The following is a 141,774-nucleotide window of genomic DNA, read 5'->3' as shown; positions in this document are numbered from 1 at the left end:
TCATGATGCATGCATATTCAAAACACATTTTTTATGTTATATATTTTTTTCAAAAGACCCAGAAATGTTCCAAGTCTCCAAGTTTATCTAATTTCCATGGCAACATCACAAAGTATTTCAAACAAGGTTCGACCGGATGGACATATGCACTCTATTTTAAAGTTTACCACAAAGTAAACAGTCAGTAATCTTCATTGTACAGACTGGTAGGCATCGCCCATTTGTTGCTAATGTGTCTCAATGCAGGTAAGCATTCTGTGAGAATGTTTGGAGTGACAGCTGCATGTTTCCTCAAGAAGTTCAATATGCTAGCAGCTGTATGATCTTTAGCATGTTATCATGTTGAATACATATCCTCTTCGTGCATTTTAGCAAACAGATGTGAGAAAGGTCCTGCTTGGAGGAGTGTACTGCATTTACAGCTCGCCGAGTGAACAGTGCCAAAACCTGCATTCGGCATAAGGTTCTCGTGAGTCTTTGCATGCAATCGCTTACATAGCTGTAGTTTATTCTGTTTTAGTCCTTTTTAAAGTCCGGCATGAAAGTAACTCAAATGTACTTTGTTCTGACACACTGATTTGATTTTCATTGCCTGCAAGTATTTGTGCATGCGAGCCATGCTAAAAAATACAATTTGACTGAGTTGTTTTAGAAAGAAGATGGAAACAATGTCACATCTAAGTTAATGTATAATTTTAAAACTAAAACAGGGGAAAATCTGGGTAAATTCATTGTAACACACACAACCTGAAGTGGATTATTGCTGTTTAAAATGGCGACAAAAACCAGGAAATTTAATCTGAATTTCTGAGTGCATCCACCTTATTTTTATGGCAATAGCTGTATTTTATGAGCTTCGTCTTGTAATGTTTACGTTAATTGTTAGTATTTGCAGTCGAGCGAACTGATAGTAGATCTGTCTTTAAAAGATGGTTAGAGAAATGGGATAGATAGATAGATAGATAGATAGATAGATAGATAGATAGATAGATAGATAGATAGATAGATAGATAGGTGGGTGGATTACATGCGTACATACAGTGGGGAAAATATTTATTTGATCGCCTGCTGATTTTGTAAGTTTACCCACTTACAAAGAAATGAAGGGTCTGGAATTTTTATATATAATATAAACCCAAAAATCTAGAACAAACTCATTATATAAAGGTTAGATATTGATTTGCATTTCAGTAAGTGAATTAGTATTTGATCCCAAAGCAAAACATGACTTAGTGCAGAAACCCTTGTTGGTAAGCACAGAGGTGAGACGTGTTCTGTAGTTGGTCCCCAGGTTTGCACACATCTCAGGATCCACTCCTCTTTACAGATCCTCTCTAAATTCTTAAGTTTTCTTGGCAGTCATTTAGCAGCTCAAAATTTCAGCTTCCTCTACAGATTTTCTATAGGTCTGAGGTCTGGAGACTGGCTAGACCCCTCCATGACCTTCATGTGCTTCTTCTTGAGCCACTCCTTCATTGCCTTGCTGCACGTGAAGTTTGTACTGAAACACATAGGAGCTTCATCGCTGTGTCTGTCACGCCACTCTGTTCCTCTTTCGGTCTTGAACTGATGGTAAAACTAAGGACATTATTAACTGTCTTTACATTTATTTTGAAAGATGAAGCTCACAATTATGAAAAGGGGCATTACATTTCCGACAAGTGCTTGCGGTGTTCGGCCAGTCACAATGCGCTGGGTCAGTTGGCCAATCAGAGCAGACTGCGCTTGTCGAAAGGAGGGACTTTGTAGAAAACTATGCATTTGAGAGAGGCGAGGCATACAGTACCTACAATAATGTATTTGAAAAATAATGTGTTTTTTGAACATTAAAGCATGTCAATATATTCTGTTACACCAAATACACAAAATAATGGTCTTTAGAAAAAAACATCATATTAGTAAAGTGACATTCGGCCAATTATGGTGACCCATACTCAGAATTTGTGCTCTGCATTTAACCCATCCGAAGTGCACACACACAGAGCAGTGAACACACACACACACACACTGTGAACACACACCCGGAGCAGTGGGCAGCCATTTATGCTGCGGCGCCCGGGGAGCAGTTGGGGGTTCGGTGCCTTGCTTAAGGGCACCTAAGTCATGTTATTGAGGGTGGTGAGAGAACTGTACATGCACTCCCTCCACCCACAATTCCTGCCGGCCCGAGACTCGAACCCACAACCCTTCGATTGGGAGTCTGATTCTCTAACCACCAGGCCACGACTTCCCTAAAGTCCCTTTACCCCTTTAAGATCATTAACAAGCTCCTCCCATGTAGTTCGGGGCTGATCCCTCACCTTTCTCATGATCATCCTTACCCTATGAGGCGAGATCTTGCACGGAGATCCAGATCAAATCCAATTGATGGTTGTTTTGTACCAACAGTTGTCTCCTTCTCACCAAGCTTCTTGCTGATGGTCTTGTAGCCCATTCCAGCCTTGTGCAGATCTACAATCTTGTCTCTGACGTCCTTTGACAGCTCTTTGGTCTTGCCCACTGTGGTGGGAGAGGATGGAATGGAAGATACAGACTGTGTGGACATGTGTCTTATACAGTAACTTCTTAAAGTGGCAGGACTAATATATGTTCCACATGGGCACATAACCAATCTATGGGAGCCAGAATTGTTGCTGGCTTGTAGGGGATCAAATACTTTATTTCACTCACTGAAATGCAAAACCATCTCTACCTTTTTTCTGGATTTTTTGGTTGGTATTCTGTATAGATAGATAGATAGACATGGATACATTGATGCATGGATAAACAAATAAGGTGATAGTAGATCTGTCTATGATGGACTGATAGAAAAATAGGTAGATGGATAGATATGTTGGTAGATAGATGGGTAGACAAATGTGTAGATTTATATGGATGATGTATAGAGACATGGGAAGATAGATAGACAGACAAACAGTAGATAAATGGATAGATAAATGGGTAGACAGACAAAAAGCTACAGATTTGCTATATAATGTGTATAATTGTATCATCTGTCAGGGTGTGAAAATGTGATGTTGACAGATGTTATTGGTATTTAAATGCATGAGTTGTGCTCATTATGGAAGATTTGTTGCTCTGCAGGCGATGTATTTCACTTATCACATTATTAACACTCAATTAAACCGCTGACAAGAGCTGCACCCGATCGTTCAAAGTCGTACAAACGAACAAAAAACCTTTTTGTATCATGCCAAACCACCACAGAGATGAAAGGCGAATGTTTATTTCTGAATTCATCCATCAAAGCACTTGCTGAAAGCAATCTGTCACACTCACGTCACTGATTTTCTCACGGTAACCGAGCAGAGCGCTATTGTTGCAGCTTTTATTCCGCTGAGTCACAGACAGATGGACTTACAGCTACTAACACAACAAACCTGTTGCTCTGCTGACCCCTACATAAATCTCTCCTACTGCCAGCAACAGGGGGCCGCCAAGGTGTATTCAGGTGCGTCGTCTAGGCCTTACTGAGGATAATACATGTGGGACGAATGATTAGGACTCCCACAATCTCCTGCAGAGTGCCTGTCTCAGGTGTGTGTTTGGGGATAAACAAACACTCTCTTTGTTTTCCTGCAAATGTTTATCAGGCCAAATCAAAGTCTGGACTTACATAACAATGCTACTATTCTGAAACAAATCTGCAATTATTTATTTTTATTATTCATTATTTTATCAGTTAAAGTTTGTAAAGTACATTATTATAATTTTATATTTATTTTAGTTCTTTTTTATTTTATTATTTTAGTATAATCTAGAAACATCTTTCTCTAAAGCATCCACTGAATCTGCTAGTTTATTTATTCGTTTATTCATTCAAGTTTTACGGTATACGTTTAAGTCTAAATGTGTTTTTTTTTTTTGTTTGTTCTGTTTTATATACATTTATTTGCACTAACTTTTTGTGTTTAATCTAGTATAGCCCTTTCTCCAATCCTTTATTTCATTTATTAATTTACATTTTCGGTTGACATTAATTTATTTATTTCATTATTTTTACATGCCTTTCTCTAAAAGCAATTCCTGAATTTTTTTTTTCAGAACATTCTCTTTTGTTATAGATTTTTTTTTCTTTTTATTAACAATTATTTTACATTAATCCAGAAGCCTTTTTCTCAAACACAATCACAGAATCTCTTATTCAAGTCTAACTTGTGATTAAAAGTCTCAATTACATTTTTTAGTTTATAAACATTTTATTATTAGAAGCCTCTTTCTCTAAAGCAATTGCTAAATGTAATATTAAGATATGTAATTAAAAAAGTTATCCATTATCAATTATGCTATTTTTAATTATAAATTATTTTAAATATTTTTATCAGAAGTTTCTTTCTCTAAAGAAACCACTATTTTATTTATTCATTCCCAATAATTTTTTTTTATTATATTAACATTCATTTTTATTTTTTTGTATTGTTAGTCTAACTGAGAAGCCTCTTTCTTTAAAGCACTCGCTGACTCTAATATTAAGATTTTTGTTAAAAAATGATATTTATTATAAATTATGCAATTTATTGATTTTTTTTTAAATTACACATTAATTTTATTTTTTATTATAAAAAGAGTCTTTCTCTAAAGAAACAACTGAATTTATTTTATTTATTCATTTGATGTTTTATTTATTCTTAATTTGTTATTATATTAACACTTCTTTTAATTATTATTATTATTTTTTTAAATTTAACCGAGAAGCTACTTTCTCTAAAGTAATTGCTGAGTCTCTGTGATGATCGAAAATAACCTAAAACTCATTTGATTGAAACGTTTGGACCACCATCGTTTCAGATTTATCTCCAGAGTCATCCACTGGGCTGTAAATCTTACTGAACCCCTTCATAAGTTCCCGATGTATTAAGCAGTTACTGCTAACCTTTGCAAAATGGATCGTTTCAATGTTGCAGCTTGATTTACTCCTTTGTGATGCAATGTTTTGCAATCGCGAAAGGTTAAAGACTTCGCAAATCATGTACAAGGTAACTGCTCATCGGAGACTGGCTCGTCTTAAAAAAATACTCATGTGACAAAGATGGTTGGCAAGGCAAACTGAGTTATAACAGCATTTATCCTCTGCAAATGTTGCACAAGGCTCATGTAAAATCATTTTAGTAAAGAAAAGCCTGCGGTTTCTTGGCACCAGGTACTTTTCGTTCTCCATATAAGATCGAAAGACACCTAACATTTGTAAAACCATCTCATGAAGAATTACATGCAGTTAAAGAGCCATCCTTTTCATCTCCACTCCTGACCTGCTTTAAACTTGTCTTTTTCAAGAATGAGTTTTCAGAGCCACAACGCAGGCCAGCTTTTCATTTCTTCCCTCACGACGGCCCTCAGCTCGCGACTGTGAGGTCAGCTAGCCTTTTCATTTTAGCCTAGCGCAGCACGGCCTAAATGCACCGGCAGCAGCATTCGTATGTGATTTTCCCTCAAATTGCAGACTCCGTCAACGCTTCAATGGCGAGTTACTAACCTGAAATGACATGCTTGTCTCAAATAGTGTAATTAGATGATTGGGGGGTTTGCGTGTGTTGTTTAATGTGTGGCCTATGAGTGTGACAGGACGGAGGGGGATGCTGGGGGGGGGGGGGGGGGGGGGTTGCAGTCGGCTGATGTTGACATGTGGCGCTCCAGTGAAGAGCGCGACTATCTGTCATGGCCTGTCGGAGATAAAGCATTCGTGTTGAAGCTCTTATTCACTCCCACGTGTCTTGCTCTACAGCAACCTTAAGCCGGCTGGGATGAGTCGCTCTGGAAGGAATGCAGGTATGGCACCTTCGTCTAGACAGAAGGTTCTGCTGATCCCATGTCTGCTGCTTTCCCAGATCTCCTGCAAGGCTTTCATTCTCGAGTCAAGCTCCATCTTCCGAGGGCTCACAGACAGGTGTCTTACAGTCAAGCTAAGATTGGGGACCACTAGCAAGCCTCAGTAAACATACAAGAAGGGTGCAAAATGTCTTTAAAATTACACTAAAATGCCAACATGTTTTGTATTCCTTACATTGGAACTTTACGAGGGACCTCAATATTAAAAAAAAACTAAAATAATAATTATATTAAAAAGTTAACAAAATTAAAAGTTAAACTTTGTTAAAAGTTATACATGTCACAGTGTCTGGGTTGTGTTCCCTGGGTTTCCACTAGGTGTCCTCCTTTCTCACGGTGTCTGTCTCCTTATCACTTCCTGTTCCCTTATTTGGTCACCTTCCTCCTGTTTAGTAATTGATTGTTCCCCACCTGTCTCCTGTTCCCTCATTATCCTTCTGTGTATTTTTACCTGGTCTGTCTGAGTCTGTGTTACAGAGTCCTTGTTTAATGTTGATGTTATTCATGTCCGTCACTTCTTGCCTTGCCTTACCTTGTCTTCGTTTCTTGTTTATGTTATGTTTGGATATTCTGGTTTTGACCCTGCCTGGACTGTTTACCCCTTTGGATTACCCCTTAAATAAAGGACTTACCTGCAATTGGTTCCCTCTCCTGTGTTTTCTGTAACACTGAACGTGACAATACAGTGCTAACATGTGCAGCATATTTCTTAATTTGAAACTTTACAAGAGTGGCCCAATGGCTTTAATGTTAAAACTGTTATTAATTAATTACCTCCAGCAGCTACAGCAAGAGAACAGTAATGGCGGACCGCTGCTTCTCACTCAGGGCTGTGTATATGCTTATAGGGCAGAGAGCGTCACAAATGGGCGGGACTTTCACCAACTATGTTGTCACAGTAGTGAGAAACCTGAAACTGCTTGTGTGGAGAGACTGTTTATGATTTATTAGGATTATAAAACAGTGAGTGGTGAATTTTTACCATTATAGGCTGGTTGTTTTCACACACTGTGGCCACACAACTGTCTTCAGACACATTATAAGAGTGATTTTTGCATTCTATGGTACCTTTAATAATGAAAAATAATAATTTCCTTGATTTCCGCAGACATATGAGAGATCATGCATAGTGGGACCTTAGAAAAATTGCCCTTGGTGTTTTTGACCTGCATAAATAAATGGTTCGCCGTGGTACAGTGTTGGATTGCATATGTGAACCACAGAACATGCACAAATTGTATGCTTGGAAAGTCTATGATGTTCAAGGTCACGCACACATGCATTGAAATGCAGCTTAAAAATCTGTGCTCATCTTCAAGATCAACTGTTCTGGTGCCTCTGGTGCTTTCGTGAGACATTCTCAGTCTTGACGTAGGCCTAAGCTTTCATTCCCACTGCATATTTTCATTTTCAATCAGAAACGCATGTGGATCATTACACTTCACTGAAAGATTGCTGATGTGTGCTACACAATTTTGAATCGAGTTATTGGTGTAAAAATTCTTTGCGGATCACTTGTTGATTTGCTAACACGCCTGGAGCAATTCCAGACCAGGTGTTTGACGTACCGAGAAATTCTGTAGCCTAATAGCGTGACAAAAGTCAACAGAATGATAAAGCAATCCAAATGCTATGAACATGTGTAAGTGTATTCTTTGGTCTGTGGCCCATGTGATTAATATAGACTTCCACTGGAAGAACCAGAACGAGAACAAACAAACGTAACAGTTTCTCGTGGGAATCTTCAACACGGCGGCCGCACGTTTGTTCTCTCACTCAGCCTATTGTGTAAAACAAGTTGATAATTGCACTGATATGGTTATTGGTTTGTGCTGAGGGAATAATATTAGTTTTTGGCTCAATAAAAATCAGTTTGTTATTTCAGTGATGTAAGGTGAGCTGGTCTCAGTCAGATTTTGTCCCGTTCGTCGTACAGCGTTCCTTTGAAGAGTGCAATTTTCTGAGGGAAAATCAAACACGAGCAGAATTTTCCTCACCGTTCTGTGTTATTTTTCGATGTTGTTAGCGAGAGCTCATGTGTAGATCAAACTCAAGCGAGTTCTCGGCTTCAGATCGTAGCAGAGTTTGGAAAAACAAACAAAACGTATTGGAGCCCCCTCAAACATACTGTTATATTCCTGGTAGCAGGTCAAATGCCCACCGAGATCCGCTGGACGTTGAGGGCTTTGTGTTGTTGCTGTAACTGAAGAACTAACGGGTCTCCGACATACAGGTGCAAGATGTGTCCATCTTTAATATACATTTATTTTCGGCAGCCTTGCAGCACGTTGGGCTGGTTTCTACTTGACAGGCAAAAAAAAAAACACAGAACACAGCTATTACAGGACAGACGGAAAACATGCTAACTGGATTACTCAATGTCAACATGATTTTATCTTTTTTGATGTCTGAGATTGATTATGGCGTATAAAAAGAAGACGACATTCCAAGCTGACTCGCAGACATCTGGTAAACAATACATGCAGTGCTAATCCGAGACAAAGCTCCAGTGGGAACATCAATTTGCAATATTTAAGAGTTCGCCTTCTCTGATTTTGCAAACCCAGCTGTGTGTATGAACTTCATAATTAACCATGTTACCAACCACAAAAACATGAGTTTTCATGACTATGGGCCGCCTTCTCTATGATACTCACTGGACTTCTTAATTAGCCTATGTTTTGATTTTACATTATGATTATTGACCATTGATTATTTGGCTATGTTTTACATGTGTTATGTAATCCATTTTATATATTGCACACACACATATATAGGCCATATGTATAGTATATATTAAATCTATAATCAAAATTAATTTACATGAATATATGCATACATAAAAAATGTAGTATAATGTTTGTATATTTGTTTATTTACAGGACATAAATTGTATATATATATATATATATATATATATATATATATATATATAATATTAGTTATTTAATGTTTAATTTGGATGTTTAAAATGTATTTAAATAAATATTTGTAGGGCAATGTATTAAAATTAAATTACATTTTATAAGTTTATAATTATATAATTTTTTTTTAAGAAATAATTTAAATTTTTGTTTTACAGTTCTGCTACACAAAAAGCGGAAAACATTAATGCACCACTATAAAGATTTGTTAGAAATGCTGTAAAAACTTTTTTTGTGCTTTGCATTTTTCAGAGTCATCATTTCCAGACAACCATCTCTGCAGTGAACCGTGAAAGTGTTGTCGGATGAATTCAGGTCGATATTGTTTTGTACACCTTACGGCTTTGACAGCTGCTCACCCAGAGGGAGGGAAAGACCCGCTTTCATCCTTGGATGTTCACCTGACCCTTTTTGTAATGAAATAAAGCCCCGTAATGTTTACAGTATTGGTTTTGCTTCAGAGAATCCTAGAAATTTGTCTTCTTAGCAGGAGGTTGTACTTTTGACCTCATATAAGGTAATATGCCTTGATTAGTTTCACATGTGCTCTTTTTTTCTCCCCTTCTTTTGGGGAACAAAATAATTGAAGAACTTTAGAGGTTTTTAATTCGGAGACTATTAAAAACAGTCTGTATTTTCTAACAGGTGTTTTTTTTTTATGCCAATAACTCTGGTGCTATTACTATAACTATCTGGGGTGCGTTCTCCGAAACTACCTTAACGCTACGTCGTTCTTAAGTTGTACCTTAAGAAGTACCTTATCGTTAATACGTGGTTTCCGAAACCTTCTTAGTTAAGTATACCTTCTGTAAGTCATGCGTTCGTAAGGTTGGTCTGGAGCGCTCTTAGCTATACCTTATCGCTGCTGACGGTTCATACCGCTAGTGGCCACCACTACGCAAAAAGATTTTTTACATCGCAGTTTAATTACACATAGAAAATTTTATATGAACTTTTAATATAAAATCTGATTTAGAATTAAAATTACATTTTTACTTTACTTTAAAATTATACACATAAAATACTTAAGTTGTTATAGCCTACACCCAGTGTATGGAAGTGTTTTCATTAATAAAGTTTCCATACACTAATGGTTGTTAGCTTTTTTAATTACTATCCTAAGGCACATCAGCTGGCGAACCATTTGACAGAAAAGGCTTAGGAGTCTATATAAAGAAAGATGAGTTTACACAAACTTTATAGCTATGGCAGCGAGACAGCGAGTACTTGTTTTAAATCAAAGACGGCGGCGTCCGCGGAGCCAGTTAGTGTATGTCAACTACTTTATAAGAGAACATTTTAGTCCACTGACTACCATGTCAGAAGAGACCATTGTAAAAAAAATTTGCCTGCCACGGGAGCAAATTCTGCAGCTCTTGCATCTTGTTGGCCCAGATTTGTCAAGACAAACTCGACGGAGCTACCCCCTCAGCCCCGAAATTCAGCTGCTGGCGGCTCTTCGTTTTTATGCTGTGGGGAGTTTTCTGGAGGTTGTTGGGGATGGATATGGGCTGAGTAAGACCTCAGTGTGGCTGGGCGATCTCTTTTTGCGGACTTTTTCCCCCGACATAGTGAATGTCGGTATGTCTCTCATGTTTGCGCTTTTATTGAGGAAATCATCCAATTACACAAATGAGCGATTTACGCCAATAATGTGATACGGCTGGTGGATAATCAGCATACGTTGTGGAGAACATTAACACACTTATGGCCGTGAGGGTTTGGGATTGTACACTTGCTAAATTATAAACACATACTCATATTTATTTCTGCATGTACGTATTTCAATAAGCCCCGATAAATGCAGTTTGTACTATTTCTAAAACGCTTCTTTATAAAGAACATTGTTTTCTCAATACTTTACCTATACCGCTGTGAAGGAAAGAGCGCACAATCGATCATCGAGGCGTCGATATCAACCTATTCAGCGCCTCCACCATGGACAGCAACTGCTAAGGTCGAACTTAAGAAGGTTTACCTTAAGCTACATCCTAAGGTATAGTTCGGAGAACACACGTAGCAAAGGTATACCTGTAGTTAAGGTGTACCTTTTGAGTATTCGTAGCGCGCTAAGAGACAACGTTATCGGAGAACGCACCCCTGGTCTATTTTGTCATTTCTTAGTTATACAGGACCAGAGGTTTTCCTAAAGGCTGTGCAAGCAAAACATATGGACCACAAGGGCAAATTTAACAGTGAACACTGGTTTGGCTTTTAAACCCATGGTGTCTGTTAAATAGCTAAGGAGTCCCATTTCTCCCTTTCTCGGGATATTTTGAAACAGACATTCCCTTAATGTTATCAGGCTGTTTGACTTTCTTTAACACAGCAGGTTTGGATTAAATCAAGCCTTAGTTCTAATCTGTTTTGGTCGAGATGCGGCCCACATCACAGTTTATCACATCCAATCTGAAACTCGTATTCAAATTGGGGATTTAAAACAAAATTTGGGCCTGTGGGAAGATGCTCTTGTTCTCAGCTGTCCCAGTTTAGTGGGAAAACAGTGTAAAAATGCAAGCCGTTAATCCTTGCCAAGGGCTGATTTGTAGCTGGGATTCACCTGTTCTCAAACTAGCAGCTCTATAAGGGACAGTTAACCCAAAAAAGACTAGAGTAGTAGTAAGTAGAAAAAAGTAGAGGTTTTGGAACAGCGTCGGTAAATAAATTTCCATTTATTTTATTACATAAATGTGTGTGTGTATGTATAAGAAAATTGGTTACAGGTTAATCGGTTACAATAAAATATTTAATTACATATATAAAATTACACACACACACACACACCTTTATATCTTTTTTTTATCCCCTCTCATTTGGAGACATTGTATTGAAATAAGCAGCTAGAACAACCTCAAAATATTTCCTTTTGTTTTCCACAGAGAAAAGAAAGTCATTTGGGGTTTGGAACGACATGAAGGTGCGTAATTGATGACCATTTTCATTTTGGAGTAAACTGACCCTTTAATAGCAGATGTTTGATCTTAGCTACAATAAGGCAACTGGACTGGTTGTCCAAGCCTGACAGTGTTTCCACTCAATAGCAACGTGTATGGATCACTGAAAAGCTGCGCCCTCAGTGAACCGCATACACGGTCTTTTGATTATTCCCAGCCTCTTAGAACTTGTTTGGTGAGAGAATGAGTTGAGATTAGAACAGGAATTGGCAAACACAGCAACCACAATTACCTACCTCAGGTAAGAACTGTCTGTACGCAGATTCCACAATGGCCCGCGGCATCCGTGGCATGACATTGCATGATCAAAAACGAATGCAACATGATGTCCCTGTCTTCTTTGAGCTGAATACATGAATGAACATGTCGTGCATTATGCGAAAACAAATCCTGATTTTCTGTAGTCTGCATATTTTGGAGTTTTCATGCCAAATGTCCAGTGCAAATTTGCTATTGGATGCTAGCATTTTAAATTAATTGTATTTATTTTAAATGCATTTGTGTAGTGGAGTGGTTTAACAAACAAACTTTAGTGAATCAAAGATGCCGGAACGTCATTCCGGATCATCCTGCCCTAATTTAACCCCTGGCCATATGTCTGTACACAGCATTTTTGAGAGGTTATGTTTACACACCATTTGTTGAATGGCAATCACATTTATTGTCGCATATCAGATGGGAAACAGCGTCTTCCCTTAAAATACCATAAAGATTAATCATTAGTAGTTAGGTGGAATCTGCTATCACTATGACATCTTAAATATTATCTCTAAATCTTCTAGTTGGCGTACAGCTTAAATGTAAGGCATGTTCCCTCCTTAGTGCAAGATATTGATTAAACACTTTTATTTGAACAGTGAGTCACTTGCAGCCAAGATAAATGTTTAAAGCAACTATGTCAATATGCACTGCAGCATTTGACTTGAACATGAGATAACAGTGTTTTGAAAGATGAATCGATTAGCAATCCCTGATGGCATTTTGTAGAATCGTATCATAAGTGATGCTTGCTAATGCACTAATAGTGTTGTTGAAACCTAGAATGCTGAACTTTGTTGGGTAACTCAGAATTATGATTTTTGTCTGGTGGGTGATAAAAGGGTGAAAACATTTAGTTAATTTATACTGAAGGAGAAAGCAATTGCTCAAGATGCTCTAGTAAATATCAAAAACATCATTCACATAACAATGTGATAAAACACCCAGAATTTCTTAGCAGCCATTTTGCAATCATCCAGAAAACACACCATAGAAAATCTTCATAAAACACCTGAACACACTTAGCATAGCCACATGCTACAGTGTTCTAGAAACCACTCTAGCAAATATCAAGAATGTCTTAGCATATTAATGTGCTAAAACACTAAGAATTTCTTAGCTACCCCCTAGCATTAGCTTAGAACACCAAAGCAAAATCTAGCAAACAACTGAACAAACTTAGCATAGCTACAAATCACACAGAATGTTCTAGAAACCACCTAGAAATCATTAAAAACATGCTAGCATAACTGTAGCAAATATCAAGAACCGTTGCACAGTATTGTGCAAAAAACATTCAAAACTTCTTATCAGCCACCTAGTAGCACTCTAGCAAATATTAAGAACAACCACATCTTAGCAAAAATAATAATAATTCTTAGCAACCACCTAGCATTAGCTCAAAACACCCTAGCAAAACACCTGGGGGCTGTTTCATAAAAGACGTTAAGAAAAGCGGGGGTTGAAGTCCTAAACCTGACCTGAAATAACCTAAAAAACAATCGGGACTAAAGCAGTTTCATAAATGACAATTTAAGTTCACGCAATCTCACTTATTCGATCCAGGTTCTGTGAGTCGGGATAATTTGATGCGCACGCTTATTCTTAAACAGCCCTTAAAGGGATACTCCACCCTAAAATGAACATTTTGTCATTAATCACTTACCCCACCATGTTGTTCCAAACCCATAAAAGCTTAGTTCGTCTTCGGAACACAATTTTTTTATACGATACATTTTTTATGTACATTTACGCTTTGGTTTGAAAGCAAACAACGCATCAGAGCAGCACAGCGTGTCAAAAAGATTTGCCAAAATGCCGCTACGCTAATTTGGAGAGACACAGAGGAGAGGAATTGCTGAATAAAGTCGTTATTTTTGTGTTCTTCTTTTACAAAAAGTATTCTCTTCACTTCATAATGGTTTTTATCCAGAATATCTTAAATTGTGTTCCGAAGACGATCAAAACTTTTACGGGTTTGCAACAACATTTTTGGGTGGAGTAACCCTTTAATGACGATCATTGATCAAATCAGCAAACATTATATTTGTTGTTTAATGCATTTGGGACGTTGTGTTTTCCTCAGTGCATAACTGACATGTCACAGGTATATACTTCATCTCTAAATGTCAAAAAGTCTTGCAGATATATCCATTTTGCTGTCAGCAGTGGCCGAGGCTTACATGAGTTAACGAGCACAGACTGAGCACAATAGAATAATGGTGCAATAATTCTGAATAAAATAGGCATTCTGCTAAAATATTTGTTGTTGGACATTAAATGTGACACATGTAGAATTTTTATCCTACATATAAGTGTATTTCTATGATAACAGCAACTGTAAATCAGATGTAAGCTAGCTAATACAGCCCTAACTACTAACTCAAATGACTTGAGAATGTGTATTCCTCTAATCATATAAAATATAGTCTTAGTTTTATATTATTAATTTAAATTTTTAATTTAGTGATTTTAACTTTTAATTTTGTGTTTTTAATGCTTTTTAAATGTAAAGTACAGCTGTAGAAACTGCTAGAAACTGCTGATCAACTATGCGCATGTAGCAGCATGTTAATAATTTTTCAAATATCTTAAATCAAAGTCATTAAATCTTGGGTACAATACATTAAATACAGTCCAGGTAGGTTTCCCAGCATAGATTGCCACAGAGACTGAGCTTGAGATATGGTAATTGTGCAGTGAAAATAAGTCAGATTAACTGAAATAAGCCTGTCTTATTTGGTAAACTTGTTTTATGAAACAGCCCCCTGAACACACTAGCAAAGCCATATCTTAAAAACACTCAGAACGTTCCAGACACCACCTAGCAATCAGAATCACAGAATCAGAGCACATAAGCAACAATCCCGCAAATATCAAGAATGCTCTTAGCACAGCAATGCATTAAAACTTCTTAGGAACCACCTAGCAAACAGGCTGGCAACTCTCTAGCAAAAACTGTATCACAAACACAGTATTAGCATGTGTTACAAACCCCTTAGCACTGATCTAGAAATTACTCACAGAACAGCAACACTCTACAAACATTATTAGCATAGCAACATACTAAAAACTCAGAAACAAAAGATTGTAGTAGATTATTTCTTCTGAAAATATAAAAATAATTTGTAAAAAATAATTAATATCATTATTCACTACATTCATTAATTATTCAATATATATTTAATTTCTATATATATTTGTAAATATTGTATAACATTTTATTTGTAAAAACTATGCATTATACTTCCTGTACTTATGGTTATATTCCATATTGTGTGTTTTTGATATTTATAGGAATGCAAAGATGGTGCATTTCAATTAGTATGTCATTTCAGTCTTTTGACAGAAGCTAAACATACGCCTTCCATCTGATGTGCTATACCATTGGTTTATATAGGCTATTTTGGGCTATCTTTATGTGGCATGTGTTATATTTATCTTTTCTTTCATTGGAAAAAAACCCTCTCCCTCCTCATTCACTCAGCTCAGGCCCTTTCTTGTGTCGAGCGTACCCTCTTATTTAAAGGGAATAATCTGTAAATTGCATGCTGGTTTAGACTTAATCATAACAACTCAAAGTAAATAGGTCACAATGAGTGCTTCTTTCTTTCTTTACCGCCCCCCCTTACCTCCTCCTTTGAGCTAAATGGAAAGCACATGTGTCTCCAGGGTGTATTTTTACTCCCCTTTAAAGCAGTTAGAGGGCCTAGAAACCACTTCATGGCTTTAAAGGAGAGTGGTCGCTACGCAGAGGGGACGAAATTACGGGACGGAGCGCACATGTCACCCTGGCGGTTTTCCTGCATTCCACCGAGGGAAGTAATAAAGAAGGCAGATGGGGACGTGGAGCTGCAAAAGCTTGAGGGATGTTGACAGTGGTTAGCATTAGCATTAGCGACAGCCCTCAGGTGTGCACCTGGCTTTTTATTTGAGCCAATCTCTGTGAACTGCAGTTACAAAGAACACACTAGAAACCTTTATGGCTACTTAGGAATAGACCATAAAGATTGTCCAATTAAAATATTTGCTGATTAGCTTCGCTAAACATTTCTAGCATGCAATAACATTTAGCTATTTGTGCTAAATACTGTATGCTGCCATACCTTTCAGGTTTCAAAATCATGCCATATATCCGTTAAAAAAACAGCAGTTGCTTGAGGGCTTTGTACCTGTTATGATTATGCAACGTCAGAGTGATATACCACATAATGATGCTGAGCTTCAGCACGTAAGACACATTTCCAAAACTTCAAAGCTCAATTGTATGTACCTTGAAAGGTTCTCGTCTAAAGGACAAACTGTTTACCAGCAATTAAAAGCAGGCTGTAGGCTGTACAAGCTGTAATTGCTTTAGCTTTGATCAGAATATCATAAAATGCAGATGATATTATTTTAGTTTGGTGGTAATGAACCTCAATATTTAAGATGGTAATAGGCTAATTATAAAATGTCTTAAGTTTGCTAGGCTATTCTGGGTAATTGTGAGGTTGATGTAAGTGTTCTGAGTGTTTTGTACCTGGACTCCAATGGCTTTCATAAATGCCACTTTTCAAACTGATGTCATAGGTTCCCATGTTTGAGACCAGCAAGGTTCTGGGGCCAGTTCAGAACCAGAATCTGGCACAGTCCAGTTCCCAAATGACACTTTGCGAAGATCTTTATTGACAGGCGATCGGACCAATCATAACATGAATACACCATTTTTCTGACAAATTAGACAGCAGAGTAGATTAGCTTCGGTTAATCTTGAAAAAATACTGTCGTCTTTCCACAGTTGAAATAAAGTACATTCTGATGTTTATGTTGTGCTTTAAGTAAATATGAAAAGATGTTTGGTTGTTACGTGCAACGTGAATTCAGGCACTTCAGTGATCCATCATGAAAACATTGGATCGTCACAAAACAGCATTTATTGTTTGAGTTTTCTTAAAAAAATGACTAAATTTTAAAAAGTTGAGACCTTATTTTATATCAGAAGTAATCTGCTCTGTCCTGTCTGATGCTGTGACTGCGTGAAAACGTGTGGTATAAGAGTGTCATGACTTGTTGGACATAACAATAGTAACTAAAGAGAGTGTGTTTTTGTGAAGGGTCAATTGGGCTCCGACTCTAGCTCCAGCACCCGCTCCATTGGTTAAGCAGTTAGGGTGATTTCCAAGCGGCTACTAGCCGCTGGTTTTTAACATATTAGTATAGTGGCTTTCGCACCAGAAAAAAACATTTTCATAGTTCTTTTAACTATTGGTGAAAGCACCTGCTGTTTTTTGCCATGTTTGCACCTCAGGAACTGGGAATAATTTTAGTTATAGGAATGTCCTTTGGGGGCACTAAATTAGCTCCTACTTCAGAGTAGGGTCTAACTCAATAGGAACTACCAGTGATGTAAGTGTACGTTGATTGGCCGAAAGCATGCCAAACAAAACACTGCCATTTTTAAAAACTCATGTACTGTAAACACACATACTTATTCCACAAACATGGAAAAAAAAACTATAGATGGACCGACTCCAAAGTCCAGGCACTTCTCTGTCTTCCATCCTCCAGTTGACGTTGTCGAATGGTGCGATTCAATGACTTTGCTGTCGGCTGGCTTACGTCACTTCATAGTTCCTACTAGCAATGTGAATGCAACAAAATGGCCTTAGGGAATTTTGTTTGCGGGGGACCACCCTAAGGGCTAGCTCCTATAACTAACTAGTGCAAATGTCCCTCATGCTAAGGGTGTTTTTAGCATTTGCTAAAATGTTCGGGGTCCTCGCTAGCTAGGGTCTAAGGGTTTTCTTGGTGTTTGCAAGTGTGTTCTGAATGGTTTTTACCAGGGTGTACTTACTGTTTACTAGAGCGTTGGTTTGGTGTTCTGGGTGATTGCTATATTTGCTTCAAACTGTTGCTATAACTAGTTGACTTAAAAATACCAGTAGCAACATTGCTTTCTGAATTGTTGACATTTCTCAACGACAGATAAGTTCAAGCTTGCATAGGTAAAAGCATCTGTCGTCACATATTTGCATACAGTGTGTTTCAGGCATAAAATGCACTCTGGAATTATATTTAAAATATTATAAAACCACATTTATTGAATGTTTCTCTTGAAGTATTTTCTTTGCACAGGTGCATATCTGTTGCAGTCATCTCAGGTGAAACGTTCAATGACTGAAACATACCCTGAATTGACTGAGTCTGAGAATGCGTCATAAGTACTATGACACATCGGATGCAGTTTATGATCATAGAGCCATCGTCTAACTGTCACGATACCAGTAAGTAAACGTACATCAGTTTGAAGCCTCAAGGCACAGCAAGCTTGGGACATGCAGGGATATTTCCCAGCAAAGAGCACCAGGCTGAAGTCCTAATTCAGACTGAAGCAAAGTCTTTGACATTTTCCTTTACAATACTGTACCTTGTAAAGTCGTACACATCTATGTCATGGATGAAGTATTCAAATATGGTCTGTATAAAATCTTTTCGCCAACCCTGAACTCCATAAACTCAAGCCTCTATGCTTATTACTTATATATGTTTGTGGCTGGCATCCAATGGTCCCACATCAGTCAATACCACTGCACTGCTCTTGCTGAGGAATGACTGGCTGCTTGCGTCATAAAACCAGGTGTGCTCACACGCAAGGATTTCCCTAAAAAAAAACTCGGGTTGCTTGGTAACAGCGTCTGAGAATAATAAACAGCAGGACTTCCAAGCACGCACCACACCTATAGAGAGCCAAAAGGTACTCGATGTCCTGTGCAACTCAATACGTAAGTAACTGTATCACGTCTAAAGCAAACAAGGGGCCATGAGAAATACCAGCATGTTCATAATTGGTGTTTTATTACATTTTTTTTGGTTTCTAAAACAGACTAATATTTTCTGCAGGGCTGGGTTACATCAGCTAGCCAAAATTATACATGCTATAAAAACAATGAAAACTGATACCTGCAAAAGTTGATGACTTTGTACAGTTACCTCAAAGGTAAAGAAACAAAAAGGAACAAAATATTTTATGCCGATTTTAACCATGAAAGTCTTTTGTAAACATCCAATGTAGCATCTAGTTCAAGGGCTCATCCGATCCGAGCATGCTAGTGTTATAGCATCATAAGTGTAATGCTTAGCATGTGTGCTTCAGTACACTACAATCCAGTGTAAATTAGGAAGTAAGAAAACTACTTTAGCTTCTTTAGCTCTTTCATTTGTTTTAAGCTAATTTATTGTTTGGACTACACTAGGAAAGTCGTAATTTAGGCTAGAATGTTTAATGTTTTCAGTCATTTCATTCACATAAACATTTTTTCTTGAGGTCTAATGTGCATTTTCTTAAAAGGTTAATCTTGCCGCCAGCTGCTTGTCACCGAATTGGAGGGAGATTTGATGTACCGTGTGGGGAAGACTGACCTCTACAGGACTGTTTTGGTTATGGCATGTTAATCCAAAGGCTTCTTTTGAGGTTTTTCTTCACAGATATTGGACATTAGGTGTGCCGACTTCTTAATGCTAAATTTACACTTTGTTTACTACTAAAAATAGGAAAAATGCTATTGTCTTATGTGTGGGCAACCTGGAGTTGGGAAACTAAATGTGTCTCACTGTAATCCCCTCATTACTCTGAAGTATCAGACAAGGCGTATGCCAAAAGCTCTTCATCCTGTCTTCCTTGTAAATAAACACCGCTATCTGTGCATGTGTGCTACAGCCACATTGACCACAAACACGTTACATACCGAAGTGAGCCGCTGAGATTAGATAACAACACAATACTTGGGGGAAACGTCTGCTTGACAAAGTTCCGTTCAAACAATCATAATGCCAGTATCAGACAGGCAAACACTGGATCCTGTCTCCTGAGATTTCTTCAGTGGTGCTCCTTGGGGAATATTTTCACAAGTTCAAAGTGTCAAGTGTAACTTCAACTGCTTGAAAGGAAGAGTTCACTCAAATGTAGTTTTCAATATTGGATATTTAATTGCAAAATTATTTAGGTTGGCTCTAATGCTCACTCAAAGCAAATGTCTGAGTGAATATCCATTTTTTATGCTTTACCTAATGATCTTGTGATGCCTAAATTCGCTTGTATTATGTGAAACTAGCATTTAAAATGATTTTTGTAGTATTTATTTAGGTTTTAGAGTGACTGAATAAATATGTGACCCTGGACCACAAAACCAGTCATAAGGGGTCAGTTTTTATTTATTTATATGTCATCATGTCAAATATACTCCAGCGACTTAAGACTGGTTTTGTGGTCTAGGGTTACATATATATATATATATGTATATATATAAAATAATAATAAAATATATATTTTTTTTGCTTGCTTGTTGCTTTTTACATTTAATTTATGAATTCACAGCTCTCACATCTAAAGCAAATGTGAAAATTAATATTAATTATATAGTTATAGTGATGCACAAATTCACTTACATTCATTTTACAATGAATATTAATGTTTTATAAATTTTAACGTTTCAACTGACCAATTGGCCATAACATATTTGCCATTTTTCCTCTACTTTTTGGTACTTTGCAGTTTTTAGTTGAAGATTTTAGTTGTAAGGGTTTTATTTCTATATATTTAGATTTTAGGATATATAAATAAATGCATTTTAATGCATTATATTGTTTATTGGTTAATGGTTATAACATGATTTTGCCATTTTTCTCTCCTTTTTAGTGCTTCACGACTGTTGTATAGGAAATAGCTATGTGCTGTAGAAGGACATGCAGTTTGTTAGCAATAGAAGATAAATCAAGTGAATTGGCACATAAACATTCTAATTTTGACCCCTTTGTGTCTGGACAGTAGCACTCGCCCATTCATTGTGTCCTGTCCTTATTTGTGTCCAGAGAAGAGCCTGGCAGACAGTAGCTCCAAGCCACTTCCTCAACCACATTCCAGCACTGCTAAATACGCTGCTTCAAACGCAGGAGGCGACTTCAACTGAACGCAGACTGCTGACCTCAGCTCCTGAAATAGATCTCCATGGTAAGCTGGAAGGAAAGGCACTTGTTGGTCATTTTCCCCCAATTCATCCTTACATATTTCAGTTTGGATTCTTTCTGACCAAAGCAAACCCCTTTACTGTTGGACAGCTAGGGATGTGCTAGCCAGTTTGCACATACAGAAAATATTTTTATTGGGGAAAAATAATGTGCGTTATGCATAATCCACAGATTATCTTGCTTATAATTTCTTTGTTATGTATTAGATCTTGGCATAGCCACGGCTGGCTAATGCTTTTGGACACAATGTAAATTGCAGTGGAAGGATAGATTGGGGAGAATCGGGACATTATTTTGGATCCAAACATATGTAAATAAGAAATTAGCATTGTACGGCACCTCCTCGGAGCCCAAGTAACAATCAGTCTCTCAGCAATCAAGCCAAAATGAAACAAGGCCCAGATGGAGCTCAGCACAGGCTATTCATCATGTAGTTAAAATCCAAACATGTCATTAGCAAAGACAATAGCTGGAAGTGTCAGAACCAAGGCAACTTGTATACTTTTAAAATAAATTGAAATGCAACAGTTATTGAACCAAACCAGTTAGCTGATCTTCTGCCAAGCTGGTTAGGCTTGTCTAGTTTAATGGCTGTGAAGGGGATTTTAGGGCCTTTCTTCTTATTGTTTGTTTACTTATTTTAGTCCAACCAAAACACTGGCTAGCTAAAATAGTTAAGACCATCATACCATGTCTGTCTACCTGAAGAATTGGAAATGCATGCCTCTACCTACAACTTAGCAAAACTTAAAACTAAAAAAACATACCTATACATATAATTTGTTGCATTGTCTATCGGAAACAAACACTATAGGGACAGCAAAAGACTGAAAACTTTTATTCCTTTTCATTTAAATGATGACTTTGAGTAACTTATTATGCTATGTTATGATTTCAACAATATTATGTTATGATCTCAAAAACACTTATTATAGTGCATGATTTGTAAAGTAACTCACAACCAGCTCCATATGTATAGTGTAGTAAACTTGCTATGTAACCCACCTGGTACAGCACTGCACAAGAAATGAAATCATGAAATATGCAAGAAGCAATTTTTTTTCATTGGGGCTGGGTATCATTTTTTATAAAGAATAAAAATGGGACTTTCCGTTTTTTTTTTTTCGAATGAAGCATGTCCAGATGTTCTCGTGCTCGCTAGCAGGCTAATTAGTCTAGTAGATACAGCATCCATATTTTATTAGCATAAACCTACATGACTAACTGTAAGCCACTTCTGGAGATTTTTTTAAAGACACATAGGGCTATTATTCTGTATCATCTTGTAATCATACTTGAGGACATCTTAGCCAGATCTGCTGGTAAGAGCTGGGAGGGAACAGCTGTGCTGAGTTTCAGGCTTTACTTTTGAGCCAAGTTGTTAGCGTTATCTGCACTGGGATCTAGAGACCAGCAGTGGAGGTGAACCTGATGTCCGGCCCATGCTTAAACAATGGGCCGCGTGCGCATGGATTTGTTTCAGCGAGAACAAACCAGCTGTTGGAGGAAAGCATGTGGGGAAGGTTATAATTGATCAAGTGTGCAGTGTTTGCTGTGTAACAATAACAATGAAAGTTTGCCATTAGGTTTTATTAGCGTTGTAGTGTGAAGGATTATGTGTTGACAGTTAGCCATTCCCTTATAGATTTAAGGATATCTGGTTCTCATTTACTTATAAAATTTGTGTTTGAGAACAATTAAGGGCATGTGTGTACACTAATGCTATGGAGATTTTAAAAACGACTTCATTTTATTCTCTTGTTTGTTGAATTACATCAGTTATTGCATGCATTTCTCATAGATGATTTTAAACTAGCGTTTCTCCTCATACTGTATGTGTCTAGACAATAGGTCTAAATTGCTGTTTCCTCTTACTCAAAGGATCCTCTAAAATGACTGTCTGCTGAGCCATCAAACAATCCGGCTTCCTGGAGGGGTTGCAAGACTAGGACATTAAAAAGGGTGAAATAGGATGGTTTAGCATTCAGGGGGTTTGTAGCCATAATTGGTAGGTAGAGTTTAGGAGCCTCAACTAGGCTTAGATGATGGAGGAAGGTTTGTAATTTGGCCCTGTACCACAATCCAACCCCCAACCCAGTAAAAAGCTTTTATGTCAGAAAATGCACATGCAAGATGATGATATTTTGTCTTTTCGCTATACATTCAAGCATTTTTTTATATATATATTGGGTACTATACAGTTGGTTATCACTGGTGTAAATACAAGGCATCCAAGCTGCAAGTTCCCAATTTATAGTTAACTGAAAGATTAGAATTCTGTTATTATTAACTATTATTTACTCACCTTCATGTCGTTCAAAACTTGTATACATTTATTTCTTGTTCTTCTCAGAACACTGTTGAGCTCCAAAAAAAAAGTATAGTTAGATGTATAGTTGTGCGAGAAACAGACAGTCAATTAAGTCATTATTCACTGATAAATCCACTCAACTTTGTGGATTTGTGATTTGTGAATGGGAACAAGTGTTCATTCAAAAGTACGATTTGTTTTGTTGATCTGGTTCTTGACTCATTAAATAAATGATTTGTTTCCATTGGTAAGTTAACAGTGAATAAACTGATTGAATTTGAATATTCAGATTCTATTGGATTATTCAGATTCTATAAAGTGCACAAGTCATATGAATTGTGTTTTTGTTGTTGTTATTTTCGGAGCTTAACATTTTGCGGAAAAGATCTCCAATTCTTACCTCAAGATGGTTGCAGTGGTTAGTAAACAGCAAATGAATTTGAATTTTTGGGTGACTTGATATTTTTACCTTGGGTGCAGAAGGCGCAGTGATATTACACAACGCCTGAAAATAATCCCCAGCTAGTTTGTGTAGTTGCAGCATTAGCAGAGTTGCTGGGGACTATTTTCAGGCGTTGTGTAATATCACTGCGCCTGCTGCACCCATGGTACTGCAGCAAAGTTCCTTGATTATTACGCCAGAATGAGAGTATAGCTCCTAGCCATATCAGCCTAGAAAATCACAACTTTTGAGTTTCCGTCAATCTTAGTACACAATGTAACTACAGAAGAGTCAAATTTTAAATAGGAAAAATATAGAAACTCTTTGGTCATTTTTGAGCGAGATGCTAACGGTCTAATCAGATTCAATGGTCAACGCTAAGCTAAACTAAAAGTGCTACCGCCAGACCCAGAGTTCGGCTGAATGGATTCAAAAACGGTAAAACTCAACTGTTTAACTCTAGGGAAATTGGAAAATGTATATAAAATGCATATTTTCTAAATATTTAATACCAACAACCTACAACTCTTCAACAAGACATGGCTCAGGAAAACCTTTTAGCTTTTGCACCAGACTGCCACAAAATCAACACAGCGCAGCTGACTACAGTGTTAAATCAAGTTCTGTCCGCCTCAAGCTCCTCTAGGTCTGTGAAAGATTTGAGAACATGTGGCAGTTGTCCTCGTTTTATTGAATTAGTGCTGATAGTAAATTAAAAACAATTTGAGCCATACACTGTTATTTGATTAGTGCGTGTTTGCCATAAATCGAAGAACGATAACTTTAATTATTTTGCTTTCATGCCTGCCAATGTAAAATAACTTTTCACTTGAGCATTTTCTCATATGCTCATTATCATATCACAATTTCAGCAATACTGAGGTATGAAACTGGAACTTAAACATTGAGCCGTGTGTTTGGAGTCCCACAGGGCAGTGCAACATTCGTCATCAATGACTCTTAAGTCGTAAGGTTCAATACTATTGGCAGGCAACTCCGTCTGCCCGAAAAGGCTCACAATATCACGCCCTTATCTCCTGCATCCATTTGGTCTCTTCGATACAGTCCTGACCTCTCACTCAATGTCACAGGTTGTACGTCGAGTCTGGTTATGAATCATGTCAGTAAATTTCCCTTTCCGGTCACTTAAATCAACTTTTATCAAGGTTGGACATTGACAGGAATTCCACTGGGATTAGTTTTTCGGTGAAAAAAAAGAGGAATAACAAGCAGAGACTTTGAGGTGTGTGCTGTCCAAGTAAAATAAAAGCAATGTTGTATCAAATTTTATTTATAAATAAATAATAATTGTATTATTGTAATCATATATTAATATTCATTTGTTATCAGTTAATAATACATTTATAAGTGTACTTTTAATGAAGCAGATTTATTCATTTAAAAAAACTACATTTATTGTTTTTAATAATTATTTTATAATAACTTAGAAATGTATTTACTGAGTAAATAAGAATTTATATTTATTTCATTATATTACTTATTTTATAGTAAAATATTAGTGGTCAAATGATTAATCGCGATTAATCGCATCCCCTCTAAAAAGTTTTTGTTTACATAATATATGTTTGTGTGCATTCACAGTGTATATTTATTATTAATATATAAACACACACGCATGCATCTATGTATTTCAGGAAAATATGTTTTTTATATGTTAAATATATTTTATATTTATATAAAATTATATGAATTTATATGAATATAAATATAGACTTTAATGGACATTAAATACATTTTCTAAATGTATACAGTATGTGTGTATTTATACATACATTATAAATATACACAGGACACACATATATTATGCAAACAAAACTTGCAAACAACTTGCTAAAATTTTTTGACAGCACTAATAAAACTGCATTTATTACTTATTAGTAAACTTTATTATTATAATAATAAATTAACTTTTATTTAATAATCAAAAATTGTATGTGTTTCTTTGCAAGGATGAGGTCAGAAATAGTTCTTATAGTCCTGCCCTGAAGCCCTTCTGTTTTTCATTGAGGCTCGTATCTCAGTTAAAGCACTTTCATTATGTCTGTGGGTTGGAGCTCTGTGTTTAGCCCATGTGGCCCGTAACAGGCAACACGCTCACGATTACAGACCATCTTGGGTGATGAGTTTTGTGGGCTCATCAGGGGTTAAGTTTGATCCTTGATTTGCAGTAGTGGGAGAGTATAAGTCACCAGGAGAATAGCATGCTAAATGTCAGTAATACTTAATGTATAACAGTATTTTATTGATTTTTACAGCAGTTGTGAAAGTACCAACCAAAGCTTGGGTTGTACAAATTTAAGCACTTATGCACTTCCCTCTACTCTTTAACTGCTAAAAAAAGGTGAAAACAATTATTGGATTCAGCTTCAATTGGGAATTTCCATTGTGACGTTCTAGACAGTTATAATTTAGCCAGCTGCATAATTTAGTAATAGCTGAAATAATTGCATCCCTCCCAAGCTGCCTTCAGCTCTTTGATGTATTTAATTGAATTAAAAATTAAAAAGCCACAAACTGTACTAGCCAAAAGCTAACCTGTGTATTAAATCTTAAAAGATAAGACAAGCACAATATAAGACAAAAAATTTTTAAAAAAAATCAGCATTGCAGCTGAACCCTGTGTTAGATAACATCAAGACGTTCTCATCAGAACCATATGTGACATCATTCCAGTGTCACAGACCCAGAGAACCCAGCCTGGTTGCCACGGCAATGCTAATTTATGACTAGCATCTAATTAAGGTGCAGCGTCTGGGGTTTTGTGGATATTGGCTCAGGGGAGGTTTAGTACATGGAAAAACCTAAAATAGACAACACCAGGGCCGTGCACAGACCTTTTGAGGGGCATGTGCTGAAAATGAAAAAGGGCACCCCCCTCCCTTTTTTTATATCAAGATTATTTAGTAAGCCTGCATAAAAGGAAGAAATGGTCACATCTTCATGACAAATTCAATAACACAAAATAATAGTCTCAAAAGCTTTAGATTTATTCACGATTAATAACAACCATAATAATAATATTAGATAATTAGATAATATAGATAAACAGGGTTTTAAGGGCTTCTTTAAACCTAATTACAACAGCACCCTTCTGTGAGCCATGTGCTTGAAGATGTTTATGACTTCACTGTGATCCACTGGGATGTCCCTCTCTATGGCTATGAGGAGAAGATCTGAGAGTCTCTCCTCTGAGCAGAGGCTTCGGAGTTTGTTCTTAATTAACCTAATTTTTGAAAAGGATCTCTCCACAGTTGCAGTTGATACAGGTAGGGTGGCATATACTTTAAGCATATCTACCAGTGTAGGGAAAACGTGCTGGCCACTGGTTTCTTTTAGAGTGGAATGCATACTCTTCATGCAACTTGACTTGAAGGTGGTATGGTAAACCTTCAGCTCTGTCTTCAGTTGCTGCTCCTCCTCAACACCATACAGAGGCTTGGACAGCCTCTGGGTTTGGTGTGCCCACCCAGTTGTCATGAACTGTCAGGCTGTGGAATGACTGCAGTATTTTCCCTGTTGGCATCGTCCCATCTTCTTCTGAGTTCCTCTGTGATTGTATCCAGGAAAGCGAAGAACACCTTGGCCCGGTAGAACTCCTCAACAGTTTGGAAAGTATGGCTGTCTTGAGCAGCTGTGGTACTATGCAGGTATCGTGCTGGCACTTTCCTTTTCCTTTCCTGGCCAGGAGGTACTGTGGGAATGTCTGTGTAGGCAGTGAAGAGATCCAGATCTTTTTGTTGCAGAGCATCAGAGGCCACTCCAGTTACCTGGAACACTGGGGTGGTGATTTCTAAGCAAACAAGGAATTCAAAGTCGATAGCCTTCAGGTACATCTTTGCATCTCCAGCAGCTGTGTCAGGTGGGTCTGACTCAATGATGTCTGTCAGCAGCTTGATTAAAGCTTTCAGAACTTTACTGAGGGCTGTCAGGGATCTTTCTCGGCAGGCCCACCGAGTGTCAGACAACTTCTGCAGCTCAACAAAACGCTGACCAGGATACAAGGACTACTGGCATTTTAAAAATGCTGCATGCCTCTTTGTGGAGCCGGTGCAGAAAACATACAGTTTTTCCACCAAGGAGAAAAATGTCACAAAGTGAACATTTGACTTTGCACTCAAAGCAGATTCAAGCAGTGTGCCTGGCAATGAACATAAAGAGCCTTTTCATTGAGTGTACGTATCCGGGATTGAAGACCTTTGTACATTCCACTCATGTTTGCAGCCCCATCATATCCTTGGCCCCCTTCAAGTCAAATCCATTTTCCTGAAGGAGAGAGATGACCACATTTTCCAACTCTTTTCCTGTTGTGGACTCAACAGTGCAGACCTGGAGAAAACGCTCTTTAATTTCCATGTCACTTACGTAGCGAACTACAAAGGAAACTTGCTCTTTGTGAGAGACATCTGTGGTCTCATCTAGAAGGATGGAGAAGATTTGAGCATCTTTGATTTCGTTCTGTATTTCCCTCCTAATGAAGGTACCTAAGGATGCTATAATGTCATTCTGGCTCCTGTTTGAGAGAAGGAACACTTGGGGTCTTTTCATTGAGGCTTGTTTTTCCTGGATGGCATCCATATGCAGCTTCATTACGCTATCATACAGGGCCAATGTTTTCACAAGTTCAAGAAAGTTGCCTTGGTTTGCACTTGAGTTCGACTCATCATCTCCTCTAAAAGCTTGCCCCTGTCGTGCCAGATACAAGGTAATATCAATCAAACGTGTTAGGATTTCCCTGTTCTCTCTCGTGTTGCTCTCCCATGAATATCCGATGTATCAAAAGCAGCTTGTAGAGCTTTTTTGGAGTATATGTTCCATCTCACCATACTCATCATATGGGCCTCTGTGCTGGCAAGCTCTTTAATTTTTCCAGTGGCACTCCTCCATGTATCTATGCCTACTGTCTTCCAGGCTGTTTTGTTCTTGAATTTTTCTTCTCTTAGAAAAATGCGACAGCTAAAACAGTACATGGCATCATTTTTGGGTGAATACGCCAACCATGGGCGATCCGTGTACCATCTTCTCTGGAAAGCACGTCCATCTATGTTTTTTGGGGAATGTCATAACAGGCTGGCAAGGTCTGACTTTCTCACACATTTGAATATATCTGTCACTACAATTAATATTAAATGTCTGCATGTGGGCAGGATCTGTAGGGCAATTCAAAGCCACTAGTTTTGCAAAAAATACTTGACTCATACATAAACATGTTAACCAAATAATACAAATTAGCTTATAAAACCAAACAGAAACCAAAATCTTTTTTTATGAACTTTGCAAAGAAAAAAATAATATATATTATCTTTATTAGCTATTCTGTTTGGTTTTATAAGCTAATTTGTATTATTTGGTTAACATGATTATGAATGACATTGATAAGAGGGGAAGGTGAGCAATGAGTATTTACAATTAAGTATTTTTGACAAACTTTTTTGAAATATAATTTAAGTAATTATGTCCAACTCAATTCCAGATTATAAGAAACTATAGCCATACCGTTACTATAACATATCCAACATGTATCCGCCTACCTGGCAAAAATTTGATACTGTGGTGGACCAGGAATGTTGGTCTCTTGAAGGTCTCTTATTCACTACACTTTCCCTAAAATAAGCCAGCAATGAAAAAATAAATAAAAATAGTGTGAAAAGTACAGTTGCAGTGAAAAGCATTTCTGAAGGATCACGTGACACTGAAGAGTACTGAACTGGAGTAATGATGCTGAAAATTCAGCTTTGATCACAAAAATAAATTACATTTTAAAATATATTCAAATAGAAAACAGTTATTTAAAATTGGAAAAATATTACACAATATTACTGTTTTTGCTGTATTTTGGATCAAATAAATGAAGCCTTGGAATGAATCATGAATTACATTCTGCATGATAAAATATAAAGATTTCACAGACATCTTCTGTAATTTTTTTTTAGTTACTACTACAACATTACTGTAGTAAAACCATGTTTTACTACATTTTATACATGTGAGGACGAGCGGAGAGTATACCATAACATGATTAGCCTAAATGTTAATAAATTAAGTGTATCAGCAATCATAAATCAAAGAAGAAATTTCTTAGAAATATACGTTATCTAGGTGACGAGGATCACTCGTCGCTTTGTGTAAGTTCCAGTACGAAACAGCGCAGGGGCGCACCTGTTATGATTTTCCGATGGTAAAAACAAATGATATGTTGTTGTATTACTTATCAATATATAGTTTTTGACCAGCGAATGTGTGCAAATGTGAATTTTTTTGTCCGTCATTAAAACGGCGACGGCGCCAGCCGTCTACAGGTTACAAAATAGTTTTTGTAGCTATTGAGAGTGAGGAGTCACGTGCCGATTTGGGTTGATTTGGGAGGGGTCTGAGCCGGTCGGCCATGATGGTAGGCCACGCTATCAGTTGCCAGGGGCAACGCCTTCAGAACTTCACAGAGGCGTGACTAAACATTCCAGAGCTCTTTAATTTTTCAGCGGAACAGAGACGGATCCATGAATACGAGAAAGAAATGAAGAAAGTAAAGCAATGCAGAAAGATAAGGCGAAAGAAAGGGAACCTTACAGGAACAAGCTCACACCAAGCGCAAAACAGTGGTATTTGGAGAAGCTCTCAGGCATCCAAAATATCAACCCATACGAGCTCCCTGCAGCGGCACAGAGACCTGGACCATTTACCTCCATGCACACATATGAACATTGTGAATTATATTACTTACGATGTAAGTCACCTTGCATTCACGCTGTTAATGGCTTTAATCTAACCAGGACATTTACATCTTGCAATCACACATTTAACTACCCTAGCCAACCCAGAACTGGTTTGTCCACTTTGCAGCCCCAACACAAAAACCTGGTACAGTATGTGTCATTGGGCTAAAATCAAATTATAACTAAACATACACAGCTTTAGCCTACATCAAAACATGTTGGAAACGTTTGTGTACATTGAACATCTCGTTACAATCTAGTCTTTACGAAACAGTGGCAGTTATTCAAGTTACTTTGTCATTTTGGTCAAGAAGTGTCTGCTAAATGCAATGTGTAATTAATTACAACACTAAACGCTAAAACGCATGTGAATAAACTTACTTTGGCCAGTACAACGCAGTTTTCACCACCTGGAGGCTTGTAGATGGACCTAGCCACAACAGAAAGCCTCGTAACTTTCCAAAGACGTGTGGCTTTTAAACTCCTGCATTGTGTAGTAACTTACACCAAAAACTAGATAATTCACAATGTCCAGATATGTGTGCGTGGAGGTAAATGGTCCAGGTCTCTGTGCCATTCTGCTGCAGGGAGCTTGCATGGGTCGATATTTTGGATGTCTGAGAGCTTCTCCAAATACCGCTGTTTTGCTTTTGGTGTAACCTAAAAAAAACTGTATTCCATTGTTCCTGTGTTTTCCATATGTATCGTGTGAGGTACTGGAGCAGTTTTTAACGCAGCAGTAACTTCCAGGCATGGTAAAACAGTGCGGAATTGCAAAAGCCTCCTCTACAACCGAGTTAACAACACATGTAAACAATCCTGTTTCGCCGCCGGTGTCCTGCCAACATGGCGGAGACTGTGATATCGAGGGGAGGGGCTCTGTGCCATGACAACAACTCCTCACTCTCAATATAGAGAGAGCCATCTCGGTTACGTATGTAACCTTGGTTCCCTGAATAGGGAACGAGATGCTGCGGTGACGTCACCACTATGGGAACACCTTCGGTGTGACGAATGTCTGAAGCCCTATACCATCCCGCCAATCCTATTGGCCAAATAGCGCTTGGCACCGCCCCACGCATGCGTACGCATATATACCTGGTGCTTCGCGCCATTTCACTCAGATTTCATGACTGAAGAAGAAGAATGCTATCAAGGTATGGCACGGCCAGGACCGCAGCATCTCGTTCCCTATTCAGGGAACCAAGGTTACATACGTAACCGAGATGTTCCCTTTCATAGGTCACTTCAATGCTGCAGTGACGTCACCACTATGGGAGCGCTATACCATAACGCCTGACGTACCTGATAGCTGGGATCCAAGGAAGCATCTGCTCAAACGGAGAGAACCCGGGAGCCAGGAGCCATCCTCACATCCAGAATGTAAGACTTGATAAAAGTGCTCGGTGAGGACTAACCTGCCGCAGCACAGATACCATCCATAGAAGATCCACTGAGAAAAGCTTGAGAAGAAGCCACTGCTCTCGTAGAATGAGCTTTAACTCCTAAGGACGAAGCGAGCCCGCGCACCTCATAGACTCAACCATGGGGCAGTACGATCCACATAAGTCTTTAAGCTCTCACAGGGCAAAGACTTAGATCTCCAGACTCCGCCACAGCAGGGGATAAAGCCTCCAGGACCACCTGCTAAAAGCGAAAGGGATTAGATGCAACCTTAGGGACATAATTAGGCCTTGGTCGCAACAACACTTTCACAGAGCCCGGTGCAAACTCCATGCATGAGGATGAGATAGAAAGAGCCTGTAAATCCCCAACTCTATTGAGAGAGGATAAAGCCATAAGAAGAAGTGTCTTAAAAGTCAGGATTTTATCCGGTACAGGTTCCAAGGGCTCAAACGGATGCCCTGATAAACCATGCAACACAATGGATAAATCCCATGAAGGAACTCGCACGGGGCGGAAAGGCCTCAGCCGTCGCGCACCCTGTATAAACGAGAAACCAGTGGATGACGGCCCACTGAGGCACCATATATATATTCGTGGTAAGCTGAATGGCTGCCACATAAACCTTTAGGGTAGCTGGTGTCACTCCATCTGAAAAACGGTCCTGAAGGAACTCCAGTACTGACGCCACTGGGCAGTAAACTGGATCCATATTATGAGTTTCACACCGGGTCGTAAACAGTCTCCACTTGAAAACATATAAGCATCTCGTAGAAGCTGCTCTAGAATTCAGTATAGTCTCGGTAGTTTCAGCAGAAAGACCGGGATATATTAACTCACTCCGCTCAGAGGCCACGCCCACAGATTCCATAGATCTGGCCTCGGGTGCCAAATCAGTCCCTGTGCTTGTGATAATAAATCCTGTCTGAGGGGAATCTCCCATGGAGAGCTCGCTAACAGATTGATCAGATCCCCAAACCACAGCTGTGTGTGCCACTGCAGAGCCACCAGCAGCAGCTTTTTCACCCTGTCCAGCCGTATTCTGCATAATACCGCCGAAATCAGACAGATTGGGAAAACGCATACAAACTGGTCGTGGGCAGTTGTGAGCTAAGACATTCAAGCCCAGGGGTGCTGGAGGGCATAGGGAGAACCAAAGCGGGCAATGCGTAGTCGTGTTCGACGCAAATAAATCCACTTTCGCTTGTCCGAAAATCTGCCATAGGAGACTCACCGTTTGGGGGTCCCACTGAGGCACCATATATATATTCGTGGTAAGCTGAATGGCTGCCACGTAAACCTTTAGGGTAGCTGGTGTCACTCCATCTGAAAAACGGTCCTGAAGGAACTCCAGTACTGACGCCACTGGGCAGTAAACTGGATCCATATTATGAGTTTCACACCGGGTCGTAAACAGTCTCCACTTGAAAACATATAAGCATCTCGTAGAAGCTGCTCTAGAATTCAGTATAGTCTCGGTAGTTTCAGCAGAAAGACCGGGATATATTAACTCACTCCGCTCAGAGGCCACGCCCACAGATTCCATAGATCTGGCCTTGGGGTCCAAATCAGTCCCTGTGCTTGTGATAATAAATCCTGTCTGAGGGGAATCTCCCATGGAGAGCCCGCTAACAGATTGATCAGATCCCCAAACCACAGCTGTGTGTGCCACCGCAGAGCCACCAGCAGCAGCTTTTCCACCCTGTCCAGCCGTATTCTGCATAATACCGCCGAAATCAGACGGATTGGGAAAACGCATACAAACTGGTCCTGGGCAGTTGTGAGCTAAGACATTCAAGCCCAGGGGTGCTGGAGGGCATAGGGAGAACCAAAGCGGGCAATGCGTAGTCGTGTTCGACGCAAATAAATCCACTTTCACTTGTCCGAAAATCTGCCATAGGAGACTCACCGTTTGGGGGTGCAATCTCCATTCCGCTTGCTCCAGAGTCTGCCTGGATAGCAAATCCGCTCCGAAGTTCAACGTCCGGGGACATGAACAGCTCGGATCGATAGAAATTTGTTCTGAAACCAAAAGAACATGGCTCGCCAGCCTGCACAGGGGGCGAGGGCATAATCCTCCCTGATGATTCAGGTATGACACAACCGCTGTGTTGTCTGATCTGAGCAGCACATGACGGCCGATCAGTAGATTCGAAAAATACTGGAGAGCCAGAAAAAACCGCCAGTAATTCCAACCTGTTTATGTGCCGCTGTCCACACTCTGTGGGCTGGGCGCCCTTGACAAACAGCTTCCCAGCCGGTCAAAGACGCATCCGTCGTGACAGTCTCTCGGGAATTCGGTTGACATTCATAGTTTTAGCGCCATCACACACTGCCGTGTCACCGGAATCGTCCGATGCGGAAGACAACGGGGTGAAACATTCCGTCTTTTCGTCCACCACTGAAAAGGGCGCATGTGAAGTAATCACAGACGAATTACAGGGAATGACGTTGCCATAAGACCTAAGTCTGAGGCACAATCTCACTGTCACTGCGCGACCCGCTTTGAAGCGCCGCACGCATGATGCAATCGACTGAGCGCGCGGGAGAGAAAGCTTCGCTGTCATCGCGCGAGAGTCCAACTCTAATCCCAGAAGGTTATCCGTTGAGAGGGGATTAAAACACTTCTCTTGGATTTCATGCGTAAGCCCAGGCTATTAAATGATTCAGCACAAGATCCCATGAGAGTGTGCTTGAGTCTGCGATTGCGCTAGCACCAGCCAATCGCCTAAAATAGTTGACACACGAACGCCCTGGAGCCGCAACGGGGCCAGAGCTCCATCCATGCAGCACTTTGAGAAAGTACTGATACGCTTTGCCCTCTAAAGCGAATCTGAGAAACTTCCTGAGTCTCTTGATGATCTGAATATGAAAATATGCATCCTTCAGATCGATCGTGACAAACCAATCGTTTGGTTGAATCTGAGACAAAATAGACTTTACCATCAACATCTTGAATTTTCTCGGCCTGAGTGCAAGATTCAGATGGTGTAAATCCAGAATGGGTTGTAATCCGTCGTCTTTTTTTTTTTTTTTTTGTACCACAAAATAACGGCTGTAAATCCTCCATCTGAGAGGGGTGTACTTCCTCTATAGCCCCTTTGCTCAGCAGAGTTGACATCTCCTGTCGCAGCACTGCTATTTCCATCGGTTTCGCCACCGTGGAAAGAATTCTGCGGAAAGGAGGGGGGCCTTATTGAAACTGAATGGTGTATCCATGACAAATTGTGCGTAACACCCATTGAGAAATGTCGGGCAAGAGTTACACACGGCCTGAGACCATACTAGTGGTCTCAAAATTTCCGCTTCCTGCAACGCTGTCATACATGTTAAAATGTCCGGGCACGAAAAGCTTGTGCCGTTCGTGCACAAGGGAAGTGCATGCATAAGAGCCGTTGCGTCTCGTTGTGTATAATCCTGAAACGTGTCCACGGCAGGAATTAGGCCAACAGATTGAACATCTGGCTCTGCCGCTAGCGAAAAGCGGCGGCTGTGCGAGCCGTCATAAATGGGTCGTCTGTGCAGGACCCTTGAATCGCCCCTCGAATTCTGAAAGCTGGATTGCGCAGAGTGTCTGAGGGAACGTTTGACGTTACAGCTCAATCCAATGCTGCTCGAAGCGCTGTTTGCTGCGAGGCAGTCAATGTAAGAGTGTGGGGACTGCAGTGAGAGGGTTAGATGTGCATTAGCAATCCAACAGCACTCTCTGGTGGAGAGCACAGTCCCTGGCAAACATGAAAGAAAACGCATGCGTCAAACTCGCTGCGTTTCGTTGTGTATAATCCTGAAGCGTATCCACGGCAGGATTTAATCCAACAAGATAAACATCGGGCCACGCCGCTAGCGAGAACGCGGCAGCTGTGTGAGCCGTCATACACTGGCCATCTTTGCCAGCCTCCTGCGCCGTCCCTCAAACTCTGAAGGCTGGATTGTGCAGAGTGTCTGAGGGGGCGCTAAAATGATAGCTCAGTTCAATGACGCTCGAGGTGCCTGCGAGACAGTCAATGTTAGAGTGTGGGAACTGCAGTGAGAGGGTTAGATGTGCATTAGCAGTCCAACAGCGCTCTCTGGTGGAGGGCACAGTCCCTGACAAACATGAAGGAAAACGACCGCAGAAGCGAAACGGTGGGGGTTAGACGCGAGGCGACTTAAGAAATACACTCCAGAGCGTGGATACTTTCTATTATGTACATATATATATATATATATTACTGTAGCCGTAGGCTATCAAGGAGAGAACCTGTAGAGAGGCTGCAACAAACCTCTCATAAGTGCCTCCTCGTGATAAACCCATCATACGGCTCTTACCTTTCGTTGACTCATCACGTCCGCGGAGAGGAGAATACTGCTCGTGAAAATCGCTGGAGAACGCGAAATAATAGGGCACAGAAGATTCGCTAGATTCGCTTCATTTACTGAAGGAATGAAATCTGAGTGAAATGGCGCGCGGCACCAGGTATATATGCGTACGCATGCGTGGGGCGGTGCCAAGCGCTATTTGGCCAATAGGATTGGCAGGATGGTATAGGGCTTCAGACATTCGTCACATCGAAGGTGTTCCCATAGTGGTGACGTCACCGCAGCATTGAAGTGACCTATGAAAGGGAAGCTCAGTTTTTCCTGTGGTAAAATCGCATCTTATAAAAGATGAAATGCTACTGTATGCACAGGCTATTTAAGTGTTGGCTATGTATTGGCTATGACTAGATGGCAAATGCTAGCCCTCTCTCTCAGGCGACGTCCCACATGTCTAAGTCAGTGAGTCAGTCAGACATCAAATAAATAAAATATGAGCCTTTATTGACATAGTGTTTAGTAATACTTATTCAAACAACAAGATATTTATTTACCCTTTGCAAAACTTTGTTCAGCTCAGTTGTTGTCTACTGTGCAGCTGCTGTGGATTTTTAGATGATTCAATTAATATAGAGGGGGCAGAGTTATCAGCTTACTGACAGCTTGAGGATCGAATAAGATTTACACAGGCTCGTTTTAAGAACTTTCATTTGCTAAATATTTGTAAAAGAGACAGACAGACGTAAAGGGTGACCAATAGCATTGATAAAAAAAAATAAAATAAATAAAAACACCACCAAAAAAAGGGCACTTCAGAGTGTAAGGGCAAAAAGGGCATGTTGAGCCCTACCTGTGCACGTGCCTGGACAACACTAAAATAAAGCATCACAAATTATGCAATTAATATACTACAACAGTAATTTATGACTAGAATCTAATGAAGGTACGGTGTCTGGGGTTTTCTAAAACCTGACTGAAAACTTATGTATCAAAATATCCTAGTAAGTAAATAATCTAAAAGAAGTCCATCAAAAAAAATAAGTCAATAAAATAGGGATTAAAATGAAGTGTATATATTGTAAATAATGTTTGGTAATAGTAACATTTATCTATCTATCTATCTATCTATCTATCTATCTATCTATCTATCTATCTATCTATCTTTTAAGTAATTATCTGGCCATCTGTCTGTCTATATTACAATATATACTAAATTCAATTTTATGAAAATATATTATACTGTAATATAGTAATTGTATAATATAAACAGTAATAGAGAGAGGGACCAGATATAGATATATACAGATTATAATGATGTAGTTAATGTAACAATATAATTATATTGTTAATTTTATGTAAATGTAGTGTGTATATATATATATATATATATATATATATATATATATATATATATATATATATATATATATATATATATATAAACATGCAACAGAAATTATATTTTTTGCTCAATTTCTCTTTCTTAACAAACTGCACATTTTAAAATTCTCGCCTAAAAAAACTACATTCTGTGACACAAAAGCTTACAACTGTCAAGTCAGTAGTCTTCCCCATAATGATGTAGCCTACAGAACTAGACTAAGAGAGCATTTAAAGGCCTTTGCAGGTGTTTTGAACCTTTTCACAATATTCTAATTTTCTGAGATACTGAATTTGGGATTTTCCTTAGTTGTCAGTTATAATCATCAAATTTAAAAGAAATAAACATTTGAAATATATCACTGTGTGTAATGAATGAATATAATATACAAGTTTCACTTTCTGAATGGAATTAGTGAAATCAACTTTTTGATGATATTCTTATTATATGACCAGCACCTGTATGTATGTATATATATATCAATTATTATTATTATTTATTTTTTGTAGTTTGTAGTCATTGGTCTATAATAGAGTCATTATAGTGTGTTTGCAGTGCTTTATGGAATTTTAAGGTTTTAAGTTGCCATGGTAACAGACAGTGAATATATATTAAATGCCACAAATGATCATGACCTTTATCCAGAGCAACTTAATTGTGTTCAGTTTAAAAACACTTTTTAAAAACCTTTAATTGCCAAACTTAAAATAACTTTCATTCATGTGACTTATTAAATATTTGTTTTATGCTTTGGGCACGTCATGCTGATCTGTGATTATACCCAGTAGTGCAGTTTTGATACACTCGGTTTATTAGGCTGTAATTAACAAGGTGATTATGTGGTTGTCTGTGTTTCATGTTTGTTCGTCTCGTGTGTGTTCGAAGAGCACGTCCACGCGCACAAGTCTCGTAATTAAGGCATATGGCTGGTAGAAGTTGCTTATGACATGCGATTTCACTGACTGAACATACATAATGATCAAGGATTAAACAAATGACAGCAAGGAAGACAAGTCACTGACCACGGGTGAATTAAAGACAAGGAAAGACACGACTGAAACGTAAAACACGTGATTGCATGAAAAGTCACCCCTTGGGTTTAGTCACAGCTGATCCAAAAGCCAACATCGCCTCCAGCTGGTATTGATCTGTGTTGCATGATTTTAATGCCATATATAAAACAGCATCTGTTTTTCTGTGCCATTATACTTTGATTGTACGTCAAATAACAATAATTACAAAAACGTTTACGATTGAAATTAAATAACAGCATGAATTCTATAAATACATATCATATATTATTTGCCTATGTTAATAATATCAATTCTATTTACGTTAATGTATGAAAAGCTACTCAGGATTCTTTCATTATTTTTAAGGCATCAACATATTTTTATTCATTTATGCTCAATATATATTCTTCTTGATCGAACTTCAGCGTTCGACACCATTTCCCATAAAATTCTATTAGATAGATTGCAGTACATTGGAATCAAATGCACTTCTCTGGCTTGGTTCACATCTTATCCCTCAATTCATACTCAGTTTGTTCAAGTAGGTCACCTTAAAACTAAGTCATCACATATTACTACGGGTGTCCCAAAAGGTTCCGTTTTGGGACCTTTATTATTTATCTACTGCCCCTTGGAAACATTTTCAGGTAATACAGTATATATTTTCATTGTTACTCCGACGACAACCAGCTCTATCTGTCCTCAAGACCTACTTCTAAACTTCCTCTTTCTAACTCTTTGTCTGAATTTAATGTATGGTTTTCAAGCAATTTTAACTTAAACTTAACTGTAGCTAATAAAACAGAAATACTTCTTGTTGGTACAAAAAAATAATTGGTCAAATACCAGTGATTTTTCTATGTGTATTGATGGTTCTATAATCACTTCCTCAGCACAGGTAAAGAGCTTTGGATCTTTTGAAGTACATAACAATGAGTTTACTCGAATGGCTTATCACATACGCAATATTAATGGCCTCCACCCAGCCCTCTCAATGAGGAGCACTGCAATAGTGGTCCATGCTTTTCGAATTGACTATTGTAATGCTCTTTTCTTTTGGTCTTCCTGTTAAAACGTCTTCCTTAGTGCATCTGGGGGTAAAAAAACAACAAAAAAAAAAAACAGATTTACTTGGAAGTCCTTAATAAGAAGGAATTTCATTTATGAAGCTTTTCTTTAAACAACATTTGATATTATGAGACATTCTAGCTAATTTAATGATCTAGTTGTGACCTAATGACTAGAGAGTCAGACTTGTAACCTGAAGGTCATGGGTTCGAGTCTCAGTACTGGCAGAAAATGTAGATTAGTGAATGAACAGTGCTTTCTTTCACCCTCACTACCCTTAACTGAGGAGCCCTTGAGCAAGGCACGTAACCCCACGGGCCCCACAGCAAAAGTGGCTGCCCACTGCTCTGGGTGTGTGTACTCTACTTTGAGATGGAAATTATAAGGAATAGGAAACTAAAGGAAAGGAAACTAAACTAAGGAAACTAAACATACACAGCTTTAGCCTACATCAAAACATGTTGGAAACGTTTGTGTACATTGAACATCTCGTTACAATCTAGTCTTTACGAAACAGTGGGAGTTATTTAAGTTACTTTGTCATTTTGGTCAAGAAGTGTCTGCTAAATGCAATGTGTAATTAATTACAACACGCTAAAACGCATGTGAATAAACTTACTTCGGCCAGTACAACGCAGTTTTCACCACCTGGAGGCTTGTAGATGGACCTAGCCACAACAGAAAGCCTCGTAACTTTCCAAAGACGTGTGGCTTTTAAACTCCTGCATTGTGTAGTAACTTACACCAAAAACTAGATAATTCACAATGTCCATATATGTGTGCGTGGAGGTAAATGGTCCAGGTCCAGAGCTCGTATGGGTCGATATTTTGGATGCCTGAGAGCTTCTCCAAATACTGCTGTTTTGCTGTTGGTGTAACCTAAAAAAACTGTATTCCATTGTTTCTATGTTTTCCATATGTATCGTGTGAGGTACTGGAGCAGTTTTTAACGCAGCAGTAACTTCCAGGCATGGTAAAACAGTGCGGAATTGCAAAAACCTCCTCTACAACCGAGTTAACAACACATGTAAACAATCCTGTTTCGCCGGTGTCCTGTCAACATGGCGGAGACTGTGATATAGAGGGGAGGGGCTCTGTGATATGACGACAACTCCTCACTCTCAACAGGGAACGTTCCCAGAACATTCTACTAAGGTTATCAAATTAAACCTAAAAATAACATACAGGGAATGTTCCTAGTATGTTCTTGTTTGGTCCCCAAAAAAATAACCAAATGGGAACCATAAGGGAACGTTAGGGAAACGTTCTGTGTTTGCTGATTGCCTAATCCTAACCCCAACCCTAATCCTAACCCCTCCCCCAAACCTACTCCTAAACCTACCAATAGGGGGGGTAATAATTTGGCAGGGGGTCAGAGTTGGGCACAACACCGGAAGCAAGACAAAAAAAATACTTTTGTTGGTTAGGTATGTTTTGAAGCTGGGATGCTGGTTTAAGATGGCACTTTGCTGGTTTATGATGGCCTTTAGCTGGTCATGTGCTGGTTGTAAACTGGCCGAACCAGTTTAGGACCAGCACATGAACAGCTAAAGATGAGTTTAAACCAGCAATGGACCAGCATAAACTAGCAAAGGACCAGCTCAAATCAGCATCTGCCAGTTTTTTTCAACAGGGTTAAAATTTACAAATGTATTTTTATGTAAAGAATAAGTTGGATAGGATGAAAATTCTGTCATCATTTACTCGCCCATGTCCTTTCCAACCTGCATAACTGACTTTCTTCTGTGAAACACAGGTATTCACACCGGTCTTGTTTGGTCCTATTTAATCAAAATCAGAAATCAGAATCAGAAATCAGAATGAGCTTTATTGCCATGTATGTTCACACATACCAGGAATTTGTTTTCGTGACAGAAGCTCCGCAGTGCAACATAATGACAGTGACAGAACAAAAACACAAAATGGAATAAAAAATGTAAAAAAATACAAATAGGTAGGTAAGGAACGAAAATATACAAATTGACAATGTATGGCAGGTATATTACAATGAGCATTATGTATGTGCAGATATATTATGTGCAAAAAAATGTAAGTGTACGCTAAGTATGGTGTTAGAAAAATAAGTGTATGTATATATAAATATAAAGTGTGTGTGTTCCACAGTTTTTATCAATTGTTCATTAGATGGATTGCCTGAGGGAAGAAACTGTTCCTGTGTCTGGTCGTTCTGGTGCTCAGTGCTCTGTAGCGTCGGCCAGATGGCAACAGTTCAAAGAGGGAGTGTGCTGGATGTGAGGGGTCCAGAGTGATTTTGCCAGCCCTTTTGCTCACTCTGGATAAGTACAGTTCTTTAATAGAAGGGAGGGTTGTACAGATGATTCGCTCAGCAGTTCGGATTACCCTCTGTAGTCTTCTGAGGTCAGATTTAGAAGCTGAGCTGAACCAGACAGTTACTGAAGTGCAGAGGATGGATTCGATGATGGTGGAGTAGAACTGTTTCAGCAGCTCCTGTGGCAGGTTAAACTTCCTCAGCTGGCGAAGAAAGTACAACCTCTGCTGGGCCTTTTTCACAATGGAGTCAATATGAATGTCCCACTTCAGGTCCTGAGAGATAGTGGTGCCCAGGAACCTGAATGACTCCACTGCAGTCACAGTGCTGTTCATGATGGTGAGTGGGGGGAGTGCAGGGGGGTTTCTCCTGAAGTTCACGATCATCTCCACTGTTTTGAGTGTGTTAAGCTCCAGGTTGTTGAGACTGCACCAGACAGCCAGCTCTTTAACCTCCTGTCTGTAAGCAGACTCGTCACCGTCCTGAATGAGGCCGATGAGTGTGGTGTCATCTGCAAACTTCGGGAGCTTGACAGAGGGGTCCTTAGATGTGCAATCGTTGGAGTACAGGGAGAAGAGCAGTGGGGAGAGAACACAGTCCTGGGGAGCTCCGGTGCTTATTGTACGGGTGCTGGATGTGTATTTTCCCAGCCTCACTAGCTGCTGCCTGACTGTCAGGAAGCTGTTGATCCACTGACAGACGGAGGTGGGCACGAATCAAGTTCGTTTCCCTCCTTGGTGCTGATCTTTTGGGAAGGTGTGAATACAGCAATTGCATTCTGGTGCGGACCAAATAACCGTTCCAAGACCCAGCTGAAGAGGTGGTCTTGGTCTGCTTCCAAATGAACTCTGGTACGGTTGAATGGAGGAACCAGTGAATGGATTACCTTAAGCACATGAGTGTTTTTTTTTACAGTTTCTGGTTCACTTGCAAAAAGGGCAGTGTGAAGGAGAACTGCCCCAAACCCCAAAAATTAAAAATCATCATTGTATTTGTGTCACAGAATCACCTGCCTCACCAGCCTCCTACACCTATTCACAATCACCTGATTACTAATCACGGACCCCTGCACCCACACCATTCAAAAACAAACTCAATCATTGGCTGGTCTCAAGGTTACAAGCTTCTCCTGCGGAGCCACATCACATCAACTTTACTTTTAATTACAATGTTTACATTTTTGTAAATCAAGGATAATTGTTAAAGTTTTGCAAGCAAAACTGCTTGATCACTGTGGTGATCATTACCTGATTGTCCTTTTCATGATGGGTCATACATATTAAATATAGGAGACACATCTGGACTGATCTAGCACATTCACACTCTGCCTACGAAACCATGCTGTTGTAGCACATGCACAATGAGACCTAGCGTTGTCTTGATCTAATAACCATGGACTTCTCATTCGTCATCTTGATGGCAGCATATCTCTGTACAATGCCAAAATAATCTCGCATGTCACTAGTACCCTCACACATGCCATGCTGTTTGCTCTGATAAACCCCCATACAATGAGAAATGTTTGCTTTTGCACGTCTCTGGGGAAAGTCTGGATGGTCTCTTTGGAACTGAGAACTTAAGTCATTTTTTTAATGAAAAAGTCTTAATGTTAAAATCGATAACTCTCAGTTATGCTGTAATGTTGAATGGCTATAGTCAATGGTTAAATATTAGGGGGGGGGGGGACTATTTTATGGACATCAGTAGTATTGGTATAAGTGTTACTGGCCTTCAGTCATAAAAAAAAGATGCCATTAAACAAATATTAAAAATAAATAGTCTTTATGTTGTTTGTACATTTATTCAAAGATTTTAATATGAAATTTTAAAATTATTGCAATGTAAAAGTATATTTAAAATGTTAAGAGTTAGGGGTATTAATCCTGATTAATTTCAGAAAAAATTGTGATTATTCAATCGATTGGCAGCACTAATTAATTACAATAATCCAACCTTGATGTAATAACTGGATGAATCTCCCCTTTCATTATTTTTACAAGACATAATTTTACTTTGGCTAACGATCTCAAATGGACAAAAGTAGACTTAACCAGACCATTAACTGGTTTATCAAGCTTTATTTCACAGACAAGAGAAGAACCAGGTTGTTTACACTTGATTTCACATAGGGGCAGGAGAATTAAAAGTTATCATAGGTGTTGAATACAAAATAAAAAAATAATTAACAAGACATCCATGACTTCAGGTGGTCAGGCAAAAAAAAGCTGTTATGGGGCAAATAAAATAAAGTACTGAGGCCAGAGGAAGCATATGAAACAAGTTACATTTAAACCAGCAGTCTACTGTTACAATATTTCAAAACATTCAGGCCAAGACTACATGCAACAAATAAAACACTTGACTCTTTATTTGGTGGTCAATCTTGACAATAAACAAAACCCAATCAAAATCTAAAATAGATGGTTTAAAAAACAAAATTCCAATGTACAGGGAATAATTTTACTACATCCCAAAGGGGAAATTAAAATGGGGGGGGGGGGGGGGGGGGCAAAAAGATAAAGAAATTGCTCTGGGCTCTAAAAGCACCCAGCTGAAAATCCATTGATATTTATTTGGTCCAGCTGACTTTGGGAATGTCGTAATGCTCTGTCAATGCGTCCAGGTGTCTGTTGAAATCCTTTAACACACAAAAAATATGGTTATTCACACACACACACACACACACACAAAAACCACAGGCTAACTAAAATATGAAGGTGGACATTATTAGTGACAGCCTCACCTCAACTCTTCTCTTATGTGTTTTGGAGGCCTTCTTTAAGATTCTTTCCATTTGCTATTAAAAGGATACAAAGAGAGAATATATATGGCAAGTCAAACCACAATTTCTGTCAGTGAAAAGGCTTAAATGAGAAAAAATTACGTAATTCCATTGCTCAGCATTTAGAAATGATCATAAAACAAATCAATTAACTACTTGTCTTATATAATATAAAATAATGAATCATACACACCCTTTTCTCTTGTAATTTGTCAAATGCCATCTGTGCTGGGGTCCTTTTGTCAACATAAACTTTCGTTGTTCCTTCTTCGTCTTGAGTGGCCAAAACCTGCTCCTCTAAACGTTTCCGTTCCTTTTCCTTTTTCTTTTTCCTATGGAAAAAAACAACAACCGTAAATTCTAGTCATACACACACACACACAACCCGCACAACAACACAAAGCTAGCATAACAGCTGACGGCTACCGTGAAGGCAATGCCAACACTTTCCCACAACACAGCTAAAAAATATACAGCTAGGTAAGTATTAAGGGTAACAAAAACATACTTTTTACTTGCTAAAGAGACCCCTTTAAGTTTTAAAGAGCCTTTTTGAACCGACTTGTACTCCGACATGTTAGCTAGCTCCTCTCTACCAACCAGGAGCTTTGTACGAACAGACGACGATGTTTCTTCTGGTTGCGAACTAACTTCATATCGTGTGCATACCGCCACCTACTGTGATGAAGTGTGAAGAGACTGTACCGATCCCATCTAAATCTTATATTCTGTTCGTTTTTCCACAATTCTTAAGAAATCTCATGATTGCACTTATTTGTTTCCCTGCGTTTGGACCACCGTTCAGAATACTGCTTAAAGAAAATTCTCCTAAAAACTCCCAAGGATTGTGATTCATCTTTAAGTTGATGCGTTTCTCTTTCATAGCTGATCATCTTATCATCATAACATGCTCCACTGATTCTAGTGTTTGCCTATAATGTGTTTGGTTAAGATTTGAATGTCCTGTTCGTATGTGTATTAAAATGACTTGTTCCCTTCTACTTATGTTATGAATGACATAAATGTCTGTTAATATGTTTTGGATAATGAAATAATATCCCTGTTGCTTTTTGAATTCTATCCAAATTAAAAGATACATTTCTTCCTCTTTTCCACATTATCCCATCATCAGCATACAAAGCCGTATTAATTCCTGGAAAAAATTCTTCAAATAGATCATTATTTATAATGTTAAATAATAAAGAGCTTATAACGCTCCTAGATTATATTTATTAAATAGCCTCGGTTTTACTGCCCTCTAGAGGACACGAGTGGCCGGTTTAGCTCAATAATGTGGTTTTACTTCTATTTCTTTTATATTTTGCACCTTCGTGGTTGAGATTGACAGATTTTTTGAGTCCTGCTTGATATTGAGCGCTATTAGAAACAATGAGGTTTGAGTCGTGCGTAAAGTGCGCATGCGCGTTGCAGCTTCACGTCCATGCTCTCTGATATGATGGTTACTTAATTGAGAATAAAGCAGAACAGCGAAGAGGCTGTATTAATGTGGATTCGTGCACATAAATGAATAATAGGAAATGAGAGAGTTGACAGGTTAACTAAACTAGCCATTAAATAAAAAAGTAACTATAGACACAAACATAAAGCTGTCGAGACCAGACAATGAAGAGTATTGTTTGGGAAAGAGGACTAAAGGACATATTAGAATGTGGTGGAAAAAGTCAAGGAAGGAAGAAAATATCTGTCCTGCTTCCTTAAAATGTGCACGCCATCCCCCTGCATGGCGTGCAGGGGGATTAGCTCAGATGGTAGAGCGCTCGCTTAGCATGCGAGAGGTAGCGGGATCGATGCCCGCATCCTCCAAATCTTGGGGAAGTCGTGGCCCAATGGTTAGAGAGTCGGACTCCCAATCGAAAGGTTGTGAGTTCGAGTCCCAGACCGGCAGGAATTGTGGGTGGGGGGAGTGCATGTACAGTTCTCTCTCCACCTTCAATACCACGACTTAGGTGCCCTTGAGCAAGGCATCGAACCCCCAACTGCTCTCCGGGCGCCGCAGCATAAATGGCTGCCCACTGCTCCAGGTGTGTGCTCACAGTGTGTGTGTGTGTGTGTTCACTGCTCTGTGTGTGTGCATTTCGGATGGGTTAAATGCAGAGCACAAATTCTGAGTATGGGTCACCATACTTGGCTGAATGTCACTTCACTTTTTTTTTTTAAAAATAAAGAGGATTTGAGGTTGTCATCGGTGTAGTAGTGATATAATTCCAGAAGATGGCAGTAATGCAACTTTTTGGATGCAAGCTGCCCTTAAAACCTGATGAAGAAGTAGTTGAGAGACAAGCATGGTGGAAGGTCCGAGGAGGCAAGATGGCTTACAGTGTACTTCATTGTTTTAAAAGGATAAACTTGCCTGTTTTTAATGCTTATAACGAGCTTTTTGTTAACACTCTACGGATTCAGTCTCGTAGTTATGCTAGTAAGAAACCAGGTAAGGAGTGTCGTGTATGCATTTTTGTATTTGTATACATACAGTGTCTACATTACCCTGCAGCTTCTGACCTTGTAGGTCCAACTTTCATTTGTGTTATTGTAATATATAATGTATTTCACATTATAAAATATTTGAATGGCTATTTTATTTTGTCAAATATTATTCTTGCCTTTCTTAGTTACCAAAGGCAAAGGCAAAGGAATGGTGAAGGAAGTTTTTAAGGGTCCAGAAGTCTGTAAGGATCCAGTGAGACTTTGTACACATGCAGTTGGAGTCAACATCTTCAAACAAGGCGAGGACCCTCTTATTAAACCCAGGGAGGAATATCCAGAATGGTATGATCGATGGTGTATTTTACTTTGTGCTAGGGCTGCACAATACATCTCTAAATTTCTAATCAAACAATTATGGATAGACTATTATTCTGCATGTTTAAGATATGTTTTTTGTTTTCTTTCTACGTGATATCTTAAGGGGTTTTCCATTGCTTTAGTATAACATTATAATACCATTCAAATCTTACTTTTTTAATATAACTTAAAGAAGAAAAAAAAAATCCGATGTATATTTGACATTTGAGGCTTAATACTATAGAAAAGCACTTTCAGTTGGTTTATTTTCTTATAAAAGTACAGCATGCGGTTGCATCAAACAATTGTATAACCATCATTCAAGTTGTGATAATCGTAATTAATAACCATAACAATTTCAAGGGAATAATCGACAATTATGATTTTTGTCATTATCGTGCAGCCCTAGTTGGTGCTTGTATATATGCTTTGATTTATGGAGACATGTTTCCGCCACGGAATAAAAAATATCTTAAAATTCTGAGTGTTTTTTTCTCAGAATTCTGAGTTTACATTTCACATATCTTACACTTTTTTTTTTATTTCTTTTTTTAAGGATCACAAGTTTTTATCTTGTTAATCTGATTTTTTTTCTTTCTTAGATTGCTGAGTTTATATCTTGCAATTCTAACTTTCCTTGCTTGGAATTATGAGTTTGTCTCACAATCTCAGTTTTTTTTTTACACGTCTTGAAATTTTAGCTTTTTTCCTCTGAATTCTGAGTTTACATTTAGCTATTTTGACTTTATTTTCCTGTATATTCTGAGTTAACATCTTACAATTGTTTTTTTGTTTTGTTTGTTTGTTACCACCAATTAAAAATAAAATTGTGATTTATATTTTTAATTTTTCTTTTTTTTTTGAGGGGGTAACACTTTATTTTTCAGTTACATCTATTAGTTGTTTATTACGAATAACTATGATTTTTCTCTCAATAAATCCTTAATTTTCCTTAATTAAGTAGTTAGTAAGGTAGTTGTTAGGTTTAGGTATTGGGTAAGATTAGGGATGTAGAATAAGGCATTAATATGTTCTTAATTAGCACTAATACATGGCTAATATTCTAGTAATATACATGCTAATAAGCAACTTATAGATGTAACCGTGAAATAGTGTTACCAAAAAAGAAAAATCACAAGTTAATTTTTCATGTTACCTTTTTTTTGTTGTTGTCACATCAGATTTCCTCCTCACAATTGCAAGTGTATATCTTATCAATTCAGATGATTTTCTTCTCTCTGCTGTGATTGTCTCTACTAAATTGTGAGGTGAAAAAAAGCTTTATGCTTTTACCTTTTCTATTTTTTTTTTCCACAGCAGAAAAAAAAAACTTCCATATTCTCAAATTAGCTAGAAAATACTGTGCTTGTAAGTCAAATTATACATATGTTGTCCTATACTTTCAGGTTGTTTCAGTTGGACCTCGGTCCCCCCAAAAACCTCAACGAATTGGAACCAGACAGTCGGGAATACTGGAAGCTTTTAAGGAAGGAGCATATTTGGAGACATAATAAACTGCATAAAGGCAAAAAGATGTAGAGGGTTTGGACAGAATCATGCGTCTTTGAGAGCAAGACCTAGGGGAACCTTTGCTTTCCCAGCATTCACAGCGGACATCACCTGAGGCACAGCTTGAGATGTGTTTCTCTTCAGAGGGGACTCTTCCAGTGTAACGAACAAATCAGTGCTGACAATAACAAGTGAACTTTTTCAGTTTTGCTGGTTGTGTTGGATCTACTGTGTCTGAGGATCAAGTGCTTGTATTTTTGTTGTCATTCTTTGTATTACTGTTAACCTCGTTGTGTTACTGTTCTCAATTCTGTCGCGTGAAAAATAAAATTTCTAATGCAAAATGTCAAAAAGGGTATTTTCTTATAGTCATGATAAACCTGGAAATGGCAAAGAGAAATTGTTAAAGAGTCTAATTGTTAACTAGATTAATGTATCTATGTATGTATATTTTGTGGAAGTTATGTGAGGTGACAGGTCACATCCCTTTAGCAGGAGCTTCTCCTCTATATGATGATAGTTTGCTGCTATAGGTCGAGAGAAGATGAAAGTAAAAAGCTCGTGCTGCTTGCTGTGGGGTGTGCATGCAAATACATCACAGAAAGAGGAACTACTGACTGAACGAGAGCTGCTACGGATGTTTACCATACTGATTTGCGGATTCTGTTAATCGTTGTTCGCAGTAACTGATAAAAAAATAAGTTAAACTGATATTTAGCGTCCGTCCGATTGATTTGATTATTGGTGAATGCGTGTTGTGTGCAGTGAGAGATTCTTTTTAAATAACAGTATTTGTGCTGCGGTCGCTTGACAGTCTTAAAGTTTTAATAAACCGGGGTAAACTCACTTCCTGGTATCTAAATTACCGTATAACAGGTAAGTGTGCTTTTGTGTACTGTTTGTCGTTTAGGTTTAAATATTTAAGAGCTTTTTATTTTATGTATTTTGTTTTATGAAATGAAATCGGACTGATCTAGGATCTAAATGCAATAATTTATATCGAGCTTTTCTAATCGTGTTGTGATGTGTTGGAGAACTAAAACTTGTAATTAATTACCCATGTGGTTGGTTATTTAAAATTACATTTGTTATAGCATTGACAAATGTGTCGTATATAGAAAAATAAAGGGTGCATTCGGTTCCTCATTTTCATTTTACTACAGGCTATGTTGGGTTATATTAATACAGGAACAAGTAAGCGTTAATATAAAACACGTATTGAGATTTTTTGGTGTTAATGTGTTTTTTTAAATATAATTTTAAAATGTATGCATGTGTGTGTGTATATATATATATATATATATATATATATATATGTGTGTGTGTGTGTGTGTGTGTGTGTGTGTGTTGTTAAAATAACAATTCTTAGATTATAAAAAAGAGAAGCCTTTCACAAATCTAGATTGAAACACCATGTTCATATGTACATACATGTAATTTTTATATTCATGCTAAAAAAAAAAATTAAGTAAAAAACGTTAATAGCATTGTCTTTCAAATTTGGATTACTCCAAGAATTTCGAGATTAAGATCAATTTTTTATTATTATTGCCAATTTTTTATTTGATGGACAAAAATATTCAAGAATTGTAGCATTTAAATGGGAATTTTTCTTTTTGGACAATTATAGCCTACCACCTACACATTTCCCTATTTAAGTCCTCACCAAAAAATACCAGTATGGAGTAGGTTTTTTTTGTTTTAGTTCTTGTTTTGATATTATGTGATATTGGTTGAGAGGCTTCCCCTTTTGTGATAGGGTTTGGGCAAAAACATATTTCATAATGTAAAATTCATAGTTTTGTAAACGTTTAGTTTTGGAAGTTAATTTGTAGTTTATTTTGAAAAATAGTGAACACTGATACCTATTGTAGAAATTACATTAATGCTTAAAACTAAATCCTAAAAATGTAAAAACATTCACGTCTGAAGAAAAATTTTAATAAACCTCTTCTCATTTATTTCTCAGATAATCATTTACCAAGTTATGGAGGACAAGAATTTGGGTGTAGAAACCCTGAGCGAGGCAGTGCTAAACAGACTTGGTTACATGTTAGACAATCCAGAGTGTGGTTGGAAACAGCTGGCAAAGGCAGTGGCCGAGCATCCACAGTTCTGCTATAGGTAGGTCTGTTACAGCCTGAATTATGTGGAATAACTAACCAATATTGTGCATGGTTATGACCAGTTCACATTGATATAACCTACTTATTTGTAGTGAGAAAGAGCTGACTGATGTCTCACTCAAAGTGCTAAGTCCACATGGCAGTCCTGGCCGATTCCTGCTTGCCCTTCTTGCAGACAGAGGGTGTACCTTGGCTTTCCTGCTTCAGTGCTTGAAGAAAATCGAGCACAGAGAGGCTGCTGGATTTCTCACTACACATGGTAGCTAATCTCCAACAGTTCTTCCATCCTCACTGTGGGGTGCCTTCGTGGTTAATGATTTAGTTTAGTAACCCAAAAGCTGAAGAGAGTAAATCGTATCACCCTCATTTTCTCTGTGTTGTTGGGTAGTGATGGAGCAGATTGATTTCACAATGCAACCACAGAGTCAACGGGTACCAGAGGGAAGTCCCGTGGTTCTGAGTTGCAGAGCAGTTGGACCTGTGGAGCTCACCTACCAGTGGTTCAAAGGCAAAGATGAGGTCTGGTGCACTAAATATGCAACTGAACCTGCTGATTTGAAATATTATCCTTAGTCTGGTTCTTTATGTTCCCGGTAGGTGCCAGGAGGCAATGGCCCAGAGTTGGTGCTGAATTCTGTTAGTTCAGCTGAACAGGGCCACTACATCTGCCGTGTAAGTTCTGGGGACAAGTACGTCTTCTCCAACTGGGTCCATGTACGTCTAGCAAAGTCTGGAGGCGCAAGTGCAGGCATGTGAAGATTTCACTTTAAGCTGAGTCTGAAATGAATCTGATTTCCTTTATTACTGATCAATTACGTCAATTACAGGTTCCAATAGTGGCTACTTCCCTTCGTCAGGTAGTGGGTTGTATATAACTCAGCAACCTAGGCCTCAAGAGTTGGTGGAGGGAGACGCTCTCTATCTCGAATGTGCTGCTTGGGCCAACCCGCCTCCCCAGTTCCAATGGTATTTAAACAAACAGCCAATGCCAAATGGTACTAGAAGCATCTTAAAGGTACTCACGAAAGTCTCACAGTTGAATGCATAGAGTAATTCACTTGAATTTACTTACTTAGGCATCTGTATGGGCTTGTCCACAGATTCCAAGCATAACCACAGCGGATAGAGGTATATATTCTTGCAAGGTTTACAACCTCTATCATGAAGCATGGAGTGATCAGGTTCAAGTAAACATCGGTAAGGTGTTTGAGACCAAATGATTCATAACTGTTCCCTTAAGTTTCAAGTTTGTATTCATTTATATAGCACATTTAAAAACAGCAAGCAGGGCTGACCAAAGTGCTGGACAATACACCAGATAAAAAAAAACCACTTTCATGACATTATATCACAATAAATTGCAAGCTAAAGAAAAAAGTAGGTTTTAAGAGAAGATTTAAAAACATAAATACAAGTGAAATAAATCGACCAAAGATTTTTTGTTATAGCATGGTCTGTTTTCACTCAGGTCCTGGTTCCTTCTCTGATGTCTCATGGGAAGCACCAAAAGTAGGTAAGCAAGATCTGTTTAACTGTATGATTTCAACACATCTGCTGATAATTTCTTGTCACTCACATGCACCTTATATTTTACAGGTGCATCTAATGCGGGTCCAAGGCAAATGGGTGATTGTTGCGGTAAGTGATAAGCAGAAGTGTGACTCTCGACATTTCTTGTAAAGGATCTGAAATCTTAATCTTGTTGTTTCACAAATTTATAGCCACTGATAAGGTAGCATTGCTTATTGGGAACATGAACTACCTGCATCACCAGCAACTGAGAGCTCCCATGGCGGATGTGCACGAGTTGACAAACCTTCTACGCCAATTAGACTTTAAAGTCGTCTCTCTGCTAAACCTCAACTGGCAGGAGATGCATAGTGCTGTTACTGAGTTCCTGCTTCTGTTGGATCGAGGCGTTTATGGTTAGTTCCTTAATGCATCATTTGGATTTCTGAAACTATAGAAGGTTGGGCCAGTTACTAAGTTCTACACTTCCTGAATGCTTGTTTATTAAATACATTTGGATAATTTCATCCATGTCCACCATTTCAAGGGCTGTTGTACTTTGCTGGCCATGGCTATGAGAACTATGGGAACAGTTTCATGGTACCTATTGATGCTCCAGCCTCTTATACCTTCAAGCACTGCCTCTGGGTGCAGGATGTGTTACAGCGCATGCAAGAGCGCCAGACGGGACTTAACGTCTTTCTATTGGACATGTGTCGGAAACGGTGTGGTTGATTGATAACTGTATCAGTTCTGCAATATTGTGCATAAGAATTTACTTGAAACTGACTTCTGTCTTGTTCATTCAGAAACCCAAATGATGAGAGCATCCCACAACCTGGCCCCTTGAGAGTGACCGCGAACATAGTGTTCGGTTATGCAACGTAAGTCTAAAGCAATGACTATAATTTTATTGACTTCTAGAAATTGCGCTTTTAATTTTCACATTCTGGATTCAGGTGTGTTGATGCCGAAGCATTTGAAGTAAATAAAGATGATCTCTCTAATGGAATCTTCATGAGCTTCCTTAAGAAAAGACTGATGGAGCCAGAGAAGGTCACGTTCATACTTGACAAAGTAGCAGAAGGTTTGGGGTTAAAGATGTTCAAATCATCGTTGGTATTTAGTTTGAACTACTTTTCAGACAACATTTTTTACAAAATGTGCTATTACTGTTAAGCCACATCTATGCCATAGGCTTCTATGAAATACTGATGACACTAAGCATGACCACACAGTTTTACAGAGTCACTGTCCATTTCAGACATGGGAAGGTGTGAAATCACTCGTGGTCGGCAGGCTCTAGAGCTGCGCAGTAATCTCTCGGAGCGTCGAGCCCTGACAGACAGCATTCAGGTTCCAGCATGCCAAGTCACAGCGTCAACGCGAAACTTACAGTGGGCCATCGCACATGGTGAGAGCTGTTTAAAATAAACCCCTTTAGTTTAGATCCTTATGCAAATTACTTTGGCGGTAGATAAAATGATGATAAACATGATGATTTTGTGTAAATTGTTCCAGTCATCCCAGACAGCCGCTGTCTTCGGTTTGAATGTGGTGTCACGGTACAGCTAGGTTTCGCTGCAGAGTTCTCCAATATCATGATAATCTACACTCGGATATTGGAGACACCTAAAGACATTGTGTCCTGCTCTGCTCAGCTCTCTGACTTTACAGAGGTAAACTGACTTTCTTGTAGACCTGCAAAGAATGTGTTGAGTCAGTCCTTAGATGTATCATTAATTGCTGTCCTATGAATGAATTTCCATGGTCTACTCTGCTTCAATTGCTTCAGTTTGGTGTCTCTTTGGTTGATTGTCAAACACATAGGCAAAGAAGCTTTGTTTACAATTTTCACAATGATATAATTTTAGGGTCCTGAAGTAGACCTGAAGCACAGCAATCAGGAGAGTCTTCGCGAGGCTGGCAGCTTACTACTGTCCATGGATGATCTATTGCCTCTGGAACAACCTCGGCTCTTTACTCGTATTAGTGCCCTGCAAAGGCTCAAGGTACAATATGCACACAATATAATACAGGGATTGGTGAAAATGAGGGAACACCTGGGAAATTTTATTTCCTTTAGTTGTTTTACCACCATTGGCCTTTAATACAGTTTCCAACCTACTTAAAATGGAGTGATAAAACTTCTGAATATTCTCTTCAGAAAAGTTAAATAAGGGAATCTGTGTGTTCATGTTTCACGTGTAAAAAGTTTCACTGTCATAAAACTGCTGATGACTTCCTTGTTTTATGAAGTCCCTCCTTCAGAAATACGTAACGAGTTATGATTGGGCCAGCGGTTCCTGTGTTGAGATTCGACACCAGCTTAGCATACGCTGCCCTCCCGGAAACGCGATTGGGCTAGTTTTCAGAAGCAAGTGGGCAGGATTTGTTTGGAAAACCTGGCAATCCTGATCTGAACGCACGTGCTGGAGATGTACTTCTAATCACAAAATTGGTGTCGCTGACTATAACTTTAGCAGTTGCAGCTATTTCATGGATGTTGGCTTTGTGAAGTTCTGTGTGGTTGGTTTTTGTGGAAACTTACTTTAAGGTGACTACTGAGATTTGCTGTCACTTTGTAAGAGTAGTTATGTGTTGTGTGGGCACAGTTCTTCTTAGTGTTCAACGACCCATATTATTCACCCTCAGTTTGTCCACTGTTCTAATTTAGCTGAAGATGTCATGACCATACTTTGTGTTCGCAGTCATAGTCATAAAAAATGGGCTTTTAAGGTTATAGATGCTAATGTTCAACAAGCTTCCATGATTTGTTCTCTTTGGAAGTCTGATATGTCATCTGCTTCACAAGCACTTGTACTTAACATTGCTGAACACAACTTAACACTACCTGTAAACTGATTTACAAAATAGAGAATATAGAAGATGAAAAGTTAAATACAGGATAATGACAATCTTTGTTTGTTTGTTTTTTTCACTGTAGCCTACACAAATTTTATTAATAATGGGAATTCACACTATTTTGTCAACCCCCTGTATATCTAATGTTTTATATGTGTATGATAAGGCATATATTTCTGATTTTCCCCTCACAGAAAGAGCTCTCATTTACTGTGTGTCTACACTACAAGTACACTAATCTGGATGAAGAGCTCTTGGAAGAGCAAAGAGTAAGTGTAGGCAAACCTTTAGTGTCAAAACTCAACCTCTACGAGCCACGACTCTCTCACACCTCCTCCTGTGACCTTCAAATGTCCAGTATAATGGAGTCACCATCCTTCAGTGAAAGCTTCAGAGCTAACCTACCCGACTCAAGCCCTTCCTCCATTGGATCTGCATCTACATGCTGGTCCTACTATCAGGGATCCATGGAATCACCCACATTCTCTAGTTTAAAGAATGAACCAGAGGAAACCATATGTCCGGAGTTCCTTGAATCCGAAGAACCTCCTGCCATTAAGAGTTTGCCTAGCGCCTCTTCTCAGGAACTTCAATTTAAATTTAGCAACTTACCAAATTCCCTTTAGCAAGAAAGTGTTCAAAGCTGTGCGTCTTGTACGTTATGGTGTATATGTAACAGTATGATTTTGTTATATTCCACCTGGCCTGCCATGTTACAGAAGCTTGTGAATGTAATGTAACTGACCCTTCGCAAAGACCTGCCTCCTTCATCACTGTTGCAAGAGTGCTCTCATGCCACAAATGTTCTCACTCAGTGAAAAATATATTGCAGAGCAAATAGGAAACTGACAACATGCCGACAGACAAGACAGAGCAAGTTACTTTTGGCATGAAACAAAGTCTTCACTTTCAAATTTTGTAAATTTTTAAGCAATTCAAACAATAAATATTTTTTTGTGGCTCTTTAATGTATCGTGACAGATCGCTGTAGCTCCTCAGTTCAAGCAGCATGTGAACTGATCATCTCATCCTCTTTACAAGTTATAGCATGAAATAAACATGAATGGACATCAGTAGGTATCTTGTATCAAATTCTGGAAGACGTCAATACACATAAAATTTAAAATTTGTCATAAACCCAACCTTCTCCTAACCCTTAACCAAACCCTACCCATAATTTATGTCTAAAATCAGAGGGAAATGATAGTTGAATAACAAGGGTGTACAAAGCGCCTAACTCTGTGGCTAAAACTGACATTTCCTGTAAACTTATCTCTCAATTCTGATTGGTTGCTTGGAATATTGTTTCAAGATCAACAGGGTTGTTGATCCATGCCGTGCCTGGGAGGTGATATGTTCGGTTCACTTAGTTTTGTCCTGGCCATAACATCATAACTTGTGAGACCGTAATATGTATTGTAATATATATATAAAATATACACTAGCGGTCAAAAGTTTTTGAACAGTGAGATCTTTAATGTTTTTAAAGAAGTCTCTTTTGCTTACCAAACCTGCATTATTTTGATCCAAAATACAGCAAAACCAGCAATATTGTGAAATATCTGTACTATTTAAAATAACTGTTTTCTATTTGAATATATTTTAAAATGTAATTTATTCCTGTGATTTCAAAGCTGAATTTTTAGCATCATTATTTAAGTCTTCAGTGTCAATGATCCTTCATAAATTATTCTAATATTCTGATTTGCTGCTCAAAAAACATTTATTATTATTATTATGAAAATGCAGTCCTGACATGGGCATATATACAATCATAAACTCAAAAATGTATGGTCAGGCGTTTATTTGCAAAATATAGCAAATACTTGCATAATTATACAAAATTTTTAACTCGTGGCCACGAGAAAAATATGTCATTTCCGATTATTTTATCCAAAGCGACTTACAAATAAGGACAATGGAAGCAATCAAAATCAGCAAAAGAGCAAAAATATGCAAGTGCTATAACAAGTGCTATTATTTTATAAATAAAAAGAAAACATATATAATAGAAAAAATAGAGCTAGTGTAAGAGGCCTTTTTTGCTTTTGTTAATTGTATAATAAATAAAAATAAATCAAATAGACTGCATAAAGATTAGAAACCCTAGTGTTTACATTTTAATGAAAACAAGCAGTTAGTAAATAGAGTGCCAGGATTTTTTTTTAATAGTAGAATTGGAGGTAGAGGGTCAAAAGAAGATGGAAGAGATGTGTTTTATCCGATTCTTGAAGATGGCCAAGGACTCAGCTGTTGGGACTGAGTCATTCCACCAGATATTAAACCATTTCATAAGCAAAAATCGTTTAAGCATAAATTACATCACAATATCGTTCCCGCGCTCATGGCAAATCGGTGACGTTTGCGCGCATGCGCCTAAAAGCCCCAAGGCAGGCGCATGCGTAGGGCTGCAGCGGACTGCGCCATTTTGCTTCGAGTGAGAAACGCTGTTTATCGCGCTTTATCTAAAATTCGGTGAGTGCGCGGGATAGAGATCGACTTCTTCTGCATCCACCGTAACGTTCTCACAACCAGAAAAAAAATGTCAGACTCCTCGACAGCAGATGTGGGGCCCGTGGAGGCGGGGGTGCGTAAATTATCGGAGCTGAGAGTGATCGATTTGAAGGCCGAGCTGAAGCGCAGAAATCTCGACATCACGGGCAATAAGAGCCTGCTTTCAGAAAGACTCAAAAAGGCAAGTGGAACACCAGATATAGACATATCAAATCATTTTTCAGCAGTTTGTGGTATAAACATGCTTTGCGTGCACACGTTGCTGGTACTGCAGTAATATCACGTGATTCCTGCTTCTTCTTTTGTCTTTTGCTAATAGGATGTATTCTGTGTGTTTATTATTTTGTATTTATTTATTTATTTGTAGGGTGTATTGGGTTATTACTGGTAATTTGTCAACCGGTAAAATGCATACGCTTTCATAACACTTTCTGTTACGCACAGCTGTCTGGTTGTTACAGACACCAAACTAGCTCTGCAGGATGTTTTGAATTCAGTGCTTTTGTAAAATGCAATGAATGAATGAATGAAGTGTAGGGTGTCGTTTTACAATAATGATTGATTGTTGTGAAGCTGCCAACAATGGGGAAATGGATGATCTTTATGCTTGTATTTGACTGTATAAATCATACTTTCGTTTTCAGGCCATTGAAGAAGAGGGTGGAAATCCTGATGAGATCATTGTACACCTAGAGATAACGCCTAAAAAAACACCTCGGCGAACTCCAAAAGGTAAAAATGTGTTTTGATGTGTATTTTATTTCAAGCTATTATATTATTTAACTACTACATCATTGTGTTTTGAAAATTAACACACAACTTTCTTCAATTTAATGGAGTATGTGTGTATATATATATATATATATATATATATATATATATATGTATATGTGTGTGTGTGTGTGTGTGTGTGTGTGTATGTGCATGCATTCATTCATTCATTCTCTCTCTACAGGAAAGAGACAAGGTGAACCTGATGAGCCTGAAGATTACACCCTTGAGGAGGACTCTGTTGATGGCCAGGTGCTTCGTCATTATAAAGTTGTTGATGAAGATGATTTAAGTAACTGGGTTTGGGTTATTTTGCATAGGTTTATCTTAACAGCCTCCTTCACTTCCTTTAGGAGGACTCTGATGCTATTCCAGAGAACATTCATGATATGGATATTATGGACATGAATGTCCTGGATGAAGCTGATATGGGCAATGGAGAGGAGCCCGAGGGCGACGAATATGACGAGGACGTCCTAGACACGCTATCGAACGAAGAGAACCCCGCCGAGCTGAGGAAGGATGACGCAAGTAACCACGACGCAGAGGATGTCACTGATGTTGTCCCGAGTAAATCTGAGGTAGGGGAGGTGAGGTTTTAAAATGACCAAGTCATACCATTGTTTTGTTCTTGTTGCACATTGTGTGACGCTTTCTTTGGCTTTCAGGAAATGGAGACTAATGACGCAGAAGTGAATGAGAACCAGGAAGCGCCTTGTCAGGTATTCAAGTTAATATTTTAGCATTTTTTTCTCTCTCTCTCTCTGATTGCATTGGGTTTATTTTGTTGATCTTTATTCATTTTCCACCTTTAGCAGGAGGATGATGGTGAGCATGGATTCGAGGACACAAAGGGTGAAAAAGGTACTGTATGGGGTTGTCTGGAAATTGCTCTTGCAAAGTCAGGGTGAAGCCATAAGGTCCTTATAGAATAAATGTATCAGGTTACTCAGGAAAAAGAGACTGGAAATCCAAAGTTGATTACTGGCTTTCTGCATGGCTGACTCTATATTTAGCCATTTTAAATATTTATCTAGAACCATGTTATAGTCTGTCACATGCTCTTTTTGGTAGGTGCAGAAATGCAAAGAGCCAGCAATCGGTTTCAGTTAGCACATAGTTCGGTTTAAATGGTTGTTGCAGATGCAATTTAGTGTTTCTAGGTTGCTTAAGAAGACCACAAAGAGAAGATGAGAAGAATTGGATCACGCTGAAGCGAAATCCCTGTAGGACTCAAAAGTTTGTTAATTGGAGATTTCACTAATGGACCATTTGCTTGTTTCAAAAGAAACCCAATTCCAGTAAAGATCGCACAAGCTGCTTCTTCTATATCACGGACACTTCAAGTACTAAAGTCGACGATTCGATGGACACTCGGATGTGGTGCAGGTCTTGTGGCTTTCCCTAGTCAACAGCTTGCCCTCTGCTTTGGGGTGCAGGTGAACTGAAACGAAATGGCCTGTTGTCTGGAAGCTTGTTGCTTTTTCTCGCTTTGGTTTTTCCAGTCTCTTCATAGGGTAGCTTGCCTTTGCTTGTGTATGAGACAGCAGAGGGCCACGTCCTAGTCCAGTTCCACGATAACCATTGCAATGTCTCAGAAGTGATTAAACTCTGTGCCATTCTATTCCTGTTAAATCCGTAGAAAGTGAGAAAGTAGCCGGGTCTTGTATATCAGAGCCACTTAAGGAAGACACCACTGAAGACGAGAAATCTTCAGTCTGGGATTCTCACAAAGAGGAAGACAATGTGCAGGACCTCGCTAACGCCGAGGAGGCCGCCAATTTGGAAGCCGAATCATCAGCCTTCGAAATGGACCTTGGTGCATCAAAGCAAAGTGAAATTGAATCCACAAGCCAGGACCAAGAAAATATTCCGGACAATTTGGTGGACGCCGAGAGCACTTCTGCTCAGGCCACTAATGCTAACGAAACAGATTTGCGCGATATCGAAAGCGCAGTTGATTCGGAAAGGGCATCTAAAGGAGAAGCGGTCGAGGAATGCAAGAAGACTGAACCTGCTGAGTCTTCAGAAGTCAAAGAGTCCTCTGTAGAGGGTGATGATCAGAAAAAGAGGTTTGTTGTTTTCTGTCTACTAGAACAATGGCTTTCTGTTTCATTGGCTCCTTTGTTAACAAGTATGGGTGCCCTTGGGAGGTATAATCGACTGCGCATTTCGTGTACCATTTTGTTATGTTTCTTTTATACCTTCAAAAAGTAATGTACCACAAATATGGTTTGCCAGTCCAAGGTATGTTTAACGTAATTGGGCTTCACGTGACTATTCAAGTTGTAGTATCCAAATCTTTGTTCATTGCCTGAGGTTGTTTGTCCTCACTAGGTGGGTATTTGTTTGTCAAAACTGGTGATCCGGTTTAAACTGCCCATTCAATCTCTTATTATGCCATTTTATTTTTCTCTAGCGGTGATGAGGATTCATCAAGCAAGCCTGACTCAAAAGATGATAAAGGTGGGTGTGCACTCAAGCTTTTTAAACAAGAAAAGGCTTTTGTTTCTGGGCTTTTCTAAATTGATTTTTGTGGCCTATCAGGTAGCGCAGCTGCTAGCGGAAGGAACCTTTGGGTCAGTGGACTGTCTTCAACCACGAGAGCGACTGATCTAAAAACTCTGTTTAGCAAATATGGCAAGGTCAGCATGTTCTAGAAGACTTAACTAAACAAGGTGGGATGGTGCCCTGATCCGTGTTTGTCACTGCTTGCAGGTTGTTGGCGCTAAAGTAGTAACAAATGCCCGAAGCCCTGGTGCTCGCTGCTATGGGTTTGTTACGATGTGCTCTACCGAGGAGGCCACAAAGTGCATCAGCCATCTGCACAGAACCGAGCTGCATGGACGGATGATTTCAGTTGAAAGGGTAAATGGTTTAGTTTATTATTAAGGCTTTAAAACCGTTTCTGTATTAGGACTCGCTTTATTCCTGTTTTATTTCAAACTGACTTTACTCAGACTTTCCAAAAGCTTTCTCTAGTGTGTAAGGGCCTTTATTTCTAACCTTTTTATTATAGATTGCACCAGTGTATGAAGTATTGCTTCAGAGTTGGGTGGCTGACAATATGATTGACACAAGGTGTGTAGTCAAAGCTTTGATTTGTATCTGTATTTAGGCTAAGAACGAGCCTGCCGGAAAGAAGCCTGCTGACAAAAACGATACCAAAAAGCCTGGCAGTGACCGAAGACACTCCACAGACTCGAAGACCGAAAAGTAAGTGTAGATCAATAGTATATGCAGACATCTCTGCATGCCAAATAACTGTAACAATCTCATCATATGGTTTCATCCGTACAGATCTGAGAGCAAAGATGAGAAGCCTGAAAACTCTGAGGGAAAAGGTAAAAACAAAATGGCTTGCATTCATGTTTGTCACTACCTTGAGTAATATCCTAAGGTATCCAGATGTTAATGGTTAAATCTTGCCATTACAGAGCCAGGAGGAGAGAGGACTGTTGTGATGGACAAGTCGAAAGGAGAGCCAGTCATCAGTGTGAAAACAAAAAGCAAAGAACGTGTACGTTTCATAATTGGAACGGTTTTAAATCTAACTGCCTTGTTGTTTGTGAGGTGGTGTTGAAATGTACCAATTGTTATCTTTTAGAGCACTAAAAGCCGTGACCGTAAGTCCTCCAGCAAAGACAGGAAGGACATTTTGTCATTTGACCAGATCAAAGAGCAGAGAGAGAGGGAGCGCCAAAGGCAGAGGGAACGAGAGATAAGAGAGGTGGAGAGACGCAGACACTCTGGGTAACTACTGCCTCCCCTCAACCTGATCTAAAGTTGATCAAAAATCAATTTAGCAGTTTTTCCTCAGATTTTTTTTAAACCTGTTTTATAACATTCTAGTGAGCGAGACCGCGACAGCCATTCGGAGCGAGAGCGTATCCGCCTCTTCCGGGAGCGGGAGGAGAAGGAGAGGTTGATGAGGAAGCGCAACTGGCTGGAAGTGGAGAAGAAGAGGCTGAATGCGGATCGCATGGAGCGTGAGTTTTTGGAGCGCGAGCGTCTTCGAATAGAGTTTGAGCGGCGGCGTGAGCAGGAGCGCATTCATCGTGAGAGAGAGGCGCTGAGGCGACAACAAGAACAGCTACGATTTGAACAGGATCGACGTTCGCTTAAGAGGCCTTACGACATGGATGGCAGGTATGCATAGGGTAGGGTTGCCCAAGTCCCAAATTTTCTTAGGGTCACAGGTTGTGAAAAACCAGTAAAAGACAAGGATTCCACAACCGACTTATTACTCGACCGGATTCTTTTATTAGAAATTTCTGTGACTAGGAGCATGTTGATTTGTCAGTTCTGACCATGCAGTCATGTCTAGATTTATGCAATTTTTCTGTTTCCTCTTTTAAATGTACAGAAAAGATGACTGGCAGATGAAGAGAATGACCATGGATGATCGCTTTGGACGCCAAGACCGCTACCAAGACTTTGACCACAGAGACCGCAGCCGCTTTCAGGATGACCTTATGATGGACAGGTAAACACCAGCAATATCTTAACAGCACCCTTGGTCTATAGATTTTGCTACTATACGGTAATAATTTACATGCATTTTATTTATTTTTTATAGGAGAGGCGGGATGCAAGGAGACCGAGACAACCAGGTAAGAAAAGTCCTTCACGGCTCTTAATTAATTGGATATTTGGGTTTTAGATGGCATCTCATCCTATTTTCTCCATCCACAGCACTTATCAGATCGGGACAGACATGGCAGGGACAATTGGTCTGGCGGATACGACAAGCGTGGAATGAATCCTTCGAGACCAGTGCCAGGCGGGTAAGTTGTTTTCCCTCTTGTCTGATGTGCTGTGGTCTTAGACCTCTCTTTGTTCAACTGTGCTGCTGCTTTTGTTTTAACAGTCGTGACAACAGGGACTGGGAGCCTGGACGTAAAATGGACGGTGACAGAAACTGGCAAGGTTTGTCCAATAAACATCTGTTAAGCTTAGAAAAGGTTGCATGTTCTCCTCCCTTCTGATTTATTACCTCGCTTTCTTTTTAGGAGCAGACCGGGGTGTCCCGGGACAGGGTCCCATGGCACGGGGTGGAATAGCAAGGTAGTGAGATTTAGGCTTTCATTGTCTTCTTTGGAGTATAGTGAGTATCATTGGGGTTTTCTTTTGTTGTGCATGAAACTAATATATTTGTCTCTGTAGCCGAGGTGGATTCATACAGACAGGGACATCCCAGTCGATCTCTGGAGCCTTAAACCGACCGAATCAGATCATGCAAGGCAGCGGGATACAGGGAGGTGGAGCCTTTGGTCGACGCTATTAACTTGCATCCTCTTCCTTTGTGAACGTGTTGTGTGTAAAGAGACTCTGCAGCTTGTATATTGCCATTCAAGCATTGTAACTTTTTTTTTTTTTAAGTCCACTTTTCTTTTCATGGTGTAAAGACTAATAGACAATTGGTTACATTGTGTAGAGATTTTATTTCGACTTTTTTTTTTTTTTTCTCCATTCCACGTCTCTTTAGATTTTAGTCATTTCTGTTGGTGAATGCTCAGGACTGTTTTGCTAAAATGAAACCTGTCTTTTACACCATGAACTTGATGTCCACTTGTTTTTGATGTGTTTCAATAAATTTATTGTGCGGTTTTCTTTAAAGGAGTGCTCTTGTTTTCTGAAGATGCCACTAGGTGGCACTTTTAGTCTAAGCATTAGTAGAGAAACTGGGGAATGCAAGTACATTTTAACATTTTCTGAAAAAGAACACTACATATCAACAATTGCATATCATCCAATCAATTGCAATTGCATATCATTCAATGTTAAATTCATATTTCAGGTTTATTTAGTAAAAGTGAACTGTTGCGTCATCAAGCACAGCTAATAATGTGGCATCTCTAGCCTTGGTTACAGTTTAAGATGTCTTTCCATTACTAATTTGAGAAAACAGATGACATTACCATCACGTCCACCAGCCAGTTGCTCAAAATGTCTTGATTATTCATGGTGTAGGAGGCTTATGGTTTTTAATAGACCAATATAAATAAATGCACGTCCTACATGACATTTAGATGTCAAAAGTGCAAAAGATTGCATATTGTGGAAGTCTAATCACTGGAATATTAGATCACTAATAAATCTAATAATAACCCTCAAGTTCTCATGTTGAAAGCAAAACCATTTTATTTTGGTGTATATATCCTGAATCACACTGCTAGTTCCTTATTGTTTAGCTGTTCCTCAGAATCTTATAAGTTAGGGGGCGATGCTGTCCCAACTTTGAACCTCTGAGTACAGTCGTGAATCTGTTTTCAGTTAATCATTGTGATGACAAACCTCGGGGGTATTGAGCATTGCTGGCTTGAATTTAGCCTTTGTAATGTTTGAATTTAATATTTCAATACAAATCACTGCAGTGAAACTTTTGGTGTGGGTGGGAATTTGTAATGGTCATCAATATGATAGTGTTTTTATTTAAAAAATATATAAGTAAAGATGAATGAAACCTATAAAAATCAATAAAACTTTGGTTTGACTCCAGTGATGTGTAACAATGTCCTGAAGTAACCTCTGCCTTCTCGAGAGGCATCTTGAATGATGTCACCAACTTAGATCAAGTCGCGCTTGAGTGGCCAATCGCGTCCAAGCTGAAGGTTTTGGAGGTGGAGTCAGATTTTAATTCCTAGAAAAGCCTGGAGGCCGTAAAACTTTCATGATATATCATTATGTTGAAATGTGCCAAGAAATTGTTCATAAATTTATGCGCCCTACAATCCTCCCGACTGAACTATTATCCAAGAACTGCTGGTTGCCTTCAGTCCTAATGATACTATTCATTGTGTCAGGTCTGAATGATGTTGGTGTGTTTGAATTGGCACATGTTCTCCTCTGAAAATATGCTAGTATTTAGACCAAGCCATTTGGAGCCGAACATGAGCAAGGCTGGAAATTCAATTACTGTACCATACACCCATGAGAATTTGTGTTCTCCCCTGCAGATAGCTATACAATGAGGTTTCTGGATGTTTCCCAAAAGAGAGAGAGAAAAAAAAAAACATCCTCATGAATGTGGGGGACCCTTTTTCTCAGAACATGTCTTTGGCGTTTCCCTGAGCAAAACTGATTTAAAATCCCCATTATACTCTAAGAACTGAATTCAAATTGTGGTCCTCCTTCAAAACAAGTCTGTATATGCCTAGTTAGTGTAGTTCGGGCATGTGGAACCAAAAACATTCCTCTCTGAATAGATTTCAAGCACCTAGTCTGCTAAGAAAACATGATAGCCACACTTTTGAGCGCTTCCAAGATTTATCTGCTGATTTATATTTTATCTAGAGGACATTTCACAGGTAAGATATGCCTTTATGCTTTGACTTGCAGGTGGGGGGTTTATCTGGGGTAATGAAGGGAAATTTGTATGGATTATTGAAGTTTTTTGGCCCCTTCCATTGGCCTGCTTACCCAAACTTGCCTGCAGCAAAATCTGATTTTCTTCCTTACTCAGATAAGAGAAAACTTTAATCGTAATTAGTGGTCTTGCTTAGGTAAGGTAAGCAACACTATTTTTGTTCATACTAAAGGTTAGGGATTTGAACGAACTGGAAAATATTATGCTTTGGTGTAAACGTAAACTGCACCGTTTGTGCTTATACAGCTATGAAACTTGTGGAGGACAGGTATGCTATTGCTATTATAAGCAAAACTATTTTCATTTGATAGCAGATAAAACTGATAATAATTTCCAACAGTTATTATACAGACAAGTTATTTTGACTTAAACATTCAAACCATTATAGTATGAAGTGAGCATCAGGTGCTGTTCACAAAGAATTGTATTTAAAATTATAAAAACAGCACAGAATAGGGGCAGCGAAGTAAAAGCATGTAGGCTAAATAGCAGAAATGGCTGACAACTGTCGTTAAAGTCCGTGTAAAGGCGATATTTAATATGTGTTCTGGGTTTGTCACACCACAGAAAGACGTATTAGGCTATTAACCACTCTGGCCCAATTTGAATGATGAAAAAACCCGCCAAGTAAATAAAATAAGTGATCAAAAATCTTGAAAAAAAATGGGCGGGAACCTCTGCTCTCAAACGCTGGGGGCTTGTCTGCTTTTTGCGCTGAAACCACGCCTACTTGCGGGAAAGCTGTCGCCTCAAAACAATAAATAATAATAATAATTTAAAATATCACTACTGACTGAATGGATGCTGCAAGTACAGGGGTGTCGAGCTCGTTGGTGTTCCTGTGGCTCAGTGGTAGAGCATTGCGTCAGCCGCGCAAGAGGTTGTGGGATTGATTCCCAGGGAACGCATGTTAGGTAAAAAATGTTAGTCTAAATGCACTGTAAGTCGCTTTGAATAAAAGCATATGCATTAATTAAATTTAATTTAAGACTGAGGGCCAGATCGGAGAAAATGGCCCCTTGTGCAGGCTGAATTACCTTTTGTTAAAACCTAGTTTGCTCATAATTACATTAGTAACCGTAAAAACTACAATATAATTTATAAAAATTATAACTTTTTTAAAAGATGATACTAGGTTATTTTAGGGGTTTGCAATATTAACACAAAATGGTTGGTTTAAGCCTGTCATTGATATTCGGGAAAGCAGCTCTCATGTTATAGTTAGACATTACTTAACTATCATGACATAAATATTAAAAACAAAAACAAAACTTTCATGATGTGTTTGTTTTTTTTGTGCAAAATTTTAAATGACAAAAGTTACAAAATGTCAGCTTGCACATCATTAAAACAACAGTTAAGATTATTAGTACGTGATAAATATTGCACACTCCTCGCTCATTTACTTTCTCCATGCGAAGATGTCCAGTGTCAGTGTCATTTAATATTTTACACATTTACCACAGCTACGAGTTGTGATTAAACATATCTGTCAGCATTGAGATTACAAAACCTTTCTTTCCCTTTCTCCTTAAATAGCTCTTCCAGGTCAAATGTCTTCTTTTGGACGTTTAAAATCACCAGAAAATTGCCACACAAGCATCAGTTACAACGCATCATCTGGCGCCACTTTAAAACGAGCATGTTAACGTTAGGTGTCCCGACTCCCGAGGCGTAATATTAATGCAAATAAATTAGCAATTTGTTCTACTTTTGTTATATTCAAAATAAAATATTGTAGCAAATGCACTATTTCATTTTTAAAATGATGTTTTTTTAAATATTATTGTTTAAATCATCCTGCGGCCAGATTGGACACCTCTCTGGGCCGTGTTTGGCCTGTGGGTCATATGTTTGACACCCCTGTCTTAGTTTGGTACTAATGGTACTGACAACTCGCGATTAAGCGGTGAACTGATGGGAATGTGCTCTAGCTATTGTTATGGGAAGGGCCATGGCTCAGGGGCTCCAGGGCATCATCGAACCCCCTTTTTAGCCCCGCTCAAAAAATCCTGATCACAGAATTGGTGAAAAACTGTTTAACGGTCTAACTCCACTATTCAGTACTACGTACATAGTTCACAGTCTTTGAAATGTGTTTCAGCAAGATATTTGTAACATTTACAATGCATTCAGAAACAAATCTCAGAATTGACTACAGGGACTTGGATTTAAACCAGCCTAAGTTGTTTCTCTAGACTTAGCTTACAGCTCCCAGGCAGTCCAAGCTGGTTTTCAACTTGGGGTGAGGTGATATCCCAGCTTGAACAGCTAAAAATGGACAACAACCTCAATAAAACCAACCAATACAAGCAACCCACAATGCGTTTGTTCGAATTAGCTTATATTTAAAAAACATACTCACTGTCACTGCTTTGTGGTAAACAAATGTATATTTGGACTGGACACCAATTTAACCGGGTATCCTTTGTTTTTAAATATTTCAGAAGCTTTACAAGATATTAGCAAGTACATAAAACACTATGAAGGCCTGTCTTATGACCGAGAGCTCATAAAACAACAGCACCAGCGCATCAGACGTGAGACACATACAAACAAACAAGAGCTTCATCTAAACTTCAACGCCTTTCAAAGGTACTAAAACAGCCACCATACTTAAATATGTACTTTTATTAAGCACTGATTTTTATCTCATTTTTGGGGGGTAGGGAATTCCACCTACGTCTCAAGCCAGATGTGAATGGCTTCACAGAAGATTTCAAGGTCCAGTCAGCAGATGAATCTCAGACGGTGGATCTCTCCCACATATTCTCAGGAGTAGTAGAAGGTAGGACATTCTGAAACACGTTCATTGTTTTGAATGCCACACAATTCAGATCTATAATTAATGTTACTAAGATGAAACTGTTCTTGTCTCGAGATGAGAGTGCATCCTCATGTCAAGGGTCTGTCCTCGAGGGTCAGTTTGAAGGCTCCATTACAACAGCTAATGGGACGTTCTACGTCGAGCCCATTGACAGATACACCACCTCCAACACTGACCACCATTCCATCATTTATCATGAGGACAATGTGGGTAAGTGATTCTAATGTATTTCTTTCTTCGCTGAGGTAAAGCTGTGAATTAGTCCTAACATAATTTTGTGTGTTTACTACAAAAATAATTTTCTTATTCAGTATTTTTCCAATAAAGACCAAAAATCCATAAACCATGATAAATTTAGTCATATTGCAAGCAGAGCTGTTCAGTATAGCTAGTAGTTTAATACAATAGTACTTTCCCAACGCGATCTCATGAGATGTTTTATGAGTAGGCGATTTTGTATGAATTTGTACAATGTGATTTTATTTGAAAAAAAAAAAACCTTTATGAAGGCTCACCCCTATAAACTGTATTTGTATGAATTTGTACGATCTCGAAATGTTTTATTTGGAAAATAAGTAAAAAACTAGTGTTTAGCAAACTACTTTTTTATAGTCTGCTTTTAGAGAAAAACTATTTTATTTACTTGGAAAGTTACGGTTTTAAAAGTGAGATTTGTATTTCAAGTTGTGTTGCTATTGTATTTAATTTCGTTTGTTCAAACATGCATTGAACTGTGTGGGGTACTTTTTTTATTGTTTTTTTTACTGCATTTCATTGTCGTGCTAATATGAGTGGTGTATAAGTTGCATGCAGGAGAGCCACATGTGTTACGCATTATTTTGATTGTTTAAAGAACATAAATATATTAGAAATAACACAAATGAGTCTATTTATACCACAACCTACAATGATGAGCGTAATAGAGAAGGTTGATAATGGCCGTAATGCATTTATTGTTCAGCCATGCCATTTTAAAACCCTAATAATCTTTTTTTTTTTTTTTTTTTGTCAAACGACATGGAAATAATTGTTTTAAATAGCCTGTCAAGAGAGGATTAGAGATCTGCCATGCACTGTAAAGTAACATGATGAGATTTTCTCAATGGTGTAATGAATATATCATCTGAGACCACATTAAAAATATGATAATTTTGTCTCTTTTAAGGATGTATTTGCCATGGAGCATCCAAAGTCTTTTGTACAAAACTTTGGATTTGTTTCAGATGAAGCTCTAAATGCTCAATAGTAGATTTTACAAGAATGCAAAGCAAGTGCATTTCGACTAGTGGTTAGACTTTTGTACCCTGAATTGTTTTGATGCAATTTCTGGGATTTACATTTGCGTCTGTGCGCCTCTTTCACTGGGGACATAAAAAGACACGTGTTCCTGTCTTTGTATAGCAGGAGGTAAACATTGGCAGAGAGACAAGTGTGGATATTGGTGGTCATGTGATCTTGTGGTCACACCATACGCATGTGGTTTCAAGGTTACTGTAGAATATTTCCCATGGATTCTCATGGATGTGTATATATATACAGTGGGTAAAATAAGTCCTGAACACCATTTATCTCAGTAAATATATTTCCAAAGGTGCTTTTGACATGAAATTTTCACCAGATGTCGGTAACAACCCAAGTAATCTATAAAAAATAAATAAGTTCAGAAATTAAGTTCTGTGTTATAAAGTGGAATGACACAGAAAAAGTATTGAACACGCTTACTGTAATTTATTTAACACTTTGTACAAACGCATTTCAAGATGCCTTCTGTATGGAGAAACTAGTAGCATGCATTGCTCAGGTGTGATTTTGGTGTGAAAACTGATGGAACCATGAATTCTGCGCTCTATCAGAAAATTCTGAAGAAGAACGTCCAGCCGACAGTTTTTGACCTCAAGCTCAAGGGCACTTGGGTTATGCAGCAGGACAATGATTTGAAGCACACCAGCACCTCTGAATGGCTCAAGAAAAACAAAATTAAGGTTTTGGGGTGTCCAAGTCAAAGTTCAGACTTAAATCCGATTGAGATGCTGTGGCATGACCTTAAACAGTCCATTCATGCTCGAAAAACCCAGTTATCACAAACGCTCGATTGCGGTTATTGCTGCAAAGGGTTAACAAGGCACAACAAGTTATTAGATTTAGGGGCAATTACTTTTTCACGTAGGGCCAGGCAGGTTTGTACAGCTTTTCCTTAATAAATGAAATCATTATTCCAAAACTGGATTTTGTATTTACTCGGGTTATCTTTGTGTAATATCAAAATTAGTTTGATGATCTAAATCTGTACGGAGCCCCGCACATGACATGCAAGAAAAAATAAATAAATTGTATGCACGATTTACTAATTAGTTCCCTCACTGTACTAAAACATGCACACAATTACTATTGCATTCCCTCGATTTACGCACGATTTAGCAAATCGAGGGAACAAATTAGTACAACTCGAATTCCGGAAAATTTGGGACGTTTTTTAAATTTTAATAAAATGAAAACTAAAAGACTTTCAAATCACATGAGCCAATATTTTATTCACAATAGAACATAGATAACATAGCAAATGTTTAAACTGAGAAAGTTTACAATTTTATGCACAAAATGAGCTCATTTCAATTTTGATTTCTGCTACAGGTCTCAAAATAGTTGGGACGGGGCATGTTTACCATGGTGTAGCATCTCCTTTTCTTTTCAAAACAGTTTGAAGACGTCTGGGCATTGAGGCTATGAGTTGCTGGAGTTTTGCTGTTGGAATTTGGTCCCATTCTTGCCTTATATAGATTTCCAGCTGCTGAAGAGTTCGTGGTCGTCTTTGACGTATTTTTCGTTTAATGATGCGCCAAATGTTCTCTATAGGTGAAAGATCTGGACTGCAGGCAGGCCAGGTTAGCACCCGGACTCTTCTACGATGAAGCCATGCTGTTGTTATAGCTGCAGTATGTGGTTTTGCATTGTCCTGCTGAAATAAACAAGGCCTTCCCTGAAATAGACGTTGTTTGGAGGGAAGCATATGTTGCTCTAAAACCTTTATATACCTTTCAGCATTCACAGAGCCTTCCAAAACATGCAAGCTGCCCATACCGTATGCACTTATGCACCCCCATACCATCAGAGATGATGGCTTTTGAACTGAACGCTGATAACATGCTGGAAGGTCTCCCTCCTCTTTAGCCCGGAGGACACGGCGTCCGTGATTTCCAACAAGAATGTCAAATTTGGACTCGTCTGACCATAAAACACTATTCCACTTTGAAATAGTCTATTTTAAATGAGCCTTGGCCCACAGGACACGACGGCGCTTCTGGACCATGTTCACATATGGCTTCCTTTTTGCATGATAGAGCTTTAGTTGGCATCTGCTGATGGCACGGCGGATTGTGTTTACCGACAGTGGTTTCTGAAAGTATTCCTGGGCCCATTTAGTAATGTCATTGACACAATCATGCCGATGAGTGGTGCAGTGTCGTCTGAGAGCCCGAAGACCACGGGCATCCAATAAAGGTCTCCGGCCTTGTCCCTTACGCACAGAGATTTCTCCAGTTTCTCTTAATCTTTTGATGATGTTATGCACTGTAGATGATGAGATTTGCAAAGCCTTTGCAATTTGACGTTGAGGAACATTGTTTTTAAAGTTTTCCACAATTTTTTTACGCAGTCTTTCACAGATTGGAGAGCCTCTGCTCATCTTTACTTCTGAGAGACTCTGCTTCTCTAAGACAAAGCTTTTATAGCTAATCATATTACAGACCTGATATCAATTAACTTAATTAATCACTAGATGTTCTCCCAGCTGAATCTTTTCAAAACTGCTTGCTTTTTTAGCCATTTGTTGCCCCCGTGCCAACTTTTTTGAGACCTGTAGCAGGCATTAAATTTTAAATGAGCTAATTAAGTGGATAAAATTGTAAACTTTCTCAGTTTAAACATTTGCTATGTTATCTATGTTCTATTGTGAATAAAATATTGGCTCATGTGATTTGAAATTCCTTTAGTTTTCATTTTATTAAAATTTAAAAAACGTCCCAACTTTTCCGGAATTCGGGTTGTATATCGTGTGCACAATTTATAAATCAAGTGAATGAAATAGTAACCGTGTGCACGTTTTAGTACATTGAGGGAATTAATTATTAAATCGTGCACACGATTTAGCCTAATATTTATATATATATATATATATATTTATTAAATTGGCATCCAGAAATACTTGAAATTGTGCCCATGTTTTATGGTGAGTTGTTTGTTTTTAAACAGTATACTAATTTGCAGCAATTTAAAGTAAGTGATTTCCTGTTTGAGTCACTTGAAGACTAAACATGATTGTCCCAGTCAGATCTGTTATTTATACTCATGCAATTTTTGGACAATGCCATGGCTTGTCTGCCATCTGGAAGTTAAAACTAACAGGAAGAGGAGCAGCTTTGATTAGGCTTCATTGCAGCTGGCTGTGTAAAGGAAACAACCAATCAGGGTTGACCACATGAAAATCATAGATATGAACACAGAAACAGGAGTTTAGCAGTTTTGTATTTCATCATGAGCTCACTGCCATATCTAAATGCTTGGGTTCGATTTCCATACTGTATACTTCAATGACGTCAATGTAATTGGTGCTGGATGGATTTATAAAAAAAAAAATACAACATCTATTCCAGGTTAGTCTTTGATTCTGCAAGTGTACTTAGATAAACATTCATTTTAATTTCTGCTCCCCTCTAGTGTGGATTGTTTCTAAACAAATGAATGTATATTTTTCTTCAAACAACTCCTGAAACCTTTCTGCCCTGGTCTCCACATGCACAACTACTTGAAAGAGACACACGCAGGATGAAGCCAAAGTCTGGAAGCAATTCCATCAATGGGTCAATGCCCGACATTTACCCTTTCTTCTCACGTGCTCCATTTCTCTCAAACTCACTGATCCAGGAACGACTCTGCTAGCCTTTTTGTTTATAGAAACTGATCTTATGTTCCAAAGAATGATCTGAAACCAGTGGTGGGACCTTGCTGTTTAAGCATTCTTATTGGTCGAATCTTCCACACCAGGATGGTGTGATCAAATGACGCTGCTTTTCTAGTTAGAGTCAACTTGACATTTATTCCCAGCTAAACTCTCAGTCATTTTACAGTGTAGGTAAAATTTAACCGGGCTGTTGTGGTCGTCAACCACCTGACCTTCCATGAGCTTTTTTTTTTCTTCTTTAAATCTGTTAATCTGTTTTGTGTCAGTTTTGAAACCTTCCCTGAATGTGAAGTAATAGTGTAAAACCCTCTCAGTGAAGTCTGAGAGTCAATTACCATTAAGATTTAAGGTCATATCACCCAGCTATGTTATGTCTGGTTTGGGTCACGATGCACCACTATCAAAAACAATCAGTGTAGCTGTTTTTTTTATAGTTGATTGAAGTTTCCATGAGAATGTTTTTAAGTTATTCTTTAAGAATCATAATAAAACAACATGATCAATGTGTTTTTATTTGTTGAAAGGCTTCTGAAGCACTTTAATCTTTGTAGGACCGTTTTTTAAGTGATTTTTTTTAACAACAACAATGTAACTATGAAGAAAGTTCAACTTTCAGTGTCGGATTTTAAAGACTTTAAATATAATGTAATATCACTTTTTTGTGATGTGCGAGATTTAAACTTGGTGCCTGCGATTACTACAGCTAATACTTGGGGTTAAAGCCAAGAGGGATAACTGTAACGCTAACTATATTAGCATCCACACCAATGCCCTACAATGTTGTGTAAATCCTTGAGCTTAATCAAATTGGATTCTCTTTGACTGTCAATGTTTTTGATCGTTAGCTGGAAAAAATATTTTTCTGAAAGTGGTGATATTGTTTCCCTGTGCCATTATCATTATAGTTGTAGTGTGGATTTCCCTACAACAATTATTAAAACCTTACAGTGTTAGTTATCATCCATGGTGTGAACCACCTTAAATCCTGGGCATAGTAAATATTGTACAACTGTTTGATTTTTATATTTCTAAGTTTTCATACTTTTTTCTTTCTTGCAAGATGATAAAATTAGGCAAAAAAACAAAACATAAAACATAATTTATATGTCTTGTAGAATAGATTTGGGACTGAACTCTTAAAAGTAAATGCTCCAGAAGGCGGTTGTTTTTGCTGGGATGCAATAGGAGAACCTTTTTTGGAAGAACCTTTCGGCAAAAAGTTCTCAAAAGAACCGTTCTCTTCTTAGTGTAAAGAACATTTGAATAATCTAAAGAAACTTTTACCACTATAAAGAACTTTTGTGTAGCGCAAAGGTTCCATTGATGTTAAAGGTTTTAATGGAACCATGAATACCCTAATTTTTAAGAATGTGGGCACTTTTGATTTGGGCCAGTTAGCAACCAACAAAAACTCCCTAACAACCAGCAATACACTAAAACTACATTAGCAGGATCTTTACAACCACCCACTAAACTTCGCACTGTGGCAGTGACTCATGTAAAATTTTTGTTCTTCATTTCAAATTAAGAGAATAATTAAAATCCGGCTAATTAGAGAAATAAAATAACAAAATATTGTGCTATTTATACAATGTACTCTCTTTTTATTTACGATGTACAAGGAAGACTCAAGTCTAGCAAAGTTTAGTACAGTTAGAAATGATGTTACAATGAGGCTTTTCAACAGAGGTCAGAAAAGATACAATCGCCCAAGTCCCACTTGAGCAAGCATGTTGGTTTTGCAATGAGTTCATAGTTTCAAGACTGTACAAAGGGGTCCAAAGTTTTTGCAATATTTTTTTTGTCAGCACGTCTGTGTCATCTAGTCTTTTATTTCACAGGACATTAATAAGAATGTATTTGGCCTCATTCGTGAATCACAAACAACAGTTTTTATTGTTCAAGCTGTTCATAAAACCATTCTTACATAAATCTTACAGTATCTTTTGTGAGAGATTTACATGTTTTATTTGTTCTGTGTTTCCTGAATGAGGCCCAAAGAATTATTTATGAACATTTATGAAATATTTATGATATTTATAGAAAAAAAAAGGTTGAAAAAGAACTTTAGGATGGTGAAACCACTAAAATCTCAGTGCAAATAATTTGGATGCTTCCCTTTTCATATCAAAGCAACAATCTGATTAAATACCAGTGTTTTTTTATATATATAATTATGTCTATCATTATTTATTAACATTTTGAATTAGCTTTTTTTTTCATTTTAATTTAAGTTGTATTTAAGTTTTACTAATTTTATGTGCTTTTGTTATTTATTTTTAATCTTAATGTTTAGATTTATTTTTATTTTACTTTTAGTAATTTTAATACTTAAACCTATTGCAGTTAGTTGCTAATGCTTAGGTTTAGGTTTTTCACAGGTTTAAGGTTTAGCTTATTTCATCTCATTTATATTTCATCTTATTTCAGATTTATTTCAAGAATTAAAATGACTTTTAATAGCTTTCATTTTAGCTAACATTAACAACACTGTTAATTACAACATTTTTATCCCTCGTTTACATCTGCTTAGTTGTTGACTCCTATATTATAACCCTTGAATATGTTTTTCCACAGACAGTGCTCCGTTGAAACAGACTCATTTTGGCTTCTGTGGTGCCAAACGTCTGCAGGCCCTTGTCCAAAACCACCAAGAGGTCAGACATGACTTCACCTCATTTCCAGTTTTGTCCTGTACAGTGTTTCCTTACAAACCCAAAAAAGTTCTTTAAAAGGAGCTCTAAATGTTGAAGATTGCATGTGGAGGTGGCCGACATTACATCAATGCTACCAACTACCACCTTGTCCTGTTTTTAGGAGGCATCCTGCTGTATGGAAAATAGTACTATCTGTCCAATCTATGTATTGTTTGAAGCTCCTGGTTGGGTTAAAGCCATTTACCCCAAAATGGGTGCAAAGACAACGTGCCGCGTCTTTAAATCAGAAACACGCTAGCATTATATTTTAAGCTCATATTTACTACAACACATGACATCCAATTGTTCATTGGCAGCATTGAAAAACCAGATGTGATCTTTTCCCTATAAGTTCTCCCTTGACGCCTTCTCAAGGTTGTGAGATCTTCTCCGTCTTGTGACCCACAGCAGATACCAGTGTCCAGATCAAAGCGGAAGGTCGACCAGTCCAAAACCAGCTGTCTTCTGCACCTCCATGCAGACCACCGCTTCTACAAACGCTTTGGAAGTGTTGAAGCTGTTGTGGCTCAGGTGAGTTCCCAAGACAGAGTACTCAAAAGATTCTTTCATTGGACATCTACAGGCTGATAAATACAATACTTTTCCTGTTGACGTTTAAGTTTTACCCCCCCCCCCCCCCCCCGCCATTCGCTGCCCAATCTCCACAAAGTGGGATTCACAGCATGTTCCTTCCTTGATCCCACTGGAGACTTCTCCGAAATGGAGGGATTGTATGTCACCATTGGAAGAAAGCCAAGTTCTTTGCTTTGGCTGTGAGAAACTAAGGTCTTCAAGCTGCTTTGGTACAATTTAATGTTATGTAATGTTTATATGCTGAAGATAAAAGACAGGATTTCCACAAGTTAAGCATTTATTATATTTTATCTGACGAGTTTTCCAGATTGGTTTATTTTGGGGGCTGGACCACTGAGATCACTGGGGGTAGTTCCCATTGTCTGCATATTGTTTTTGACGGTTACGCAATGTTTTTGTTTTACTTTCCACAGCTGGTGATTTTGATTGTTTTACCAAATCACTGCGTGTACGAAATCCCTGAAAAGCAATGTTTCTGCCAAACGAATAACCGAAAAACATGTTTTTAAATGATAATGGGTCTTTGTTATTTTGTTGCTTTTTTATTTAACCGGTATCTTAGCTAAACGGTTAATAAGTCTTTTGTTTATGGTCCCTATGTTTGTGCCCAGCAAAACTAGTTTTCAAAAGTTTTGGGATTGTTAAGATTTAATGTTTTTAAACAAAGTGACTTGCTGCATTTATTTGATACAAAATACAGTAAAAACAGTAACCTTTTGAAAAAATTTTGCAACTTAAAACTTATTTTCTATTTTAATTTATTTTAAAATGTAATTTATTCCTGTGATGCAAAGCTGAATTTCAGTCAATGTTCAAAACAATTTTGCTGCTTAATGTTTTTGTGGAAACAGTGATGAATCTTTTTCCAGATTTTTTTGATGAATAGTAAGTTAAAAAGAACAGCATTTATTTAAAATAGAAATCTTTTGTAAAATTGTAAATATTTTTACAGTAATTTCTGACCAATTTAATGCATTCTTGCAGATTAAAAGTATTAATTTCTTTAAAAAAATGCCCTTTTCTTTAAAAAAAAGAGAAGTTTTGGTAGTGTATATAGTAACATCACATAATGTAAATTTCAATCAAGATACTCTCGAAAGTAAAAAGGGAAGACAACTTTAAAACAAATTTAATAATATCATGTATATCAGTAAAATAATTTTTACTGGTCACAAAAACTCTTGTTCAATTATTAATTATTAATGTTTATTAATAATATAAATATATTTAATTAACATTACATATTTATATTCTATTTCAATATATATCATAATTAATATTACATATTAATACATGTAATGAGAAACAATATTTATCTATAGCAATTTGTGTAAAAAAACTATATATATATATATATATATATATATATATATATATATATATTAAATATAATAACAGAATATAAATAAACTGAGCAAATATCGATAAACTAATAAAAATAAATACATTTTATTGGTGCTAATATTAATGTAAATTTTAAATGATACTAAAAATCATAATATGTATGTACATTTATATAAAATGTTGTTATTAATTATTATAATTGTGTATTTATTTATTTATTTTACCGATTCAGAAGTGTTTGTGTAATTGGGTGGAGGTACTGTGCCATGCCACAGAGTTATTCCACGTTTCCATATTCACCCAGTGCTGTGTGCTAATATGTTGGTCTTGGCCTGCTCATTGTAAGGATCAGAGGCCAGATTGTCACTCATATTCCTCACCAGGCACTTTTACCCCAGAGTGCTTTCATTCCTTCAGAGACGAAATGTGCCTCAATCCACTGACAGTGACTGGGGCAAGAGACTCTCTGGAGGATTCACTGTTGCAACTGAAACTCTGAAGAACAGTGTCTCAACTGATCAAATACTATGATAAAATTACTGTGGCAAAATTGATCTGTCCGTCTGTCCTCTTGTCTTGTGTCACTATTTCTGTCTAATAAGGTGTCAAAGTGAAGTCAGTTATCAAAAAGCTAAATGCAGTATATGTTTTTCAGGTTGCCTCCTACATGAAAGCAGTAAACGACATTTATGACAAAGCCGAGTTTGACGGCATAGAGCTGGTGAACTTCAAAGTTAAATTTCTCACCGTAAGGTCTTTGTTTTAGTCATGGTTTAAACAAAATAATTACAGCTGTATTATTTATATTTTGACATGTTTTAATTTTCCTGTTTATTTTTAGTATTTATTTATTGCCGTTGTTTTAGTTTTTCTTTGTTTTAGATCATTTCATAATATTTATTGATTTTCCTATTTGTTTTAGTATTTATGGCCTGTCAGCTTTAGATCATTTCATCTTTATTGCCTTTTTCGTTTTTTACTTATTACCTCTGAACTTCAGAAAACTTCAAAATATTTATGTATTTTCCTGGTTTTAAGTATTTATTAATTTTTTTGCCTCTTTATTTTTTACCTTTAATTTTTACCTTTGTTTGTTTTACTGTAATTTGTATTTTTGCCTCTTTATTTTAAATAATTTCATACTATTTAAATTAATTTAATCTTATTTTGTATTTTTTTTATTGCCTCTTAATTTTTTTTACTTAAATTCCTCACCATAAGGTTCTTATTTTACAGTTTTTCACATATCGTTCAACTCTCATGCTAACTTACTACTTTTTCACCAATGTCAAAGATTTAAATGCACAACCTGGAATGACATAAAACAGGTCGCTAACTATTTCAGGTGATCACCGAAGAAGACCCCAGCAGTCCCTTGGGCCAGACCTACATTGGGCCTGAGAAGCTTTTGAGTCTGTTTTCCGAGACGAACTGGAACGACTACTGCCTGTCTTATCTCCTGACCAACAGAGACTTCAGCGGGGTTCTCGGTCTGGCCTGGGAAGGAAAAACAGGTACTTTCAGTCCATCCGCTATAGACAAATAGCAACGCAAGCTGCCTCAGTGATGGTGTGTTAGGCCTTTGGTATGTGACCGTTATCCACAGTTGTCCTTGACGCAACATGATATTGAAGCAAAGCTATCTGATAACATCACTCAAACCCTAGACACCCTATTGGAAGATTGTGATGTGAATGGTGGGGGTCTGGGCATGGAGTGGTGGTCTTTTGGAAGTACTTCTAGGAAAGAATGTGCTTTAATGTAAAATTCAGAGAAACAGCCTTCCTGTAAGTTTTTATGTAATTGCATGTATACTTTGAGAGTTTTATGAGATTCAAGTGGACAAGTTTGCTAATAAGAAACTGCAAGATTACAGTGACTCTAATTGTATGAGAAAACCAGAATACAGTAATGCAAGGACGTTTAGGGCCTTATGAAATTATTCCCCCAAATTGACATTTGATTTTTCCATAAATAAATTATTATTATTATTTCCAGATTAGATTTTTCTAGATTCTGTTTAAATGGTTATAATTATGATTATATTTAAGTAATGAAAAGCGTATCTCTAATTAATTGAAATAATGAAATTTAAACAATGAAATATCAGTTTATTAAATGTTTAACAAAAATATATTTTTAGGGGACTGTAAATACCCCCCCCCCCCCCCTAAAAAAATAAAAAATCAGTTTATTCATTTGAAATTATCTTAAAGCATGTCTATTCAGTTAAATTCATAAAGCTTTAACATTTATTATCAAAAACTCTTGTCATCAAACAAAGGCATTTTAATGAATATTTTAAACATTTAATTTGTTACTTTTTTGTTAACAACTGTTTACTGAATTTTCTTCTGGAAATAGTAATATAAAACAAAAAGTAACTGTGCAAATTTAGAACCCACCCCAACCAATCCCGGCCCTGGTAGACTTGTTACAATAAACGTCTTGTTGGTATATTGTTTGTAGTAGCGCTGCTAAGCTGACCTCATAATTAACATTCCTCTCCGCGACACAATGAATGCTGCGTTCCACATTAGCAGCTCCTCTACACGACAGGACATGACCTTAGCTGTCGCTCCCTTTTAATCTGGACATCTGCAACATCCTTAATGTTATAAATGAGACATCTCCTGCCTTTATTGATCAATTAATTCCTCTACTTGGCTGATCAGCTTAGACCAGCATGAATCTTCATAGTTCATACTGGTCTAGACCATAGGAATAATATAGTCATGCAGTCAAGCAAAATGGTCTGGTGTAAGCTAGTCCAGCTCTGCAGAGTTTATCTCCAACCAACTCCAACTCGCACCTGCTTGGAAGTTTCTAGTAATCCTGAAGACCTTGATAAGCTGGAACAGGTGTGTTTGATTAGGATCGGAGCTAAACTGTGCAGAGCTGTGGCCCTCCAGTAATTGAGTTTGAAAACATTGGGTTACAGTATCAGAATGTCACTGGGATCTCCCACGGCCAGCAAACTGAGCAGTCATTGTTTTGATTATTATTGTTGCGGTCGGAGGTGCAGGCCGCCAGCTGAGATCCTAGAATGCTGCCATGGGCTTGACCGCAGCGCCCGCTGTGATTGGCTGAGAAAGGGGGTGTGAGTCCACAGAAGTGGTGACATGTGACCAGAGAGCTATGTGTGTTAGACCTCTACCCCCACTGCAAAAACTGGGATAACTGCATTCCTTCATCCCCATTTGGCTCCATGGTGAAACCCTCACGTGAGGAGGCACATAGGTTCCTTCACGCACATTAGCATTTTACCACTATGCAAATCCAGTATCAAGTTGCATGCAGTTCCATATGGGTTGGGCCTTGTTTGTAAACTTGTTAATTCAGGCCTTTTTTCAACTAACATAAAAGCAGCAGTGACTTTGATGTGAGTTTTTAGTGCTTTAGCACTCAAACATGTCAAGAAATCTGATGGATGCTAACACTAACATCTTAAAAATTTGGCCTTGGAAAGTTGAATCAAGACATCTGCAAGCCCTATACAGTCTTTTGGCCTTGTTTTGACTGGGCTTGTTCTCACTCATTTATTCCACGATGCAGTGAGGTGAAGGGGTTTGTGGGGGCTTTCTATCAATCACACTAACCCAACATAGACGCACTACCCTACTTTAGCAGCTTGGGAGGTTGTAGAGAGGTCAGTGTTTTGTAGGTGGGTGGTAGTTGTTTTATTTTAATGCATTATGATTTGGATATATATTGTGTTTAATGTGTCCTCCAATTTTATTTGTTGTATAGTGTTATGCAGGAATGGCAAATTTTGTAGGCCAAAACCCATAAATGATTTGGCATTTGAGCACTTTTATACTGAAGTGAGTGGTTGTAAATGGGGTTTGGTAAAATGCCTGTAATAAGGATTTAAACACTCTCATAATGTTTTCACATTTGTTGACATAAAATACGTCAGTGAGATGTTTTAAAGCCTTTACTTGTGGTTGTTAACAAGTGGCTGAATGGCTCATATAGAGGTTGTTTTGAGATATAAAACATCATAATGCTAAAACCCTCAGTTTTACTCACTAGTCCCTTTGACAGCGTTGTGTTTATGTTTTCTCTCCTACTAACAATTCTAACTCCAAATTTAGTTAAAATGTTTAAATGAAGATTGAAAGAATTTTCAAAAGCTTGGTGTCGTTAAAGTCATGCGACTCTGGTGTGGTTTGTTTATATCCTATACTTAACTTTTTACTTCTGGCAGTTGTATTTAGGTTTCACAATGCAGAAAAGTTGTGTTCATTTGTGAGGATTTTAATCTTAATCATGATGAACAGAATGTGCATGGTGCGTTCACATGAGGGAAACTTGTGAAATTTCTTGGGCAAAGTTGGTCCTTTGTCATAGTGTAGCTATGCATGAACATTTATTTAGATGTCACTTCCTATAGAGTATTTTGGTCCAGATGTCACTCAAAATGAAATTGGAGATTGTGTGGATTCCTGTTAACATTCCTGCAGAATTTTTACAAACAAAAATAAAGGTGATGAACACTGAGAATCATAAATGAAATGAAAAATCATTTAGGTTTTTGTTGAGTAAACCAAGGTGTTACAAACGTCTGGGTTGGCTTCCAAAAATATGTAATTACTTAAGCTATCTATTGGACTAAAAATGTTCCTCTATTGTTGGTCCTGTTTACTTTCCCATCTCTTAAATACTTCCTTAATCTTCACTATTGTGGTTGGTACGGACTTTTTGCTGATTGTTTTGAACAATCATGATGGCTGTGTTGTAGTGCAAATCAACGGTCTTATGTCCTAAAAAACCTTGTGACAAAAATGGCTCCATGTGAGTCTAGTTTAAAAAGAGCCTGATATAGCAACTATGAAAGGCACCATCCTGGTCACCTTGCATGTTGTTGAACAAGCTCAACGCTCTGTAAAGATGCCTCTGACGTAGAGTACAACGGAGTAAACAGTTCACCTTCATTTCATTTGGCACTCTTCCTAGTCAGTTGGAATGAGTAGGCTCTGCAATGCAATGCATTTATATTCCATTGTCTAATTGAATATAGCTCACACAGTTATTTTAATGTGTTTGTCTGGACAACACCATTGTCCTTCCAGTTGCACTATTGGCAGTTGGACATGGTCTGCAAGACCTTCAAATTTAGAAATATTTCTCAACTGCCATTAAGAATTTTTTGACATTTGCATTTGAAATTTCAATTGTCTATGATTGTTTGAACCACAGTGACAAATGACTCAGCAATTACAAAAACGAAGACCTATTCCTCGTGATGATGAGAGCCCTAAATAAGAGACAGATGACAAACATAAAGCCTCTATAAACCCACAGTTCACATACGTTTTATGTGAGCCAGATTATCCAACCTCAGTGTAAATTTCCCAGAGACAGGCATAAAAAAACGTGAATGGTTTCTCGATGCTTTCGGCCTGAACACAAATCTCATAACATCTGAGGAGCCATAAGCCTGACCTTTGATTTTGCCAGACTATGAGTTCAGCCTGGTTTAAAACAGTCCAGGACTTTGGACTTTGATGTACAGGCTGATCTTGACCAACTACAAGTCTAACCCCTCTTACCACCCACCAGCAGACTTTAGTCAGCAATGATGTAATTGGTTAGTGCTGTGCGAAAAAGACCAGATGTTTGTGATCAGCAGTAAAATCGTCTGTTGGCATTATATGAAGTCTGAAACAAAGGGGAGACCAAATAAATGTAAATTATACAACTCTGCTAGGGGTTCTTCTCAGAATGTAAATCATGACTTGAGATATTTTGGCCAACTGACACATCCATTTCCAGGAGACATGGTACCTTTGCCCTGATCCTATAGCTAAGAGCTCTAAATTAAAACTCAAGTCAATCTAATATTTGCTTCAACAAATGTGCCTGGAGGTTGTACTGTATATTTTCTTTACTTTTATTTTTTATTCTTAGATAACTGGGGAGGTATCTGCTCTGAGATGGTTTTGAAGGATGGTCACAATTTCAGCCATAACACAGGTCTCATCACCCTTCAGAACTACGGCTACTACCTTTCTCCCAAACAGGTGCACCTGACCTTCGCCCATGAGTTGGGCCATAGTCTTGGAGCCCCTGTAAGTCTGATGCCTTTTACAGACTAACCTCTATAGTTAAAGCCAACAACTGACACATGCATGAATGATTAACACCGGGTTTGGGCAGCAATCTCTATGGCGTTGTTTGTTTTGAAAATGCATGCTGCTACGCTGATGCCAAATGCTGGATTATTTTTGTTTGATTGCAGGCTTTATCGAGATAGCATGTGATGCTATAGCGCATGATGGGCTTGCTGCATATCCAATTGCCTTTTAGTAATCTGTGAATTTTTCCATCTGTAGTAGCCATGTTCTTCACACTTCCTACGGCTCTTCGGCAGATTAGTTCTGCTCTGCCTGTCCATCTCCCTTTAACATGTTAAGTCACATTTGACGGCGGACAAGCATGGCTCGTGGTTTCCAGACTGAATTTGGGATGCAGAGCAGATCGGAGGATCCACATCATCTTTGATTTATGGGGAGGCCTGGGATAGGGGCCAGTGGCCTTTGGCCCACTTATCTCATTTAACTTATGGAGGCTTTAATGTGCTGCAGAGTTTCTGTGAATTAAAAGCAACACAACACTTTAGTGTGCATAATTTGTATACCTAATACTACTTCCTAGACAATGAAATATAGAAACGAATAAACTGAAGCAAGTAAATTACTTGTATTACTTGGGCAAATAAATATATAGTATTAAAAATGAATGCTTATACTATTGTTGTTGCAACTGTTTAATTGATCCCAGATGGAGGAGAACAACTAACTAGTAGTAGATCATTTTCGTTTGAGACTCCCTGTCTACATTTTACGTAATGTGTCATATATACTGTGGCAGCATGATGAGGATTCTGATTGTGGAGGCCTTGAGATCACCGGTGACAAAGGCAGGTTCTTGATGTTCCCTCAAGCCTCCTACAAGATCGAGGAGAACAACGACAAGTTCTCCCCCTGCAGCCTGCGGCACATGAGTAGCATTCTGAATATCAAGAAGGACAAATGTTTTGTAGGTAAGATGCCTGAAAAGATTCTGGGATGGGGTAGATATGCTAATAAACTTTAGCTTGTCTCAGTCCTAAATCTCACCTTCAATGAGCTTTATCTCCATGGCTGATCAGGGTTTGAGGTAAACTTAACTGGCTGAAGATTTACCTGTTTTGTCTCGTCAGAGAGTGAGCATCCCATTTGTGGAAACCGTATTGTAGAAGAGGGGGAAGAATGCGACGTTGGCCATAATGAAAGTGATCCATGCTGTTACAGCTCAAAGCAACCTGCAGGCACTGAATGTCGACTGAAGCCCAACAAACAATGCAGGTTTGTATCGGTCCATTTTGTGTCAGAATGACCTGTAGACTTTTTGGACAAATGAAATTTCTTCACTGTAAGGTTCCAAATAGTACCTTTAACACTTGTGGTCCATTGGTGACGTAATGTCAAATCGACTGTTGTGTAGTAGACCACTTTGAAGACTGCAATAGTGCAGGAGGTTACCAAGGTTATCTCCAACCCTAGATACCTAAACATACTGTAACCACTTAATCAAGGTCATCAAAATCACTCAAAATGTCACAGCGAGTGCTTTTGGAGAACATTTGAGCTAAAATTTCTTAAGTGTTTCCTCCAGGAACTGGGTTGGACCCCACTTCTGTAAGAGAGGGGTGTCCAGTCCTAAACTCTGGAGGAAGGTGGCCCTCCAGGAGCTGGGTTGGGGCCCTTCTGTAGAGTCTTGTGGACTTCATGGAAATTATGTCATAAACAGTACTATTTGGGTTGGGGCCTAATAATGCCTGAACTGATCATGGTACACTACATCTACCCTCTTGAATATGATCATTGGTAACTGTTTACGTTATATCTGTCACAGTCCTAGCCAGGGTCTATGCTGCAGCTCCCATTGTGTCTTCAAGGAATCTGGGCTGATGTGTGAACGCCAATCCGATTGTCGCAACCAAAGTATATGCACTGGTTCCTCCGCTGTATGTCCAGAACCCGCCGCCAAGCCAGACATGACAATATGCAGTGATAGTACACGTGTCTGTTTTAACGGGGTATGTCCAACCTATTTTTTGACTTTGTACTATGCTGATGTGGATTGTAATATTTAGAACTTGCTATCTGCATTTTGTAATTGATAAAATCTGATCTTTGGTTTCTTTCAGTCCAATGTAATCCATATTCAGTCTATCTACATATTTACATTGGGTTCTGATTAGACCATTCAGACTCATCCAGATTTGATATTGGTATCAAACTGATTTGATGTTTGTCAGAATCAGATTTCATGCATTTTTCTGCTATTCAAAATACAACAAAACAACATATTTGAGTTCTACAAAAGTCAGAACAGCCTTGAGGACATATATTATGTAATACAAATATGTGATTTAATTGAAAACAGACACCTTTTTGTTCTTGGGCCAAAGTCATAAAACATTATATTGTTGTAAATTTTGTTTGAGGAAGAAATGAAAAGACAAGATAAATCAAAGTAATTGCTTTTCTGGGATGATGTTGTTGGGAACTGAGCACATGGAATCATTCAGGCTTAATGAGCTTAGTAATCATGCAAATTGGGTATATTTTGCCTATTATCCTATCACACAATGTGATGTCCTCTATAACCAATGTCTTGTGGCTTGATGTCTCAGGAATGCAGCCTGTCTCTCTGTGCATTGTATAAGATGGTGCAATGTGACTGCCTGGGAGAGAACAAGACGGAAAAGTGCCACATGTGCTGCCAGCAGAAAGGTGACCACAATGTTCCGCCACAAAAAGAACGTGTTTACTGCTCCAAATAAATTAGATGCATAAACAGCCATTTGTTTTAATGGACTGTTTGTGCTGACATTACTGCTCCATACATGTGTAAATAAAGTGCATATGTTCTTGTATCTGACTTGAATTTTTCTTCTTTGGTATTTTCTCTCTATAGATAAACCTAATACTTGTGCAAGCACCACTTCTTCCGTTCTTTTGCATTACTTTAGCGGGAAACATGTGGCTTTGGTTCCTGGGGCTCCGTGCTCTGGAAACCGAGGCTACTGCGACAGGTTCAAAGTGTGTCGAATACTAGATGCCGATGGCCCAATTGCAAGACTTAAGAATTCTTTCCTGAAATTGGATGACTTTGATGACCTGGGCGGTTGGATGAAGGTTTGTTGTTATCATTTGGTCTATTATAGTGTGCTACCATCTTCCCTTTTTGCGTTTACTGCAGAGATGGCATCACTAGTCTTGTGTATAGTAGTAGGACTTAGCTTTAACATTTGTCAAAATTTCCAAGAATACTTATTTTGGGCACCTTAACCAAATGGACCATTAAAGAAGAAGTGAATAAAGAACAACTCTAGTGAATATGTCTACTATTATTTGAAACGTCTCTCTTCTCATTTGCAGGCACATTGGTGGGCAATACTTCTGGGTATTCTCGCCATTTCAGCAGTAATGGCCGGAACTATCTGTATTTTTGGACAGCCACTTGAGATTGATGACAACAAGTAAACATCTCTTCACTTGGAGCCTTCCAACTGATAAAAACACTCCCTGCAAACAAGAAAACTTGGCTTTTGAGTGTTTAAAACATCTGACTGATCACTAAAGCCTGTCCAGATGCACAGCAGAGAGTCAACTGCATCTGTCCAAACATGATTTGAGTTTACTTCGCCTCTTCCAGCCATGTGTCTCACACCATTGGTCGTTACAGTTATTTTAACTCCACTGCTGATTTGAGAATTCAGCAATTCATCAAATGCTGTCCAGTTTTTCAACTATAAATCATTGTGCTCTTAATAACTTTGTACACAATGTTGCCTATGTTTATTTGAAAGAAATCCAAGAACATGAGACTCCGATTTTGAAAAAGGCAAGTATCTCAACATCCCTAATGACAACAGATGGCTGTAGATTCATGGAAATTTAAGAAACGCAACATGTTTTTGGGAAAGGTACAATAAAAATACAGTATATGTTAACCTATGAATGGCTTACTTATGGTTGTCTCTGGTCATGTGTTTCCTCCGGAAGTTACAGGTTCAGAACAATATCAGCAAAGTTCAAATTTAGTGTTTCGCAAACTTTTGGCTATGATGAGTGATTTCTCGACACCACATTGTTTAAGCTGCTGGATTTGCTTTCACGATTTTATCATGTCGTCCTTGAGAGGGGTTACCATGATAAGCACTAAGTGACATTTAAGATTGAATGAGGTAAAGAAAAAAAAAGGTCAAGATCTATTTAATAGGACATTATTTAATGTTGTTTTAACATGTTCAATGTTATAAATGTGTAAATAATTAAAATAGTTAAATTGTATATGAGTAAAATGTGTGTCTAGAAATTAGGATGAAAAGGCTAAATAGATGTATAAACCATTCAAGTTCAGATTTCAAGACATTAAAAAAGGTATATGTTCAGCTCAAAAGATATAATTTATTATGACGTTTTTTATTTACAGTTATGTACAATTCACTTAATTGATATACAGTACATCATTTTTAATAAATGTGTAAAGTATTGTAGCGGTTTGTACAATCCAGTTTACAGATTAAATGTCAATTACAGTTTGCCTAGGTAAATCAATTATCTAATTCAAGTGCAAAAGATACATAAGATAAAAGGTACCAATAATAATACATATTATTAAAAATAAATAATACTTATTTATTTGGCATTTAACAGGTGTTTTCTTAATGCAATTATTCCTTTTGCTCAAACAACATAAAGCATTCAAGATATTTAAAGTAATCCCTGCTAAAAAAAAAAAAAAGAAACCATCATATAATTTGTAATGGTTTTACTGGTTATTATGGCAATTGTATTGGTTTTAATGGAAACTGTAAATGTCCCTTTGGGTCTCTACTGGTAATTGGTCAACTTCTATTGGTGGCTAGTTAGAAAAAAAAATCCTAATGGAATAGACTATGTACCAAAACACACTACAAGAAACCATTATTTAATGGTTAATAGCTGATGATTGCAATGGTATTTCTAGTGGAAACCATTAGAATTTCTTTGATGGTTTCTATTTCTGTTTTCAGCAGGGATGACATTGTGTTTACATTTTCCTCAGAGAAAAGGTACCCTCAACATTGTCCTTTTTGACAGATAATTCAGTCAAAATCAAACCACGTTTTTTACCTATTAATATTTTATCCGGACATGCTCAAGACAAGTTTAGCAGGCTAAAAGGTCCATTGCTTATAGGGTAGCAATGTTCAAACAGCTGAAACAAATGTAACTTTCAAACCGAGTAGCTTTAAACACTTGCTAAATAATTTTCAGTGGAAGTTGCTAATTGTTTGATTTGTTGGTAAATGACGTTGTGACGTCATTGCGCGATGATGTCATTATGTAATCACATCACAAAGTTTTCACTACATAAAATTTCAGCAAAAAATATATTTTATAAATGTTCATTTAGATTTGTTCGAAAAATAATATAAATGCATAATATGATATTAAAATATAAATAACTATATTTAAATACATTGAATCATTGAAAACGTACACATATTTGATCGATTAGTTTTTTTATTTTTTATTACCCAGTAAACAAAACTACACATTCTGAACAATTATACCTTTAAGCAGTGTATTAGTAGTTCATCAGTATGCGACAAAAATAGGGCACAATCTACTATGTTAATATGGAGGAATTTTTTCGTATTGATTTCCGTATCGCAGGAACAAGCTACTAACAAGGTGTAATAAATTGACAATTATTCAGCTTTTCAATATTATCATTAAATTAAACAGTTGCAAATAGCACCTAACAAAATTCAAGTGATATGTGTACCTCTAGGTATTTTCGGTTTCCTCTTTTTGTGAAAATTTAGATTGAAAATGTGAGCTTTTTTATTGTTTGAGTCACTTATAAAAAGTTTCTAAAAGTTGCCAAATAATTTTCTTTAAATAGCTAAATTGGCAAGACTGTTAACATGATGAAGTTGCGAGACTAACCCATTATGAAATGTCTCTGTGGAAATATTTTGCCTTCACGTGATTTTCTTAATCACATGGATTCCTATTGAAGTGACTCGATTTAACCCGTGAAAATCCGCCAAAACAATGGTAGGATAAATGGACCAATAATGTTAATCTTGTTATTATTTCGTACAAAATGCTTAAATTATTTCGTAAAACAGATAATAGACAATGTTTGAAAAGTCTTTGCTGTTAGCCAGAAGCATCATCATTACAAATGCAATTTCAAACACAAATCCAATATTATTTAATAAAATCAATCACATTTCAAGGCTTTTCAAGCCTATGGCTAAACCTAGTGCAAAAGTCCACAATCTATTTGCATAAATCACATTCATAGCAACACATAATATATCCAATAGAGTACAGTCAGTGCAGTTGCATTCTTAATAAATAACAGCTGTATAAATACATTTGTTGAAGTGCTTTATCAAAATCACTTGTAAATCCTTTCATTGGCTTTTCAATTTGGGCCTGTGTTGGAACAAAGAAAATTGCAATTATGAGAAATATTTAAAATTAAATGTAAAGATATTAGCCAAATTCTATCAAAGACAATCGTAGCTATTGTTACCTTCTAGATAAAGACCTCCATGTCTCCTTGCATTTCACAAATACAACGTTCTGAGTTGAACTTCCTGTTTGGGGATCTTTCAAACACAACACAATCCTAAAAAATGAAGAATGAATGCTCTTAAAATTGTCTGAATGTTAATGCATTTAGGAAATAAAACATCAAATCAGGTGTCTTTTATTGCGAAAAAGAGCAAGATTTTCCACCGAAATATTTTGCGAAAATTTTTTGAAATTATAAAACAGTAGATATGTTCTAAATTATAATGCGTCCAAAACGTTTTAATGCTCACTAAATCAAGAATAAATCTTAGAAACATACTTCTTTTGTGTCTCTCCAACTCTGACTCTGATTTTATGGACCTGTATGCCAGAATTTGCAGAATCTCCATACCACCACGTGGAGAGCAGAGTGAGTAAAGAGGATGTGGACTCCTCCAATTTAAACTTCAGCATCAGAAGATCTCCAATGTACTTCTCGGTTACCACGAGGAATGAATGAGTTTTATTGGGGGTGATCTTCTCCTGTCTGCTTGAAGTTAGTGAAGATCATTAGCAAATGGAATTTGACTCATATGCACACTATATAGTGATCGTTAAGATAACATTTTTTGATAACTCACATGTTCAACTTGAGATCTTCTGCTTCCCCATTGGTACCGTAAAGTGAGACTGTCAGTGCTGGCTCCATTGCTAATTGATTTAATTTTCCAAGGAAGTTGATTTTCAGCTGATAATGGAAAACTGAAAATAGAAAAAATTATAAATGTTTTAGCGTCTCACAGACAGGGTTATTATCGTTAGCTAAAACTAAAACCATGAATAAAAAGTAAAAAAAAAAAAAAAAAAAAAAAAAGGCTAACTGCCAAGGCTACATTACAATTTTTTATTTGAAGTAGCCTACTAAAAAAGTTTTTGAAAAGATTCTCATAAATCCAATTTTTTTTCAAAATGATCCTTGTTGACACGGATCCGGGAAAATGACCACACATGCTGTATTATGTATTCCGGGCCAGTAGTTGGCATTGTCACTTTGTTAAGAAACTCACGCATGCCTAAAGACAGAACATGTAACACACAAGTGCATGATGTAACTGTTTTCACAAATTCACATTTTTATAATTTACATGGAGGTGATAATTGTATAATTTTCAAAAAACATGCACTTTAAAAGACATTTTCAAAAATGTGCTTTTTAAGCTCCCCAAAAGCATAAAAGTGATTCCATTTTTAGTTGAAAACGGTATTGTCTGTACTCTTAATAAAAACTATTCAGAAACAAAAAGGCAACAAAATTATTGTTTAAATGACAATTTCAAAATTCCTCCTCTGAAACTTGACACTTACCTCTGAACGGCATGGAGCCTCGTGTTTTGGTGAACATCTTGATGCTTCTTGTCTTACGAACTTTGCTGACGTCATAGCCCACGGTGTTGCAGCGGTTCTTTCGACACTGGAGGCACATGCCGCGGTCGAACATGTCAATGCTCCCACAGCTGTATGCTCTGCTAGCTTCTTCCTCATTCAGCAGGGAGTCGATGAACAGGTGGACGGACCGCTCATGCTCGCATCTGATGGCATTATTTAAGGCTAAGGGTATTAATGAAACATAATTGATATGATTTTAAATTTAAATATGAACTTTTAAGTCATATATGTAAATAATCTGGTTTTAAGTAGTGATGAATGATTTAATTGTAAAAGGGTTGCCAAAACAGATTTAAAAAGCCAGATTATGAAAAATGTGACAACCTATTCGTGATACATAAATAATCTCTATCCATCTTTGGAAAAGTTAACAGGCAAATAACAGGCATTTTCTGTCAGTGCAGAATGCAGTATTTTTTTATTCATAGCAAAATAATTGAACATTTCTTAATAAAAATATGCATAAATGTATTAATAAATTAATTTTTTGTATTAATGTGTTCAAAAAATGTAAAATGCTTTTTAGTGTGTTTAAGTGAATATTTTACAATATAATATATTATTTAGTGTTATTAGTAATTTCAACAAATCAGCATTATTAATTTAAAAAACATTTATATATTTTAAATGTATTTTGATTTATTTTTTAATTTTAATTTATTATATTGTATTATGTTTTACTGTTGTTCAGATTAATGCTGAATCAAAATTTAGTTTTTTAAACAATAATTTACTTTGCACTTATTGTAAATAAATAAAAAATTATTTTAAATATATTATATTTAAAAAATACAAATGTTTAAAACATTTACCCCCGGTTTCACAGACAAGGCTTAAGCCTAGTCCTAGATTAAAATGTAAATCTGAGCTGTTTCAACTGAAAGAAACTTGCACTGACTGATCTTAAAACAATCTTTTGTCTTAAGATGCACACCGGTAATGCTTTTTTCTAAGGAATGTTAATAAAAATCACTTAAATATCCTAATTGAACTATGGCCTAATCCTGTTTTAGGCTAAGCCCTGTCTATGAAACCAGGATATAGATTTTCAAATATTACTTAACGTGTGTCAAAGTTCTATGATGCTACAATCAACTTTTCATCAATCAACAATACAACAACCAGTCGCATGTATGCGTAATCTTCCCAAGTATTTTGAGGATAAATTGTGGTAAATAGTGAGCAGACCTGTACTGTACATTGGAATTTAATTGAATATCCCAGATAAGTGTATTTACCAAATATTCCATAACTGGCAATTTTCTCCAGCGCTCCTCTCATGTTGCAACCAGGCTGGAAGCTTCCTCCATTAGGGTATATATCCACATGACCAACTGGCTGCTCAATGCCAATACTGAGACCCAGGGAACCTTGGGTGAATGTGTGGAGGACATCTACAAAATGGGCATCATCTGGAGACAACCGTCCATGGGCGTGGACCCCTTCAAAGTCTGGTCCAGCTGGGTCTAGACCTGCAAAAAATCAAATTGTTGTCCCATATGGTGTTTAAGATCTGTTCTAAGATTTATTTCCAAAAGAACACCAATTAACCTACCTGTGATTCGTCCAACTTTATTGGTTGCATGATTTCCTGCAAAACCTGCAACGTGGGCACCAAGACTGTAGCCGATGAGGTGCAACTTCTCCAGAGGAATCATGGAAGTCTCCTTATGAATTGGGCACAATGATGGCAAATGAAAACCTAGAATAGCAGTATGTGTAATTTGATTTGATTTGATTTGCTAACACGTACCTCTAACCAGTCTATGAACAGTCCGATCTCTTGTCCCACCATCTTCGTGTTATGTGCAGCCACCACATAATGGTTCTGTGCCATCTCCAACCAGTCCACAACAATGACATTAGCATCCTTCTCCCTGTTATAAAGTGCAGCAACTAGTTTCTCAACCCAGCTCTCAAACAATCCACTCACCTAGGGGAAAAGAGCTAATTTAACACTAACATATTGAAAAAGACTCAGCTGAATTTATGGAATGTTTGTAACTGTTGCTTTACCGTCCACCCATGAATGACCAAAAAGGTTTTAGAAGTGTTTCTGAATTTGCAGCTGTTGAGAGTCTCTGGTTTGCCACGCACAATGTAACACACGTCATCATCTGGTCGGGATGGGTTTCTCAGAGAAAACTTGACGCTGGCTTTGTTTACATCTGACAGGTCTCGTAGATCCTCCAGAAAATTATCTATTTAAAGGTGACAGCCATTGAAAAAGTAATATAGTACTATTAAAACGTACTTTAAATAAAAAAAGTCAAAGATGAAAATGCAATATCATATTTAAAGAAGTCAAATATTTGGATAAAGTATACAAAAATTCTATAAGAATTATAAAACTGAGCATGCAAAAATGTTATATCAACATAAATATGACTGAATATCACTGAAAAATTCTAAACGTAAAAATTCCAAATCAAATATAAAACTATACAATATTAAATGTAATACAAAAAATACATGAAATACATTGAAAGTGAAATATAACATTTAAATAAAGTACAATTAAAAACCGTCAACTCAAAAAATAAGTAAATGATTTTGTTATTATAAATATTATACAAAGAAATCTGCATTATAATGATTAAATTGTAGTCCATGTAAATATATAATATATTAAGTTATACTATTAACATAAAATTATTCTAAATTGTTGTAATTAATTATAATTAAATAGCTATTAATTTCCTTTAAAATAAGATTTGAATGGAAGGCATTAATTGACAATCTCACATGAAAACTAATTAAAAGAAAAAAAAAATTCTTATATAATAAAAGAAGACTTTTATTTAAAAAAAGTAATATTTCAGTAATATTAAATATGTAAATTTATTGTAATATATATATATATATATATATATATATATATATATATATATATATATATATATATATATATATATATATATATATTAAATACGGAATAATAGAAAATAGGTTTCAAAATTTGACATGGGCTACTTGGCATGCTTAAAACAGGTTATGAGAGGACAATAAATATTTCCATAGTTCAGCTCAGCTGACATAATAGGTGGGTGAAGGAGCCATAATATGCATAATACACAATTATCACACCTTTAATCGGATTGCATTTAGCTTAGACTAGCTGCCTTGTGGTGAGTACTATGAAATGTAGCCTACATTTAAAAAAATCTTTCATAAAAATTAATACGCGACTCTATTTAGCTAGTGAAAGATCACCGGTGTCTTCAACAGACTAATTCGTGGATTTAAAAGCTCAGACAGATGCCGGATATTAAAGTTTTCCCCATCAAAGATGCAGGATTTGCGGTAGGAATTGAAAACACAGACATCACAAATTAAAGAAAAGCGTCGCGTCCAAACAAAATAACGCCTCAAGGTTATCCGAATGCATTTCTCTCGGCGCATCAACAAACAGCTAATAAACATCTTACCAAAGAGTTCGTTCGAGAAGATTTCTTTCTCCAGAGCAGCGACGACCAGACCAGTGAAGCTTAATACGAGCCACGAAACGCATTGGAATAACAAAATGTTCATGTCTTTTCTGCTTAAACTTTTGGCGCGCTTTTGATCCTCACCTTCCTGTCGCGCTCTCTTATAACATAAACTGAGAAAAAAAATAATTGCGAACTCCCGGTGCTGCTTGAATACTCTTTAATGAAATCTGAGACTGAGTTCCTAAATAAGAGCCATTGGTCTCAGCCCACAGGCGGGGTAATACGGTCACACAGAGCTGTGGAAGTCTCACGAGGTTCTCTACCAAAATAAAACAAGCCGTTTTCACCTTGAACTGACCTTTTTTACTGAAATATGAAAATTCTGTCATCATATTCATTCTCGGATCGTTTCAGATTCATGTGATCCATCCTTCAGATCCATCTATCTATCTATCTATATATCGTTCTGGCAAGGTTCTCCCCAAGTTATGAACAAATGTTTTTGAAGTAATAGAACATTTGATTGCAATTATCTGGTATTTAATAATTTTCTAAAAATGTAGCGCATAAATCTATCTTCAGTCGTTCTATTGTTCTATTGTTCTATCAGTTGTTCTATTTATCATTCTATTGTTCTATTTAAAACAATGTTTTAAACTTAATTTCATGTATGTGTCATGTATTTGTCTAACTTAACATATAAACTGCACAGAGTTTGAATCTAAAGCTTATAGGTTGAATAAGTATGTAAATGGGTCAGACAGGTTTTAGACCACTTCAAACTGACCTTTGGTGGCAACAACATGTTACTGTATGTCATGAAAATTGACATAACAGGTTATGTCAGTATTCATGCAATTAATTAATTCAACGGAGGAAAGAGAGAAGTAATATCTCTCTAACTGACATTCGATGGAACAAAGACTTATAACATATGTGCCAATACCCTAAATGCTCTTTGCTCGTTCTAAAAAAATGCTGGGTTAAATACAACCCAGGACAAACCCAGCAATTGGGTTCTTTTGTCCCAGCATTTGTCCATATTTTACCCGACGCAATGTTGTATTTAACCCCTTATTTGTCATACCATAACACTCAGACCCTGCCGAAAGTCTCAGTGACACTTGCATTGTGGTCATTCTTTCTGTTTGTTATAACAAGGACCAGGCACCAGAATTGCTGGTTTAATCCAGAATATTCTTAGAGAACTAATATCCTGTCACATGTTCTTTAGCAGATGGAAACACTTCAAGAAATCATTGTCCACCGTTCAAGAACTCAGTGGAGCTTGAATATGATTTCTAAGAAGAATTAGAAAGTGATAAATCAAAGCCTTCATTTAAATCTCTATATCTAACTTTTTTATTCCTTACTGTGATAAACTGGCAGGAGTAGGGTATTTTCCAAAAATGTAATGCTACAATTTCACAACAGTCTCTTGCAAAAGGTTCTGATTAATGAAAGTATCGGAATGTTGTATTTTCATTCCAAGAATTTGTTCTTCCACGAAAAAGTGGAGAGGATCTTGAAAAACAAACTCCTTGTGTTTTGATTTGAGGTTACTGCACATGAGCCGCTCTCCTATCAAACAAGTCAGTGCACTCCTGTTTTTTTTTTTTTTTTTTTTTTTACAACGCATTGTTATTTGAATGTATGAAGTTTCATTCACATAACATCTTATATGAATGAAGCTAATGTGAACAAAACAATGACGTGGTTGTTTTATTTATTTTTTTTATGACTTTTTATTAGATTAGATTAACATATTTATATTTAAACAACACATTCTAAAAAGATTAAGGCCCTGCCAAATGTCAAGTCCCAGATTTCTGCTGATGCTGTGAAATTTGCAGCCAATTTCAAAATAGTTTCAATTTGTTAAAGGCCTGAAATATCAAAAACATTACTAAAGAGGATTTAAGAATGAAATAATGCAAATTAAATGCAAAAATTGTCATTTGCACATAAAATGAAGATTTAAATTAAAAATGCAAAGCGCTCACATACAGTAACATAATGTTTATTAAAATGACATCAGACAGTGCACGGCATATAGATTCATATTATCACAACTGATCATTTCTTTTCCTTCCAGTGACTTCAATCAGTCAACGTTTGTTTATAAAAATAGAGAGGCTACAAAATTCAAAAGAAAAGGCAAGAGCACTTCAGAAACATGGAATACATATATTATGTGCTTAATATACAAATATATACATTTAATAAATAGGAAAAAGGGACAGTTTTGGTGTATTTGTGGCTATTATGTGGGGCAGTCAACTTCGTCAGGCCTGGACAACTGTCAACATTTCTTAGATCAGATGCATCTTGGTTTTATTCTTGGCTGGCTCATGCATAAACTAGTTTTTTCTTGCCTCAGTACTTTTTCAAAATGCAGACGAAACCATCATTGAGTTGCTTTGAGGGTGATGAAACAAAAGTGGAAGAATTGTTTGTTGATTTTTCTTTTACCAAACAAAACTGAATTGAAAGAAGTGACAAAAAACACAACAAAATTTAATCAACAGAATCGTTTGTTGATTTTGCTCTTTTACCAAACAATACTGAATCAAAGGGAGGCAAAGCCTTTAAAGTGATCTGTGCCAGACACAATAACCCAAGAAATGGAAGAAAAAGGTAGACATTTAAAGAGCTGTTTGTAAGTATATATAATGACAATTACAAATATTTACAGTATTATTTCAACTTGTTTTAGCAGAGAGAGGATTTGGTCCCATTTTTTGTTAAAGCAATTCAGACTGATTTTCGGTTGCAACAGACAAATCTAAAAGTTTTTGGAACTGAAGCAAAGAGGATTAGCATAGCTAAAAAACTGTTTTGGTACAACATAATTCACAGTACAACCAAACAAATGGCTAAATAACCTAGTTTCTAAGTGGAATTTCAAGAGTTATACTGATAAACCAAATAAACCATAACATGTTTCAAATTGCATCTTTATCCAAAAGAAGAGTCTCTTTGGTGGACAACTAGCCAATCATTTTAACTAAGTGCAAGTCATTTTTAGATAGACTGGAACTGATTACTTGCATAAATATGTTGCACAGAGACTTGATCAATTTTATGGATTAAAGATGCAGGAAAGATTGTCTAGCCAGATCTCAGATGACCTGTAATGTGGTATCCAAAGTGATTGTTTTGTTTTAAAACTGCACAGCAGCAACATTTTTTAAGATGTGGTTTCTTGCAGGGTGTGTTTCTGAATTTGCGTGGGGTGAAGGTTACTAGTCTGAATATTCCAGAGAGGTTTTGTCTCTGCTGTTCCAGTTTTCCCTGGCAGATTCTGTGCCAGATCCCGGCAGAGGTGGATTTTTACGTGTGTTTTTACTCGGTGGTCTGTTTGAACGAACTTCCGTGCATCTTCAACTTGTGCAATCTGCCAGTGTAAAGTGCAAAGGGTTTAGTCAAACAAAACTCACCACAACAAATAAAACAGGAACATAATAACGGAGCAGGGAAGGCCACTTTTATTGAGCTGTGTCAACAGATGGGGGAGATGGCAGATAGAAATTTACCTCTGGTTTTTGCGGCTCGACTGGGCTTCTTTGTCTTTTACGAAGACGGCGGCCTCCCCACCACGGGAAACGTAGGAAAATTCACCTTCTTTGGCACTGAAGATGATCCTAGATTAAAAACAAACACATACATTCTAAATTTTGCACAGGCTTTAAAAGGTATAAAAGTACAAAATAAAAGTATTATGCAATAAAAATGCATTATGTATTCATTATGCCAAATTATGCCATTATTCAGTATTCATTATGCCAAAATAATACATACAATTATTAAAAAAAAATATTTAAGTTGCCAAAATATGTTTCTCTGCTTACTTAGACTGTCTTTCTCCTGATTTAATGCGCAGTTTGCGGATGTGGAAGGTATCGGGGTTCCACCATGGCCAGCTGATGAGGGTGTCTTTCTCCCAGAGAAGTTTTACCATCAGCAGCTCTCCGATGTCTGTGTCCGTGGTCAGTAGGAAAGACACGGTGGTGTTTGTGTTCAAAGCAGACCTGTGAAATCAAAAAACATCTCTTTCACTTTCTCTGTTATCTCAGTTCAGGACAGAGTCCAATATGAGGCAAAACATGGTTTAAACTAGCTGCACTACCTGTTTTTTGGTACCATAAAAAAATCACTGAAATCAAAAAAAGGTCCAAGAACTTTCTTGGTAAACATCTTAACATTGCATTTGTAGATCATTTAGAACTTGTGTGAACTAAGTCCTGACATATAAATCAGGAAATGCTGCTAACTTACAAAATGTAGGGGATATTTTCCTTCTCGCCATGGATTCCGTACAGTGAGATCTTCATGGGCTGATCAGTGTAGCTTAATTTTGTCTTGCTGAAGAAGTGGACCTTTACTTGATAATGGAAAACTGTGGAAAGATTTTACATTTTTAATATAAAATAAAAAAAAAATCTTCTAAAAATCAAAATGTATATAAAAATAAAATGCACCCTTTATTTGTTTTATTAATTTCATAAACTTTGGTGCTTCTCACCTTTATATGGCATCACATCTCTGGTCTTCAAGTACATCTTGCTGCTTCTGCGTGTGCGGATTTTGTTGACTCCGTAGCCCACCTTGTTGCAACGGTTCTTGCGGCAGCTGAGACACATTCCCTTATTGAAGCTGTCTTTGGAGCTGCAGCGGTAAGCCATGCTTTCTTGCTCCTGGTTCACCAGTGAGTCGATGAACAGGTGAATGGAGCGCTCGTGGGAGCACTTCACGATCTGATCCATGTCTGTGGAGAACCAAGAAAAACGTTAAAGCTTGTATTTGTGATTTGAAATCTAAGAACGTCTGAGGAGGACAATGGGAACATACTTCTTAAACCAGAGGTGGCCACCATCAACACAGTGTTCTGGAGGTCACAGCCGGGTTGGAAGGTTCCTCCGTTGGGGTAGATGTCAATGTGCCCCACTGGCCTCTGAATCCCAATGCTGCGATCTGGAGAACCGCGAGTGTTGGTGTGAAGAACGTCCACGAAAAGGGCATCATCGGGGGAAAGAGTGCTTTGGGCATCTGCGTACTCAAAACTAGGGCCAGCAGGATCCATGCCTGAAGATACAATAAGATTGCTCTATTTTAATGGTTGATCAATGCATTTTTACAGGTAAATTAGAAAAGTGACACCCTAGGAAACAACATCAAGTTACCTGTGATTCGGTTAACTTTATGTTTGGTGAGAAGCCCAGCGATTCCTGCCACATGAGCACCAAGACTGTAGCCCAACAGATGCAGCCTCTCCCAAGGATAGTCAATCTCAGCCTGGATGAAGAAACCAGAAAATATGAAGAATACTGCATAAAACGAACTCCATCTTGACGTAGAACAAATCACTTCCGAGCGTTTGACTTACCTGTAACCAGTTGACAAACTTGGCCACATCCCTCCCCACTAGTTTGGTGTAAGCAGCTGATGTAGGGTAGTGTTGTTGCGCACGGGACAACCAGTCCACTACAATCACGTTGGCTGTTGGCTCTCGATCATACAGGGCTGTTACCAGTTTGGGAACCCAGCTTTCAAACATACCCGTGACCTAAGAGGAAATCATTGGCGTCATGGTTTGGACTGCTTTGCACATTTACTCAATGTTGTCAACAAGTGTAGTAGAAACACTCACCGTCCATCCGTGAATAACTATGAAAGTCTTGGTGTCTGGATTGAAGTTACATTCTTTGATGGTTTCGGGTTGGCCTGGAACTATGTAGCACAGATCGTCTTCGGGTTCTTCGGTTGTCCTTAAGGAAAACTTGGACTCGATGTCATTGAAGTCCATCATCCATTCTGTGGCATTTTCCATGATGTTATCTGTCAAAATCAAGATCATCGAGTTTCACTGCTAGCAAGGTAAGTGCTGCTTCCATTAAATGCTTTTTACTTGTAAGCTACTTACAAAAAAATTTAATTATTGAAGTTGCAAAGAAGCTTATCTTGCATGTGCTTATACTTTTCCCTTATTTTGTATATGAGGAATTATTTCCAAATGGCAAGCTTGGATCCTTTCCCAGTGCTTGACTGACCATACATAAAAAATAGTTTTGCAATAAGTCCTTCAATATGTGTTCATAACCGACTGGTCTGGCATGTCAAATACATGTAAACAAAGTCTCAAACAACCGTTTGACATGATAATTACTGTGTCTTATATAGTAAAGTCAAAGTTTACCATTTATTAAGATAATATTAAGTTTTATAGATAATGTTTACAAATCATCAAGCTTGGAATATATTTTAAAAGTTAAAAGTTAATGAACATAGACTGACCAGAACAAGACAAGGAATTAATAACATTTACAATCGCCATATAATAATAAATGCACTTTTTAAAATAAATAAACTTTTTTTAACATAAATATTTTTTGCACCACAAAACATGGTCTTTTAGGACAAATATAATACAAATAACACAGAAGGGCCTATATAAATTAACATAATTATATAAATAAGCAATACATTTTTATAACATTTTGCACCATCCAACATTATCTTCTGAGACAAAATTTATAAATATAAAAGTATACATTTATTTAAAGAAAATGCATAAAGTTACAAAATTAAAATTCAGTAAAAAGCAGTAAAATAAGGTTTAATAAGCTTTTACTTACTAAGAGTGGTAAATTCACTCGCTGGCTCAATCGTAGTTGCAAAACCCGAGGAAACGTAGACCAAATACATCCAAGATATAAAACAGGCGCTGTTTCCTCTCCCCATATTAATATAATTATATTGATCACAGATGCAACAACTTCTTAAACTGAGCGTAAAAGCCGTTGAGATCCGGGTAGTTACAGCGTTACAGCACGTTAATGTTCCAGTTGGGGGGTAGCAGCTGCTTCAGATGTCTTGTGTCCAGAGTTTCCCTCGGAGTTTAAATCAGTACCGCTACAAGTGTCTTTATCCTCCCGTGCGGGACCGCATGCAAATCAGTGAAATCCTATTGGTCAAAAGAGGCGGGGTAAGGCCTGATATGACCAATAAAACGCCAGGAACCCCCACACTGACTCATCACTTACAATTACATGTCTCAAGTTGTGAGGCCCCTGAGAGTCTACAAGCAAACGAGTTTTTTTTTGTGGTGAAATTCAGTTCCAATTCATTTTTCTGAATCTAAGATATTACAAAATATACAAATACATTGCAAATGCAAATGACAAACGTGTTTAAAAATAAATCAGGGTCTTCTGTTAAAGGTGTGGGGTAAATTTATTTATTTAATTATACTACTTTTCAGATTTATGTTAAGGAAATCGTTCTTGTTTGGTCATCACAGACTACTCAAGGTCATAAGAACCAACTGATAAAATCACCCACACTGTTTGATCAGCGCTTCGCAACAAATTAAAATGTTACTTTCAATCCAAACATTGTACACCGTGTCCCCACAGAAGGCCTACCGCTCAACTAAAACACACCTGTGTGAATATTTGCCAAGTTAAAAACCAACAATATAATGCGTGCCAATCACAGCTTGCTCTTGGCAGCATATGGAAGAAGAGGGTCACAAATATCAGTGTGATTTCCATACAGGGAGACGGTCAGTGGGCGTGTTTGGCCACCCTGCGTCTCATTGGCCAGACAGCAGTGAGCTGACAGACAGCCAAGACTTTTTAACATTTCAGCAAAGAAAAATCATGCAAATCGCTGGCTTTTTGAGAACAAATATACAGAGTATAACTTCTGAGCAATCCTGGAATGTCATATTTTGCCACTTCTCTGGATTTCTTTTGTTTGTTTTGATGTGGATAAAAGTGCTAAATAAATAGATGCAACAGTATTTGGGATTAATGCTAAAAATAAATGCAAGAAAAACACGTGCACGTGCCCTTTCATAAACACAGTCCTGCGTGTACATGCCTAAGCAAGTATAAACATTTATACTTTTTGATTACACATGTATAATCATTTATACTCAATGAAGGTACACAAGAAAATTTGCTCACAAAGATGTGAAGTTGGATGCGATTTCTCTGGCATGATGTTTTACGCAAACCACATGTATGAAAGTATAGCTGAAGTGATCATGCTAACATGAATGATATGATAGCGGAAAATTCAATATTGCTGTGCTGTCGATTTGAAACAGTCATTTCAGTTATTTTTTATAGTTTCTAAGTTCCACATTAATGTAAAACGTTGATTCTTGCAATATGTAATATTTAGCACACATCATATCTCATCCTGTTTTCTTAGGAACATGAATACAGAGAAATAAAACACTGTTCATTTAAAATATGAGCATTTATGTAGTTTTCTGTAAAACCATTGCAATGACTGATTCACACATTAAAGGAATAGTTCAACCTCAGGACGTCCAAGATGTAAATGCTTTTGTTTGCTTATCGGAACAGATTTAGAGACAGTTTTATAGTGTTTCATCACTTGCTCACTAGTGGATCCTCTGTAGTGAATGGATGCTGTCAAAATGAGAGTCCAAACAGCTGATAAAAAAATCACAATAATCCACAAGTAATCCACATGACTTCAGTCCATCAATAAATCTTGTAAAGTGATTTGTATGAGTTTGTAAGAAACAAATCCATAATAAGAAATAGAGCAATTCCAAGAGGGTCCTCTGGCCCTATGGTGTTTTAACTTTAAACAGTCGCTTCTGACCAAAATATGAGTCCAAAATCCATAATAATACTTCTTCCAGTGAAAACTTATATCCCCTGTAGTCCTCTCACATCAAAAACCACCTGCTCAGAAATGCATTGGACCATTTTCGCTAGCAAACAGTGCTTGATTTGTGCATATTTCTCTCAAGATTAAGACAAGACAACTTTTTTCACTGGAAAAAAGCAATATTATGGATAGAGGACTCATATTTTAGCCGGAAGCCACGGTTTGAAGTTAAAAGCCATCTTATTCATGGATTTGATTCTTAAAAACATAAAGCTTTTTGCTTTTTAATGTGGATTGCTTGTGGTTTACTATAATGTTTTTATCAGCTGTTTGGACATGCATTCTAACGGCACCCATTCACTATGCTGAGCAAGTGAAAAAATGCTTAATTTCTCCAAATCTGTTCTGATGAAGTGGTTACATTTTCAGCAGTTTTTAATTTTTTGTTGAACTATTGCTTTAATAATGTTAAAAATAGTATTTTGGTTTGGATAAATAACTTTTGCAAAGCTTAGGTAATCCTAAATGACCCAACCCAGAAATTCGAAAGCACACAACGCCTAACACCCGTTTATGGTTATGGTTTGTCACATAGTAATCAGTGTTAAAATTTGGTAGTTTACTTTGCACTGGTAATATTATCTTAATGAAGACTGCAAATAAGATTTAATTTCGACCTAAAAATGTTTTAACAGTTTGATCTGTACCAGCAGGCCTCCACAAATGTGTTTTTATATATTGAAATTTAATTTCTGAAGCAATGCGGATATATCAGCATGCATTTGCATGCTAACATTTAACTACAATTGCTGTTTAGCAACTAGATGGTAATTCTTTGTATGTATGAAGTGCAATGAATACAACAACATCAGACTCACAAATTTGCATCTTTTATCCTACACAGTTGGGGGAAATATGTTAACAGTGATTCCAAATGTTTGCGAGAGAACTAAATAAAACCCATCTGGTCAAAGCCATGACTCAAACTTCCAAGGCTTTCATCTCTTAGTCTTATCCTTCCTTCCCATCTTGAGTTTAGCAAAAGTTTTTTGATTACATAAATGAGGCCAGTGCACGTGTCTCTTGATGGCTGCATCTACTGCATTCATGTTGAAACATTAGGATTGCAGAGTCAGGTCCCGATGGGCATGAAACTAAGCCCCTTTCAGCTGTCAATGTTGTAACTTTGTCTGCTTAAACCCTCGAAAGGGGTAACTGGAAAGATTTAGATTTTGTCTTGTTACACCTATGAAACCTAAAAAATAGTACAAATAATAATAGTAATAATATATATAAAATACTTGAAATTAGTAAAATATATATTTATTAATGCTGTCAGTTGATTATAATACGATTATAAAAGTTTAAATTAATCACAATCTTTATACATAATGTAAATAAATTATATTAATTTATGTATTTATTTTTTATATATTTTTAATAATTAAAAAAATATATTTTAATGTATTTAATGTAATGCATTCAGTACTTTCTGAGAAAAGACAATGATAATTTTTGACCTTTTTTTGGCCCACCTATAGTAAGAGGATGTGAGGAGTTAAAAAAAAATAATCGGAAGTCTCGCTTCTCAAAATTAATGTGTAAGAGGTTTCTTAGTTTTTTAATAGAATGTTTATTTTAGATTCACGTCATGCATCGAAGGTCATGTTGAAATTATGGCAGATGACAAAGCAAAATGTCAGATTATGACAAATATTGATGTAAAATAAAAAGCCTATGAATGGTCAGGCAGCTGTTATTCATGAAAATCAATGAAAAGGCAATACGGCTCATTATGAAACTTTCTTTTCTTTCTTTTTTTTACAATAATAAGGTGGTTTTAAAGTTATTTCTATAATATTTTTAAACACTTTATCAGATACATAATGTGTTAATTGCATTTTGGCATGCAGTTTTAAAACTACAAAGTGCTTCTTAAAAAGAAAATTGAGTTCTAATGGGCAATTTCTTCAGATCAGGGTTTTTAAGATAAACACACAAAAAGATCTGATACATTAAAAAAGTAGAGAATTTAGATAAGGATGAATAGTTTGTAGCTACTTTTTAAAAATGTAAAAATATCATTTTAGGAAAGGGTTGATATGTGGGACAAGTTTTAAGACTTTAGCGTAAGACATCTGTCAAGTAATCTGAAATGTAGCTACACGTATATAGTTGCTAAATAAATAAAAACTAAATAATGCTAAATGATGCTAAATTAATAGACAGATTTTTTTTCAATCAACATATGCATGTTTGCAATATTGTAAGATTTTAAATATAGTTTCCCCCCCTATAGTCCTACTTAAGTATTGTACATCTGCGTATTTAGATTTATTCAGGAGGGGTTTAGTAATTTTGCCAGAGCAAATTGTTGCTACAAGGCTTCCGGAAGGATCCAGTCACGTGCTGATGCGGGCTTCTCTCAGCGCGAGATATAAGCCTCATTGTTTTGTTTGCAAAAGCGCGAATGGTGAAGTTCAGCAAATGCTGTGGATTAGCGGTACATTCAGTTGCGGCTCTTCTGGGTCTTTTAGAGGGAAAGTCGTCCAAAATGTTGGGTGTCATAGTGAGCAACAGCTGCTCTCAGGGAACTGTGGGAGAGATCCAAGTGTTTAATCTTTCTAGACAGCTGGCCCCTGATGAAGAACACCCATGTGATTCCCTTTGCACACCATTATTTTTTAGTAGCCTGTACTGAAAGCGCTGCTGCGGATGAATCAGACGATAAAAGACACATACAGTTGACTTTAATCCCCGTTGTGACACGAATCCCTTCCGTGACTTTTAAAAGTGATTCATTCAACGACAGCATAAGCGACACATCAGGTCACGCGGAGCGCTGTTTCATGTGAAATAACACGGCTGTCAGTAGGGGTCTCTGAGTTATGTTTTTTGTCAGCGATACTCTTGCCGTACACCCCCCCCCCCCCCCCCCCTTGTTCCCACCAGAGCATAGAGATCGCTGTTCCATATGCCACATCTGTTACACCACATGTTCATGTTGTATGTAGGCTACGTAAAGCACGCAATGAGAAGCTTCTACCACATGTATGTTTCGCCGTAATTCTCAGTGGAAAAATTTCTCTGTAATTTGAGAAGAGCTTCATTCATTTGCAACACCAATTCAACGTGTGTATACTAGTCTACTCACGGAAAGGTCTGTAAAATGCTGTTTGGTTTGGAGCATTTTTTCGCGGGTTCCCGTTTGAAAAACGGTGTTGCCAGATGTTGGCATACCGTTGTCTATATAGATAATAATAATAATAATTCATAATCATGATTTTATTTTAAAGAAACATTTATTTAAAAAGTGAATAAAAGTGTGATGTACATTTTGTTTATTCAAAAATATGATACATGATGCTCATGTTTTGAGCTATCGGGGAATGTTCTTAGAATTATGGCTATTTATTTATTTATTTATTTCTAGGTTCAGCAAAAAGTTAAGAACATTCTTCCAGTAAAGTTAATAGCCTAATTAGTTTAACGTTTTTTCATTTTTTTTATTAATGTTATCTAAATCTAAGCACAAATATGTTATTTATAAGTTGTTCATAGAAAAAAAAAATGTAAAGATCATTCAAATGTAAAGATTGTTTAGAACATTCAAAATTAACGTTGTCATAATGTTTACAAAATCATAAAATTGAACATTCACTTAATGTATTTTTTTTTTCAAATGTTAACTTAACCAACCATTCAATCCAATCAATAAAACATAATAAAAGATGTTTTAATGTTCAGAGAACGTTCTTTTTTTTTGTCAGCTGTCATTCCAGGAATAAAGACTGAACAAATGAACAAGGTTTGTTTGTTTGTTTTTTTTCTCTAAAGTATAGCTCAACTATAATTGAATGTTAATTATCTTGTAACATAGTAGCCCCAAATCTAATGGAGATTCCTGCTTGTGATGCTAATGCTCTGTGTTAGCGTATACCTGTTCAAGCTAAAAACAATGTATTTTGTTAACGTGTCAGTTTCAGAGTAGCCATAACACTCTTTGGCATCTAAAAACCTCTGTAGATACCCTTCATCTGTGATATTTACCCGTCTCTACAAGTCTGTTTGGGTGTGTGTAAGCATCTTGTAAGCAATTCTGTAACTTTTGAAGTATCTTATGCAGCGGCTTTCATGGGCAATGTCTGCCAAAGGACTCAAATGCACTTGGCACACCCGGGATCTTTTCTCTCAGCGGGGACCTCGCCACAGACTGCTGCAAACTGCGTTTCACAAGTCCTCACTCCCAGGAGCATCACACTGAAGACGCATGTTCAACCTCTCCCTCCTCTCCTTTCACAATACCCCTGATTAGAGCCTACTGAGTTCACATCCAAATGATTTCTGTTGGTTTTGGTATGGCATTTTTCAATGTCTATTGTAGGCGAATACTTTCTTGGGATAGCTGTGTGCTGGATTGCTCTCTGATGTTGCACAGATTGGACGCCTGCCACTGCAAAATATAGTCTATAATGCTGTGCATTAACAACTCGCATAATGTCACCTGATGCTTGAAGGGTCTGAGCCCATTCTGTGAGAACATCAGTTATTGTTTCTGTTCAAATGCGTGTCTTCAGGCGGGTTGCAGGGGCCCCTGATTGTTTTCAGAGAACAGAGGAACTGGAAGAATGTTTTTCATGTAAGCGGAGAGCTTAGTTGGGAATAGGACGGATTAACTTTTGAAATTAGGTTGATGGATTTGGAAGAGATTTATGTTGGCAAGTCTACTTCAATAGTTCCGTTTCTTAGTCAGGTTTATTGTTCATGTTTTTCATCAAGCATGTAATAACTATTCCAACAGCTGCACTAAATGCAGCTCAAAGTAATAATGGCAATGGTGGCTCCACCTGTCTGCCATTGGTTGAAAAAACAGATAGTGACTTTCATCAGTATCTTTTTGAGTCACTAAGACAAAAAGTTATCTTTAGTGCAACTGAATAAGATTTTTTTATTTATTTATTAAATATTTTAATATGAAGTGCTTAATTTCCTCTGTGAAAAAATTGCAAATGTCTTCCCTGCTAAAAAAAACAAACAAATAGAAACCAATACAGAAATTCGAATGCTTTCCACTACAAACAATCAACTATTAACCATTAAAAATGGTTTCCTGTAGTGTGTTTTAAAACACATTCCTACGATTTCATGGTTTTAACAAGCCATAGAAGGTGACAAATTACCAGTATAGTTTCCAATAGTTTCCAATAAAACCAATACAATTCCCATTATAACCAGTAAAACCATTAGCCTACATAATATGTGATGGTTTCTATTGTATTATTGTGCAGGGATGAAGCAATATCTAAAAGCTGAAAGATCACTTGTTGCGAAAACAGCCATAACAGCAGGGTTTTATACATATTTGGAGTCATTGCTCCCTCTGCTGATCATTATAAAAGTTAACGTAGCCTATGAATATATTCATTTAGTCTAATAATGTCTGTATGACTAAGTCCATGTCCTCCACTGTTTGACAGGTGCTTTTGTGCGATTTTAAGAACATATTTATGAAATATTAACATAAACATTTATTACATTTATCCTGGTTGTTGTATTGCGTTTTTCAGTATTTTTTTTTTTTATGTAGCCTACAGTCCCTTACTTTGTTCGCAAGATGGCCAGATTAGGCTCGGGAAATATGAATCTGAGTCGTTCACGTGGAAAAGCAGTTTGTGGTCCAAATAGTGCATCGAATGTACCATAAGGGGGCACTTTAGTTTTTGCTAGTGCTACAGTTACAGAATCAGTCGTCAATGTTTGCATAACTGTTAGCGACAAAGCGTTTCTGTACAGTTCCATGTTCATGTCCGTTCCAAATAGGCTAAAATGTTTTATTGATGTAGCATTCTGGAACGTTAGAGCCTAAACTTTAATGTAATGTTAAAATAAATAGTTATAATTAATACCAAAGCAAATATGACCAGTGGGGTGGTGAACTACAAAACCACAGATAGCCTAGCTGTTGTTTTAAAGCTGTTTATCCTGTCACGTTTTCAGCACTTTTAAATACAAGGAGATCAGAACTATAACTATATGTGGCTTTTCCCCCTTCATATCTCTCTTTGCTTCTGTTAAATTCGGACTTGTGGCTGTGCTTTCTGTGCTCTTGTTTCTTAAAATCGAGTTGTATCTTTTAACAGCTATTCCCAATACAGGCAGCCAGCGGTTTGGGGATTTTTTTATTACCATAAAAGGTCATGCTGAGCTGAGCTAGGGTTTCCTGTGGGAGGGGCCTGTGATTTTCTGCCTCTGTCTCATTCTCACTTGCTCACAATTTACACACACACAAGTCTTATCTCCAGCCGAATGCCTGCATTTTCTACAGAACAGACCATTCTGCATTTAAAAGAAGCTTACAAATACATCAACAGTTTAGAGGGAACTTAAAATAAATGTGTGTGTGTGTGTGTTAAGTATATGTCCATGTTAGTTTTGAAGAAGCTACTTTACAACTGTAGCTTGCTTGTGAAAAAGTTTTCTGCCGAATATTCATATTTAGTGACATAAAACTTATTAAAGGTCAACATGGAATGCCATCTTGGCGTTAGTGATGTCCAATCATCGCTATCTCTATTAGCGGCCAAATATTAGCCTACTAGCAGTGAAATAACTTTGTGCGTAGTTCTTTTCTTTTCATGCCAAATGCCACGATAATTGTTAAAAAAACACTAGCTCATTTATGGAAAAGTTATATTATTTTGAAAACAACTGGGCTTCTGTCACGCAATTGAAAAATGTGGTTAGTGGCACTAATTTTAGTTACTTTGATCATCCAAAGAAAAGAGACACTCGTTACGTTTTTCATTGTGTTTAGTGCGGTCTGCTCTCTTTTGACGTGTTAACATGTTTTAGAAAAGATAGCAGCTTAGTACATATTGATCTCATATGTACAGTACACTCCAACACATTAAGGTTAGTTTAAAGGAATGTTAATATTTATTGATAGCACTTGTGGCATGTTAATTACTACGGACAAAAAACTGAACACGTATTAGCACAGAATACAAGATTTTTACTTAATTGTTACCTACTTATCAAGAAATTTAGTTGATGATAAATAATAGTCCTGCCACAAAACAATGATTGAGACTTTATACTTTCGTAGAAGTTTACAGCTCAATAGAAGTTTTGAAGTTTACTGCGCAATATTTTGACACTTTTTTACGTAAGTTTATACTTTATTATAGAACCTAACAGCTCCATTTTTGTCAGTAAATGAGCAGTCCTACCACAATATTTACATTTTTACACACAATTTGATCGAATAATTATTTGACAAAATCGAATAATTGCCACTTGGAATGTTGTATTGAACATTGATCTAAGCAATTTCTAGATTTCTACCTGGAAATGAATTCCTAAAACATGTTTTTGTCCATTGGCTGATTTGACAAAGTACACTTTGTGTTGTACTCGTCCGTTAAACTTCTTCCACAACATGACACACTTAAATACTTCCCTTTATCCTTAAAGCTCAGCGGGAGAGACATGAGTAAGTAATGTTGAACGAATGCCAAATGACGTTGCGTCATTTCCTTACAACAGTGCCTAAAGGAGGCCAACAAAGGCATGGCACACTGGAGTGGGTTTACAGGTGCCAAACATCTGTGTACTGCTATGACGTCATATGTAACGATGACATGCAGAATGCCGTCTGTCTGGAGCACAGGTGTTTTTGGACACTCTTCTCAGTATGTTCATCCAGGTGTTGTGGAGAGTGAATCATCTGTTTGACAGTCGAGTATGTCTAAGGTACATGTCGAACATGTCTCGCAGCTTCACCACCTTGATGCTAAAGTTGTAGTTTGTGGCATGGTGGGAATTCAAGCATTTGTTTAGTTAATACTAAACAATAAAGAACTTTCTGAGCGAAAATAAAACTGAAGACCCAGTTTAGACCCAGAAGCTAAACTACACTGTTTGTTATAATTCACAAAACGTCTACTGGAATGGCTAGTGTCCAATAGCAGTTAAGAGAGCCAGTGGGGAAAAAAAGTGTTACATTCTGCACTTCTGCTCTAGTTTTTGTGCCAAAGCAGTTAAACCCAACGGTTTGACCATTTAGCGCTTTGGGTCTCAAAAACTCTAAATCAAGTGTTTGCATTTGCTTTATATCAGACTTGACTGAACAAGACATGAAATAAATCGAAAGCCACTTCATTTCCTTTCAATGTATATGTGATTAACCCTTGTCTACTAAACTGGGGTTTTAAATGTGTTCTAAGTGGCTTTTTTGGACATTGCTGTGGTGGTTGACTATGCTTTTGCCCAATTTAAAAAGTTTCTGTAGTATTCTTGTCATTAAATAATCTTTACTGTATACCTACAGGTTTGTTGGCCATTTTATTGGCCACCAGATTAAAATGGTAAGCTTATTATATGGCTTATTTTATGGGTACTTTATAATTTTAGCTTAAAGTTTTTGATAAGTAAAAAAAGTACAATGCGCAAAAAAATCAGTAACAAGACAAACACCGCCAATAATGAGATGCAATATGGCACCAATTGCATATGAAATAAGAATAAATGGTGATTTTAGTTCATGTTGAGCAGTTTGAATCAATTCCATGAACTATGGTAAAAATAACTGAACGCCCAGTTCCGTGATTGACCAATAATTAAGGAGTATTTCAGAGAGCTGCATAATAAGAAAAATAATACCACCTTCCACAGCAAACCGTACATGACTGCTAAGGGTTAGGGGTTTTGAAAAGTACATAACCATACAGTTCCTTAGACTAATTTTTTGATGATTGTCATGTACACTTTTAAAATGAAAGGTTTCAAAATGAGGTTTTTCGCAGCAGTTCTACTGAATAAACATTTCTGGTTTCACTAAAGAACCTTTCAGTGAACAGATCTTAAAAGAACCATTCTTTTTCTTAATGAGAAGAACATGTTTTTTTTACAACCCAAAGAACCCTTTTCTATAATAAAGAACCTTTTGTAGGATGGAAAGGTTCCATGAATGTTAAAGATTCTTCATGGAATCTTCAACGCCAATAAAGAACATTTATTTCTAAGATTGTAACAAGAACATGAAGCTCATTTGCGTGGTTAAATCTGGACCCAGGTCCTATCTGCTCACTTCTCCATCCCTTGGTCCTTTTTTAAAAACAATATGCACCACTCCAAATAAGGAGAAGTTCTTCTGACTGTGTTTGGTCCAGGCCATTCCTTCTCACAAGTGGTTAGATAGGGAGACGGGTGGGGGAGAGGGGTGTTTTAGACTTTGGTTGGGTTATGTAAAGTGATCCAGCATTGCTGGCAGCTCTTGGTTGCAGGCAGCATCAGCTGCATTCTTCTCGTCTCCTAAATCTCCTCGCATCCATTAGTCTGACCACACTTTCGGCTGAAGGACCAAGAACTGCACTTCGTTCGTAGCTCCCTTGAATTTCATATTTAACCCAGACACTAGATCAACCTGCAACCATGGAGGCCATCAAGAAGAAGATGCAGATGCTCAAACTGGATAAGGAGAACGCCATCGACCGGGCAGAGCAGGCCGAGACAGAACAGAAAGCTGCTGAGGACAAATGCAAGCAGGTAAGAACTCAGGATTTCAGGTAGATCCAGAAGAGAGTGAAGTGAAAACTGTATGAATGCTTAAAGTCCCAACAAAAGTGTTGGCAATAGTGTCTGTAAAGGCTGGACTGTATGATTGTAATCAAGGAGAAGTGAGCCAAGACCTCATACTTGAAAACCAAGTATGCATTTGAGCTGCAATTCTGGGTCTTTCACAACAGTGGCTACTTATTTTGTATAATTACATAGGAATGCTAAAAAATCTGCACCTAACTATTTAAATTATAGTAAGGCATTTATTAATCTTGGTTAATGTTTTTTTTCTTCATATATTAATACTTTTTTAATGTTAAAAGATGTATAGGTTAATTTTACTCTAATAATAATAATAATAAAAAAATACATGGATAAATAGGCTAATAATTGAACATTAATAATGAATAACAAACTATTTGGAAATGATTGTGAATTGGGTTATTGATATAGTGTATATTTAATAAAACTATATGTGTTCAGTACTCTAGAAAGTCACTGTGGAAATTTTGCAGCTCCTTGAAAACAGAACTAATACCTCAGTCAATGAATATTAGCTGTAAATTAATCCATCTTCCAGCTTTCAAAACACCTCAGATTATAAATGGACAAGAGAAGTCAGTCTATCTGGAATCCTAGTAGATTAACAGACACTCTCTTAAACACAAGAACCCAGCCTAACTGATAGCCACCGATAGTGAAGTGATTGTTGTGATTTGTTCTGATTGTGAGTGTATTTTACTTAATTTACTGCCGTATGACAGATTCCCTCTGACTAAAATTACATAAAGCTATCTTTCCAATACAAAGAGAAGGCCTAAAAATGTAATATGGGTTATAAGGTCATATAATAAATATAATTCATTAGTAAAATTATTTAATTATAATTTATTAGTAAAATTATTTAATTATAATTAATTGTTACAATTATTATACATAATAATAAAAATAACTTATTAGTCATAAAATATTATAAATTCATAAAATCATAGTCATAAAATGCAAAAAAATAAAAAAAAAAGGAAAAAAAATCAAATTAAATATTTAGGCGAAATATAACCACTAGACTACAGAAATAAAAATATTTGTATACATTATGTATATAATTATGTATATGTATAGCATGTATATTTAAAAATAATATTATGCACCAGAAAAATATTTAAAAGCTATCAACATTCATTACTATCCATTCCAGACAGATTTTAGTTTGGACAGCTGGGATAAATTCCTTTGAGTTATGTCATGTGTGCAGTGCTCTGACACATTTACTCACTCTTCCACATACAGCTGGAGGATGAGCTGGTCGGCCTGCAGAAGAATCTCAAACAGACTGAAGATGAACTGGACAAGTACTCAGAGGCCCTGAAAGACGCCCAAGAGAAACTGGAACTGTCTGAAAAAAAAGCTGCTGACGTAAGTGACGCATTCTTTAGACTAGGGTTCAATAAAAACAGAATCAGACATGATACCTCTATGATAAACAACTTAAGTCATTCAGGCTTATGTTATGATGCTTTCACTTCCTGCCCTTTCAGGGTCACGGCACCATTTCCAAGTGTTTCAGATGGGGATTTATAGGGCAATAAAAAGCTTTACCTCAATAAAACATGTCAAGACATGAATCTTTTAAAATACCTTTCTCCTCAGGTTTACTTTTGTAATGCCTTGAAACAGACAATTCCCTCCCTAAAAAGGTAATTTTCAGGTTTAAACACACAAATTAAGTACTTTTACAGGAAGGGTTTACACAAAAATGAACATTTGCTGAAAATGCACTCACCCTCAGGCCGTCCAGGATCCAGATGATTTTATTTTTTCATCTGTACACATTTACAGAAATTTAGCACTTCATCACTTGTTCACCAATGTATCATTTGCAGTGAATGGGTGGCTTCAGAATAAGAGCCTAAACATCACAGTAATCCAGAAGCAATCCACATGACTATTATTAGTTAACATATTGTGAAGTGAAAAGATGTGTGTTTGTAAAAATCTAATCCATCAATCATTAAGGTGTTTAAACTTTAAACCATTGCTTCTGGCCAAAATATGAGTCCATAATCCATAATAATGCTTCTTCCAGTGAAAAGTCCATCCCCTGTTGTCCGCTCACATCAAAGTCCACCAACATATTTCTAATTGTAAACCATGCTTGATTTGTGCATATTTCTCTCCTGATTCAGAAATGACAACTGTTTTTTTTTTTCACTGGAAAAAAGCAATTATTATAGATAGAGGTCTCATATTTTTGCTGGAACCAGTGGATTGAAATGAAAACCGCATCAATGATGGATTTGTTTCTTACAAGCATGCAACTTTACACTTCACAAGACATTAATTGATTGACTGGAGTGGTGTGGATTACTTGTGGATTACTGTGTTGTTTTTATCAGCTGTTTGGACTCTCATTCTGACGGCACCCATTCACTGCAGAGGATCCATTGATGAGCAAGTGATATAATGTAGAATTTCTCAAAATCCCTTCTGAAGAAGAGTCAAACTCATCTACTACTTGCATGCAGGTGAGTTCATTTTCAGCAAATTTTCATTTTTGGGTGAACTATTCCTTGAAGCTAAAATGAAGCACAAAGGGTTTCACCTGTAGAAACGTGTTTGGCCTTAGGACAAGTGAGAAAATTGCCGTAATCACACATGGGTCTGAAGTGGTCCATCCTGTCCTTTGCTCTGATAAGCTCGGGTTACTCCTCACAATGTGACCTCAAAGGAAATGACTGCATAGTTCGAGAAGGAAGCTGAGAGGGGCAAATCGCTTGTTTGTGAATCCTTAATGATTCCAGTATGGAGGTAAATCCCTTTAAGGAGAGATGTTATCATTGACCACAAAACACTTTTACAAGACAAACCGTAACATCAAACTTTATCCAATAAGAGGACAAATGTATTTTTGAGCAAGATTCATTTCCTGTAGAACGTTCTAGTTTTCTGTAGGCAGACCATGGGGCCTAAAACTGGGAATACAAGCACATTTTGAGTTCCTTGGAGCGTTGCCCTGAAAATGTGCTCCAGACAAGCCTACCACATGTCATGCATTAGAGGAAACTGTAAACTAATTATACATCTGCATTCGCAATGCCACAGGAGTAAGATACTCTGGATTTCTGAGGCCTGTTTCTGATAAGTCAGTGAACAGCAGGGGAGACTGGGACTTGGGTTGCCATGTAGCAGGCCAGGAATCCCAAGAATGCAGCGAAAGCAAACACAGAGGGCCACACTCCTGTGACTAATGAAATCAATGCTGGCTCGTCTTTAGAACAAAAGCACACTTCTGAGAAAAGTGTGTCACACATGAAATGGTGTTTAAGGTCAAAACTGGAGGTTTTAATTGAGGGGGTTGTAATTGAAATCTTGCGTTTAATTGCTGTGTTGAATTAGTAAGTGGTGGCAAAGTCACAACCTGCAGTGAGAAGTGCATTTCGCCTTTTGACTACTTTGAATTTTCATTTGGTAACAAAAATAATGTATATTTTCAATGGCAACGAATCATTAATACGACTAAAAACATTACTTTTTTGCTTTAAAATAAATGTATATAGCCTACTGTAAAATGTGTCAGGTATGTGAAAATCTAAAACTCATAGTCTCATTCAAAAATATTATTTAATGTGATCGAATCAACCGGAAAACATTAAGTTACATCAGCTAAAGTGATTTTAATCGACAGATTGGGTAGAAATGACAGTGTTTCTCAAATAAAGGGCCTCAGAAAACTAACAAGAGGGATGCAAGATGATGTCAGGCTATTCATAAGATGATTTTTAATGTGACCCTTTTTGAGACGTCTAGAATTAAGAAATTATTTGTGTTTAATTTTATTTGGAATGTTACATTTCTGTTAAAAATGATTTTACAGTGTAGAATAAAGTAATTATATATTTGAAAAAAAGAGAAAAAATTAGAATAAGCATAAACTAAAAGATTACTTCTTTCTATGGATCGGAGTTGTCAAACTTTATGTAAAAATGTAATTAAAAGGAAACGAGACTGAATTGTGACTCAATGGGAGCCCCGCCCACCGTGACGTCACAGGGACCTCACTTTTTCACTACATTGAAACTTTCCTGCAGAAGTTCTGCCTCCTTACATTCTCTGACATTCCAATGACTCCATGAGACAGAAATAACCTCCTGCGAAGAGCGTTTTTTGTCCATTGAAGCGTTTTGTATTGATCCGGACTGGGAAGAATTTGGGATAGCACATTTCGTGTCGTTTTTTCACTTCTATTTCTTTTCCTTTTTTGCACTGGACATCCAAGTACATTAGCATTCCGTTATTTTGTAACATCCCTATATTCGGGATTATATTTTGACGTATTTATTTTTTAATAGCCTTTTGAAAAGTTTCCCGTTGTTTTTTGCACATCGTTTTATCTTTCCCTGACCAAAGTCGCGATTTGTTTCGTTTTTCAGTCGCAAATATAGTATAATAAAAGTATCTAAAATGACAGGTGTGACTTCTTTGGACTCAGTGAAGAGAAAGATCCAGACTTTGCAGCAGCAGGCGGATGACGCAGAAGATCGAGCTTTGGTTCTACAGCGCGAGCTGGACAATGAGCGCGAGCTCCGGGAGAAAGTGAGACACATCTTCTTACTTCTTACATATCGTCTTTACAGTCTCCGGACTCTTCTACGCGTTCCCTCTGTGAGCACAGGCGTCTATAAAAAGCTCCTGGGCTCCTCTGAAGACTGTAATTGTATGTTTAGCTGAAAGCGAGACCTGGATGCAGACGTGAGGTTGTGGAATGAAAGGCGTTGGTCCAAGGGGACAGTCCGACCCCCAAATCTGCCTTTGGGCAGTTGTTAGGCCTAAATGTTTTCTCATATAAATTTATTGCACCATTTTACTGTTATTTTAGTCTTACAAACCATTTTAATTTACAAAATTAACAATGTATTTGTTTTAACTAGCAATTGATGCGTTTTTGGCTATTTAGGCCTATCTGTTTAGTACTTAATGCATAATTCTTAAAGATTGCTATCTATCTATCTATCTATCTATCTATCTATCTATCTATCTATCTATAGATGAGTTATTTCTACCCTGTCTGACTTTTTTTGGTCTGAGGGACCTAATGTATTCAGTCATACAACCATCCATCCAACAGAAAAGAAAAACAAAGAGAAATTGAAGTTATTGCAGTTTAAGGATAGATTTCTACCTATTCTGTTGGTTTAATCAAAATGCAACATTCATTTAGACCTAATTAATAATATTTCTTTTGAATAAAGCCACTTCATTTAGATGAAGAATAGTAAATGTAAATGCTTGTCAAGGAAGTCCTCTCCCCCACAGTCCTTGGAGGATTTAGATGCTTCATTTTCTGACTCATCCTTTGTGGAGCACTTAATGTTCAAGCTGCCTTAAGGAAACATGGCCAGAACCCTACAGTCTGTCTGTTCTCATTTAACTGGAATGGAACTTTAGGAAATGTGAATGTTCTCCTGCTTGGGTTTAGACAATGAAGATCTTTGTTAGATCTTTCGTAGAACTCAAGAATTAGATTTGGCTCTACTCAAGAAAGACCCAAAGGATGTCCCATCCAGAGCTTCCAAAGGAACTGAGTCAGGATGTTGTCTCTTGCTCCACACTGGAGTTTCCTGTGGACCCTCTTCGTATTCAGATGACCATGCAGATATGCAGGAAGCTGGCACTGCTTGAGAAAAGTCCAGTTCTTCAGGTGTTTGTAGACCAATAGTGTCTTTTGTCTAAGTCCTGTTAATGGAGATCTTAAGAAATGTTAGGAAGGTTTTTGGTCCCATCCTTCTTCTACCTCAACTTCCTTCTGTCTCTTTTGTGGTGTCGAGTCATATGCTTATGATACAAGTTTTGTAGGCTTTGCATTCATAAGTGGGAGTTTTCCCACCCTTAGAGTGACAGAATGCTGCTGGATTTGGTCATGACGTGACCAGTGACCTCTCCATGATGGTCCTAATCTATGTAGGCCATAATTCACAGCGGGGTTAAAAGTCAAGAATATGACTAGAAACATATGGCGAAGCCTGCACAAAAACCATTAGGCTTGTCAAATTTGCATTGACAGGTTCCCATGGTGTTATAAATGATAAAGACCTCTTTTGCATATCTTTTCAAAGTTTAGTTACACAAGTGGTCACTTACTTTACAATACTCCAATAAACTTCTGCTTTTCCTTGAGTTTGGTGAGAAATGACCAATCATTTTGCATCTGCAACTCTTTCTTTGGCTCTTTTAGGGGTCTAGAATATGAACTTAAAAAAGAGTCTTCGTTTCCTTCACTTCCTTACTTAATTGCCACTGTTCGTTTTCATCCGATAGGCCTTATTTTCATAATATCAGCCCATAGAAAGTTCATTACACTGATAGGGTTCGTCTCAGTGTTTGCTCAGCGTCACATACAATAGTACTGTGCCTCAGGAAGTCGACAGCAGTCCAAGGTGATTCCCCTACATTTCAACCCTAAACGTATAATTGGATACGGACGTCACAGGGGCTCTAACAAGATCTGAGGGCACTGTGGTTTAAATGGGCCTGGGAATCCAAAGATCTGGGAATGTCGATGTCTCATATCAGTCATATGGGTGTTTGGGTTCGTTTGGTACATGATAAAACATTCAAGGCTGCGTCTAGACACTTTTCGATAAAATATGGCTGTTTTTTTTTTTTGTATTCTTTAGCCTTTAAATCTTTTTTACCACTAGCATTCTCCAGAGCTTCTTTTACCATATATGGCTTTCATCTAAAGCAATGCGGGGAACGCGGTGACTAAGGAAAGGGCACGGCTCATGAGGGAGTATCCTGACCCTGAACTGAATGAGCATTTTGGGAGGGGAAAGGATGTGGAGTGTGTCCATTTCCTGTGCATTTTTCTCCTCCCCTCTCTGGTTCTCTTTTATTTCGAAAGGGGGTCAACTTCCTACTCCATTGATGTGTTGGTGAAATATGTGTGAATAAATGTTCATTTGACCCCCTTCTTTAATATTGTTGATATTGAAGAGCATATTTAAATGGGATTTTGTGAGATACGATACATTTTGAGATAAATTGCAAGATACAAGCTCACACATTGAAAAATAGATAGTCACAGCTTTGAGAAAAAAGTCGCAAGGAATTATCTTGAAATAAAACATATCTCGCAATTCTAAATGTATTTCTCGTAATTGCGAGATATAAAGCTGCATTGAGAAATAAAGTCCCGATTATGAGGAAAAGTCGCAATTGCGTTAAAAATATTTTATACCTTGAAATACAACTTTATATCTGACATTATTCCTCTTAATTGCGAAATATAAAATTGCATTTGTAGAGCCACATTGATAGTTGGTTTGAAAGTTATTGTCACAATGCGAGATATAAAGTTGTATTGTGATATATAAAATGAAAAAACAATTATGAGAAGAAAGTTATATTTGTAGACATAAAGTCACATTAAACCACATATTCGAACAAGTTATAAAGTTACATTTGAATATTCTAAGTCACATTGTGAGATAAAATCTTTTATTGCGAAATGTTAGTCACAATTTTAAGAAAAAAGTCGGGATTACAAGAAAAGAAGTTAAAATTATTAGAAAAAATTCACAATAGTGAGGTTTGGCTCTATTTTGGGAGTTATTACTTTCATTTTTGTGTTTTATTAAAGTTTTTTATGCTATACAGTAACAAACTAGCTATAAAAAAGCTTGAAAGTAAAGTGGTATGTCAGCCTTGATCCGTTCACTACCGTTCATGCTCTAAATAGTCTATTGGACCTTAAAGAAGGCAGCAGGAGTCCGTAGCAGCCGCTCTGACTCGAAACAAAGATGCTATCAGAAAATGGACGATTTACTCCTCTTAACTTTTCCCCTATGCCCTGTTTTTCTGTCTTCTCTTAAAGTTTAAACCCAGATGCGGTTTCCTGGCTACGAGATTTTCCTACCGTTCTGAGAGCATTGCTTGCTCACTCAGTTGAGTGTCTGTGAGAAAGCAATGGTGATATTTGTCATAATTATAGTTGCAATTATCAGTCCAATAACTTGGCGGTTTGGCTGTGAGGTCTCTTAAAAGCCGAGAAATGTCACAGAGGCACCATTGTGCTCATTCTGAGGCCAATCTTTGTTTGAATCACAACGGGTGGTGGTGGTCTTACAGGGTGTAAAAATGTTTTTTCTGTCGCAGTTGATTGTGCATTGTGCAAAAACAAAACACAGAAAATGACGAAAATGACATGCCATCATCTTGAGGATCCCCACAGATATGAAAAATATTAGAACATTGTTTTATTTTTGCATATAATTATATAGAAGTAACCTTTGACCTTTTTTGTCGTCAGGCTGAGGGTGATGTGGCGGGTCTGAACCGCAGGATTCAGCTGGTGGAGGAGGAACTGGATCGGGCTCAGGAGAGGCTGGCAACTGCACTGCAGAAACTGGAAGAGGCGGAGAAAGCAGCAGACGAGAGCGAGAGGTCAATGGAAACCTTTCATTTTTAAAGAATGGCGGAAGGAATTAATTGCTGTGTTGCTTCGGGTACAAACTACATGGCTCTGGTGGACCAGAACATCTTTGTCTCATCAATCCACAGGCAAATGTATAAGATGATAGCACAATTTGACAGAACTAAATATAATTATAAGAATAAAGAAATTTACTCTGAACCATGTTTGAGAGGTTATTGTTCGGTATGACTTTTCCCTCAGTAAATTTCTAATTTGCTGATTATTAATAGTTAGTAAGGTAGTTGTTGAGTTTAGTAATTGGGTAGGATTAGGAATGTAGAATAAGGCATTAATATGTGCTTAATTACTACTAATAAATGGCTAATATTCTAGTAATATGCATGCTAATAAACAACTAGTTAAGAGAGCCTAAAAGAGACCCTACCTATTGTTCTCTAAGAGGGCTTTACCTAACTTATTCATGGTTTACAACTTTTAATATATATATATATATATATATATATATATAATATATATAAGATTTAAAAAAATATGAAGAACAAAAAATATTAATACTGAATATTTCTGAACTGAGCTAAATGAAAAGTTTCCATGAGTTTTCAGAAATTACATGCATTGAAATCACAATGTTCCATGTATTGTTCATTCTGGTTCACAAATTGTTTTGAATGATTCATTAGCGAATTTATCTGAATAAGTGTCTTGTGTACAGTAATCACAAACAACCAGAAGGTTCATGGAAATTCATTGGTTGGTTCCTGTTTCCAGATTTCATGATCGTGGGATTGCTGTTTATTATGAAATAACACTCAGCAGCATCTTAACATCTTCTTTTGAAGATCTAATCACTAACTTGCTTGTTTCACCTCCAGAGGCATGAAGGTAATCGAGAACCGTGCCATGAAGGACGAGGAGAAGATGGAGATCCAGGAGATGCAGCTGAAGGAGGCCAAACACATCGCTGAGGAGGCCGACCGCAAATACGAAGAGGTGAGTTACAAGCATCTTGAAGGAACAACGCTTCCAGATGTGTAAAAGCTTGAGGCTCTTCATCTGAACGTCATCTCGTCTACAGGTGGCCCGTAAACTTGTGATCCTCGAGGGGGAGCTGGAGCGAGCTGAGGAGAGAGCTGAAGTCGCCGAATGGTATCATCTGCCTATTCTCACACTTCTGTTCTCACACTTTAAGATGTGAATGTTTGTTTCTTGTCCAGTTAAAACATTGTTTTCCTCTCAAACACCTCCAGCAAAACTAGTGATTTAGAGGAGGAATTGAAAAACGTTACCAACAACTTTAAATCCCTAGAGGCTCAGGCAGAGAAAGTAAGTCAACATCTCTCTTTTATCTGTTAATGTTCACCAAGTCACAATTTCAGACCTCTATAATAATCAGCGCTCGACTTCAGAGCTCGATAATTGCTTTGAAACTAAAAGATAGTAATTTACGGTTAAAGTTCTCACAACATAATAACTCTGAAAGCGAAGCAAAGTTTATTCAGATTTGCTGTATCTGTCTTTGTTTCAGTACTCGGAAAAAGAAGACAAGTATGAAGAGGAAATTAAAGTTCTTAGTGACAAGCTGAAGGAGGTAAAGAAGGCAATAAATGAGACAAGGGTCAAAGATAAGCTGCCCTTTCTCATCCCGAATGTTTTTTTTTTACTTCCGTATTGTGTTTTTCAGGCCGAGACCCGTGCAGAGTTTGCTGAGAGGACAGTGACCAAACTGGAAAAATCCATCGATGACCTGGAAGGTACGGAGATAGTAATATTTGTGTTAACTGAGTTACTTAAGTTTACTGAGGAGCCAAAGGTTGAATCTTGGGAATACTAAGTAAATGAACATAGAGATTCTGCTGGATTAACTACATGTTCTAGAAGTGCAAGTATCTGTTTCCAAAACACAGTACTGTAGCTTTTCCCATAATTAGCAATGACTGCTATTGTAGCTGTGTAGCATGACAACATGCTGACAACATGCTGACTAGTGCATCGGTTCCTTTGGATGATTAGTCATTAAGAAAGACAAAAATCCACAGTAGCTGTTTTCAAAGCATTGTTTCTTTTCCAGGAATAAGATATCTTCTCTAGTAAATCAAGATCAGCACAACAAAAACCATAGGCGGAGATGATTCATTTTAGTTTGACTGGTTTGGGCAGTTTAAAAGCAATTAACTGATTCATAAACCAGATTTGATTGGTCTGGGTGGTCCATTTTAGTGAATCACTTCATTCAGAAAATGTGAACTAGTTCTAAAACTAGATTTGATTTATTTGGGGGGTTAATTTTAGTGAACCACTTCATTTTGAACTGAAGGAATGAACTGGTTCAAAATCTAGATTCAATTGGTTTGGGTGGTTTATTTTAACAAATTTGTTCAGATGGATAGAACAAAAGAGAGATATTTTACTCCTATATACATTTAAAGAAACACTCCACTTTTTTTGAAAATAGGCTCATTTTCCAACTCCCCTAGAGTCAAACAGTTGTGTTTTACCGTTTTTGAATCCATTCATCCGATCTCTGGGTCTGGCGGTAGCACTTTTAGCTTAGCTTAGCATAGATAACTGAATCTGATTAGACCGTTAGCATCTTGAAAAATGACCAAAAAGTTTAGATATTTTTCCTATTTAAAACTTGACTCTTCTGTAGTTACATCGTGTACTAAGACCGACGGAAAATTAAAAGTTGCTATTTTGTATGTTCAGGACTATTTTCAGGTGCTGTGTAATATCACTGCATGGTACAGCAGCAAAGTTTGTTGATTATTACGCCGGAATGAGAGTATAGCTCCTAACCATATCAGCCTAGAAAATCACTTTTAATTTTCAGACGGTCTTAGTACACGATGTAACTACATAAGAGTCAAGATTTAAATAGGAAAAATATCTAAACTCTTCATCATTTTTGAGTGAAATGCTAACGGTCTAATCAGATTCAGTGATCTATGCTAAGCTAAGCTAAAAGTGCTACCGCCAGACCCAGAGATCGGATGAATGGATTAGGAGATGAATGGATTAAAAGACGGTAAAACTCATCTGTTTAACTCTAGGGGAGTTGGAAAATGAGCCTGTTTTCAAAAAAGTGGAGTGTTCCTTTAAATCTATTTAAGAGTAAATTAGCTATTTTTTCAACAGTTATATCAAAAGGGTCACTTTTGACTATAACTTGACTTGGAAAACAACACTACATACTAAACTGTTCTAATGAAAACTTCAGTGAAGGTAAGGAAGTGGCTAAATGAACTTTTCACCTTCAGAAATGACCAGTGGTGAAGCAGAACACGTTGAAAAGTCTTTCATGGATAGGGTTTTACAGATCACAGGCGGGGCATAGAGCGGCCATCAAATCTTTTTAACCACACGACACCATATTGATTTAGAGCAATTCTGTCAGGGTTCCAGCAGGCTTATGTTTCAACTGCTTGAACCTTTCACTGGAAGATGATATATTAAGCTCAGTGTATGGAAGCCTGGTATTACTTCTGTCCCAAGAGAAATGAAGTATGTCTGTTTCCTACAGCGCAAGTCAACTCTTTAAGAGACCAAACTCTGCATTTGCTTATTAATAAAAGTATATGAATAGTAAAAGTAACTAGGGACCATATCTTCTCAGGGCCAGATGAAATTTTAAACAGTCATTGATTGTTGGTTTGCACATGATTTTCTTACATTGTTCTTGGTAAACCATGATCTTTCATAGCATGTTTAGTCTTCAAACATCCATTAACTTCTTGTCTCTCTCTTTTAATTTGGTTTTTGTCCATTGCTGCTTCTGATCCTTCACTTTCCTGCTTTTCCTGTTAATCTTCAGATGAACTCTATGCTCAGAAGCTGAAGTATAAAGCCATCTCCGAGGAGCTGGACCATGCTCTCAATGACATGACCTCCCTGTAGATCCATCTCTGTCCCGCTCTGCTGCACCTCCTGCTATCTCAGATTTCTAGACACTTTCTTCATGTTCGCTTCATTTTCTTCAATGTGTCTTCGCTAGTCTCAATAAAACATTCCTTTTCTTTCATTTCAGACTCTCAATCTTCTGTTTTCATTGTTAATGAATTGTTATGAAGATTAGGAGGGGTCCATGTGGTGAAGAAAAACCTGGAAATTTGGGGACAATTTTAGGCCTAGATGAAATATTGTACGTGCTTATAAGATGTAGTGATGTCCGATTTGTGATCACAATCACAAATGACTAAAAAGAAAGGTTGATGAAATTCTGTGTTTATGGTAATGCATTTATCAAAATACCTTTACACAAAAAAAGACTCTGTTACTAAATGACCCAGACCATGGAGTTAGTTCTAAATTTATTAAAAATATTAACTATATTACAAAGATTTTTTTATTAAAAAGTTCCCTACGCCTTACATATAAAAATCTCATGACTACAAAGGTGAGGTTACATTTCAATTCTGACAGATTTCCCACTTATACCTCTAATTTTAGTTTACTAATCTTCACAATAGGAAAGTTCTTCTTTAGACGTACACTTCATTGTAATTTAATACTATTACTTTCACTGACCATTTATTGCAAGCAAAAATGTTGTTTTTATAGTGTGGTTGTGGAAGAAGTGCACTAAACTAAGTGATTAAGCCTATTTTAACGTGTACAATATTATAACAGTGTCGTCTGTCTAATTGTTTTCATTTTTGCTTTTAGAAAAATTATCTTCTGCAAAAGAAGAAAACCTCGGAATGCATCAAGTGCTGGATCAGACACTTCAGGAGCTGAACAGCTTATAAGAGAAGAGACACGGCGATGAGAGAGAATCCATCCATCGTGCAACATTCCACAAATACTCTCCTTCATTCCAACTCGCAAGCTATTGAGCCCTATTTTCTCACAGAATGGGCTAATAATTTAATTTTTGATCTGAGGTATTTCTTTTGCGCTTTTATCCAAGCTGGCTTGATATAGCTACTTCCAAAACATAGGCAAACAACCTGAGGTGCTGCAACCGAGTTTTCCCACTAAAAGAACGTTATAAATAGTTTAATACATGTCATACCACATGGAAAGTGAATATGTTAATGTGCTGAGCTGAAATTCACTTGGAAGTTGCGCTATTAATGTGTTATGGTCAAATGAAGACATTATGTGCTATCATTTCAGCCTTTCATATGTACATCATGCGCTCCATCTATTGGCCACATGATGCACTGCAGTACATCAATCCATTGATAATGCCATGTTATTTTTGACAAGATAACTTTTGTGGAACCACCACAAAATGGGGACTAAACAAAGGCCAAAGAAACAGTAGCTCTTCCCTAGTCATTTATGTGAATGCGTTTTGTTGCCCCCTCCACCCCCGTCAATTTAGTATTTCAAAATATCGCAAACGTTTCCTTTCCACTTTCTGTGTAATAAATTTTTATAAAAATTCTCTTTGTGTTTGATTATTGTCCAGAACACTCATGAAGAACATGCTAAGCTTCGTATCTTACATCCAAGTTGATTCTGCCTACTTTTATTTCTGTGAAAAACATTTGGTACACAGGGTAAATGAGTATCAGTATAAGACAATCTGACACAAAACGAAGCATAAACAATTAGGCTATAATTGAATCGTCCAGAATATGTATGAATCCAACAACGGCGAAGGCTTTGCTCATAAATTATTAATTACGTTATGTGACGTTCTTCGAGCAGACCTACCTGATTTGCTGAGAGCCAAAAGTTGAGTGAGCGTAGGAAAACTAGCGGAAGCCTAGACTAATTAATATTAATTATTTTGCTGAAAGACTGGCATTTGCCTTATGAATATTAATTAGGCTGTGTCACTGGACGAGCCAGGAAAGTGAACAGGACGAAATTAATATTCATCATATCAAGTCATATACGCCAGGCCAGTCCGCGCACAAATCAACTGCACTCTTATATGTTTTCACCAGAAACTGACTCCTGACTACAAAGCTATAAATGATTATACTTCATAATCAGAAATGTGTCGTTGACCTTTCGTGTAAACCACACCCAGAACAACAGTTTTAACAGGTGAGGAGGTTACGTCGACTCCTGTCACTAAACCGTGCGACTCGACAGGTGAGAAACATTACATTTTTCTGTATGTATTGTTTATTTATAATAGCGGCAGTCTTTTAAAAACACCTTTACGTCAACCACGTATAACCTAGAATATAGACGTTAATATTTTAATAAATGCAAATTAGCGCGCTAAACTAAGTGAAACATTCTTTTTTTTTTTTTTTGTAAAATCCACATTAAACGAGTTGGTTATAATCAAGATTTTGTGTGTCATATAAAACTGCTGATCAATTTGACATTTTAAATATTTATAACTTCCTATTTGTGATAGCCTACGTTCTGATATAATTAAATGTAACTTAACTTTGAATCCTTATGCATGTATGCCTGTATGTACATAAATATGAATGTAGTTATTTATTTATTTACTTATTTATATTTGTTGACAATTTATTGTTTATTCCAATCACAGGACAGTTCACCTAAATATATATAAAAAAGGAAATGATTTTAATTTAAATGTTGAAAACCTGTTCATCATAGAAGTGGTGTATTTAATTCACTGTCTGAATGTATTGTATTTTAATGTATTTTTTTTAAAAAATACTTTAATAATTCCAGACAAAAATGGATGTCACCGGCCTACATTCATGTTCTTAAAAGTGTGCATATTCCCATCAAATTATTTGTGCCTTTAGGACAAACTGGATGTCATGGCTGTGCCTTTACCGAATGACAGCAGTAATGCAGCGTTCGACTGGTTCAATGAATTCCAGCGCAGCTGCATTTTGAAGAATGGGATTGTTCCAGAATGGTTCCATGGAATCATATCCAGAAAGTAATGGATTGAACTCGGGATTATAACAAAACTAAGCAGACAGACTCTGAAATATGTGCTTGAATGCTCAGACTACACAGTGACATCATAGAGCAGAAAATCAGGTTACTGATAACTGTCAATTAAACTATTTCTGTGTTATAGGGCTGCGGAGGACATGCTGATGTGCAAACCTCCCGGTTACTTCCTCATTCGTGTTGGTGAGAGCAGGGTGGGTTATACATTATCTTATCGGTGAGTCTTTGTCAATGTGGCCATTGTTGTCAGTCAATAAACTCTATAAGGAAGTACTGTACATGAATGAGACCACGAATCAATATAAACCTTTCTCCTAGAGCTGAAGATCGCTGCAGACACTTCATGATTGACGTCTTGCATGATAACCAGTATATTATAGTGGGAGAAAATACACCCTTCTCTTCCCTCCATGACTTGGTGGCCTTTCATCGCAGAAACCCCATTCTCCCCTACAATGACTTGCTCACTGTGGCCTGCGAACAGGTATAGAGTGTCATTTGCATGCTAGCTTGTTGTTTCTAAATACACCACAGACAGGGTGGTTATGGTTATCCATCAAGATGGACCAAGAAGACAATCAGAAACTGATAGAAATCACCAAACTGGCTATCATGTTCCTTCTAGACAGCCTTAAAGGCATAGTTCACCCCAAATTGAAAATTCTGTCATCGTTTACTCACCCTGATGAGTTGCTTTTGTATGTTGAACACAAAAGAAGATATTTTGAAGATTGCTGGTAATCAAACAGTTGGTGGTTAACATTGAGTTCAATAAAAAAAATGTCCTACTATGTAAGTCAATGGCAACCAGCAACTGTTTGATTACCAGTAATCTTCAAAATATACGACATGAGGGTGAGTAAATGATGACACAATTAAAATTTTGGGGTGAACTATTCCTTTAAGCTGTTATGACACATACATATATATGAAATTCTGTAATAAAACCATATAAAAAATATATTATATAAATCTAAAAACATCACAGTGTCTTATAACAATTACGAAGATTTTGACGTCACAAAAATGATATAAATTTTATACACATTTGCATTGTTCAATAGTATATGTATGTTGTTTACCCCATCAACAGCATGATAGGGGAAGAGTCAAGGTTTATTTTCACCATCAACATTATTCATAATCTTTGAATATGTGGCTCATTTTTGTGGTCTCATTTGTGTGCAGGGTGATAAAAATAACTACGCTGAGTTGTTGTTTCCTCAAAAGAAAAAGAAAAACCCTGGACAGGTTGAATGGATGAAATTTTCAACTCCAACACATACAGTTCATTCAAATATTTCTGAACACAACCCAACTCCGCCGCTCCAAAACGAATCATTTACGCAACCTACAAGTCCTTCTGCGAGACTGTATCCCAGCTTGGAGACAGAAATGAGCTCTTTGAATCTACAGAGCACGGTAATACAGCTTCACCAGATTCTATAATAAAATTACTAATTATATATATATATATATATTTTTTTTTTTTGTAGTTAAACGAATAGCTCTCCCCTAAATGAAAATTAGCAAAAAAAAAAATGTACTTGCCCTTGGGCCCTTTCAAGATGTAAATGAGTTTGTTTCTTCCTCATTAAAGAATTTGAGACATTTAGCATTTTTTAATCACTTTCTCACCATTGGATCCACTGCAGTGAATGGGTGCCGTCAGAATGAGAGTCTGAACAGCTGATAAAAACATCACAAAAATCCACAAGTAATCTACACGACTTCAGTCCATCAGTTCATATCTTGTGAATTGAAAAGCTGCATGTATGTAAAGAAACTCCCATTCTGACGGCACCCATTCACTGCAAGGGAACCAGTGGTGAGCAAATGATCTGTTCAATCTTGGAAAAATCCTGTGTGAACTATTCATTTAAAATGATTCTTTTTGTGATTTATTGTATTGTGAATTAAAAAACAGGTCGTTAAAAATCTAATATAATGTGTTTTGATATTTCAGGATCAGCCCACAAAGCCCATTCCGAAGCCTAGGACATTATTTAAATCCAAAACACCAGCTGACGACACGCCACCACAGTTGCCACCCAGATCATGCTTGCCAAATCGCGCGCAAGCCACCGCAGGCGCTGACAGATCCCAAGGGTTGATGCCGGTAAGCTCTGACAGACATCATATCCCACCCGACACACCCGTCGAAGGCCGTTCCCAACAGAAAAACCATCAACCATTGAATCCGGTGGTCATGGGCCTGGCGCAAATTAAGAAAAAGCTTAAAAAGAGCCGCTCCAAGGAGAACATGTATGAGGAGATTGCTCAAGATCAGGAAAATGCAACTTTTTCTGCTTTGGAGAATAGTAACGTCAACCCTGAGCAACTGGAGGAAAACGACTATCAGGAAATACTTGAAAAATCCACAGTTAAAGGCCGTCGGGCATCGGATGGGATTCCCAACTCCGCAGATAGACAGTTACCTTTGGAGTACTTGAATCCACCTCCTTTTGCACCTGGTTACTAGATAAAAACATACAGATAGGTGGTTTTACCCTGAGCATTTGTTTTATTGTCACTGAATAATGTGATAATGTAATCTCTTTGTTGTGATGTTCTGTTTTATTACGCTGCATTTCCTTTTCTGACTCCACACATTCTGAACAGAGGTTTGTAACCTGGAAAAACCTGCTGGACATGGTAATATATTAATATAACGGAAACAGAGCATGTTGTGCCTGTGGGCATGAATTTGAATATATTTCTGGATTATACTTCCTAAAATCTGGCACTTTACATATCAGGAAAAAAAAAGCATTGTAAATATTAGCTTTTTACTGCAGTTGGTCAATAAATGTACAGGTGATACAATGATTAACATGTTGTTTCTTCAATGTACCTTGGAATATCATGTAAATTCTGTGGTGCATGATTCTGTTCATCATTTTGCAGGTTGAAGCTGGTTTGTCATGGTATAACTGGTCTTCCGGGCTGGTCTTCAGTTGGATTAGAAGGTAACAAGTGATGAAAACCCCTTTAAAACCATCAAATTAGACCTAAGACAAGTATTTGCTGTTTGTTGTCAAGTCAAGTTTAGCTTTATTGTCATTCTGCTAAATGTGTGGACATTCATTGCAATGAAATATCATGTCTCACAGGACCACAGTGCTACATACGTTGTTAAACATAAACATACAACATTAGACTTATGACTGTACATGCAAAAGAGTTATTTAAGCATAAGAAGAAAATAGTACAATGTGATTTGTGGTGCATTCGCAAGTAAACATGTTATGCTTCTGAAGTCCTTGTTATGAAATGTTTATAAAAAGCATCTGGTGGGATGATGTGTGTACTGAAATAAAATATTTCTGCAATCATAAAATGATTAGATATCTTAGCCCAGCTATTTTAAATCGTTTGATTACATTCTAAGGTTACTACTATGCATAAAAAACCTTATGCAACATTGATTGGAACACTGAGAAAAAACAAACACAGCATTTCAAAATTGTTACTTTTTTTTGTAAAATATAACATATTTGTAACATTTATATCTAAGTTCACTGTGGTCCCACCGGTCACTTTTGTGACCATCAACATGTTTCCTCATTCTGTGACCACACTCAACAAAACTAAATATATGTGAATTCATATATTAATACTAGACACCCTAAAGATCACATGTACCAAAAATCTTTGTCATATATTTATGTTAAGACACTTTTCTAGCCTTTAGCTTTAGAGCTTTGATGCAGCCAACATCTTCTCAAGGTGCAAACAGGAAATAAGCTGCTCTGGCCATTGTTGAACACAGGTAAGAAGATTGTTGCTTTGTAACCTGGGCTGTTTACCGACATATTTTAATTTAATTTAATTTAATTTTTTATTTATGAATACTGGCAATTAAATATAATGAAACCATATAATTATTAATTTGACATAGAAAAATAAGAATAATAATTTAATCTGCAAAGCACTTGATTTCCAAAATAATGGTTTACTGATAAAATATTATTGTTGTTTATTATTTTTCATTTTATTTTTTGAAGTATATTTTATTGTTAAAGAATATTTAATTTTTTAAGTAAATAAATAATAAGAATTTTCTTCAGTATGGGGAAGTTAGATTACAAATAATTTAAAAGGTCTATTATATTATTTTAATACATTTATTAATATTGACAATGCACTGAAGAAAAAAAAACAAATATATGTTTAATTCTATTAATTATTAACCATTTTTAGATGAATTATACTTTAATCACATGGCGAAAGCAGGATTGTTTACCGAATCCTCAGAGATGAAAAAAGTCCATCCTGAAATGAGTGATGCACAGCGGCTTATCTCTTATTTGTATCATATTTGTAATTATGCGCTGTTAATATGCTGCCATTTTGGCCAGGTTTCTCTTGAAAAAGAGGTTTTAAATCTCAATCATCTGGTTAAATAAAGGTTAGATAAAAAATAAAAAAAGTTATATATATATACAAGCGCAAGCGCAAGGTTGTGGGTTCGATTCCCCGGGAACACATTATAGGTAAAAATTGTTAGCCTGAATGCACTGTAAGTCGCTTAGGATAAAAGCGTCTGCTAAATGCATAAATAAAAAAAATATATATGAATGTTTTTTTTTGTTACATTGTGTATACTTTGTGATGGACTTTGAGCATTCTTGTCATATAAATAGTGACTAATATTGGCCAGAAGGTGGCAGCATTGCCTTTTATTTTTCACAAATGTGAAAAAACATTGGATAAATGGAAATAACAATACACAATAATTTGTTGTGTGTCTGTGTTGGTTATGAGGATGTTATCCACATGCTGTTGGACAGCAGACACTTCTTCAGCCTGACCAACCAGAAGGCCTCAACAGCTCAGAGGAAACTCAACTTCATCAAATCAATCAAAATACAGACCCAGACAAGAAGGTAGTTGTTCAACTTAAACATTTAGAAGACAGACCAGCAGGAGAACCACATGTCATAATGTCAAGATCTATTCAAGTCTTTGATGATAAAATCCCAGTGGGTTCTGTATCATGGAAAGAGAAGGAAGCAAAGACAGTCATTGACTCTGAGGAAGCGGTGACAAATCTGGAGATTGATAAAAACCTGGAAAGGAGCATCAGATCAGAACCTACTTTTGATTCTGCATGTTTTGTGGCTAGTTTTCATATTCACGTCACAGAGGATATCCTGCAGAAGAGTGCTGAGATCATGTGCCAGTCTGGAAACTTGCACTTTTTAAGACAGAGTTAGTAGATAAATTCCTATTAATTAAAAATTAATAAAAAAAGAGACAGAAGCAGAAGCTGTGAGTGTGGTGGCCCTGTTTTAACTATGTTAAATATCTGTAACACCGCTAAAGTGGAAAAATTAATCACCTGCGTTAATGCGCTAATTTTGACAGCACAAATATATACAGAACAGACCAAAAGTTTGGACACACCTTCTCATTCAAAGAGTTTTCTTTATTTTCATGACTATGAAAATTGTAGATTCACACTGAAGGCATCAAAATTATGAATTAACACATGTGGAATTATATCTGGAATTATATACATAACAAAAAAGTGTGAAACAACTGAAAACATGTCATATTCTAGGTTCTTCAAAGTAGCCACCTTTTGCTTTGATTACTGCTTTGCACACTCTTGGCTTTCTCTTGATGAGCTTCAAGAGGTAGTCACCTGAAATGGTCTTCCAACAGTCTTGAAGGAGTTCCCCGAGAGATGCTTAGCACTTGTTGGCCCTTTTGCCTTCTGTCTATGGTCCAGCTCACCCCTAAACCATCTCGATTGGGTTCAGGTCCGGTGACTGTGGAGGCCAGGTCATCTGGCGCAGCACCCCATCACTCTCCTTCTTGCTCAAATAGCCCTTGATGCCTTCAGTGTGAATCTACAATTTTCATAGTCATAAAAATAAAGAAAACTCTTTGAATGAGAAGGTGTGTCCAAACCTTTGGTCTGTACTGTATATATATATATATATATATATATATATATATATATATATATATATATATATATATATATATTTTTTTTTTTAATTTCAGCAATGAGAATGAGATTTAAAAAAAAATTAAATATGATGGGCATTTCATTGTTTGGTCATGCTATTATTTGTAAAGTTTGGACAATTTAATTTAATTTAATTTAATTTAATTTAATTTAATTTAATTTAATTTAATTTAATTTAATTTAATTTAATTTAATTTAATTTAATACTTTTTTAAATGCATAAATTTAGAAAACCATGTAATTTCTAAGTTAATAAATCATAATAATTGAATCTACAAATATTAAATTTTATTAATATTAGTAATGTATAAATATTGACAAAACATTTAAAATGACAATATAAAGCATATATACTAATCACAAAATGTTATTAAAATATTGACAGCAAGGCATCTGTTTGGTCATTTTTATTCCTTTCTTTTTGCGTTCATGTCAGCAAAAGGGTCTGTATCCTCTTCACATACAGTAGCAGTGTGTTTATGAGGAGCAGAGGGTCCTGAAATCACGGAGCTCCTCCTGCATGCCCTGCAGATCCTAATGTCAAAGCTCAGGATGCCCATGAATTCTAAGAGCTTCTTAAGGTCTGTGTAAAAGTTTTGTATAAATGTATTGCATCACACATTTTTAATATCTTTAATCAAAGAAACATAAACCCTCAGGGCACATTTAAGCCCTTTAAGAATCAGCATCTCATTGCCTCTGGACTCCTGGCTAAATTCACCCAATATGTGTCATGCCAAAGAGACAGTATATACACTGAAAAAAAAACAGCATTAATTTTATTATTATTTTATTATTAACAAATAATTATTAACTCAACTGTAGTGTGCCGACATATGATGGCGTTGCGTTACATGCAAATGAAATGGAATTTATTTGTGAATTATAAAAAGAAAATTCCTTATTTTTCTTTCAGATTTCTAGAGATGTGGTGCACTCCTCCTTTCTCAGAACTCAAACCCCAACGAAGTGTGGAGTGGCCATTCACCTCTATCTCTGGCCATCGAGAGCGGCTATGACCTTGTATGTAATCATTTTTGACATCGCTTCTTCCAACTGAGTCATTTGTAGTGCTGCTATTTGCAAGGAATCATCTTTTATGGTGTAATTAAATGCTGTCTATTCAAAGGCACAGAATGAATGTGGAATAATAAGTCATTACTGAAGGATGAGGGTGAGAACTCTATGGCACTGCATCGACGTGCCGTGTATAGTAACGCTGTTTTCCCAGGCTGTAGATGAACTGCTAGCTGGAGGGGCTGATCCTAATCTTCCTCTCACTCGTCATGTGGGCAGCGCTCTCTGTGCCCTTGCCAACATCATCTACGACCGTGGGCCACATCCACGCAACCAAGTCAAGCTGGTGATCTTCTTCAACTAATTATCCTACGCAGTCCCATGGGAAAATACGTGACTGTGCATATGTGAAATCTGTTTCTGCAGTCTTGCTCTGTAGTTGCACTCTGCATTGCAAAATAAAATCAAGATATACATTTAAATTTAGTTAGGCTTAGGGGAAATGCATGGGTGTGTATTTTACAACAACTATAATACTAATCATTTTAGAAAATAATTTGTAATAATTGTAATGAAATTATGAAAAAAAATAATACAAATCTGCAGATAGAAAACAAAATAATAAAACAAGTATTTCACTGAAAAATAAAACCATGTTATGCATTTAATGGGTTGCAGAAAGCATATGCCTATTCATGTTTTTCCTCACAAGATCAGGTTGAATTATCATTCGACTCACGTTCAGGATCAATTCAGCTCCTCAGAGGATTGTCAATCAAGTAAATAGAGGAAAATAAAATAGTTATTATCACTGCGCTCTCTTTTTTTGTTTCACTTGGTTAAGCCGGAGAAGTTGATCAAAGTGGGCGCTGACACCCTCATGCCTGTGGTGGTGGGCGAGGGCCGCAGGTGCGCTGTGGGAACAGTCGTGGATTATGCGCACTGCGCATTCCAGCAGGTGCAGCTTTCACCACCAGTTCATCCCGTGCTCCAGATCATCTCAAATCTCATTTATCACCTCAAACATAGGCGGAGGGTGAACCAACTCCAGGGTAAGGCTAAAAGCAAAATGTATTAAACATCCATCTTTTCAGGCAAGAACCACACATGGGTGTCATGTAGGCTAAAACATTTTTTTTAATGGGACTGAATTTTTTATTTAAAGTGATTACAATTGAATAAAAACGTTAGAAATGGATAATTATGTAACGTTTCCTTTCCACGGTTATTCAAACAGCGAATCAATTATATATAGAAAGTGACTTTATCACAAACATGGATCTATCGCGAGTTTAAGCACTAAACTATCGTTATAATCACTGAAGCTGTATACACTGTGAAATGAATCCCTTACTTTGTACATACATCTGCGCTTTGTTGTTTATGATGAGAGACTGCGCAAGAATCCGGTATTCAGTCAGCGAACATGTGCTCTCTCAACAAAACTGATGAGTTTCAACGATGACTCATCTGAACGCGTCCGATTGGCAATTGCATTCCTAAGCTCAACGGAATTATGTATGATTAGTTAAAATGCGCAACACTATAAAAATGCCTAAAATGAAATAAGGTGCAACACGAAGATATCTTAATTCAATGATGCAATCGACACTGTCTATTCATATTCACTTTTTTAGCAACAGACGTAATAGATTTAATTTGTTCGTGCAGGGGCATTTTTGTTCAATTTAGTGGCATTTTTGCCCTCAGTCCCTGAGGCCAGGAGAAGGCTTCCGCAGCCTTACACACGCTCGCCTATGACCTCAACCAAATACACTCCGCTCACCAGACTGGTTCCACTTTCCCAACAGAACCAGTGCATGGCCCACACCCCGTATCATGCCCTCAACAAGCATGAGAGACAAGCCTATAACACCCACCGGCAGTTGCTAGGCCTCATGGGAGATCTGCCGAGACAGGCGGCGATGAGAATGGAGAAGGAACGAGGCCAAGATGCACTCGGTGAGACTGGCCGATCGTTTCTATAAATGCACAGTGCTTTATGGATTTTGTCTCACTGCCCTCAGGGTTTCTGCAGCCGTTCGAAGGAGTTCGTGTCTTATCGACTGAAATCACAGAGTGCTAATTTATGTGTTTGTCTGTTGTTTGAGGTGTCAGTACCACAGAGAAGTTTGTATCTACCAGATCAGTATTAATTAACTAATATTATTATTATAATTAATATATACTATATATATATATTAAATAAACAGTATAATCACACATTATGTATGGGCAAAAAAATTATTTTGGATGCAATTAATCACGATTAATCATTGCCCAGCACAAAGTATGATATAAGGATAATAAGTATTCCTGTTGGTTGATTTAAAGGGGTCCTATTATGCTCTTTTACAATGACTTGATTTTGTTTTGAGGGTGTACTATAATAGGCTCTCATACGAGGTTGTTCGAAAAACACATTCTTTTTCACATATTTTACATTATTACAACACCTCTCTCCCCAGTCTGGCATGAACAGCTCGAATAGTTCCTGTATCAAATGAAGGCCCGCCTTCTGAAATACCAAATGTGCTGTGATTGGTTAGCTGGGCCAGGGTGTGTTGTGATTGGCAGCACTTGGCTCCTGGTCGGGAAATGTCATGCCCATTACTATAGTAAGGCTTCAGTGTAAATATTGCGTCAAAATCAGATCAATTTGAGCGCGATTTAAACCCAGATGATTGTAACCTCTCTAAGTTCACCTGCCTTGGGAAAGCTATCGTGTTTTTGATATAGTGATAACACTCGTTGCCTTCTCTAGTGCAGCTCAGCCAGGTCTCGTCCCATTCCTCGATCTTTGTGATATCACAAACCCCGGAAAATATGCGTTGTAGTCCAAACGAGTCATTCGTTGTAGTTTTTGAAAAGTGATTTCTGTTAAATAAAATAGCTCCTTTTGAAGTGGACTTTGAGCTTTGTAACTTTGGAGATCTTTATCAAGCTCAAACAGCAACATTACAGACTAGCTAAAGTTGAAATAGTGAAAAAGCATAATAGGACGCTTCAAAGGGTTAGTTCACCCAAAATTGAAAATTAGACCATGTTTTACACACCCTCAAAGCATCCTAGGTGTATATGACTTTCTTCTTTCAGACGAATTTAAATCGAAGTTATATTCAAAATTGTCCTGGATCTTTATTTACCATGGCATGGTAAATGGTGTTTATGTTCAACAGTCTAAAAATAGTCAAATAAACAATTCCAGCCATAATAAAACATGCCTCACATGGATTCGGTGGGTGAATAAAGGCCTCCTGTAGCGTATCAATGCATTTTTTAAAGAAAAAAAATATCCATATGTAAAACGATATAAAACTTTTCGTGTAACTTCCACCTACTCCCATTCCAACGCTTGAAGGAGCTGGGACAATTTTTTTACATAACTAGATTTATCTGAAATAATTAAAACTTGGGTGAACTAAACTTTCAACAAGATATATAGTAATAGTAATTATCAATTGATAATTAATTTTTTTTTTTTAAATTTTAACTGGCCTTCCTTGAATGCGCCTGGGCCCCCATAACATTATCTTTCGGCCACAGCTGTGCGCATACCTTCAGTGCGCTTATAACTCCGCAATTTTGTCTTAAAATCCGCAAAAGAAAGAGTCTCATCACTTTGAGTGGGACAAAAAAAAAAAAAAAGCTTTGCATGATTCTGGCAGCCCCTTCAAAACCATTGCAATTAATAGTCCATCACTCGATACTTCTCCAGCATTCCTCAACGCTGTGATTGAAGTCTCAGCGCGTATGACATAGTCAGTCACACTCTCACCACTCAGCTTTTGCAGGGAAGTCAATTCTGTGTAGAGACTCACAATGCGGGGCTTAACCTTACCAGCATAATAATCCCGCAAGATCTTGAGTGCTCCATGCCCGTCATCCGCAGCCTCTCGCATGACCAGGGACAAACTTTTGTCATCGAGGAATTGGAGCAGTTCAGCATATGCTTCAGCATACTTTGTCTCCCACAGCTCATAATTCTTTTCGTCTCCATCGAACACAAGACGAGACCAACGTGAATTTGTCCTTTCGCTCATGGTGCTGGTACTCCAAACCTTGAGACACAAATTGAAATATGCAAACTGCCTTCTTACTCACGCCGTATCTGCACATACGTCAGCATATCTGGGCCCATAACCTGTTATGTTCAAAGTTTGGCTAGATACCGCCTAAAGACAAACAGGCTTCACACAGGTTGTGTTAACTGTGTCTCTGGTTTTGATTTCAGGAAGCCTCGCTTCAAATATTGCTATGAATGCGGCCGTTCAGTGGGTGTGCAGCTTTCGGCCTGTAGCCGCTGTCGTGAAGTCTTCTGCTGTGGCAAGACCAGCAAAACCAAAGCGTGGGATGAGTGCCACAGAGACGAGTGTGACCATGTGACAGGTTGGTCTTAACCGACTTTTAATACAGTACTCCTACCCAAAGCACCATACTTAGTGAACTTGACTTTGTTCTTGTTTTCCAGTATAAAACATACTTAGAACAAGATGCATGTAAATTGAGGAAGAAAATCATTCTCAAAAAGAAAAAATACATTATTGATGTAGTCTTGCATGATTTTTGAGTGGCAGAATGTGCTAACTAATTAGGAAAATTAGGAAAACGTTCTGTAAAATAAAAATTATTTACCTGTAATTAATTAAAGCCAAGATCAATTGCAAAAGATTATTATTATTATTATTATTATTATTATTTTTATAACCTTGCGGGTAAAAATTGACACTACGCTACATGTTTAGAATGATTTCTGAAGGATCATGTGACACTGAAGACCGGAGTAATGCTGAAAATTCAACTTTGCGTTAAAGGAATAGATTACATTTGAAATATATTCAAATAGACAACAGTTGTTTTAAAATGTAATATTATTTTACAATATTACTGTTTTGCAGTATTCTTGTTTAAATAAATGCGACCTTGGGTAGTGTAAGACACTTCTTTCAAAAAGATTAAGAATATCGTTATTATTTCAAACTTTTGGTCGGCAGAGTATCTTTTTATTTATCAATTGTAATACATTTGAGAGATTTTACTTAATTAAAAAAAGACCAAGAAACAATCCAGCTATTAAACTTTCTGCCATAAAATGTGCCTTAATTAACAAATTCAAACAAATAAAATACTTTTGCTGCATATTATCTGTAAATCACACAGAAGCTTTATATGCACTATATGACGCAGGCTCTGAAATCAGTTGTGTAGTGTGTGAGCAGAGGATTTGTTTTTTAAACAGAAAGATCTTATGGGATTTAAAGTATGAAAC

The 141,774-nt window shown here is 37.2% G+C and overlaps 10 protein-coding genes, 1 long non-coding RNA gene and 1 other non-coding gene across 20 annotated transcripts; 8 read left to right on the top strand and 4 right to left on the bottom strand.

The window, feature by feature from the left end:
* Positions 1-26,705: 26,705 nt before the first annotated feature.
* Positions 26,706-30,022, bottom strand: LOC132159793 (uncharacterized). Its single transcript, XR_009437903.1, has 2 exons — positions 29,254-30,022; positions 26,706-26,830 (listed from the first exon to the last, which is right to left on the bottom strand). It is a non-coding gene; the product is annotated as an uncharacterized LOC132159793 (long non-coding RNA).
* A 13,937-nt stretch (positions 30,023-43,959) lies between these two features.
* fam32a (family with sequence similarity 32 member A) lies at positions 43,960-45,338 on the bottom strand. The gene is made up of 4 exons (XM_059569398.1): positions 45,192-45,338; positions 44,877-45,015; positions 44,645-44,698; positions 43,960-44,539 (listed from the first exon to the last, which is right to left on the bottom strand). The coding sequence occupies exons 1-4, from the start codon at positions 45,257-45,259 to the stop codon at positions 44,471-44,473; spliced, it is 330 nt and encodes a 109-aa protein (XP_059425381.1). The 5' UTR covers positions 45,260-45,338; the 3' UTR covers positions 43,960-44,470.
* A 1,096-nt stretch (positions 45,339-46,434) lies between these two features.
* trnaa-agc (transfer RNA alanine (anticodon AGC)) lies at positions 46,435-46,507 on the top strand. Its single transcript has one exon. It is a non-coding gene; the product is annotated as a tRNA-Ala (tRNA).
* A 455-nt stretch (positions 46,508-46,962) lies between these two features.
* mrpl54 (mitochondrial ribosomal protein L54) lies at positions 46,963-49,347 on the top strand. Its single transcript, XM_059569395.1, has 3 exons — positions 46,963-47,132; positions 47,314-47,470; positions 48,892-49,347. The coding sequence occupies exons 1-3, from the start codon at positions 47,012-47,014 to the stop codon at positions 49,022-49,024; spliced, it is 411 nt and encodes a 136-aa protein (XP_059425378.1). The 5' UTR covers positions 46,963-47,011; the 3' UTR covers positions 49,025-49,347.
* Positions 49,348-49,474: 127 nt separating this feature from the next.
* On the top strand, positions 49,475-56,576 carry malt2 (MALT paracaspase 2). Of its 2 annotated transcripts, XM_059569372.1 has the most exons (17): positions 49,475-49,870; positions 50,964-51,118; positions 51,213-51,379; positions 51,509-51,639; positions 51,718-51,868; positions 51,948-52,135; positions 52,221-52,317; positions 52,589-52,633; positions 52,717-52,758; positions 52,842-53,045; positions 53,177-53,354; positions 53,439-53,513; positions 53,589-53,716; positions 53,894-54,043; positions 54,151-54,308; positions 54,504-54,641; positions 55,689-56,576. In XM_059569372.1, the coding sequence occupies exons 2-17, from the start codon at positions 50,982-50,984 to the stop codon at positions 56,118-56,120; spliced, it is 2,421 nt and encodes an 806-aa protein (XP_059425355.1). In that variant the 5' UTR covers positions 49,475-49,870; positions 50,964-50,981; the 3' UTR covers positions 56,121-56,576. The 2 variants fall into 2 exon arrangements, with proteins under 2 accessions (XP_059425355.1, XP_059425356.1); XM_059569373.1 differs by lacking the exon at positions 52,589-52,633.
* A 1,307-nt stretch (positions 56,577-57,883) lies between these two features.
* safb (scaffold attachment factor B) lies at positions 57,884-64,398 on the top strand. 2 transcript variants are annotated; one of them, XM_059569371.1, is made up of 21 exons: positions 57,884-58,189; positions 58,653-58,740; positions 58,964-59,031; positions 59,133-59,360; positions 59,448-59,501; positions 59,595-59,643; positions 60,422-60,851; positions 61,199-61,245; positions 61,327-61,424; positions 61,498-61,647; positions 61,898-61,995; positions 62,080-62,123; positions 62,217-62,299; positions 62,387-62,532; positions 62,632-62,928; positions 63,146-63,265; positions 63,359-63,392; positions 63,475-63,566; positions 63,650-63,708; positions 63,792-63,846; positions 63,946-64,398. In XM_059569371.1, the coding sequence occupies exons 1-21, from the start codon at positions 58,037-58,039 to the stop codon at positions 64,064-64,066; spliced, it is 2,514 nt and encodes an 837-aa protein (XP_059425354.1). In that variant the 5' UTR covers positions 57,884-58,036; the 3' UTR covers positions 64,067-64,398. The 2 variants fall into 2 exon arrangements, with proteins under 2 accessions (XP_059425354.1, XP_059425353.1); XM_059569370.1 differs by having other exon boundaries at positions 59,133-59,369.
* Positions 64,399-65,475: 1,077 nt separating this feature from the next.
* On the top strand, positions 65,476-88,579 carry si:ch1073-396h14.1 (disintegrin and metalloproteinase domain-containing protein 10). Of its 3 annotated transcripts, none has more exons than XM_059569374.1 (15): positions 65,476-65,585; positions 68,596-68,743; positions 68,818-68,936; positions 69,030-69,185; positions 76,510-76,589; positions 77,040-77,159; positions 79,222-79,314; positions 79,912-80,080; positions 84,480-84,640; positions 85,443-85,614; positions 85,774-85,918; positions 86,469-86,652; positions 87,253-87,352; positions 87,537-87,757; positions 88,001-88,579. In XM_059569374.1, exons 1-15 carry the CDS (start codon positions 65,501-65,503, stop codon positions 88,103-88,105), a joined length of 2,058 nt encoding a protein of 685 aa, XP_059425357.1. In that variant the 5' UTR covers positions 65,476-65,500; the 3' UTR covers positions 88,106-88,579. The 3 variants fall into 3 exon arrangements, with proteins under 3 accessions (XP_059425357.1, XP_059425358.1, XP_059425359.1); XM_059569375.1 differs by lacking the exon at positions 65,476-65,585 and adding an exon at positions 65,938-66,089; XM_059569376.1 differs by lacking the exons at positions 65,476-65,585; positions 68,596-68,743 and having other exon boundaries at positions 68,816-68,936; positions 69,008-69,185.
* Positions 88,580-90,691: 2,112 nt separating this feature from the next.
* LOC132159776 (lipoprotein lipase) lies at positions 90,692-96,300 on the bottom strand. 2 transcript variants are annotated; one of them, XM_059569382.1, is made up of 10 exons: positions 96,016-96,300; positions 94,604-94,788; positions 94,341-94,520; positions 94,143-94,251; positions 93,826-94,059; positions 92,507-92,749; positions 91,783-91,903; positions 91,482-91,688; positions 91,161-91,256; positions 90,692-91,060 (listed from the first exon to the last, which is right to left on the bottom strand). In XM_059569382.1, exons 1-10 carry the CDS (start codon positions 96,116-96,118, stop codon positions 91,039-91,041), a joined length of 1,500 nt encoding a protein of 499 aa, XP_059425365.1. In that variant the 5' UTR covers positions 96,119-96,300; the 3' UTR covers positions 90,692-91,038. The 2 variants fall into 2 exon arrangements, with proteins under 2 accessions (XP_059425365.1, XP_059425364.1); XM_059569381.1 differs by having other exon boundaries at positions 94,143-94,254; positions 96,016-96,295.
* A 1,722-nt stretch (positions 96,301-98,022) lies between these two features.
* On the bottom strand, positions 98,023-102,929 carry lpla (lipoprotein lipase a). Its single transcript, XM_059569380.1, has 10 exons — positions 102,654-102,929; positions 101,669-101,856; positions 101,405-101,584; positions 101,202-101,313; positions 100,870-101,103; positions 100,544-100,786; positions 100,297-100,417; positions 99,870-100,049; positions 99,555-99,662; positions 98,023-99,415 (listed from the first exon to the last, which is right to left on the bottom strand). The coding sequence occupies exons 1-10, from the start codon at positions 102,757-102,759 to the stop codon at positions 99,364-99,366; spliced, it is 1,524 nt and encodes a 507-aa protein (XP_059425363.1). The 5' UTR covers positions 102,760-102,929; the 3' UTR covers positions 98,023-99,363.
* A 10,998-nt stretch (positions 102,930-113,927) lies between these two features.
* On the top strand, positions 113,928-128,051 carry tpm4a (tropomyosin 4a). Of its 4 annotated transcripts, none has more exons than XM_059569392.1 (9): positions 113,928-114,216; positions 115,519-115,644; positions 122,537-122,670; positions 123,535-123,652; positions 123,738-123,808; positions 123,910-123,985; positions 124,188-124,250; positions 124,344-124,413; positions 126,474-126,680. In XM_059569392.1, the coding sequence occupies exons 1-9, from the start codon at positions 114,103-114,105 to the stop codon at positions 126,554-126,556; spliced, it is 855 nt and encodes a 284-aa protein (XP_059425375.1). In that variant the 5' UTR covers positions 113,928-114,102; the 3' UTR covers positions 126,557-126,680. The 4 variants fall into 4 exon arrangements, with proteins under 4 accessions (XP_059425375.1, XP_059425374.1, XP_059425377.1 ...); XM_059569391.1 differs by lacking the exon at positions 126,474-126,680 and adding an exon at positions 127,325-128,051 and having other exon boundaries at positions 113,930-114,216; XM_059569394.1 differs by lacking the exons at positions 113,928-114,216; positions 115,519-115,644 and adding an exon at positions 118,315-118,821.
* An 840-nt stretch (positions 128,052-128,891) lies between these two features.
* hsh2d (hematopoietic SH2 domain containing) lies at positions 128,892-132,335 on the top strand. The gene is made up of 5 exons (XM_059569386.1): positions 128,892-129,491; positions 129,636-129,725; positions 129,827-129,992; positions 130,697-130,930; positions 131,475-132,335. The coding sequence occupies exons 1-5, from the start codon at positions 129,367-129,369 to the stop codon at positions 131,988-131,990; spliced, it is 1,131 nt and encodes a 376-aa protein (XP_059425369.1). The 5' UTR covers positions 128,892-129,366; the 3' UTR covers positions 131,991-132,335.
* A 2,119-nt stretch (positions 132,336-134,454) lies between these two features.
* On the top strand, positions 134,455-140,891 carry ankmy1 (ankyrin repeat and MYND domain containing 1). The gene is given in 10 exon segments (XM_059569943.1): positions 134,455-134,553; positions 135,925-135,954; positions 135,957-136,011; positions 136,014-136,075; positions 136,160-136,264; positions 136,422-136,511; positions 136,720-136,851; positions 137,350-137,463; positions 138,317-138,467; positions 140,740-140,891. Coding segments are annotated over 10 exon segments (990 nt in total).
* Positions 140,892-141,774: the final 883 nt, after the last annotated feature.

Source organism: Carassius carassius, chromosome 16, assembly GCF_963082965.1.
Source record: "Carassius carassius chromosome 16, fCarCar2.1, whole genome shotgun sequence".
Classification (NCBI taxonomy): domain Eukaryota; kingdom Metazoa; phylum Chordata; class Actinopteri; order Cypriniformes; family Cyprinidae; genus Carassius; species Carassius carassius.
Note: the sequence above shows the minus strand (reverse complement) of the source record. Positions and strands in the feature narration are given on the sequence as shown.

What these genes read in the sequence shown, in the direction of transcription:
- fam32a (XM_059569398.1), bottom strand. Translation starts at nt 45,259, where the DNA reads ATGTCGGAGTACAAGTCGGTTCAAAAAGGCTCTTTAAAACTTAAAGGG. An exon ending in GTCTCTTTAGCAAGTAAAAA is followed by an intron (nt 45,016 to 45,191) that starts GTATGTTTTTGT and finishes TTTTTTCCATAG; the next exon opens with GAAAAAGAAAAAGGAAAAGG. An exon ending in ACAAATTACAAGAGAAAAGG is followed by an intron (nt 44,699 to 44,876) that starts GTGTGTATGATT and finishes TCCTTTTAATAG; the next exon opens with CAAATGGAAAGAATCTTAAA.
- mrpl54 (XM_059569395.1), top strand. Translation starts at nt 47,012, where the DNA reads ATGGCTTACAGTGTACTTCATTGTTTTAAAAGGATAAACTTGCCTGTT. An exon ending in TTATGCTAGTAAGAAACCAG is followed by an intron (nt 47,133 to 47,313) that starts GTAAGGAGTGTC and finishes TGCCTTTCTTAG; the next exon opens with TTACCAAAGGCAAAGGCAAA. An exon ending in AGGGAGGAATATCCAGAATG is followed by an intron (nt 47,471 to 48,891) that starts GTATGATCGATG and finishes CTATACTTTCAG; the next exon opens with GTTGTTTCAGTTGGACCTCG.
- malt2 (XM_059569372.1), top strand. Translation starts at nt 50,982, where the DNA reads ATGGAGGACAAGAATTTGGGTGTAGAAACCCTGAGCGAGGCAGTGCTA. An exon ending in TTGGACATGTGTCGGAAACG is followed by an intron (nt 53,355 to 53,438) that starts GTGTGGTTGATT and finishes TTGTTCATTCAG; the next exon opens with AAACCCAAATGATGAGAGCA. An exon ending in ACAGTGGGCCATCGCACATG is followed by an intron (nt 54,044 to 54,150) that starts GTGAGAGCTGTT and finishes AAATTGTTCCAG; the next exon opens with TCATCCCAGACAGCCGCTGT.
- safb (XM_059569370.1), top strand. Translation starts at nt 58,037, where the DNA reads ATGTCAGACTCCTCGACAGCAGATGTGGGGCCCGTGGAGGCGGGGGTG. An exon ending in GAGAGACGCAGACACTCTGG is followed by an intron (nt 62,533 to 62,631) that starts GTAACTACTGCC and finishes ATAACATTCTAG; the next exon opens with TGAGCGAGACCGCGACAGCC. An exon ending in TCGAGACCAGTGCCAGGCGG is followed by an intron (nt 63,567 to 63,649) that starts GTAAGTTGTTTT and finishes TTGTTTTAACAG; the next exon opens with TCGTGACAACAGGGACTGGG.
- si:ch1073-396h14.1 (XM_059569374.1), top strand. Translation starts at nt 65,501, where the DNA reads ATGCGCCCTACAATCCTCCCGACTGAACTATTATCCAAGAACTGCTGG. An exon ending in GGCCTGGGAAGGAAAAACAG is followed by an intron (nt 80,081 to 84,479) that starts GTACTTTCAGTC and finishes TTTTATTCTTAG; the next exon opens with ATAACTGGGGAGGTATCTGC. An exon ending in ACCTGGGCGGTTGGATGAAG is followed by an intron (nt 87,758 to 88,000) that starts GTTTGTTGTTAT and finishes TCTCATTTGCAG; the next exon opens with GCACATTGGTGGGCAATACT.
- LOC132159776 (XM_059569381.1), bottom strand. Translation starts at nt 96,118, where the DNA reads ATGAACATTTTGTTATTCCAATGCGTTTCGTGGCTCGTATTAAGCTTC. An exon ending in TGCCAGTTATGGAATATTTG is followed by an intron (nt 92,750 to 93,825) that starts GTAAATACACTT and finishes TAATACCCTTAG; the next exon opens with CCTTAAATAATGCCATCAGA. An exon ending in AGGCTCCATGCCGTTCAGAG is followed by an intron (nt 91,904 to 92,506) that starts GTAAGTGTCAAG and finishes TTCTATTTTCAG; the next exon opens with TTTTCCATTATCAGCTGAAA.
- lpla (XM_059569380.1), bottom strand. Translation starts at nt 102,759, where the DNA reads ATGGGGAGAGGAAACAGCGCCTGTTTTATATCTTGGATGTATTTGGTC. An exon ending in TAGTTATTCACGGATGGACG is followed by an intron (nt 101,585 to 101,668) that starts GTGAGTGTTTCT and finishes ATTTCCTCTTAG; the next exon opens with GTCACGGGTATGTTTGAAAG. An exon ending in AGTTTGTCAACTGGTTACAG is followed by an intron (nt 101,314 to 101,404) that starts GTAAGTCAAACG and finishes TTCTTCATCCAG; the next exon opens with GCTGAGATTGACTATCCTTG.
- tpm4a (XM_059569391.1), top strand. Translation starts at nt 114,103, where the DNA reads ATGGAGGCCATCAAGAAGAAGATGCAGATGCTCAAACTGGATAAGGAG. An exon ending in CTGAAAAAAAAGCTGCTGAC is followed by an intron (nt 115,645 to 122,536) that starts GTAAGTGACGCA and finishes TTTTGTCGTCAG; the next exon opens with GCTGAGGGTGATGTGGCGGG. An exon ending in TAGAGGCTCAGGCAGAGAAA is followed by an intron (nt 123,986 to 124,187) that starts GTAAGTCAACAT and finishes TCTTTGTTTCAG; the next exon opens with TACTCGGAAAAAGAAGACAA.
- hsh2d (XM_059569386.1), top strand. Translation starts at nt 129,367, where the DNA reads ATGGCTGTGCCTTTACCGAATGACAGCAGTAATGCAGCGTTCGACTGG. An exon ending in TCACTGTGGCCTGCGAACAG is followed by an intron (nt 129,993 to 130,696) that starts GTATAGAGTGTC and finishes ATTTGTGTGCAG; the next exon opens with GGTGATAAAAATAACTACGC. An exon ending in CTTTGAATCTACAGAGCACG is followed by an intron (nt 130,931 to 131,474) that starts GTAATACAGCTT and finishes TTGATATTTCAG; the next exon opens with GATCAGCCCACAAAGCCCAT.